Consider the following 144,179-nt stretch of genomic DNA (forward strand, 5'->3'; position numbering starts at 1 on the left):
CACCATCGTAGGTAGCAGGCTTGGCATGCACCGAAGATGTGGGTGGAAGGGACTGATGTGGTTTGTCTTGGAGGAGTTCTAGTGGTGGTGCAGACGAAGGTTGTTAGTGGAACTTTGTTGGTCTGATTGGTTGGTGATAGGGTTGTTGAAGTTGGTGATAGGGTTGGTTTTTATTGGGAGTTGCACTCATGGGTTTGCACAGGTATTGAGGTTCTGGGGATTTTGCGGGCGACATATCTTTGGTGGGCTTGCATGATGATAAAGGACAAGACTGTTGATGAAGAGCTAACGATACTTTCGTTGGAGTCTTCAATACCTACAATTGAAAAACCTCTCATATGTGGTCTCTCCTTGGGGGTAGTACTAGTCTTCTTATCATGCACAAGACATGGTTTGACTAGTTTGGGAGACAGGTCGATGAACTCTAGGAAAGCCGAGAGTAATGTCCTGCACTTGAGGACCCAAACTATATATAGATTGTGGTGCAGATATTATGTGAGTGCAAGTGCATACTTAGATATTACATAGTTAGAAGTCTGGTTTCTCGTAGCAATGTGTGGATGAAGTAAGGTTTCAATGGGGTGGAAAAAATTATTGATGTTGAGGAGAATTACACACAAAGGCTTCTCGAGACATCATTTGCGATTTTGACAACACAATGTGCCATAATTGAGCTCATTGACGCCTTAGCTTTTTGTAGTTGGTGGCTACTTGTATTATTCGAAGAGTACAGTGTACTTTCCATGGTCTTTCATGCCTTGCTTACCACTATTGATTGCAATGGTACTACGGAGGTGGAGTGCAAAAAATAATTGTGCAAATAGTTCAGGGTGATAAGTCTAACCATAGGCAAGACAAGCTCCGTAGGTATGTCCTGCCCTTGATGTGCCCTGAACTATTGTGGGGGATGTGTAAAGGGCTAGGGAACTAGAGACGGAGCCAGCCAACCAAGGTCAGTGGACGTACCTAATTTGAGGACCCCTAGGTGCTGTGCTGTGATTTTCTTCTTCTTCTTCTTCTTTTCTTTTCTTTTCTTTTTGTTTTCTCTCTTTTTTTTCTTCTTTTTTTTATTTTTTTCTCTTTTTTTTTTCTTTTTTGGATAACATGAATATAACCATTGAAATACATTGAGGCTACCAACCTTTCATTTGGATTGGGAAATGTCGAGATCCAAAGGCTGTGAAAATGGATATTACAAAGATGATTGTGTTACTAGCCTCGGTGCTAAATGAACAGTTGTCGAGATGGAGAGACACACTTGAGATTTTACAAACCTCTTCTACATGTGAGACATTAGTACAATTGAGTAGCAACTACAGTGAGTCAGATGTAGAGTTTGGCCAAGAAAGAGAGAGTAGCCGATGACTATGCTTTGGGCCATGCTCAAATGCAATGTGTGCTTTCTGCAGGGGTGATTTTCTCTTTCCACAACGGGGCTTCCATTGTGGCTCTTTGTTCTTGGTATTTCTGTTGCTTTTTCTGTAATGGCGCTTTGTGGGGTTGGTGGTCTTGTGGTGACTTGGACATTGAACACTTTCGTACTACAGAGACCTGTGTCATCCTGTATTATCCACTTGACAACTCGTGAGAGTACATGCAAGTCATATGCTTCAATCATAATGAATAGGTACAGCTCAAAAATACATCACTTAACTGAATCCCATAGGGTTGATTTCGATGCATATTACCTGTGCTTGATTATCATTGCTTGTGTGTGTGTTGGCTTTGCTTTTTTGGTATTATCTATACACAGTCACAAAACACATTGTTTATTTATATACACATTTATAAATCCATGTCACTTCATGAGGATAAAAACCAATTGTAGAACTCAGGATTGTATTGGAGTGTGGCACACGCATCTAGTACTCGTGGCAGCCTACTCAATAACAACAAATATTTTGCAACATCGAGTAGTACAGTACCTTGTCCAAGTTTATTGGTAACATGTAGCTCCTCCTTAATGACAATTTTACATGAAGAAAATGGACATATCTCACCAAATTGTCCAAACCCTAAAAGGTCCATGGATTAAAGCTCACAAACCAATTGTTAGACATAATGGCAGGACATGAGCTCTATTCCCTACTGGATGGATTTAGTGGATATAATCAAGTTCATATAGCAAAAGAGGATCAATCTAAAACAACCTTCATAACAAAATGAGGGACCTATGCTTACAGAGTGATGCCGTTTAGGCTCAGTAACACCCTTCCTACCTTTCAAAGAGTGATGATGGCTACATTCCAAAATCACTTGCATGATTTCATTGAGGTATACTTGGATGATTTTTGTGTTTACAAATTAATCTGTGAGCACTGGGGTCACTTGGAAAAGTGCTTTGATTGATTTCACGAGTATGGGATCTGTCAAGTCGTAAGGTCATCAGTCGGGAAAAGAACTACACAGTGTGGTGGAGTTAGAATGCCTCGCAATGGTGTTTGCCATGGATAAGTATGGATTCCATTCTAGAAACATAGGCTTCCACCCATTCACTAGAGAACTAACTTAAGTTCATGAACTCCTTGTCAAGAATCGCGTGGTGGGGGAACTTGCTCAAGATGCTGCGTCGAACACACACAGAAATGCACAAGGAGAAGCTCACTCAAGAGACAAGAAGAGAGATGGAGGCCAAAACGTTTTCTTGCTGGTTTTTTCTTCTTCTTCCACACTCTTTACAATGTACACAAAGTATAGATAACATACAACATAAAGGAAAGTGGCTTACAAAGTCAAACAATGCATAACCGACTACACTAGTTGACTAGTGCTATAACTATGCCAGCTGTAAATAGGTGTAACAACCTGAATATAATAAGTAATGAGTCAGTGGCCATGTGAGAGTCATAATGACCATCGACGTGCTAAGTGTAGACGTGCGGACCCATCTAACCAGGTGGCCCATCATTAATGTCCGCATGTGTTGAGCTTGTCATCTCAACACTCCCCCTCAAGCTCAACTGCATCTCTGCAACTCCAAGTAAGCTTCGAAACTTTTGAAGCTTCTCTATACCCAATGCCTTCGTGAAGATGTCAGCTATCTGATCCTATGTGCTGACATACACCAAGTCAATCTCACCTGCTAGTACCTTCTCTCTCACAAAGTGGTAGTGTACCTCAATATGTTTTGTCATGGCATGGAACACAGGGTTCCTAGCCAACTATATACCACTCATGTTGTCACAATAAATGATAACTGGACCTTCCACCTGCACATCTAAATCAGCCAATAACTTTTGTAGCCATACTACCTCACATGCTGCAACAGCAGCACCTCTATACTCAGCCTCTATACTCGACAAAGCAACTGTAGGTTGCTTTTTGCTGCTCCAAGTAACTGCTGCACTACCAAGAGAGAACATGTCTCCGCTGGTAGATCTTCTATCAGACATACTACTAGCCCAATCTGCATCTGTGTATCCAAACACCTGTACATATGTACCTGCCTCATAGAAAAGTCCATAATGTAATGTGGACTTAACATATCTCAATATGCGTCTGACTGCATCCAAATGTGGCTTTCTAGGTAATTGCATAAACTGACTCACAAGACCAACAATGTAGCTCAAGTCTGGCCATGTAACGGTCATGTAGATCAAACTCCCCACTATCCTCCTGAACATAGTAGGGTCTTCTATCTCATCCCCAACATCAGCACTCAACTTTACATTCTGCTCCAACGAGACTGAAAGTGGTTCGTATGCTGTCATACCATACTTGGACAACATATCCAAGCTATACTGTCTTTGGGACAGCCATATATCATTATCACATCTGATCACCTCAATGCCAAGGAAGTACCTTAGCTCACCTAAATCCTTCATCTCAAACTTCTTCTTCAAAAAGTCCTTGACTTCAGCAATCCCACTATCACTACCATATGTAATAATCAAGTCATCCACATAGATGACTATGATGACCAAACCTGCATCTCCCTTTCTCACATAAAGTGAGTGATCAGCATCAGAAACATAAAAGTTAATATTGACAAGTTACTCTCTGATCTTGTCAGACCATGCTCTAGGTGCTTGCTTGAGTCCATAGAGCGCCTTCTTCAACCTGCACACATACATGGGATGCTCTAAATCTTCATAACCTGTTGGCTGATCCATATACACTTCTTCCTACAAATCATATGTAAGAAGGCATTCTTCACATCCATTTACTGCAACCTCCAACCTTTGGCTGCTGCCAAAGCAATCACACATCTGACAGTTGCCATCCTAGCAACTGGACTGAAGGTTTCTTCATAATCTATGCCATAAGTCTGGCATAGCATTTTGCAACCAGCCTAGCTTTGTACCTACTAATAAAACCATATGCATTGTGCTTAATCTTATAAACCCACTTACATCCAATAGCTTTCTTGCCCTTCAGCAATGATACTAAATCCCAAGTCTTATTGGCCTCTAATGCAGCCATCTCCTCATCCATTTTGCTGCATCCCAATGAGCATGACCAATAGCATCCTCAAAACAAGTGGGCTCAACATCCTCAACTAGTTTCACCATATAAGCATAATGGTGAGCTGCATAACCTTCAAAACCAAATCTTTTAACAGGGTATCTGACCCTGCTAGATCTGCGTACCACCGGATCACTCAATGGAGCCTTTACATTACTATGAGCTCTCTCTACACCTAGTGTCCTGACAGAAGAAATACCAAGCTCATCATCCAAGCTCTCTGAGCCACTAGAGTCTCCATCAAAAACTGCATCAATGCCATCTAACACTTTATTCTTTCATTTTTCTTTACTTGTAGTGCTACTAGATGCACCTGAAGATGTAGAACTACTCCTTAGTCTCCCAGACCAAGGACTACCAAATGATGTCTTTGGTCCACTAAGAGTCCGTGATTCTTGCTTTTCAGCCTGCACATGAGTGTCATGATCATCATCATCATCCAATGCATCACCACTAGATGTATACCAACTGCTTATTTCATCAAAGATGACATCCCTGCTCACTCTGAACTTACATGTGACAGGGTTATAACAATGATACCCTTTCTGCTCTAAAGAGTATCGAATAAAAACACATTTTTTTGCATTTGGATCAAGCTCCCTAGCTATGCACCAAAAACATAGAGCCCCAAAAGGAAACCAAGAAAAACATGAAAACTATTGCAAGAAAATCTACATTGTCATACCAATAAGCATGGTCTTCATATTTTAATCAAGCACAAGAAGAAAAACAACACCAATATTTACGCAACATCATATAGCAATTCTCTCACGGATTTATCACAATAAATCTTCAATATATTATTCATAGAAATCATCAAATAACCACAAAGACACAAAAGAAAAATAAGCTTTGAATGGAATTTATCATATAGTATTCATATTTTATCGTCTTCATAATCTTCATAGTCTTTCTCATGTAGATACAATGTTTCTCATAGAAAAATTGGCTATCTCTCATACTCTATCTCTCTCACATATTCTCTCTCTCAATAGTATATTGGAATCATAATGAATAATCCTCTCTTAGTCATGGATGGCCCTCCCAAGAGGGATGCCTAATATAAAGTGTAACTAGAGCCACTACAATGTCCCTTGAGAGCTCAGTACTATCATTGCCACTATAGTCTTCACTTCAAGTCTCTTTCAGCTATTCCTTTTGCTTATTCGAGCTATTTCGAGTCTATATTCTTCCTCTTCCAAGATTAGCAAACATTCCCCAAGCTAAACATCCATCCATTAGAACAGATATAGAAGCAAATTGAGACTTATAGAACAGAGATAGAGTCTCTACAGAACATTATAGAAACAGAAGGCGTAAAAACCATATAGCTCAAACCAAAAACACTTCAAACCATCCAAGACCATTCAACACACTCCCAATAATTCCTCAAAAGACTCATTCACAATCCTAATCTCAGAAACAAAAAGAATTCAGATCAAAATAGAGGCAAAACAGACCCTATCAGAACCAAACAAGCATATTACAGAATCTATCGAAACATCAAATCTCAACCTCAAACATACTAAATCCATCCCAACACATTCCAAAAAACTTCCATTTGAAAAAAAATCAATTGATGAATCCTCAAAATCAACCATTTAGCTCACAATAACAACAAAAATCAGCCCAAAAAACAAGTCAATTCAACCCTCATCATTCATCTCAAAGCTCTTCTTCAGCTGACCTTTTATGGCATTCAACTCACCATGAGCACTCCCAGCAATCAACATATCATCCACATAGAGGATCAAAATCGTAAGGCTGCCATCGTGAGCCTTCTTTGTGTATAGACAGAGATCCATATCATTGCGGGAATATCCTTGTGAATGCATAAAAGCATCAAACTTGTGATACCATTCCCTAGGTGTTTGCTTAAGGCCATAAAGAATCTTTCTTAATCTACACACTAGGTGTTATCTGCCATGTTTTGCAAAGCCCTTAGGCTGCTCCATGTAAATCTCATCATGCAAGCCCCCATATGAAGAAAAGCCATCTTGAGATCTATTTAATAGAGATCCAAGTCAAGTTGAGCAACCAAAGCCAGTACCAAGTGTAGGATAGTCATCTTCACAAAAGGAGAAAAGGCTTCATCAAAGTCTACATCGTGTTCTTACTTGAAGCCCTTAGCAATCAATCTGGCCTTGCATGCCAACTTGGGGCATCCAGGGGTACCTCATAGACATTGCGAATATTTTCCCATAATTCCCATGTGAACTACCCATTAGAGACAACATTATAGAACACTTGCTTAGAGAGGGATAATATGATGGTGGACTTACATAGCTCATCTAATTTAGCCCAATCATTGCATTAATACGTTCAAGCTTGACACCCTTATGTTTCAAGGGCCTAACCTACATTATCTACATTAAAACTTGCCAAATTTGGGCCTTCCACCAGCTATAGTTGGTGCCATCCAACTTGTCAATATTAAAGATATTACTATTAGTTGAGCCACCAGCCATAATGAAGGCGAACAAGTGCGCAAACTGTCAAAATAGATAGCTATAATTATAACAAACAACCCTAAAACCACTGTCAGATCGAGCTAAAAATAAGGGGTATTGACCAAGTAATAAATTGTCCACAAACTCAATGTAAAGAACTATTAAATGAAGGTGAATGCTCGCATAAATAGTGCGGTAAACTACAATTATAGCATGCTGAAGATGAAGTACATTAGTGAGAGATCAATGCCAAGGATGGGCAATCACTAATATAAGACAAACTGCAACAGCTAGGTAATAACTCCAACTAGTAGTGAGTAAATATGCAGCTGGCACCAAGAACTATCAAAGAATCAGTGTGTCAAAGTGAGATACATCCCATAGACATAACCACCATGCATAGAGTGGGTCTCACTGATAATAACAAAAGAGACCAATTAGAGGCACAACAAACAGAGTAATGTAATGGAACCTTGATACATAACCAATCAAGATGCATACATTACTGATGATATCGTGATAGAGACAGGCGTCAGTCCAAAAATAATGTCTAATTAGCCCATTAAGCATCAACTGTGTACATAAAGCATAAGAAGAGCATATACATGTTACCAATATGGTCTTATTGTAAGACCCTCAAGCTCAAATGTGTAACCAAAAGCTCAATGTAATCTCCAAATGTCAAGAAGTGGCTCCCACTAGAATAAAGATCAAATGCCAAACAAGCAAACAAAGCTCAAAACATCATGTGGAAGGCATCCATACATCCAAGATCCAAATAGCATATATTCGGGAGCATTCGACCCAAGTATCTTGCAAAGCTCTTATTGGAGCATCAAATAACCATATATAACAATGAATGATAACCAATGTCAAGATTCAAAGCTCCAATCTTGGTTCAAAGGCAATCTAAAAGCATAACCAAGCATGTAACGTGAATCATATGCATCGGTACATCATGTGGAATAATCGGAAAGCTCGTGGGAGCAATAGGCATATGCTCTCGCTGATAAAATAACATTCAACCTTGCTTATTACAACAATAAAAAACATTTGTAAAATTGAGCAAAAGAGTTCTCAAATCAGACCCAAAGCATTCTAATACATTGACATAACATTCCCAGATGATCTGGCATCAAATAGACATCCTGGGAAGCATAAGTGACCTCTGGATAATGAATGAAGTGCCATTTTGAACTATATGATAGCAAAAATGGCAGTTGATCCCAGGAGCTCCAACAAATGCCCAAAGTCATGCTAAAGATGTCGAGGGAGTTTCCAATGATTGCTAAGATCTGGGAGGAGTGCTAGGAGTTGGAGGATGGGGTAGACTGACAAAAGAAGGAGGGGGCAGAAAACAGACACAAATCACATTGATGTGGCTGCCCTTGTTGCTACTTCTATTGTTGGTGTTAAAGTTTTGGAAGCACTCAAAGGTATTCAAAGGAACCAAGTATTACTTCCCCCCTTTTGCCACTTGTTATACAAATTCTTGAGGATATCAAAGAACAAGGAAGGATCATCTAATAAGATATCAAGGCTATACAAGGCCCATAGAAGGCCTACACCAATATAAACGATTAGAGAAATGCTTTCAAGGAGACAAAGTCTTCCTCTAAATTAGACCAAAGAGAGAAGGTCCTTATGCTCCAAAATTTAAGATACTTGGCCCCATATGTTATCCTTCAAATGCTTATGCATGCAAGCAAGCTTGCAAAATGAAGCTCTATAGCCATATGAACATCCGTGACAAATTTAATATAAATTTGTTAAGACTGTGTGCACTAAATCCTTGGATACAATTTTGGATTCATGACTTATGCCCAATGAGTTTAGAGCTACAAGTGAATATGGTCTTAGACACTAGATAAAAGACTCTTCGAATTCATATGATCAACTTGTGATGTTGCCTAGGGAGGTTTGGAGCTATAGGACAGGTTCTTAGATACGTGAGAAATGACTCTTAGAAGCCATTATATCCATAGTTATCTAATCCCATGTAAAGGTTATCCTAACAAAGATGTGACATGGACAATTAAATACATATTAGAGAAGGATTACCCATAGTTAAATCCAATTTTCTAAGAGCAAAAGAACCTAAGTGACAAATCCACATAGCATATTGTTAATTTTATGACAATACTCTTTTATTTCTTTGGAATAAATATCAGAGCAAGTTTCATAGGCTAGTGTTAATGTAAAAACTAAATCTTAAGAAGTAAAGAGTCTCAAAATGGATGTAGATATGAGGAATCTCCATAAAAAGACAATAATACATTGAACTCAATTATAAAAAGCATGCGCATTCAAGAAGCTAAAAGTATGCTAATGAGAATTAAGTAGCTAAAAGTGCATAAAAGACAACTAAAAGCATGGTAAGGAAAGCTAAACCAATTAATATCACTTGTTGTTGGCAAAAGAGGGTTGCTACCTATGTAAACAAGCTTGTAAGAAATCCAAAGACATATATTGTTTAGAGCATGCAACATTTAATCTATAGAAAAATCAATATGTATTGTAGTTCAACTCTAGTATGACCTATGTACAACACCACCATCAAAGACCAAGAGCACAAGATTCAAGGAGTCATTCTCCACACGGTCAAGAGAAGAACAAAGGTGAGCCTTTAGTGTCAAGCTAATATAGCATGCAAGATGCTTAAATTAGCCTCACCAAGATTTGAGTTTGTCCAACAACATGATTATGTTTTCGGGGCCAATGCATCGAAGACCGATTTTGCGATGGGCTTTTGGCTTTCTTCTTCCATTGCCATATATATAATAGCTTTGGAAAGCTTGGATCTTATTTTTGGATTTTGGATGGATGGAATTGCATGCAACACAATGCAACCAAGTGCAAAATGGCAACTCTAAGCCCTCTATGCCAATGAGCCGCTACCCAGTTGGTAGAGGTGGGTGTGTGAATTCCAATTGGTTGCAAGATCAATTCCTCTCATCTAGTATGCATAGTCTCCGAAACACTTTTTTTTATAATGCACTCTTTTTTTTCATTCAGATAAGCAAAGAAATATTTACATCACCCTTTAAGGCGTTTCAGGCCATTGGCCATTGGCCATTGATTGACATATGGAATTAGGGCATTGAGCATATTTGGAGTGGAAGAATATCTGGAGTAGAAGAAATAGCATACTTTTCAGCAGTGCCCAAGTCACCAACCCAGGCAACTCGTCCGAGTCCCTTCATGCTGTCTCGAAAACACTTGCCATCCTTTGAGATGGTGTTGAGTCGGAATACCATTACAATATATAGCCATTAGGCGAAAAAACGCTTTACAAAAGCCTTGCTGGAGGCAGCAAAAATAGTACTCTTAAGCTCCCTATCAACTTTACCCGTGTTACAGATATTTTATGCCATCGCATTTCCACCCATTGGCAGTGGAGCGACGGGACTCTGAAGATACTTTGACTTTGGCCAGTCAATGGCTTTCCCTTCTCTCTCCCTCTCTTTCTCTCTCTCTCACAGCTCTGCGTGCTTTCTTTTTACGCGCTGATCTCCGTTCTCCTTCCTCGCAGCTTCTGATTGAATATCCCTTCTCATCGTCTGTCCATTTCATCTGAACAAGCCCCGCGGTTTTAACGGGTTTTTTAATCGCTTTTGCCCGCTAGTGCTGATGAGACGATCGACCCGCCCGCAGTTCGTCACCTTGTGAAGCAGGGATCTTGCTTAGGTTCGCGTCATCTCTTTCGATTTTGAAGACTGCGGGGTCTCGCTGTGTTCTCTCAAACAGCTGCGTCTTGCTTTTACGCCTCAGGAGGAAGAATAGGTCACAGTGTGCACCTCCATTTTAACGTGCAGGTAAGAAGTAAATCAAAGGCCAATATTGGACGAACCATGACCGCAAAATTCTTTCAATTTCGGTACATACATCCTTGTAATCTGGCAACGCCCTCATTTAACCCTCCCAATTAGTACAGGGTGCAGGGCTGATGTGTGTCACTGGCTTCTGTTAGAGGTTTTGAAGTGTCCATTTGTCAGACAAGGAAATGCTCATCTTTCGGGATGCAGGGCTGATGTGCATCATTCGCTTCTGTCAGAGATTTTAAAGTGTCCATTTGCCAGACAGGAAAATTTTCATATTTCGGGATGCAGGGCTGATGTGTAGCTCTAGCTTCTGTCAGAGATTTTGAAGTGTCAGTTTCCCAGACATGAAAAGTTTCCTCTTTGCTCCAGTGAATATACTCAGTCCAGACACAAAGTGGTGGAAAAGTTGGTCAAAGCAGTAGCAGCTGCACTACGTACTGTTCAATCTAACAGATCAGACGTGACATACAAGTTGAAGTAGGGCACCTGCATCTCTGCACTAGCCAGAACACCCGTTGGTTGTCCGGCAGTGCACATTTGCAGTTTGTCCGACTCATTATCTGCAGTTTCCTGCCACACTATAGAGGCAATGCAACACCATCATAGACCAGGGCATTCTGGTCATGAGAAAAGGCCATATGAGAGAGTTGTAGGGGAAGGTTCGCATGATGCAGATCCAGAAGAGCGACAGCAAAAGAGACCTGCCCTTGCCAGGTACTTTTAGAAACATTGTATCTGCCGTAAGTTGTATTATCATGTCAAGTCTGATGGCAAAGTAGCTTTAATTGAGCAGAGATGGGGAGTTGACATGTTAGCAAGCATTTAAACATGTTTTTGTGTCACTTTGCAGTGTGATAGTGGAGGCTGTTAAAATGGACAGCCTGCAGAAGTTGTGCTCAAGTCTGGAACCTATTCTTCGCAGAGTGGTAAGCTTTTGTACCTTCTTGCAGTTTTCATCTGAGTAGGTTCTGAAACATTTAAGATTGGAGGTTCATTCCAGTGCCTTAATGTGATATGAGTTTTCAATTTATAGCTGCTTCTAGAACGAGAAATAAGCATGAACCAAGTTCATTTGAGATCTGGATTGTTTTAGAAGAGATCAATGGCTGGTTTGCTTGATTTTCTGTTTCAGTTTCTACAAACAAACAGTGAGGTTTGAGTTTTGAAAGACTGCTCATGTTTGATATAAGTATGTTCATTTGTCTGGAACCCCCTTTGACTGATGGCGGGAAGGGACAGTTGAGGAGGCAAGTTACAGGCAGCAGTAAAATAGTAATGTTGTTTCTTAGAACAGATCTATTTCAGTGAAAACAATGCATGTTCGATAGTAACCTTAGCCTCAAATCAATTTGTTGGTAGTAGCAAGGCTTGCTTTCCAGCTTGAAACAACTGCACTTAAGCTACAGAGATTTCCCTGAAATTTGTGTCTTTGGGAGCAGCCATTGAAAATCGGTATCTTTGAAATCAGCTCTGAATGTATGCTTTCACCAGCAGCAGCACCATGTGATTGTTTGAAGAGGAAAGGAATTCCCCTTTTAACACTTCAATTTTGTTCGCAATCTTCAGTAGTAGTTTTAGAAGCAGATTACTGTTTCAGCACATAAAGCAGCAGCATGCAGATGCTATAGAGTGGCACTCTAAGCTCCATATTCAGCAGTCCTGGCAAGACATAGAGATGCATTCTCAAGCTCAGAACTCGAAATTCTAGGACCACAACTAATCAGATTCTTTTTAGGAATATGTATGCTACATCGTATTGTACATGGTAACCTATGTGAGGCTGTTAAGCAGCCTCTCTGTGCTAGACTCTACTGTCCCTGTCAGCATCCTGCTGGTCATGACTGCTCCTGCCATACCACATTTACTGCTGCCATAACCTCTCTGGCTGCTCATACACTGACAGTGTGTTGGATCATGTGAAGGATATTCCCACTGCAGCACAAGTGTGGATTAAGATCAAGAACCTCTACAAGGTTTGCACTTTTCTTTCATTAGCTCGTTTTCGGGAGGAGACTTTGCAGGTTTTCTCCAATTCCCCCACCATGAGGGAGCACATCAACAAGATGGAGCAGATTTGGTATGAGTTGGATTCTTGGGGGAGAGTGGAGGATTGTAGGGATTTGGCAGTCAGCTGCTTACCCATCTTCCCTCTCCCATGTGTGATGTCTTTCATACCAATCTGATTAACTCAGGCTTGTGGGACTTTCTGTTGGGAGGAGTTGGTTCCATTAGTGCTTAGCAAGAGGCTTGGTATTTAGAGATCTTTGGTTGATTAGGAGCAATCACCAAGGCCTTCACCAAGGCCTTCACTAAAGGTGCTAGTGTGGGAAGGGAAGGTTAAGGGAAAGAAAGAGAAGAAAGGATCTTCAGAGAGATGCCCTTATTGTAGAAAGTGTGCTGATTCAAAGGATTAGTGTTGGCAAAAGCATCCCCATCTACATCCTTCTAAGGATGCGAAGGCATTTGAGATGGCTGGGAAGGACCCTACCTTTGCAGTACCTCCATGCTGGTAGAAGAGCAAAACTCCAAGTAGATGGAACCATGAAAGGAACGGCACGCATCTCCTGTCTCCACTCATGAAAGGATTGGTGTAAGTCTGTATGCTAGCCCTACACTGAAATACAAAACCCTGCAAAAGAGATCAAAATTTGCAAGCACAAAGGTGAGTAGTGAGATACTCCAAGAAACAAAGCTGGAAATAAACAAAAGCAAAGCTAAGTGCAATGCAATGAGTATGTAAGTATGCAATGGAAGTCTAAAAAGGGAAAGGCTAAGTGTGTGGCCACCATCGCGTATGGCGACGTGGGAAAGGTGTCCTAGTAGGCGTAGTGGATATCCTAGGAATGAATGCGTAAAGTGCAATAGGCGAGTCACTAGAAAAAGTAGACCAATCAACCAATCCTTCAGGAGTAGTGAAGGAGATAGATTGCGGAGGCTGTTCATGTGCCACATACCTAGTAGCTGCTAGGGTAGATAGAGTAGATGATGCATCAGCGAGAGGTGTAAACCCACTGGACTGACTAGTTGGAGTGGAGGTAGTTGCAACAATCTATTGTGGTTTTCTAGGAGGAAGACCTTGGGCCTTGGTATGACACTCCTCGTCCACATGGCCCAACCTCTGGGAGTATGTACAAAACCTATTTTTCATAGGAATTTGCTGCCAAAGGGGTTGCGTTTCTTTTCTGAATGGATGTGTGTGGAGGTCTTCTTGTAGACTTGATCATGCAGCCTTGCATAACACAAGAACGGACACTCAAACTCGTAGAAGGTCAGCAATCTAGGGAGTGAGACAATGTGCTAGATAAAATGGAAGTATTTGTTGGTCAACTTGTTTAAGAAGAATGTGACATGATCGTTGTTTGACTATGAGGAGCTAGTAGTGGCAAACTCGACGAGTAATTGCTGATATTTGGCCAACTTGACTTTCAGATCATCCCCTTTCTTAATGGAAAACTCTTTGAAGCTCAAAATCGAGATTGATACGTCGAGTGCGATCTTGTGCCGCACACGGTCAATGAGATGACTCCAATGCTCAGATGTGAGGGAAAAATGCTATAACTGAGAGTAGAATTTAGGAAGCAACCCTTGCATTAACTCAACATTGGTTGTGGCATTGTAGACTCTCCATTGATAGATGTGATTACGGTGAGCTAATCGAGGGTCTTGCATAGGCTTGGTATCAAAATGATGAACGATGAGGTCCCAAAGTCCTTGAGGTTCAAGCACATGTTGCATGAAGTTTGACCAAGTGGTGGAATTCAACCCATTAAAACGAGTCTTATCCTGGAAAGTATTTTTGGGCGTTGCAACAGGAGTGATAGTGCTAGGAGATGAAGAAGGTATGTAATGGTGGTAGGGTAAATAGGGGGATAGGGTGGAGAAGTAGAGTACACTTGGGAAGGAATCCCAGAGTGTCCACCATGCATACGAGAAGTGTGTATAGCAGATCCAAATGTCGGCAAGGGCGAACTGGGTACTGGGTATGGACATGGTAACCCCTTGTGGAGCCCAAGATGGAGGGATAGGGACACGGCCCAAAGGGATTATAGGATGGAAATCCTTGCATAGGAGTGACCCAAGGGATGTGCGACCATAGTCCACAAGTAGAGGATGGATATCCTTGCGTTGGAAAGATTGTGCGAGGGGTTTGTTAGTGTCTGGGGGTAGTGAGGGGGATGCCCATTACAACCGTCTCAGAGTGGAAGGATGCGGTAAAGTGGGGGTATGTGGAAGGTATAGTGTTAGGGTGGCATTCCCCCCTAACGATGCACCAAGAGGTGGAGTGATTGTAGGGTAGGTAGATTGTGGTATGGAGAAAGAAAAAGTGCTAGGAGCAAAAATGGAAGATCCAATCCCTAGTGTGCTTTGAGCGGAAGCAGAATGTAATCAAAGATTTTGGAATGAGAATGTGAGTAGATCAGAATGTGGAGAAGATAGTGATGGGATGGGAGGGAGTTGAGAAGTGTGGTTTACGTGCTTAAATGAAATAGACAGTGGAGATATACTTCATGAAGGGTATTTGCTTCGAGAGCCTCCTCTATTAAAGTTAACATGTTGAAAATCATTCAGATCTTGCACGACAAAAGAAGAAACAAGAGAGGGTTTTGGCTCATACGACTCAAAAGGGTTATATGAACCTGACACAAGGCGTGGTTGTGATGAAGAAGATGGATCGCCACATGCACCGAATGTTGTGGTCTCTCCAAGATCAGAAAGATGGCCACTCTCACCAATTGGTCTAGATAGAGTAGTAGCACTCATTGGAGTGTAAACCAAACTATACATGATGCGCAAGTCCTCCTCAAACTCTTTATTTGTAAGATGACCAAAATGAGAAGAAGAAGATGGTAAAGGTGAAGGTGTGTCTACCTTCTCCTCAAGACCATAATGCCTTCTTAGAGCCTCCGATGATGGAGAAGCTTGATAGGGTGTCATAGGATCCAAAGAAGGTGCTTGAGAGTCAAAATCGAGTCGTGTGTGAGTCTCGCACAAAGACTAGTGCCTGCCCTACCTAAACCAATCATCATATCGCTTCCTCCACAATCACCGCAGGATACTCTTTAGAGAGCACCGGCTTTGATACCATATGAAGATATGCTAGGGTTTATATTGAGGAAGCATAGCATGTACGACCAACATTGAAACACAAAGACTCAGATAGAGACAAGCATAACTCAAATCCTAAACACAAAAACTCAAAACTCAAACACAGAGACAAACACAATGAGAAGAAACTCTGAAGTGAATGAATACTATAAATGAATGTAATAGTGTATAGAATGCCCAAGGGCAGAGCAATGTAGTGTCGAAGAGTGACATCCACGAGAGATGGATCCCAAGTGTTGTAACCACCAGTTGGAAATGAGAGAGTGCTGAACAATGAAGCCAGTGAGCTGGTCACTAAAAACACAGTGGTCAAAGGCTGAAATCTGGTAAACGTAGTAGTGTACCACCAAAGGAAGGCTGAAAATTGATCATCGGAGGTAGAGAACTGTCAGACAACAATAGGAGAGGCGTTTGCTGATGTAGACTTGTTGAATAGCAAAAACGCAGGTACTGTAGTAGTTGCCTAGTGGGAGAGATGGTAGCAGCTTGTCACCTGGCACCAGATGTTGAAAACGCAGGCTGATGAGGTGCTACGATGACGCAGCAGATAGAGACCTCCAAACCGCAGGGCGATTGCTGAAAATAGGCTGCTTAGGGCTGGATAATGATGAGCTATAGTTAGTGATGGCTGGACAGCAGATGGTGGCTGACTGATGGCTGAAATCTGCATTGTAGAGTGTGAAACTTGCACAAACGGATAAGGTTAATGGTGGGCAGCTCGTCTATTTATAGATGTTGAAGGGTGCCCTGAAAATTACAGTTTTGGGGGACCACTCAAATTCTCTCCAATCGCGCACCAAATTTGCGTTTTTCATTAAATAATGGTGTTTTGGGGTTGTTTAAAAATGCTAATCAGCTGTAAAGCATGGTTTAGCTCAACAGCACTATACCTCTATTGTCCAACTGTTGGTGCCACATGTTTCTTTTTGAGGTCCTTTATATTCCACATTTGGGGTTTAATCTCTTCTCTGTCTATGATATTGCACAATTAGGCCGGCTTATCTTCACTAGACACGATGTTTTGGTTGAGGATGAACCTTGTGGTGAGCCTCTCAAGATAATCTACAGGAGGGTGGGTTGTATAAGGTGATGGCCTTTGTAGTGAGGTCTTCCTTTGAGTTGGACCATGAACGATGCCCCCTAATAGGTGGTATGTGATGAGTGCAGGGAGGTATATACATGGCTCTGAATCCAAATAGGGCTAGGATCTATTACAAAGATGGAGGCTTGTAGATGGATAAGGATCTTGACTGGTTGTTAAAAAAAGGCGAGCATACGAGAAGACACAATACTGGGACTTGTACCAATTATTCATGAGTAGGGATGCAACCATAGCATAGCATAGATCTAAGAGTCACGTCACGCCACACCCATTGATGACCTAGGTCTATGGCACTTCTATGCAGAGAGGCTATATGATGCAGTCCAGACAACTGAGGAGATCAGAGTAGCACACGGACCTTGAGCACAGGGGTACTAAACATTGAGGCTATACCATGAAGAGATGAGGTAGATTTGCCAGCATCGTGAGCAGTACCTGACAATGCTGCGGCACCATTCCATATGCTACCCTTACACCATCTTATCAAGGTTGTATGATATACTCTACCTCGCCAATACTGAGTGAGGGAAGCTAGGTATCAATGTATCCGCTAGCCATGTATTGCCTCACATGTCTACTTCACCTTCTTTTCATTGTATCCCTGTATGGACATTGCATTATATATCACTTCAGCTTCTTTGCACAGCACCTCTCCACCATCCCTTTTACTATGCCTCTACGTGGACATTGCATTGCATATCACTTAAGCCTCTTTACACAACTCTATTTATTAGCTTTAGTATACCGCTTTTCGATGTCGATTGACAGTCTTCATTGTACGTCCTTCTGTCTCATAGGCGGTTTTCGGCCTCAAAAGACATTAATATATCTTTCTATCTTCCTCCTCCCCCACCCCAAACAACTCAAACCAAAAAAAAGAAGAAAACACACAAAGGAAGAAGAAAATACCTCCTCTCTTTATACTAAAGTTATCATGGCCTCACACAAGGCTACGCTGCAAGAGAAGGGCATTGCCAGTGCACATGAAGGTTGTTCTTATGAACATGCTCAACTCCACACACATGGCCTACATCCCAAATGTTATTCTCATGCTCTTGACAGTACCATCTCTTGTAGTACGATTTTATGTGCACTCAAGGAAATTTATAGGTAGCTCATTGCTATTGCTCATGGTCATATGGATGCTTGATTAACACCAATTGATGACCAACAAAGTGAATGACAGATTTTGATTTGGATGTTGTACAAATCACAAGGAGGCATATGTCTAATGGGTAGGCTGTGGCTTGAGCCTGAAAATCAGACTGAAATTTAATTTAACTTTGGCACCCGATGGTGGGATCCAAGTATTAGTCAAATCACCAGCAGCGAGATCCTGGCTTCGGCCTCTCTGGTTTGCAAGGAGGTTCTAATCTTGAAGCTTAGCTAGGCTCTATTCCCTCTTTTAATCAAGTCTGTTAAAGAGCCAAGGGCTTTATATTATAATCTTGAATCCAACAGCAGTGCTTGGAGGTTTCTTGCCTCTTTGGATATATGTTAGGCTCTATAGCATCCTTGTTAACTGATAATGCACCAGATCACCCCATGTAACACACAATTATGGCAAATCTTTGTCATTTGCAATCCCCTCGTCACCTTAGAACTGAAACCAAGATGGATTGTTAAAATGGCAATGCATTAATAAACTGTGGCTTAGTTTCGGTTTTCATCTAGTCTTTTAGATCACTCCTGCTCATGTACTAATAATTCAGCAAATGTACTTTTGTTGTGCATAGTGCATTCCAGTCTTATTAGCACATGTTGTCTGCACATCATCTTATGCATAGCAACGTCCTAGCAGCTTGGTTCTTCAATAGCAAGGTAACAAAGAAATATTTCACTTTCCCAAGTAAAGTGATAAGCTGTGCAATATGCTCATTACACATGAAATGTATTTTTTGAATCTTTTTAACATTTGTTTTCTCTTATTGCAAGATGCACATGTGCACAGTAAGGTTATGCACAAAGCCCTATGTTGACTTATTAGGAATGGGTGTCCTGGGATTAACCTGTACTTATGAAGAGCTAATCTATGAATGCTTTGAGGTTGGTGCATGATCTCTGTGCAGTAAGATTATGTACAAAGGTTAAATGTTAACTTGATTTACTAGGAATGGGTGCCCTGGTATTAACCTGTACTTATCGAGAGCTAATCTATGAATTGTTTGATGTTGGTGGCAAAAATAACTTCTTCTATAAGGAAGATTTGGCTGTCATCATTGACTGCAAGTGTACATGGTGGCAGTCACCTAGGGCTAAATCATGACAAGTGCAAGGTGTGGATTTTGGAGTGATCAACTTTGAAAAGGAGCACCTCAGATTGTATGAACTGGTGTCATTTATTCACTCGAGATGCATATAGTTAAGGCTAAGTAATTGAGTCAAGCCTGCAAAGGTTATTGCAGTTGATCAGGGCTGCGCAGATCTGCTTTAGTTCTTTGTTTGTAAAAGAACGATGGGAAGTTCTAATTTTGTTAAATGAGAAGGTTTTACTGATCCATGGCCCTCTCACATTTTAATATGATGCTGTAGTACTTCACACTGCTATTATAATGTTGTTCTGTTGATGGTAGGTTTACTGTTTGCTATGTCTTGTTAGTTGTAGGGGTTAAACCTCAACAAGTAATTCCAAATGTATGTTCAAGAACTGCTAAGCTAAAGAATAATGGGTTACTGTCGCTCAAACTGATAGATTTTCTGTATAAAGATTCTTCTGGTTTTCTGGATGTCTTCTTATTCCTATCTACATTTAAGAACTCCAAGTTAAGGTTTTGTCTTTGTTTGCATCTGTGATAGGTTGGAGAGGAAGTAGAGCGAGCCTTGGCAAAGCTGGTTCCAAGTAGACTTGGAATAAGGTTAGTTCAGAATCTTCTTTTGAAAACCTGTTTCAACATCTCATACATTTAGTTTAATGGGATTCCTTTAATTAAATGGTAGTCTCAGCTGGGTGCTATTGGCTTCATCCTATATGTGGAAGTAAAGTAAACAATATTGCTGCTGTGTAAGACTTCATTTGTCAACTAATTTGCTGTTGAGAGGTATTGGGCTGTGGATAAGAATGCAGCTAGCACAATGGAGATGCATGCCCAAGTATGGCTCTGACCTAAACAACATAGCAACATGGAATTGGGGGAGCAGCAGCTAGGAATTGGGACTTTACTAGTACAATATGGTCTTTAATGTGATTCTTTTGAAGTGTCTTTCTAAACTTGCTAAGTGTTTCTTCGGAACATTGAGAAATTCTTAATTTTGTCCTCCCCATTCTTGTATGGTCACTGGTTCTTGGTAGCTATGCTAAACCATCTTGACAATACTAGTTAAGCAATCATGTGAGGTTAATTAAGCTATCCAGAGAGCTTGCCAAATATGGAATTTAAAGTAAGAGCCTAGATTACCCTTCATGGGCCCTTGTGAAGATATCCTGTGGTTTGCAGATAAAATGCTGAGCGTGTGAACAGGACTACAACATAGTGTACTCAGACAAGGAAGCAAAACACACAAAGGAGGAGACGAAGCTGATGAATGAAGGTATGCTGAAATGAAGTGAAATGAAGAAGGTACAGACGTGTGGATGCTCAAGGAGTGGAGCTGTCCAACAACCACTGACTCCTGTGGGAGTGGGCTGAAGGAGAGCATCAAATAGTGTCATCCGTTGTGGATGGAGATGTAGTAGATTGGAGCTGAGTCGATGAAGGTGCAGCAGCAGAGAGCCAACTGATGATGAAGATGATGTTGTGGAGTAAACCGAAAAATGAAACTTCAGAGGTTAAAGAATCACCCGCGACAGCTGCAGAAGTTGATGGAAAGCCAGGAGCACACTGACATGCAGCAGCTGGGAGACCAACAAAAGGCAGGGTGGCAGCAGCACTAGCATAACTGGTGAAGTTAGGAAGCAGCAGTGGACAATTGGACAGCACCTTGGAAAGCTGGGTGGCATTACTTGAAGCTGGAGGAGGCTGATGATGTAGGTAATGATGATCAAGGTGATGGCATTGACTGTGGGGATGATAGCAAGTTGGGTACTCGACGTGGAATTAAGGATAAAAGTGGGGTGCACATTGAGTCCCTATTTATAGAATATTTTGGAGTTGGAACAAGTCTTGAGCGTTGTACAAAAAGCAAAAATGCCTTTTTGGGGCTGTTTCATAAGCCAAAAAGATGGTAGAGAAATATGAAAATTTAGAAGGACACTTCAGGTAGCTTGACGCTTCTCTGAGGCCCAAATGGGTGATTGAAGAGAGTGAAGAGAGAGCTCAAGTCTTGATCCAAAAGGTCCCAGACTCCCGCCCCAAAGAGACCTAGGCATTGGGCCAAGGGTGTTGCTCTATATCGTCCAAGGACCTACTAGGATTGTAGCGACTTCAGATTTCTTCTTTTGAGTCGCCCAAGAGGTCACTCTTGTGAAATTAAGCAATGGACCAAACGTTTCATGGTGGATTACCACTGGGCTTGTGATGATAGCGAAGGCAATAAGCACTAGTACGGAATTATTATTATTATTATTTCGACGGATTGATTTGTTTGACCTAGCTCGATAGCTTACACAAAAGTGGGACCTAAATATACACAAACACAATCAACGGTCCCCATATAAAAGGTACGAAAAGTAATAGGATCTTGGGTGAGTAGTGTGCTCATGAATAGGCTGCTTGATGAGATAAAAGGGAATCATGCTACATAATGCACGGGTTTCCATTTTGGACGGATGCCTATAATTGCAAGTTTTCATCCATACCAATGCCCAACATCTACACAATTGAAATACAAAAGGGTAATGCAATAGGGGCATGCATGTGCAGCAATGCACCACTTGGATAGTGTCATCAAAGAGGAATTGTTCATGTGCCCAAGTTCCATTTCGCAATTATGAATGATGTAATGCACTTGGGCATGTGAGAAATTGTTCGTGTGCCCAAGTTCCCTTTTGCAATGATGAATGATGTAATGCAAATGATAGATACAGCATAGAGGGGTGCTAATGTCGAAGACAAAAAGACAGCTGAAATGTGAATGAACCATGTGGGAAAAGCAACCCCCTCTCCAACCATGGGTGTTGATGCCAAAGGAGGGAAGCTGATGTTGGCTCATAGCATGGAGAACTTGATGAATAAGTCTACATAGAAGCACCTTAGCTGGAAGAGATGTGTTAGCGAAGCCATTGTTGGCCTTAAGAAATGCCCAACACTCAACCTCAAAGGGGAAGCCTCTACGCTGGTTGAGAAAACAAGGCTCAACCAAGAGAAATTATGGAGCCACCATGGATTGGTTGATAAATTGTCTCTCCCATTGAGTTTGGGTCAATGCATTCTTGCAATGATAGTCGCTAATTGAAATACAAGCCTTGCATGTAAGCAACAAAAGAGACTAGAATATGCATATCAGTGCATCATAATTAGATGCTTTGGTGCCAAGCTAAGAAAGTAAGAGTAGAAGCAAGGGAGAAGAATGAGTGAATTAATGCAATAGAAGAGAAGAAAATGTTGAAAAGTACTTAGCCTAATGGACAAGGTAGCCCATGGGTTGGACTTGTGTAAGGAGCTAAGAGTTGTGTAAATGGTAGGATTGCCACTTAGGTAGGTGGAGACCAGGAGGAATAGGAGTAGGTGCTAGAAGAGGATCCCTCTCAACTGCTTGAGGGAGTACCATGCGTGGGCATGCTTGAGGTTTGATGGGGAGAAGACCTAGGAGGGTGACCCCAAGCTTTGGAATGACACTCGTCATCCATATGACCCAATGTTGGTAGTTAGTACAATAGCTTTCTTTTTAGGTATATTGTGTTAAATTAGTCTAGTTTGTTTGGTTCCATAGGAAGAAGGGGCATGCCGGTCGTCTTGAAAGTGGTTTGTCCTATCTCAGCAGAGAGATGACCATCCTCACTAGCTGAATGCCCCTATTGTTAGAGTGTAGAGGGAAGATTGAGGAATGTGGTTGGGCCACCTTCTTTGCATGAATTATGTCAACTCTACATTCATCATTTGCTCAACATCTAGTAAACTTGCAGAAGAGGGAGGAAACGATGTGTTGTCCTCTTCATTAGGAGAATAATGCCTTAGGGTCTCTAGTGAAAGAGAGGCCTAAGTAGATACTATAGGCTCTCAAGAAAGAGATATCTAAGACAATATGGGGTAGTTATGTTGCTTGTGCAAATCAAGCTTTTCATGATAGCCATGCAAGATACTCTTTAGAAGACATTGGCTCTGATACCATTTGAATTTTGAAGATACAATAAAACCTATTGAACTCATCTAAGAAAGAAAAACACGAAAAGGAGACCATAAGTTTTGTGAGTCTAAGACACATCTTATCAAATTTGACGAAGTAGTATAGTTCGACCTATTAAAACAAGTCTTGTCAATGAATGCATGCTTGGCTGACAAGGAGGATGAGGAACTTTGAGGCGTCGAGGGGTAAGTGGGATAGTAAGGGGGGAAGGTTGGTAGGTAGAACTAGGATGAAGGGTGTCCACAAGGTGCTGATGGAGGAGGTAGAACTCAATAACCTTGACCAATTGTCGGCCGTGGCACTAGAACATAACCACCAGGTCCTCTCGGAATAGCCATATGGGAAACCTTTGGTACCAATTGGTCCACACTTGGGAAAGGAAGTGGTTGGGAGGATATCCCATGCAAGGAGTAACCTGAAAGTATGTGAAGTGGAGGACTAGCCTTCCCCATGGGTGTATCAGCACCATTTGGACATGAAAACATAGAGGTCCTAAGAGGAAAGAATGTGCCTAAGTTTGTAGAATCCCTTAGTGTGGTGTGAGATGGAGAGGATCGAAGCTTAGCTCAGAGTGCAGTAGACTATGTGTAGAGTGAAGCACGACACCCAATGCAATAGAGTGAAAGAGTGTAATCTGAAAGTACAAAGTACAACCCGTAAACCTTAGGGTTGTAGGGGGTGTTCACACCCAAACACGATAAGTGTCCGTAAGTGTGTGACATAAGCACATACAAAGGAAGACTAAGTCTAGGGGAAAAAACCTCTCGTATTGAGAGTAAAAAGTGCCCTAGTGTCCTATTGATCACCAATACTCCTCTGTGAGTGTAGATGTGAGTGAAAACCCAACAAACCCCGCTGGAGTGAAGAGTGATCAAAAGTACAAGGATCATCCGCCGCCAAAGGAGATCAAAATTAAAGCATTGCGAAATGATTCAAATTTTTCACGAGAAAGAGCTTTGGTGAAGATGTCAGCCACATTGCTGGTGGTAGGACAATAGACAAGGCTGATATCACCTGCATGTAGCCTCTCTCTGACAAAGTGATAATGTATCTCAATGTGTTTCGTGCGTGCATGAAACACTGGGTTCCGTGCCATTGCAATGGCACTCTGACTGTCAGTGAACACATGAGTAGGTTCCATAACAAATACATCCAGATCAGCTAGCAAGTGTCTAATCCATATGCATTCAACTGTGGTAGTGAAAGCTGCCTTGTATTCAGCTTCACATGATGATGTGGCAACGGTGGATTGTTTCTTGCTAAGCCAAGATATACAAGATGAGCCAAGAAAGAAACAATTGCCACTAGTGGAGTGATGTGAATCATAATCACCAGCCCAATCAGAATCACTGTAAGCATGTAACTGCAGTGGTCCCCCCTTGGCATAATGCAATCCAAGAGATCTAGTATCTTGCAAGTAACGAAAGACACGCTTAAGAGCTTGTCAATGTGACATGTGTGGCTGATGCATATATCTGCTCAGGGTTGAAACTGCAAACTGTATGTCCGACCTAGTGGTGCATAGGTAAATAAGACATCCAACTGCTGGAGTATATGTGTGTATATCAAACAAATCATTGTCATCATGTAATGACAGCTTTAGTCCAGGTTTCATTGGTATACAGACTGGCTTGCAATCCTGTAAGCTAAACTTCTCAAGAAGTTTACCAATGTATCTTGACTGTGATAAATCAATACCTCTAGTATCATGTATGAATTGAATGCCCAAGTAATAATGCAAAGACCCCAAGTCTAACATTTCAAAAGTTTGTTGCAAATTTTGTTTGAATGCTGAAATCCGATCAGCATGTGTCTCTGTAAGCAAAAGATCATCAACATATAGATAAATGATCAGCATGGATCCCCCCTCTTTACATATGTAAAGGGTAGACTCAGATGAGCTATTTATAAACCCTTGGCTGAGCAAAAATGCATATATCTTTGCATACCAAGCTCTAGGAGCTTGTTTCAAACCATATAAAGTCTTTTTCAGCTTACAAACCAAGTGTTTGGATCCCTCAACTGCAAAACCAATGGGCTGCTGTACATATACTTCCCCATGTAAAAATGCAATTTTAATATCTAACTGATGCACAATCCATCCATAATGGGCAGCCAAAGCAACCATAGACCTAATGGTCGTCATTTGGGAGGTAGGAGCATAATCAATGCCTTTCTTCTGTGGATAGCCTTTAGCTACAAGCCTTGCCTTATATTTGTCAATGGATCCATTTGCATTTTGTTTCAGCTTGTAGACCCATTTTGTTCCAATGGCTTTCTTTCCAAAGGGCAAAGACACTAAATATCATGTTTGATTCTTAATGATAGAATCCAATTCAGATTGCATTGTTGCCATCCAATGCACACTTTGTTGTGCATCCTCAAAATATTCAGGCTCCTCATCATCAACTTTACTTGCTGCCATAACGAACTCCATGGTATGTGCAGTATCATGCATATGAGCTTGCCTTCTAGTACGACCAGCCATGGGTGCATCCAGATGACCATCTTTCATAGTCTGTAAATACGATCTAGGCATTTGTCTTGCCTCCTGACTGTGCATAAGCTCTTGCTGAATTTCAGTTTCAACACTTTGCTGATTACTCAGATCAGCCAATGGCTGATTTTCTGCATTTTTCAATGGAGCAGCTGGCTGAACATTGAGTTCACTTGTTGAAACTCCAGCTGAATCACCAAATGTAATGGGCATCAGCCCTTCAAATATATCACAGGCAGCCTGATATGTGTCTAAACCAGCAAGGGATAATTCTGATTTTTCATGTAAGAGTACATCCCTACTGACAAACACCTTTTTAGAGACTGGATTATAGAGTTTGTAGCCTTTGCTCTCACTATTATATCCCACAAAAATGCATTTGACAGCCTTGTTATCCAACTTTTTCTGAGTACCTGGGAAATGTGTGCATATGCAAGACACCCAAAGGTACGAAAGTGTCCAACAGAAGGTTTTCGGCTGTTCCAAGCCTCAAAAGGTTTAATTTTCTTTAATGCTTTGGTGGGGCATTTGTTTAAAACATGGCAAGCACACATTACGGCTTCCATCCAAAAACTGTGTGGCAAGCTCTTTGCTTTAAGCATACATCTGGCCATCTCCATGAGTGACCGATTCTTCCTCTTTGCAATCCCATTCTGCTGTGGAGTATAAGGAGTAGTGAACTGATGAACAATACCTTTTTGCTTCAAAAAAGAATTCAGCATAGAGGACATATATTCCCCCCCCTCGGTCCAAACTGAGAGTCTTTATTTTATAGCTAGATTGGTTCTCAACAAGTGCAACTAAAGCTAAGAATGCATCATACACTTCTACTTTTTCAGCAAATAATAGATCCAACAGAATCAAGTAAAGTCATCAATAAAAGTCACAAAATAGTAACATCCTCCCAATGACTTTGTCTGCATAGGCCCACATACATCTGAATGCACTAAATGTAACTTGGCTGTGGCTCTAAAAGCAACATCATGGGGAAACGAAAACCGATGCATTTTCCCAAAATACATCCTTCGCACAAGTGCTCAGGAGGTCTCTCCAGAAGAGGTAATCCATCTAGCATCTGTGTATGTTATAAGAGCATCAAGCTACCAAAGTTCATATGCCCCATTCGAGCATGCAGAAGTAAGAGTGGATGCCAAGTACGCTGACTGATCAACTGAAAGAGCATCCAACTCATATAACCCATGACATAACGTGCCAGTCAAGACCAAAGTCATGTGTTTCTTGTCTCTCACCATGTATCTGTCATCATCAAATGTGACCTGCAATCATGACGTGTCAAAGAAGAAATAGAGAGCAGATTCTCCTTAATACTGGGCACAAACAAAGCATCCTGTAGGCGGAGAATAGAGCCATCAATGGCTGTGAGCTCAATCTCCCCAATACCTCTAACAGGGTATGATGCATTGTTGGCACTCTGTACAAACTTGCTAACTGGAGTTGCACCAACAGAAGCAAATAAATCTCTGCGAGATGTGATGTGCTTAGAAGACTATCAAAAAACCAAGTGTCCGCATCCTCAGTAGAGCTAAATGCTTGATCAGCCCAAGAAGTGTCATAACTGCATGTGTAAAAGCAATAGTTCGTGTTTGGAACAAATGACGCAGACTCATTAGCAGTGGAAGGAGCATCAGAAACAAACATTCCTGACTCCTTTTTATTCTCCTTGGTGATGCGCTTCTACACTCAGTGATGTAGTGGCCTGGGTTCTTGCAATAATGGCATTTGCCCTTTTTGGCTTGCGTGCCTCCTTGTTTTTTACTTCCTTGTGAGGTGCTTGAAGTCCCAAAGCTCTGCGGAGCATTCTTTACTTGGCTGCATTTGCCCTTCTGTCTAGCCATAAAAGCTTGCTTAGAGGCTATGACATCCACACCACTATTTCTTCTTGTTTGCTCCTCCTCTAGAAGCAAACTGACTAGCTGAAGAAAGAAAATAGGCTGTGGGGCAATCCTCATTGTGAGGTTTAGGGCAGTATGAAAAGCCAAGTACGAAGGAGGTAATGAGTTTAATGTAGAAGATATCAGCTTCGCATCTGAATAGTACTCATCGACATTCATAAGTTGCTCATGCAAGTCCTGAATTTTGTTCAAGTGATCCTACATAGAGTGCATATTGTCCACGTCCTCATGGAGGAGGAGTAGCAGGAGCCACAACTCCGGGCCTAACTTCTTAGCTATTGACATAGTCCTAAAGATTTTTTGCAACAAGTACATTCTTCATCATGAAGAACCAAAGTGACTAATTGTTACCATCCAATCTGTCCTCTTTGGATACATAGGTAAATACATCTCCTTCCTGATTTGCCATGATAATCAATACCAAAAGAAGGCAAAAGAGCAATGTCCAAACTGGAATAACTTGGAAATGTCCAAAATTTCCAGAAATTACAGCAAATAGCTTGCTGCAATTAGTACATTGAGGTACACTCTGTCAAAATTGTTTGTAATGTGCCAATGTCTTCAAAAAAATCAAAAGCCCCAAATTTTTTGATAAATTTGTCGAGAAATTTGCATCAACCGTGTCCCAGACATATACATAGAGTTTGTGCTTGGGCTTAAGCCTTGTTTCCAAAAGTGAATCTGGAATAAAAAAGTAAATTAAAAGATGAAGCATACATAGGTGAAGTATCACTTTATCAAGGATGTACTTGATAGCATGAGCATTGAGCTTGCCAAGGGACATTTAGATGATAACCTTGCAGATCTTCTCACGAAGGGTATTCCAGCAGAGCGGTTTGCTCATTGCCGACATATGATGGGAGTTGGATAGTATATGTAGTTCAGCTTTGTACATACTTAGACTTAGTTTATTCTTTTCTTTAACCTTAAGACACGCTGCCTTTAGGTGGGAGGTTGTTGGGAATAAAGGGCCATCGTGCCTTTCATATATGCTCCGGCGTGAAGACACCCTTAGCACTTGTACTTTATATATGTCTATCACAAAAACCTAAAAGAGGTACAACTTATTCTTCACTACTCCATCACTTTTCATAAGTCATTCTCCACTTCTCTCACCATCCCCTTTCACTATCCTCACGTCCCTTCAGGAGGACATTTCTGTTTGTGGCTCGTGGCTGCCTTTACCCTTCCTCTTTTGCTTCAAGCGCTTTGTTCTAGCATCAGGCCTTGCGTTTGGAGCATCTTTCACTTGGCGTCACCATTATCTGCTTAACATCAGCACCCTTCTCCTTCAGGCTCCACCTTCATCTGCGTTTTTCAGTTTGGAGATCATCTCCTTACTTGACGTCATCATCTCTAGCTTGGCGTCAGCATCCTAGCCATTGGCGACAATCTCTATCATCGAGTGTCAGTGATTTTATCACTCGTCCATCATAGGGACTACCGAGACTTGCGATTTTGTAGCTTGGCTCCTCCTCCATCACTTGGCATCACTCATCCGTCACGAAGGTTTGTGGGACCTGTGTTTTTGCAGCCCTCCTCATTCTCCATCATCTGGTGTTAGCATCTAGGCTACTCTCCTTGCGTTTGACAGCTTTGATACTTTGGGATTTAAATTTTGTTGCCTAGGTCACTCTTCGGCATTAGAGGATTGTGGTTCGTTGTCTTGACAGCTGTTGATCATCTTCCACATCTTCGCCGGCATTAGAGGACTACAATTCACTCCCTTGATAGCTGTCCTTCACCTTCGAGTGATTACTTTGATAGCCCACTGCTCGGAAGATTGCATTTTACTCCTTTCACTGTGTAGATCTCCCACAGGTGCTGCCACCTGATTCAGACAGGACAATAATGTTATTTTTTGAGCTTCGGCTCCACTGTATTAGCTTTTCTTCTCATAGCATGATTCAATGCATTATCACCATATTCTTCTTGTGTGTCTAAGTTTCTATTCTCTCTTAGTGTTTGCCTTATACACTCTGTGTTACTCCTTGCAAACCCTACCGTCTCTCTACAGTGCTGCTTATTTTGACATGGTATCAGAGTATACATATTATTTTGACATGGTACTAAAGCGCAGGAGCTCAAAGAGCTAAAGACCCTATTCATCAAAGAAGGCAAAGACAGGTTGTGAGTTTAGTATCATCTACTAATTTTCCTTTTCATTTCCGCTGCATCACCAGGAGATAGAGATATCTCTCTCTCTCTCTCCCACCCACCCTCCCTTTTTCAGGTTGACACTCCGCTGCTATGAATTCTCCCAAGTAGATGGATAGACCACCAGGTGCTCCTCTTCTAGCATCATTGGAACCCCCATTGATGCTTGTTGACATGGACCTTTGCTCCTACTACCCGGTTGGAGTATGTGCGTCTATCCTCGAGCACTTATTGTGCCACCTCTCCCTTTTGGGCCACGGAGTTTATTTTGTATCGGCTTTTAGATTTTTATGCTCAAGGCAATAAGATGCGTCCGATGCGTACTAAGCCCTTTTGAGCCTAGGAGGATCAATTGGTACCACGGCCTCCTCGCGATTGCTGTAATTAGCTACGGAGGTTGCTTCTACTTCTTCTAGGGTTTCAAGAATGCCACCCAGACAACCTGTGGTTCTTCAGTCCGCTCCTTCGAGAGACAGTGATTGTTCGATACCTTCTACTACTTTGGCTCTGTAGCTTGCTCCACTAAGAGACATCGACTGTTGCCCAGCGTGAGCCTCCCTTTTCCCCACCCTCGACTACTTAGATTCGAGAGGCCACCCCTGGGAGTTCTTCGATATCTTTGATATCCCAGATACCTTCTATGGCACGACCGACGACACTTCCTTTGTCATTAGATGATTTGGAGTCGGTGATCCATGAGTTTTTAGATTCCCTATCTCTCATAGAGGGAGATCTCGAGGGGGCTATACTCTCTTTGCCCTCAGAGGGGACTTTCTACTTAACTGTTAGCAAGTGCGCGAGGATCGAGACACACGATGCTGAGATATGCACAGTGAGAGAGAGAACGAGTGTAGAGTAGAGAGTGAGAGAGAGAGAGAGAGTACAAGAATCAATGTAGGTACAATCTCGAAGTGTACCACTTTAGGTTTTTGATTTTTATATGTGTGTGTGTGTAGTACATGTGTAAGGGTGTGTACACGCCCGAACACCGTAAAAGGCACGGTGACTCTTTATTCCCAACAACCTCCCACCTAAAGGCAACGTGTGTGAAGGTAGAGGAAAGTGTCACCTTTCCATCATTAGATGCAGGGTTGTCATCTGCACTAAGTTTCACATATGGAGGCAACGGTACACCGATGGCGTTTCCCTCCTCCATATTGAAACGTTGCAAAACCTTAGTAACATACTCCTGTTGTGATAGATAGAGAAGACCCTGCGATTTGTCCCTGAGTATACGCATGCCAAGAATATGATTGGCCTCACCAAGATCCTTCATATCAAAGCTACTGTGTAGGCTTTGTTTCAAGGTGTCCAAAGCATGAACATCCCCGCTTGCAATGAGCATATCATCCACATACAAAACCAAGAGAATAAGGTTGCCATTTACTGCCTTCTTGGTATATAAGCAGTTATGAACTTGAGATCTATGGAATCCCTGAGATTGCATAAATGTATCAAACTTATGATACCATTCTTGTAGTGCCTGTTTCAGCCCATACAAACTCTTGTTGAGTTTACGTACCATATGCTCTTTCCCCTTGCAACAAAACCCTTAGGCTGCTGCATATAGATCTTCTCATGTAGATCTCCATGTAAGAGAGCTGTTTTTACATCCATCTATATGAGTTCCATATCATCAGATGTAACCAAGCCCAAATGAGAGATTCCATCTATAATAGCATAGCCTTATGCCATTTTTTGCTATCTTTTCTGTCCATTACTTCCTTCAAGCATGACGGCTCACCACTATCTGTCAACATGTCATAATTAGCCACATAATTGACACGAGGAACAAACCTATCTGGCTATCTTTGCATTCTAGTTGACTTATGGACCTAATGATCAAGATTTGCTGGTTGTTCAGCTTGTAAATTTGCATTAACAGCTTGCTGTTTTGTAGGTTTGGCATGCTGTACAACTGAATCTGGTTGTTCCAAAGGCATCTATTCTTATTGAAATTGTGGTACATCATGGGCAATATCTTGCCGATCATTTTCAGTATTATTCCTTGTATTTTCAGGGCCATTTATAGCAGGTATTTGTTGCTATCCAACAAGCATTCTTTGTTGTCTTATCGGTACATCTTCTCGAAATACAACCCTTTTGACTTCCTCAGTCTTTTCAGGCTGTTTGCAATCTTCTTGGAAGATAACATCATTGTTGCGTACAAATTTCCTTTTTTCGGGATCCCATAACCTATATCCCATTTCACCCTCATCACCATATCCTAGGAAAATACATTTACAGGACTTTGGCTCAAGTTTGTTGTGTTCTTCCTTACGAATGTGCACAAATGCCTCGTAGCCAAACACTCTTAAGTGAGCATACGAAGGTGGCTTGCTCGACCACACTTCTTGCGGGATCCCTCCCCTCGGTCCCCTTTAAAAAAAAAGGGATATGTTTGGTGACCGATTAATCAAGTGTACGGTTGTCATAATAGCCTTTGCCCAAAATCCATGAGGTAAAGTAGCTTGTGATAGCATTGTACGGACCTTGTCTTGAATGGTCATGGTCACATGCTTTGCAACATCATTTAGGGGTGGATTGTGAGGGGCAATGAGCTTTCTTTTAATCCCTTTGCTATCACAAAAGTCTTGAAAGGCTTTGGACATATATTCCCCACCATTGTCAGAGTGAAGTTACTTTAATGTCTTGCTGGTTTGATTTTTAGCAAGTGCTAGGAATTTTTCAAATTTATCCAAGGCCTTATCTTTACAATGGATTGGATAACCTATACTTTGCATGTGGTATCATCAACAAAGATAATGAAATACTTCTTTTCCCCTAGAGATAATCCTAGTATTTGAGATACATCTAAATGTACCAACTCTAAGGGTGAAGACTTTAGAGAGAGATTATTTATGTGACGGTTGAGCATGCTTACCATAAATACAATGATTACATTGTTCAAAATTAGCATATCTCAAAGATGGCAAATAACCCAAACGAGAAAGCACTTTCATTCTAGTTTGACTCATGTGTCTCAACCGGCTATGCCACAAAGAAACACTAGGCTGCTCAGTTTAGGCGACTACATGGTCATGCATGCTAGATACATGCAAAGGATACAAAGTATCACTTTTGGAGCCCTTGGCAACAATGCGTGAGCCCTTACAAATTTTCCATTTGCTATCCCCAAAGGTGGTGTGATAGCCGTCGTCATCTAGTTGCCCTGTGCTAATCAAGCTCTTCTTGAGCTGAGGTACATGCCTCACATTATGTAAAACAAACATGGAGCCATACTGAAATTTCAATTTCACATTGCTAATACTTGCAATTTTACATGCATAGTTATCCCCCAAGTGGACAACACCACGTGCACCACCATTATGGTTAGAAAACCACTCATGATGTGGTGTAACATGAAAAGATGCACTTGAATCAAGTATCCAAGTGTGCATGTCATCATCGGAATCTGCAATCAATGCATGTGCACTCAAAAAAGAAGTAAGGAGTACATCACCGTCACTATCATTCTCATGAGTGACTACATTTACCTCCTCTATCTTCACACTACTTTTCTTTGCAGGTTGACTGTTCTTTTTCTCAGCCTTGTTGTCTTTAGTGTTTTTGCTTTTGCCTTTCTCTTTCTTCAATTGAAAACAGTCCTAGTTGTAGTGCCCTTTCCTGCCACAATGATGACACTCCACATTTTTGCCATGAGACTTACTGCCTGCTCTATTTTTAGAACTTCCCTTTTGCAGAAATCTGCCCCTAGTATGCAATACGTTAGAAGACTTGTTTGCTGAATTATTTTGCTTGTTGAGTTCTTCTATCAGCAAAGAACTCTCCGCATGAGAATCTAACACGTGAGCATTTGAGTTACTCAAAGCTGTCCTGTAAGTATCTCAACTTTCAAGCAAAGTGCATAGCAAGAAAGTAGCCTTGAACTCATCATCAATGTGGAAATCCAAAGCAATCAAGTGATTGAAAATTGAGTTGAATTCATTCAAATGTACAAACATGGCTATACCTTCATGCATGCAAAGGTCCATCAACTTTTTCAGCCAACAAACCTTGTTGGCTGCACTTTCTGAGCATACAATTCCTCAAGTCTTTGCTACATTTCATATGCAGAATTCAGCTTCTCAATGTTAAAGAGCAAGTTGTTTGACACTGAGAGCTCTATGGTAGAGCGTGGAAGCTTATCCAAATCATCCCACTCCTCTTGTCCCATACCTGCTGGTCTTATTGCCTTCGCTTTGATGGGCTTCACCTGTTTCTTTTGCACCAAGACATTGTAGCACTGTTTTTGCCATATTGCATTGTGTGCACCCTCAAGCTTCTTGATGTGCAAAAGGTTATTGCTGTCACTGTTTCTAGCCATGATTTGTAGCACTAAATTCACTCAAATGTGAGCAAATGCAAGCCCAAATGTCACACGAAAGACCATGGTACGTTGCAAGTACCAACCAGCAGTGAAAAACCAAGAAATTGCAGAAATTTCAGATCCGCAAATTGATTTCTAGAATTAGAGAATGTCGGCTAGTGCACTCCACAGTCAATTACAATTAGATTTATAGGCGAATACACCAATTGCATGTGAAATCCCCAAAATTCTACTACAATTTTTGCTCCAAATGCATTCTCTGGCACAAATTTGACAATTGTGCCCTAAATTTTCAAAGGAAAATCCGTCCAAATTGCATCAATACATGTACCAAGTGCACATACCAGGCAATTCTTACACAATTTGATGAAATTCTGTAAAATTCTTTTAAATAGGGTAAAGGACAGAAGAGGCCATTTTGGCAAATCATTTGAAGAAAGAAAGGCTTTAATGATGGTTGGGAAATGCTTTATATGTGAACAAAAAGGCCATATTGCTTCTAAGTGCCCACAACAATATTCTAAAGATGCGGAGGATAAAGATGTGCCAAGTAAAAAGAGGCCCATCATTGGCTTAGTGCTTGATATGGTGAGAGATCAATTAGCAAATGATGCTACAGAATTGTGTAGAGCTTGGAGAAAGATCAGAGATTCTACAGTGCTTATTTTCTTTGATCCTGGAGCTCGTGCAAACTTTATCTCATCGGCATTGGTAGCTAAGCTGGGTATGCGTCCCGAGGAAATGGGACCAGTGGGACAGGCTGATTTGGTATGCCCAAGACATACTAAACCTGTCACCCCCATTCTTGGCAAACTCCATATGCACATTTAGAGCTATGTGGACACAGAGGAGTTCCATATTATGTTTTTAGAGGGCTGTGATGTTCTGTTGGGTATTCCATGGTGCCACAAGAAGCATGCTATCTTGGATACTTGCAATAGAATGATTACTCTTGTACATAGGGGCAAGACTCATGTGTTAGATGTGAAGCTTAAAGGAGAGTCCGTCCCAGTTGTTTTTGCTTCTGCAATTACTTCTGTAATGAAAAATCATATTTTTGCATACTTGGTTTTTGCAAAGCAAGTTAATAAAGTTGACAGTAATGTGTCTGTACTAGATGAAAGTAGAAGGGCTTTCTTGGATAAATTCAGTGACTGTCTCTCAGATTCGTTACCAAGAGAGTTACCCCTTGAAAGACTTAAAGATCATACCATAGATCTTATTCCAGGGACTAGTCTACCCAATAGGCCACCATACAGGGTTAGTGCAGCGCAATAGAAAGAAATTATGACACAGGTTAATGAGCTTTTAGAGAAGGGACGAATTCAACCCAGTAGTTCTCCGTTTTGTTCACCTGTGTTGCTAGTTCAGACAAAGGACGGCTCTTGAAAAACGTGTATTGACAACAGAGCCTTGAATAAGAACACGATCAAGAATAGGTTTCCGGTTGTGAGGATAGATGATATTCTTGATCGATTACAGGGAACAAGAATGTTTAGCAAAATAGATTTGAAAAGTGGGTACCATCAGATCAGAATTAGGCCAGAGGATATCCATAAGACTGCTTTTAGAACGACATTTGGCCTCTATGAATTTTTAGTCATGCCGTTTGGATTGACCAATGCTCCTGCTATGTTTAACAAGATGATGGATAGAATTTTCCACCCTTATCGAAGTTTCATTGACACATTCTTTGATGATATGATTATCTTTTCAAAGAATAAAGAGGAGCATAGAAAACACTTAGTTACAGTCTTTAATGAGCTTAAGCATAAGAGATTGCTCATTAATGGCAAGAAGAGTGAATTCTTTTTGGAAGAGATTCATTTCCTTGGGTACATAGTTTCTAAAGATGGTGTGAAGATGGATCCTGCAAAGATAGAAGCAATTGTCTCTTAGCCAGACTTGAAAACCGTTCATGATGTTCGCAGTTTCCTTGGCCTATGCTCTTACTACAGAAGATTTGTAAGACACTTTGCAGAGATTGCTTTTCCTTTACATGCGCTTGAAAAGAAGGATGCTAAATGGCAATGGACTGACAAAGAGAAATCAACATTTAGATGTTTGAAGGGGAAAATGACTATAGATCCAATACTTATTTTGCCAGATCTGTCTAAGCCATTCGTAGTGCAGCGTGATGCATGTGGAAACAACATTGGTGCTGTATTAATGCAAAATGACTGAGTTGTGGCATACGAGAGTAGAGTACTTTCTGTCATTGAAAGGACTTACCAAATTTATGAGAAATAGTTATTGGTTGTGATCCACGCACTTTTTGGTTGAAAGCACTATTTGCTTGGTGCTGATTTTGTAGTGCAAACGGATCATCAAACAACTTAGATACTTATTGTCAGAGAAACACATGCGTTGGGCAAATTTTCTATCTATGTTTCATTTTCAGATAGTGCATGTGGAGGCAAGAAAAATGTAGTTGCAGATGCTTTATCTCGCAAAAAACCACAGGTGTCAGTTGTTTCAATTTCTTATCACCATGAATTGGATGATATGAAAGAGCAGTATGCTGATGACGAAGATTTCTCTGAAATCTATGAACAGTTGATCAATGGCCAACATCATGATCATTATGTGTTCAAAGAAGGCTTTATCATGATGCATGGAAGACTATGCGTTACAAAACAGCTAAGGTCAAAAGTTTTATTAGAAAGTCATGCTCCACCGTATGCTAGACATCGTGGTATTAATGCTACAGTCAAAGCAGTAGAGACTTTTTTCTATTGGCCAGCCTTGAGATCTAATGTTGATGCATATGCCAAAACGTCAAATTTGATAGACAAAAGGCACCAGGGTTATTGCAACCACTTCTTATTCCAGAAAGGCCATGGGAAAGTATTGCCATGGATTTCATTTTTGATCTTCCAAGAACTTCTTCAGGGAATGATGGAATCTAGACTATCATTTGTAGATTCAGCAAACATGCACATTTCATTCCTGTAAGGAAAAAGGGTAAGTCAGAACACATGGTAAAGATATTTATGCAAATATCTTCAAGTACTATGGAATGCCACGGTCAATTGTGAGTGATAGAGACCCCAGAATGACTAGCTTGTTTTGGAAAGCATTGTTTGAAAACATGGGCACTAGATTGAAATTTTCATCTTCTTTCCATCCACAAACTGATGGACAGTCTGAAGAAGCAAATTCGACTGTTTTAGATCTACTGAAGTGTTGTGTTTTAGATCATAAGACTTCTTGGGAATACTACTTGCCATTGGTTGAGTATGCATACAATAATACAGTGCACTCATCTACTGGCAAAGCGCCTTTTGAGATTGTGGAAGGTGGAAAGGAACTGCCTCCCATTTTGCAGATAAAAGCTAACATTTTTGAAGCAGATTGTTATGTAAAAGATTGGGAAGAAGCATATAAAAAGGTCAAGTATACCTTAGAAAAGTCACAAGCTAAATAGAAAAGAGCTGCTGATAGTCATCGTGGGGAACTCTTGTTCAAAAAGGATGATTGGGCTTTATTGCGTTTTGAAAAGTCACGTTTGAGAAAACAGAAGGGCAAGGAACGTTTGTTTCCAAAGCTGAGTATGCGTTACTATGGCCCTTTTCAAGTCTCAGAGAAGATCAATGACATAGCATATAGGCTGAAATTGCCAGAGAATCGGAAAATTCATAATGCATTCCATGTGAGCCTATTGAGGCCTTTTATTGGTGAAGTGCCAGAAGATATGGTTCAAGAGGAACAGCCTAAAGTAGAGGAATTAGATGAGATTCTAGTTCTTGAGCAGATCCTGGCACATAAGGATAGGAAAGTGAAAGGTAGAGTTATAGGAAGATTTTTGGTGAAGTTCAAGAACTATTCACCAATGGATGCTAAATGGATGGAAGAGGCTGAATTGTCAGATTCGCATCAGCTATTGTAACTTTACCGAGAAGCTTTCTTACTGGAATCTACAGTGACTTAGAATACTTTTTGAAGCAATGTACATTCTCTATTGTACAATTGAATACTGCATCTCATTGAATAATGCACAATGTATGGTTTACACTTAGCATTAACATGTGTATCATTGAATGAAATCTCAGTGCTTTGAAGTTATATTTGTTACACTTCAGTTGAATGATTATACATGTTGTGACACTAATAGTTCAGGGATACGTGCTATTGCCTTGTTGCATCCGGAAACATGTATATTAGAAAGGCTCCTAGTAATCATAGTTGGATACAGGATGTAATCCTTCACCTATGTGAGACTTGAACTTGCAATGACACAAATGGTAGTGGGGAAACTCCTACCATCGCCCCATGTCATCTGTTAGCAAGTGATACATACGATGACACTAATAACATGGAGAATCTTGTTATCGTCCTGTGTCATCCGTTAGCATGTGTGGTATGCAATGGAGGTCGCTTGTTTCTTTCAAGAGGGGGGTATGCCACCAGGTGGTGATACTTTTTGCAGTTTCTTTCTTTATTTACTTATATAAATATTTTATTTTTCTTTTCTTTAGTTGTTGTTGCTTTTTACCCCCAGAGTTCTCTTGGATTAAGCCGGGATCTTTGCATGGCCAAAAGAGGCAACCATCGGGACAAATTGGACTAATGGTTTGTGAGAGCCTTAGGACCGGTTCCATATTGAATGGGTACTGAAGAATAGAATGCCAGTGGTTTGGGACAATGTGCTTAGCCACTGGAGATGGTGTAGGACAATGAACCTGGCCAAGACAGAAGATGCACATGTGAGAATGCTCTCGGAATAAAAGTCACCGTAATTGAGCCACATTACACTTTTTGATGTGGTTGCAATGATAAAGGTTGCTCAAAACAACTTGAGGAATGTAGAGGTCACCATCCCTAAAATTTTGGGAGTTACTATTTTTGGACCCCAAAATTTGTTCGTGTCATTATCTTCGTTTTTTCAGGAGGATTAATTCTTTGGTTTGTGCCGAGGTTAAATTTTGCACTGATCATGGAGAATTTTAGACCGGAATGTTTAAACAGAAAAATTGTTACATGTATGCCATGTGGTACAACTTTCCAAAAGAGAGAGAGAACATTAAAAAAAAAACGTAATAGGCATGAGGGGTAGATCTGAGAGTAAAGTTTTGAGGAGTCGAGGGCAGATTGCTGCAACTATATTAGCTATGGAGAGTACTTCTTCGTCTTTGACTTATGTACAAAGGTAGAGCTTGCTCCCTTTGGTAAACTCTCTCTCTATTCTCAGAGGAAATGCTCTACATGATGGGCTGATTCCATTGAATGTACAGTTCTGTGTTTTCTTTGCATTTCTGTTGAGGCAAGAGCCTCATTGTCCAGGTTTAGGAGTAGCTGATGCCTTCTCCAATGTAGGAACTAAAGAAAGTGATGACCATGCCACACAGGAACAAGGTTTTTCAGCTCTGATTTAGTGTTGTTTGTGGGACTGTTTTACTGCTGGAAGGATGCCAGGGTAAAAGGGATGTTGTTTTGGATATGCTGGACAATAAGAACAGTAAATACAGAGTTCTGTAGATTGCAATTCTGCACATGAATCATTGAGTTATGGTCACAAAAAATGCTTTCCTAAAAGGGATGTTGTTCTGGATATGCTGGACAGTAAGAACAGTAAATACAGAGTTTTGCAGACTGCAATTCTGCACATGAATCGTTGAGTTATGGTCACAGAAAATGCTTTCCTAAAAGGGATGTTACTCTGGTTATGCTGTATTGTCCTTATGCAGCTGGGATTTACTCAAAAAAGATGAAAACCAACTATTCACAGGTTATGTATTTTGGAACATTTCATTTTTGTAACTTTCCATCTTTTAATTGATAAAGAAATACCGAGAGGGGCGCCGGTCTTTGGGGCCAATCTGGTGCAGAGCGAGGGAGTGAGGTCTCTGTTTGTGTGTGTGTGTGTGTGTGAAAGGACCAGGTATTAATTGAAGGAACTACCGCTTTATATGAGTCATAGACCGGTTTCACTTACTGTCTCTTTGTGTTGTCACTTATTTTGACATGGTATTAGAGTATACCTATTTATTTTGACATGTCCATGGCTTTGCGAATGTTGTCCTTATCAGGTTCAAAAATGCAAATGTATCATGTGCCAAGGCTTGATTGACTAGTTGTCATTGGGAATTGAGAGACAAGCCTACCACATCACCGTTTGTAGCCAAACGGGATAACATTGTCAGAATAGGATGTGTTGCAAGAGCAAAGGATGAAGGACTTAAAAAGGGCTTATTTATTCGACAGACTTGGAGAGGATGAATGGCTTTGCAACCCCTCCATTGAGCATGATCTTGAAGAAGAGCCTCTGCTGGACAGTGTAGATCAAACGAGATGTTCTAGGCCCAAAATCTATCTTCTACACAAGTTGGGCTAGAAAAGGCTATTCAAGATGATCTCTCTCTCTCTCCCCCCATACTAACCACCCCCACCCCCACCCCCACCCCCACCCCCCCACACTGGCATTACAATAGATTTGTCTACATATACATTTAGGGATTGAGTCTTGAATCTTGGTTCACTTTCACCTTGTAGTTTTGTACCCTTTTGAAATTTTTGATGCTTGCATAAATTGGCTTCTTCCATTGTTTCAACTATCCCCTTATTACACTAATTCAAATCACTTAATCCCACCTTTCTATAACTCAAAGGTAGGTCCTTATGATTTTTGTCAGCTTTGTATTATTATTGCAAATTATTTCCATAACTTGAAAAGGAGCTACTCTTATGGAGTTACAACCTTCTTCCTTTGACAAACTCGGCTGACAATTGAGATAATTTAAGTTTTTGTTTTTCTTGTTGAGGTGACCATGCCATGGTATGCAAGCAACACCATAGCAAAAACATTTTCCTTTTGGCTATTAGTGATAGCAATAACATAAGAGTCACGACCGGCCCCATAGGTCAACGGGGTCACAAAATTTTTTTTCCTTCAAAATTCTTCTTGAATTTTTCCCTTGGCCTGACAGGGGTTCGCGCACATAAGCACAAAATTCAGATTTGTGCATATTTTGGCCCGAAAATTTGGGGCTTTTCCCAGATTTGAGGATTGTGATGTAGAACAAGACAATTTGTCTCAGAAATTGCAGGAATTTGTGACATTCTGCCTATGACATTTGGGGCTTTTCATGTACAAGCGCAAATCGGGCTGAAATTTACCCAATTTCTCGACATTGATGCACATTGGACCTCGTGCAATTTGGGGCTTTTGCAGTTTGGGCAAAATTTGTGCAGCATTTGGTCATTTTATGTACATGTAGGTGGAATTCCACGCAATTTGGACATCAATACTAGGTAAAATTTGGGGGTTTTGCTGAAATTGCTCTATTTTTGGCAAAATTGGCCTGTCCTATGCATGATAGAGAAAATGCAGATGTGTGGTTGATGCTTTAAGCACAAAAATTTTGAGGCTTTTGACCGTTCGTGTCAAATTTTATGCCCGTGGGTACATGTACAATAGAAATTGCAGCTGAAATTTTGGGATTTCTCATGTAATGTGATGCATATGCCCTTGGAACAGTTGTAATTAGTTGGATAATGCTGTAGCACGTAATTTGGTGCTTCTGAAAATTTAATTACAGATCTGAAATCTGTGCTTCTGCGTGGTCATTTATTGCTGATTGGTGCTTGTTTGTACCTTGGTCACTTGGGTGACCGTTTTGGGTATACATTTGCTGTCTTTGGTCACATTTGGGCTGAAAATCATGGCTGGCAGCAATGACAGCAGTAATCTGATGCACATAAAGAAGCTTGAAGGTGCACATAACTTTGCAATTTGGCAAAAGCAGTGCTACAATATCCTGTTGCAAAAGAAGTAGGCAAAGCCGATTAAAACCAAAGGGGCAAAGCTCGCGGACATGGAACAGGTTAAGGCTACTTTCTTGCTTTGCACTCTACTAGAGAGTTGGGATACATTCAGGACTGCTATGAGCAATTCTAATGTAATCCTTTTGTATGTTGATGTAGAGAGTGCTCTACTTATGGAAGAGATGAATCGCCAGAACAATACATCCAGTAAGTCTTCCAGTGCTTTGCATACTAGGGGCAGATCACAGCAAAAGGGAAAATATGATGGCAAGGGACGCAGTAAATCATGTGGGAAAGATGTTGAATGCCATCATTGTGGCAAGAAGGATCACTTTAAACGTGACTACTACAAATGGAAGAAAGAGAAAGGAAAAGGCAAGAAAACAGATGATAGCAAGGAAGAGAAGAAGGACAGCCAGCCTAAGAAGAGCAGTGTAAAAATTGAAGAGGTGAATGTAGTCACTCATGACAGTGACAGTGGGAGTGACGTACCCTTTGTCTCTTTACACTTTGGTGCACATGCTTTACTTGCAGATACAGGTGATGATCTGCATACTTGGATTCTCAATTCAGGTGCTTTCTTTCATGTCACCCCTCATCGTGAGTGGTTCTCCATCTACCAGGGGGTCGACATGGTGTTGTCCATCTTGGGGACAACTATGCATGTGAGATTGCAGGTATTGGCAGCGTGCAGTTACAGTTTCAGCATGGCTCTGTCTTTACACTTTAGTATGTACAGCTCAAGAAGAGCTTGATTAGCACAGGGTAACTAGATGATGATGGCTTTCATACCACCTTTGGTGATGGAAAATGGAAAATCTGTAAGGGATCTAGGGTTATTGCTAGAGGTTGCAAGAGTGATACTTTGTATCCACATGTATCTAGTGTGCGTGACCATGTTGTTGCCGTGACCGAGCAGCCAAGCGTTTCTTTGTGGCATGGCCGGTTGGGACACATGAGTTAAACAGGAATGAAAGTGCTTTCTTGTTTGGGTTACTTGCCTTGTCTTCGTTATGCTGATTTTGAGCACTGTGATCATTGTACTTATGGCAAACATGCACAAACGTCTCATAAAAAGTCTCTTTCTTTGAAATCTTCGCCTCTAGAGTTAATACATTTAAATGTATGTCAAATGCCAAGATTATCTTTAGGGGAAAAGAAATATTTTGTCACCTTTGTAGATGATGCTACATGAAAGGTATGGGTTTATCCTATTCGTAGCAAGGATGAAGTACTTGACAAGTTCAAAAAATTCTTGGTATTGGCTGAAAATCAAACTGATAAGACACTCAAGTGTCTTCGCTTTGATAATGGTGGGGAATATGTGCCCAAGGCCTTTCAAGAATTTTGTAAAAGCAAAGGGATAAAGAGGGAGCTCACTGTCCCTCATAATCCACCCCGAAATGGAGTTGCAAAGCGTATGAATCGGACCATACAAAATAAGGTCCGTACGATGCTGTCTCATGTTGCATTATCCCACGGTTTTTGGGCAGAGGCTGTTATGACAGCCGCTCACTTAATTAATCGGTCACCAAACAGGTCTTTGGGGGGGGGGGGCGGGGGAGGGAGGTTCCCCAAGAAGCGTGGTCGGGCAAGCCACCTTCATATGCTCATTTGAAAGTGTTTGGCTGTGAGGCTTTTGTGCACATTCGTAAAGAAAAACGCAGCAAACATGAGCCAAAGTCCTATAAATGCATTTTCCTAGGATATGGTGACGAGGGTGAAATGGGGTATAGATTATGGGATCCCGAGAAAAGGAAAGTAGTACGTAGCAATGCTGTTATCTTCCGGGAAGATCGCATGCACAAACAGCCTGAAAAGACTGAGGAGGTCCGTAAGGTTGTATTCCAGGAAGAAATACCTTTTGGACAGCAAAATGTGCCCGTTGTACAGTAGCAAATCCCTGCTGTAAATGAACCTGTAAATGCAGGAAATGATGCTGGAAATGATCAGCCAGCTATTGCCCATGAAAATGAGCCATTACATGTGCAAGAACAGCCAGGACAGCAAGTTGTTAATGTTGATTTGCAGGCTAAATGCCAGGACAGCATGCTGAAAATGGAAATTTGCAGGAACAACTAGTAAACAATGACCATTGGGTTAGGATATCATCTAGGGCTACTAGACAACTTGACAGGCTTGTTCTTGGTACAAATAATGTGGCTGATTATGTCATGTTGACAAACTGTGGTGAACCGTCTTGCTTCAAGGAAGCAATGGACAGACAAGACAACAAGAAATGGTATAAAGCCATGCTGTTAGAGAAGGAATCTCTTGAAAAAAATGGCACTTGGGACTTGGTGCTGTTGCGTAAAGCGCAGAAAACCCTTCCATGCAAATGGGTTTACAAGATGAAAGTCACTTCTGGTTCCTCACCAAAGTACAAAGCAAGATTGGTTGCAAAGGGGTATAAGCATGAGCATGGAATTGACTTTGATAAGATTTTCTCTATTGTAGTCAAGACGACTACATCGAGAATCATTTTGGGCTTGGTTGCAGTTGAGGATATGGAGCTCATATAGATGGATGTAAAGACTACGTTTTTACATGGTGATCTGCATGAAGACATATATATGTAGCAGCCTGAAGGGTTTTTTGAACAAGGGAAAGAAAAAATGGTATATAGACTCAAAAGAAGTTTATATGGGCTGAAACAAGCAACAAGAGAATGGTATCATAAATTTAATACATTTATGCAATCTCAAGGTTTCCATAAAAGTCAAGTGGATCACTGCTTGTACACTACGAAGGCAGTAGATGGCAGCCTGATTATCTTGGTTCTGTATGTTAATGACATGTTGATTGTTGGTAGGGATACTCATGCCTTTGATTCATTGAAGTAAAGTCTTCATGGTAGCTTTGACATGAAGGATTTTGGTGATGCAAAACACATTCTTGGCATGCGAATACTCAGAGATAGGTCGACAGGCTTACTCTATCTATCTCAGCAGGAGTATATCTCCAGGTTTTTGCAACGTTTCCATATGGAGGGGGAAAAAACAATTGGGGTTCCATTGCCTCCATATGTAAAACTTAGTGCAGAGAACAACCCTACATCTGATGATGAGAAGGCTGAAATGGCCAAGATACCATATACTTCAGTTGTTGGCAGTTTGATGTATGCTATGGTTGCTACACGTCCTGACATTGCCTTTGCAGTGGGAGTGGTTAGCAAATACATGGCAACCCCTGGCAAGAAGCATTGGGATGCAGTGAAAGGTAATATAAGATATCTCAAAGGCACAAAGGAGTTGTGCATCTGCTTTGGAAAGCAGAAGGCATCTGTTGTTGGCTTTACGGACGCAGACTATGCTGGTCATGCGGACTGCAGGAAGTCCACTTCTGGGTATGTGTTTACTTTCATAGGAGGAGCAGTCTCTTGGATCTCCAGGCTACAAAAGTGTATTGCATTGTCTACTACAGAGGCAAAGTATATGGCTGCCACTAAGGCATGCAAGGAGGCTTTATGGCTTTCACGTCTAGTGGGAGAGCTTGGCATGACAGAGTTACGTGTTCTCCATTGTGATAGTCAGAGTGCTATCATGCTAGAACGGAATCTTGTCTTTTATGCAAAGACCAAGCACATACAGGTGAAGTACCACTTCATTAGAGATATACTTGACAGCAAGAGCGTTGAGCTTGTCAAAGTGCATACAGATGATAACCTTGCAGACCTTCTCACAAAGGGCCTTTCAGCAGAGCGGTTTGCTCATTGCCGACAGATGATGGGAGTTGGATGGATATATGTATTTCAGCTTTGTATATACCTAGACTTAGCTGATTCTTTTCTCCTCTTCATGCACATTGCCTTTAGGTGGGAGATTGTTGGGAATAAAGGCCTTGTGCTTTTTAAATGTGCTCGGGTGTGAACATACCCTTAGTACTTGTACTTATACATATATATCTATTTGAAAAAACCTAAAGGCACTCTCGTTATTGTACCTAAAAACGTGCTCACTCTCTACTTTGCTCTCTCTCACTCTCTCTGTCTCTCACTGTGCATAACGACTGTTTGTCTAGATCTCCATGATAAACCGGTCACTACATGACAAGCTCAATGCTCTTGCTGTCAAGTATATCTCTAATGAAGTGGTACTTCACCTGTATGTGCTTGGTCTTTGCATAAAAGACAAGATTCTGTGCTAGCATGATAGCACTCTGACTATCACAATGGAGAACACGTAACTCTGTGATGCCAAGCTCTCCCACTAGACGTGAAAGCCATAAAGCCTCCTTGCATGCCTCAGTGGCAGCCATATACTTTGCCTCTGTAGTAGACAATGCAATACACTTTTGTAGCCTGGAGATCCAAGAGACTGCTCCTCCTATGAAAGTAAACACATACCCAGAAGTGGACTTCCTGTAGTCTGCATGACCAGCATAGTCTGCATCCGTAAAGCCAACAACAAATGCCTTCTGCTTTCCAAAGCAGATGCATAACTCCTTTGTGCCTTTGAGGTATCTCATAATACCTTTCACTGCATCCCAATGCTTCTTGCCAGGGGTTGCCATGTATTTGCTAACCACTCCCACTGCAAAGGCAACGTGAGGACGTGTAGCAACCATAGCATACATCAAACTGCCAACAGCTGAAGTATGTGGTATCTTGGCCATATCAGCCTTCTCATCATCAGATGTAGAGTTGTTCTCTGCACTAAGTTTCACATATGGAGGCAATATGGAAACGTTGCAAAACCTTGGAGATATACTCTTGCTGAGATAGATAGAGTAAGCCTGTCGACCTATCTCTGAGTATTCTCATGCCAAGAATGTGTTTTGCATCACCAAGATCCTTCATGTCAAAGCTGCCATGAAGACTTTGCTTCAATGAATCCAAGGCATGAGTATCCCTACCAGCAATCAACATGTCATCAACATACAGAACCAAGATAATCAGGCTGCCATCTACTGCCTTCTTAGTGTACAAGCAGTGATCCACTTGACTTTTATGGAAATCTTGAGATTGCATAAATGTATTAAATTTATGATACCATTCTCTTATTGCTTGTTTCAGTCTATACAAACTTCTTTTGAGTTTACATACCATGTTTTCTTTCCCTTTTTCAACAAACCCTTCAGGCTGTTGCGTATATATGTCTTCATGCAGATCACCATGTAAGAATGCAGTCTTTACATCCATCTGTATGAGCTCCATATCTTCAACTGCAACCAAGCCCAAAATGGTTCTCAATGTAGTCATCTTGACTACAAGAGAGAAAATCTCATCAAAGTCAATTCCATACTCCTGCTTGTACCCTTTTGCAACCAATCTTGCTTTGTACTTTGGTGAGGAACCAGAAGTGACTTTCATCTTGTAAACCCATTTGTATGGAAGTGTTTTCTGCCCTTTAGGCAATTGCACCAAGTCCCAAGTGCCATTTTTCTCAAGAGATTCCATCTTTGATAACGTGGCTTTATACCATTTCTTGCTGTTTTGTCTGTCCATTGCTTCCTTGAAGCAAGACGGTTCACCACAGTCTGTCAACATGACATAATCAGCTACATTTTTTGCACCAGGAATGAATCTATCAGATTGTCTAGTAGCCCTAGACGATCTCCTAACCCAATGATCATTGTTTGCTGGTTGTTGAGCATTTTCAGCTTGCTGTCCTGGCATTTCAGCCTGCAAATCAGCATTAACAGCTTGCTATCCTGGCTGTTCCTGCATATATAGCGGCTTATTATTATGGGTAATAGCTGGCTGATCATTTCCAACATTATTTTCTGCATTTATAGGTTCATTTACAGCAGGTATTTGCTGTTGTACAATGGTCACATTTTGCTGTCCAAAAGGTATTTCTTCTCGGAATACAACCCTACGGACCTTCTCAGTCTTTTCGGGCTGTTTATGCATGCGATCTTCCCGGAAGATAACATCATTGTTGCGTACTACTTTCCTTTTCTCGGGATCCCTCAATCTATATCCCATTTCACCCTCATCACCATATCCTAGGAAAATGCATTTATAGGACTTTGGCTCAAGTTTGTTGCGTTTTTCTTTACGAATGTGCATAAAAGCCTCGCAGCCAAACACTTTCAGGTGAGCATATGAAGGTGGCTTGCCCGACCACGCTTCTTGGGGAACTCCCTCTCCCCCCCCCCCCAAAACCCCCCCCCCTAAAGACCTGTTTGGTGACCGATTAATTAAGTGTACAGCTGTCATAACAGTCTCTTCCCAAAAACCGTGGGGTAATGCTACATGAGACAGCATCGTACAGACCTTATTTTGTATGGTCCGATTCATACGCTTTGCAACTCCATTTCGGGGTGGATTATGAGGGACAGTGAGCTCTCTCTTTATCCCTTTGCTTTTACAAAATGCCTGAAAGGCCTTGGACACATATTCCCCACCATTATTAGAGCGAAGACACTTGAGTGTCTTATCAGTTTGATTTTCAGCCAATGCCAAGATTTTTTTGAACTTGTCAAGTACTTCATGCTTGCTACGAATAGGATAAACCCATACCTTTCGTGTAGCACCGTCGACAAAGGTGACAAAATATTTCTTTCCCCCTAAAGATAATCTTGTCATTTGACATACATTTGAATGTATTAACTCTAGAGGAGAAGATTTCAAAGAAAGAGACTTTTTGTGAGACGTCTGTGCATGTTTACCATAAATACAATTATCACAATGCTCAAAATCAGCATAACGAAGACAAGGCAAGTAACCCAAACGAGAAAGCATTTTTATTTTTGTTTGACTCACGTGTCCCAACCGGCCATGCCACAAAGAAACGCTTAGCTGCTCGGTCACGGCAACAACATGATCACTCACACTAGATACATGGAGATGATACAAAGTATCACTTTTACAATCTCTGGCAATCACTCTAGATCTCTTACAGATCTTCCATTTTCCATCACCAAAGGTGGTATGAAAACCATCATCATCTAGCTACCCTGTGTTAATCAAGCTTTTCTTGAGCTGAGGTACATGCCGTAGATGCTGAAATGTAAAGACAGAGCCATGCTGAAAGTGTAACTGCACATTGCCAATACCTGCAATGTCACATGCATAGTTGTCCCCAAGATGGATAACACCATGTCGACCCCCTGTATAGGCAGAGAACCACTCTCGATGAGGGGTGACATGGAAGGAAGCACCTGAATCGAGAATCGAGTTATGCATGTCCTCTGTATTTGGAAGTAAAGCATGTGTACCAAAGTGTGAAGAGACCAAAAGAACGCCATTCCCACTGTCCTCACTGTCATGAGTGACTACATTCACCTCTTCAATTTTGACACTGCTCTTCTTGGGTTGACCCTCTTTCTTCTATTCCTTGCTATCATCTGTCTTCTTGCCCTTTCCTTTCTCTTTCTTCCATTTGTAACAATCACGTTTAAAGTGACCCTTCTTACCACAATGGTGGCATTCAACATCTTTGCCACGTGATTTATTGCGTCCCTTGCTATCAGATTTGTCTTTCTGTTGTGATCTGCCCCTAGTATGCAAAGCACTAGAAGACTTACTGGATGCATTGTTTTGCCGATTCATTTCTTCCATGAGTAGAGCACTTTCTATATCAGCATACAAAAGAATCGCATTGGAATTGCTCATAGTAGTCCTGAATGTATCCCAACTCTCTGGAAGAGTGCAAAGCAAGAACGTAGCCTTAAATTCTTAATCAATCAAGAACTTCCAAGGCAACGAGCTGGCTGAAAATAGAGTTGAACTCACTCAAGTGAGTAGACATTGCTGTACCCTCTTTCATATGCAAATCCATAAGTTTTTCCAGCCAATACACTTTGCTTATAGCACTCTTCTGTGCATACAGTTCTTCCAGTCTAGTCCATATAGCGTATGCAGAATCCAAACCTTCAATGTTAAACAACAAGGCATCAAAAATCTTCCTGTTCCATGTCTGCGGGCTTTGCCTCTTTGGTTTTAATCGGCTTTGCTTGCTTCTTTTGCAATAGGATATTGTAGCACTGTTTTTGCCAAACTGCAAAGTTATGTGCTCCTTCAAGTTTCTTTATATGCATGAGATTACTGCTCTCACTGCTGCCAGCCATGATTTTCAGCCCAAATGTGACAAAAAAATCAGCTAATGCAGGCCCAAACTGTCATCCAAGTGACCAAGGTACAAACAAGTACCAACCAACAATAAATGACCACATAGAAGTAGAGATTTCAGATCTGTAAATAAATTTTCAGAAGCACCAAACCATGTGCTACAATATTTCACAACTGATTACAGTTGTTCCAAGAGCATATGCATCACATTACATGAGAAATCCCAAATTTTAGCTGCAATTTCTGTTGTACATATATCCACGGGCATAAAATTTGACATGCATGGTCAAAAGCCCCAAAATTTTTGTGCTCAAAGCATCAACCACACATTTGCATTTTCCCTGTCATGCATAGAACAAGCCAATTTTGCCAAAATAGAGCAATTTCAGCAAAACCTCCAAATTTTCCAATGTTGGATGTCCAAATTACATGGAATTGAACCTGCATGTACATAAAATGACCAAATGGTGCACAAATTTTACCCAAATTGCAAAAGCCCCAAATTGCACGGGGTCCAATGTGCATCAATGTCGAGAAATTGGGTAAATTTTAACCCAATTTGTGCATGTACATGAAAAGCCCCAAATGTTGAGAACAAAATGTCATAAATTCCTGCAATTTTTGATACAGATATCACTGTTGTATCTTGTTCGCACCAAATTTGGACAAATTCTCAAATTTTCCAAGTCCTGTGTGCACTAATTTCAGTGAAATTGAAAGAATTTCACTAAAATGTGAAAAGCCCCAAAATTCCCGGGCAAATGTGCACCGACTTTGCAATTTCTGAGTTGGATTGTCCAGTTCTGCGTTAAGATCCCCAAATTCGGGAAAAGCCCCAAATTTCTGGGCCTAAATCTGCCCAAATCCCTGACTGTGCCTACACGCACGAACGCCCATCAGTGGGCAAAGGACTTGTTTGCAGGAAGCCTTTGAAAAAATTAAAATTTTGCAAAGGGAAAATGACAGATCTGTTCTCGTTGACCAGCTGCAGTTGTCGTGACGTGTCACCTGCAGCCGCGTTGCAGAAAAAAGTGCCGCTTGATCATGCCTATGGCTCCTGCCAGTCGCATGCAGTCACGTTTGTCGTCAGCGTTGCAGTCGTCGTGTACAGCTCCCGCCAGTTGCGCCTCTGAACCGTGCAGCGTCTGTCGTCAGCACTGCCACGCTGCCACGCCTGCTCCCTGGTCTGGTCGCTGCCCACTGGTCTTCAACTTGACGCTGGTTCCCTAGTCAGCTGGACTGCCCAGTCGCCACACACACCAGTTCCTTTTTAGCACGACCTGAGCTGCATAGGCCTTTTGCCTGACGACCTATTCAATGGCTGCCTGCACGACCTGTCGACTGTCGACTGTCGACTGCTGCTTGTCGAGTCCACTTGAGACTCCTGCAACACTTGAGCTGTCTCTTGCCCACTCTGATACCAATTTGTAGTGACCAGGAGGCACGAAGGTCAAGACAATCCGTGTTCCTTACGCGCGGAGAGAGAGAGAGAGAGAGAGAGAGAGAGAGAGAGAGAGAGAGAGTAGAGTAGAGTAGAGTGTGTGCACAATTTGTGGGTACAATGACGAGTGTACCACTTTAGGTTTATATATATATATGTAAGTACAAATGCTAAGGGTGTGTTCACACCCGAGCACATTTAAAGGCACGAGGGCCTTTATTCCCAACACCATATTGTGATAGCCTTAGGGTGATAGGAGGATGAAGAGGAGTTCAACTTCATCCTCTTATTTTTATATTGGTGGCTCTAGGATTTGGTTCTTATCAAGCAAAGTTTACTCAAAAAGAAGATCAGGATAATGGGAACAATCATACATATTGTCAATAGTCTTCTTTTCAAGTTGGATGATGGTGACGTGGTCTTTCTTTAATATCTTCCTGATGGGGAGGGGCATGCCTCATGTAAAGTATTTGATAGAGGTGGTAATTTCTTTTCCTTTGTTCTATGTAAATGTCTTATTCTGACAGTGAAGACTTCTTGGCCTAATAAATCTGATATCTCACATTACGTAGAGTCTAGAGATCTCTTAGGTACTCTGTACTTTTCTGCAAAGGTGTATTCAACGATATTTCTGAAGAGGTATTGTATTCAACAATATTTTTAATTACCTTGCCATACCAATGGTTGTTTGAAATACATTTATGACTGGCCTTTGCTAAAATGTGATACTCTGACTATATTTCTCCTCTTCACACAGTTTCTTGCAAATTATAGATTATTTTCAATGTAAAAGGTTTATCCTTCTCTACCAGATTGACAATGTCTCACAATTCCATTATTGATATTGGCAGAACTCCTCCCAGACAACTCCAAGAGTTCAGTTCCTCTAGTTTGCGCCTTGTCTTTAGAAACAAACTTGCACTTCCTCTTTTCACTGGAGGGAAAATTGAAGGTGAGCGAGGCCTGCCAATCCATATTGTGCTCGAAGATGCAAGCACTGGGCAGATGGTGACAACAGGGCCAGAATCATCAGCCAAATTGGAGATAGTCGTTCTGGACGGAGATTTCGGTAAAGATGAGGATGAGGATGGATGGACAGCAGAAGAATTTGAGAATCATGTGGTTAGGGAGCGGGATGGAAAGAGACCGCTTCTTACTGGGGACTTGTTTGTAACACTTAAGGAAGGTGTGGGAACCCTGGGTGAATTGACATTCACAGACAACTCAAGCTGGATCAGGTGTAGGAAGTTTAGGCTTGGAGTTAGAGTTGCAACTGGTTGTTGTGAGGGCATTCGGATTTTGGAATGCAAGACAGATGCTTTTACAGTTAAAGATCACAGAGGAGAATGTAAGGGCTTCCACCTCCATTCATCTCTTGCTCTTTCTCCATATTTCTTTTTGTGACAGCATATTTAAAAACTGTATACCAGGTTAAGTATGTTCATGCATTATGATCCCCAATTGGCTGTGTGCATTTAGTTTCTGTCAATAGGTTTGCTGTTAATTGTTGGTATACAGTCATGCCATAGGATGTATTGAAGTCATTAATTATTGGTATAAGGTCATGTCATAGGATGTATTCGATTCATTGTATTTGTTGATACTGTCAAAAGAAGATGATTATCTAGCACAAACTTGCTATCATAGTTTCAAAATGTAAACTGAATCTTCAGTATTAAAATTTGTGGCAGTGTACAAAAAACACTATCCTCCTGCATTGAATGATGAAGTATGGCGTTTGGATAAAATTGGGAAGGATGGAGCGTTTCATAGGAGGCTTAATGCTAACCATATCAATACTGTGGAGGAATTTCTTAGACTTTATGTGATGGATCAACAGAAACTGAGGAATGTAAGCTGTGGCATGCTATGGTTGTTTAATATTTGGGTCACAAATTTTCTGGTTTAATGTGTCAAAGATAACATATTTTCTTTATCCAGATATTGGGAAGTGGCATGTCGAACAAAATGTGGGAAGCTACTGTGGAACATGCCAAGACCTGTGTTTTAAGTGGCAAGCTGTATGTCTTTTATGCAGATAGTTCACACAATATTGGTGTGATATTTAATAATATTTATGAGCTCATGGGTATAACTAACAATGGGCAATACAAGTCAGTCGACACCCTTTCAGACAATGAGAAGGTATGCAAATTGATTCTGAATTTAGTCATGTCTGCAATCTCTTTAAAAACTGTATGTGTCAATATCATTTCTGTTTCATCATTGCAGGTATATGTGGACAAGCTCGTGAAAGTTGCTTATGAGAATTGGGGCAGTGTAACAGAGTATGACAGTGAAGCACTTGTTTCTGAGAACAGTTACAAGTCCAGAGTAACATATAGTCAGGATGAAAGCCCAATAACTACTGGTGGTGGCTACAACATAGAGGAGGAGCAGACTTCAATGTATAATCATCAAGTGGTTTTACCTTCCCAAGCAAGGCCTTTTCCAACTACTGCCACTTCTGCTTACCCCACGACAACGGGTAAGTTTTAACGCATATTTTTACCCACTACGTTTTACGTTTTATTCTGCAGCTGTCATTGTTTCATCATAGTGAACAGGTATAAAATGGTAAACTGAACAGTCCATGCATCTTTTTGTGTCACGGCAGCTCTCGCACAACCTTATGGTCGTGAGCCAGAGACATCTACAAGATATACCAGTCAGGATAACCAACTTCTTCTGCAAAACAACCAGATGCTTCGGTCAGGGAGTGATACGTTAAATCAGAACTCCTATTCTGGCAATGCTCTTGCACTTGGGCCTCCACACCCTGCATTGCCTAGATCCTATAGTTACCAGTCTGCTCAATTGCCTTACCAAGTATTTTCATCTGCCTCTGTTGATTGGTCACGCCGATTACAAGATCCTGCCACACCAGCTATCCCCTTTGATCATCTATTTTCAGAAGAGGATATCCGAGCAAAGAGTGCAGAACTCCTCGGAACTGATGATCTGCAGCAGATACTAAAGTCCCAGTACTTAGGCCTTCCTGAAGCTGCTCACTTGCAGGGCGAAGATGTGTATCCCTTTACAGGTTATACTCCAGCTTCCAGTATTGTGTTTACTGAGGGTGGAGTGCGTACTTCTGGCAGGGCATATGTTGGCTGGTTGAAGCTTAAAGCTGCTTTGCGCTGGGGTATTTTCATCCGAAAAATTGCAGCAGAAAAGGCAAGTAAAAGGGCGCAGCTTGAAGAACTGGAAGACTGAAATGCATTGTTGTTTTCTGCCAGTGGAAACCAGGCCCTAATTTATGCATGGTTCAGACAAGATCAAAGAAGTGTTTATATTTGTTTGGCCATGTTTTCTTGTGCTGTGTATCATGTTATTTTCAACTCTAACACAAACTACTTCTGAATACAGATGGTTAGTTTAGAAATCTGTAGGGTAAGATGCTTTTCTAGAACCACTTTTATGTGTAGGTCATGAAGCTTTTTTGAAGGCTTAGCTTTTGACATCTTCACACACTGTATTTATTGTGAATACACGTGTGACCTCTTTTGACAAGCTTATTCTCTGACCTCTTTGCACGTGTAACGTGTACACGGTGCACATGCTTGATGCTGACATTTAAGGACTAAAGCACTGGTGTTACGTGCTTGTGTTTAAGGCGTTGATTTACTTCTAGAATCACACATCACACCACATCCCATCTCTTCACTTGTTAGTGTCTTTGTGTGGCTGACTATTCACAGCCGTTTATCACTTATATCATCCACTCCTAACCGTGCCCAGTATGTTCCACTTTAATATGAAGTCAACATATGGCGTACTTCTACATCCACAATAGTGACACGTTACCTGTCGGATGTTGATAATAACTTGAAAATCAGTTTGTGGCTGTTACAAGAAGTACAACATTACGGGCCAATCAAACGCCTGTAGATTAGGTAATAATCACCATTTCTTTGTCGAGGAAAATGTTTTCAGGGAGTAATACTGATCCACTTTCCAGATGCCGGTTGTGGGTATAGTCAGTTCGAGTTTGTTAATAATTATGTGGGCTGATTTTGCGATTACTCTATTGCATATCCTGGTAGTTCGGAGATATTATGATATAATTTACTGGTTTTAAATTGATTTGAAATCAAAAAGCCTGCAGATCATTGTAAAGTGTTTGTCAGGTTAAAAGCTTCATCTTTTGATAACGGACCACATGAATATAGGAAAGAGAGATCATAACAGCATCGGATTTGAGCTATATGCCTCTCATCAGACATTAACAACTCAATCGCAAGATTTGTTGTACAGTTGGCTTCTCTAGTGTGAAAAGGAGGTGATGAGGTTATAGGCTTCTTGGCAGGTCTGGGGGTTGTATTTGTTTGGATGGACAATACTCTGGGTGGATTTGAATTGTGCTCGAAGCAAACCTCTTGTAGGATGGCAAAGTCGGGTTTTTATAGAAGAAAGTGTGATAGATATGTCAGCTTGTGGTGGAGATTGTCGGATCATGCCATGCTGAAAGCTAATTATAGTTACACTGATATAAATAAAACTGGGCAGGTAATGGCAACACAATGAAGAGGGCAGGCTACAGTGGCTCGAGACAGTAAGGAATGTGTTTGGAGAGGTAACTGAGGTTGTCTACTAGAGCTTGTATGGAGAGTGTGTAAATGCAGAGGTGATGTAAATTTGCAAGTGATGTTTGTAGATGCAGAGGGTGCTGTGTGTAGTTTTAATGTTGGGAGCCAATGTTTGCGCATATAGTCTGAAATGAGGGTGGCCAAGACACATGTGAACCACCTCAGAGAGAGAGAGAGAGAGAGAGAGAGAGAGAGAGAATCGCAAAGTAGTTCTTTTACGAAAAAAAAGAATCGCAAAGTAAAGCGTAAATCTTTTTGCCAAAGGCGTATGAAAACACATCCGTCAACCATATTAGCAAATAACACACATTAAAAGGGCCAATAGAGCCACATCTAAAAGCCCCCCATCGGAATTTTATTGCCAAGTGAGTTATGTAATCTTAAAGAAGTACGTTACAAAAACATTCAAGGCATTTGAACATTTTTAAAAATCAAGTCGCTCGAAGATGCACTGTTTTCAGCTCTTACAAAAACTAAAAAATATAAAGATTTTATATGGTTTAATTGTATGGCTCACATTGGACTTATGTGTGTATACAAGAATTTGTGTCAATAGCATCAAGGTGGCTAAAATAGATGCATCTTTTGTGCAAACTTGTTACTAAATCAGGGTGGGGTGGATTTTACTTTTGGGGAGTGTCGCTATTGTCCCCTTCATCTTGTAGTGCAAGATACCTTGAGCAATAAGGTCATCACGGTTGAATAGTTAGCTTTTGTTGTGTTTTTAGGACATATGGTGTGGCTATTGTGGTGGCTTGCTTAAAAAAGATAAATGTACGTCCATTGTTTGCAAAGGTGCCTTGAAGTTATCATGTAGATGCTTAAATAGTGTTGGTGCATCAAGTAGATCCAACCAAGTCGCATTGCATAAGAAAGCATAAGTTTATGTGCACAATATTTCAAGCGCCCTTTTTTTGGGGTTGAGAATAAAGTAAAAGGATAATGAGTGGTGTTGCCTTACAAACGTGAAACATCTTTTAGATCACCATGGCTCTAAGGAGAACAAGACACTTGGGACAATAATGTTAGTGGCTCAAGTGGGTGCTTTGTATATTGGAAGGTATGAAATGTGAGTGGCGTGAGTATTTGGCTCCGTCTTGATAGTCATGAATAAGATAAAAAGCAAGAAAAATTATGACCATGAAATCCCCATAAATATGTTAACTTGCAAATATTAGAGCGAATGATTAACCTTGTTTTTGGTGAGTTTATCCAATGGGTTAACCTAAATGCGGATTGTTGAAATTGATTTACATAATGATTGTTTTAATGATAAAGCTTGCTTCAATTAGTGCAATAAAGGATTATCTCAAGTTTAAACCACAAATGTTGTGTCACACAATTGAAGTGTTATAGATAACCTTCAATGATCATTGTGAGTTTGCATGGTTTGTAATGTTGTAGAAATTTTGTGGACTCATTGTAAATGGAATATGTTAAAGTGGGCTCAATTTTTTTGTCCATAGCACATGACTTGGATACAACTTAAGGCAAAAGGTCAAGGGTTGAACTTTTTTTCATTTGAAAAAGTTTGCTTCTTTGTTACTGTGATCATAACTTCTTTTACATGCTAGGTGGAAAAAATGTCAGATGTGAAAAAAATGTTTGACTTAGGAGTGTGGGTTTGACCTATTATGTGATGCTTGAAGTCGATTTGATATATGTATTTATTCATGCAATATTTTTATTTATAAGGAACTCTTTTATTTCCTTGGATTGTTTTTCAAGAAAGGGAAAGCATAGGTTATTATGAAAGCAAATCCTTTATTTCCTTGGATTGTTTAAAAAAAAGGGAAAAGCAAAGATATTATGGATTTTGGTATTTGATGCTATTTATTTGGATTTTGACCATTGATTTTCTCATCAAACGAAGAAAAGTCACCCTTAATTGTTGGGATCGCAGCAAACTTAACTTTGAAAACTATTTGGTTTTTAAATTAAAGATATAAATATTATATAATCTTTAGCTTTATTCCTTTTCCCGTCAACTGTAAGAAAGCTATTTAAGAATAAAGAAAAGGTTCACATACTTTGCTAGGAGAGATGGTATGTGAAATTGTGAAGAAAGGTTCCAATAAATTTACAATTTGTTGCTTTTAAGCACTTAGTCACTCTCATAGGTGGCTTGGATTTAAACCAAAGCAAACTTCTTTGGGCATTGCTTGATCCACTCTAATACACTTGAATAGATTGATGGATATGTTATAAATGCCTATTATTATGATATATTACGCTTTATTGGGTTCATGTTTAGAATTGTTAATGCTCTATTCTTGCAAAATGCATATTTTCTTGTTTCTAGGGGATGCACTCTTCATTGTTTTGAGAGTCAACCCCTTGACCCTTTTTTATGAAGTGAACCTCAAGCCGTAAGTTGCCATAACTAGTTCCACTAACAAATACAATGAAATATTAATTAGTGCTATTGATGGTTTGTTTTTTGTTTTTTATTGTAGGGAAGGATCTAAAGAGATCCTACACCTCCCATTTGCACCAAATCAAGAATTGATGCAAAATGGAATGGTTGAACAAGATGTGAGCACTTACACTTCCCTATCTAACCTTGGCAAGAGGAGGAATCCCTTTTTCCAAGCAAGCATTTTGAGCACAAACTAAAAACTGAACAACACGCTGCAAAGTGCCACCTCTTGTAGAACTTCATGACCTCTCCATTAGCATAACATCATATTGGTTCCCATTGTTGAAGTGACACATAAACAACATGTTCGTGGGTGAAGGAAGGTTAATTCATTGAAATAGTGCTATGTTTAAGAATGTTGTATTAACAAGAAGCACACTTTTAGAGTGGATTATGAAAATTAATGTAAGGATGACAAATCCTAAATGACAAGCATGCCTCTAGATGTAAAAATGTATGCATAAAAAAATGCAGAAGATACATAGGACGAAAATCATAGCAATGTAACTTCATAGCATTGCACATCAATCTGAGCAGGTTTAAGGTTGTATCAATGCATCGATGCTACAAGTAGTCAAAATGAGTGATGCCTCGCACTCTAAAAATGCACTACTAGGTACCACTATCACCAAATCTCTCTAAGCAGGCACATTGACCACCCTTCATCCTCCTAGAGCTTGGAATAGTTCAACCTTTGTCAAAGAAGCCTGATGAATGAACTCATGTGAGAAGGGATCCAAGCCCAAAACATTTAAGAACACATAATGTATATGCTTGCATAGAACATAAACTTGATGCTTGCTTTCTTTCTTCTTGAAATCATTGCATGTGCAAAATGAGGAAACTTTGCAATTGATACAGAGTAATTAACACCCAAAGCTATGCTCCCTTCTGTGCTGACATAGAATACATGTGACTTATTACACATCACAATGGCCTCATGAATAATATGTGCATTGAGAGTTCTATCGTTATGAATATTCTCTTGAAATTCCTTTGTTAACTTGGATCTCCATTTAACTAGCTTACCATCTCGATATCTAGGGTGATATCCATTGGGGATACTTGTAGAAATAGATGCTGACGGAGTTTGGCAAGTAGTAAGACTAGCATTTTGCAACACAAACCCATCGTTTTGAAGCATCATTACCTTTGATGGAAGCAAATAGGCCACACCCCTGGTGTAAGGCTTGGTGGTCCCACAACATGATGTTCATCAACAAGTAAGCTCCTAGGGTATGGCATGATAAGATTGCAGAATACCTTGTCAGCATTGGGGATTTTGTAGAGCACAGGTTGATCACTCACTCTATGTATGTGAGGGTGATGCAGGTATTGTGGTCATTACTATATATGTGGATGATTTGATCATTGTGGGTGATACAGAGACAGAGATTGACAGCGTGAAGAGTCTTGTCAAGGCTGAATTTGAGATGAAAGATTTAGGAGAGTTGTGCTATTTTCTCGACATAGAGATAATTAGAACTCCAGAGGGTATATGGTTATCATAGAGACAATATGCATTGGATATGTTGAAAAAGAATGGCACGGTTGATTGCAAGCTTATCTCTATATCTTTGGATGTTAAAGCTAAGCTTAGTGCACATGAGGGTAAGTTGATTGAGGATGTCACTATGTATCAGAAGATTGTGGACATGCTTATCTATTTGACAATCACTAGGCTAGACCTAAACTACATAGTTGGTTTGGAGAGTGAGTTTATGCAGCTTCCACAGAAACCACATTTGGATGCAGTGTGGCATAGATTGCGCTATGTCAAGTCCACATTGGACTATGCCTTATTCTATGGTATAAGTGTACCATTGGACTTGCATGGTTACATAGATATAGATTGGGCTAGTAGTATCTTAGATAGAATATCTACAAGTGGTTTTATGTTTTCCTTTGAAAGTGGCGTTGTTACTTGGAGCAACAAGAAACAATGACAATTGCCTTGTTTAGTACAAAGGTAGAGTATAGAGGTGCTGCAATTGCAACATGTGAGATAGCTTGGTTGCACAAGCTACTTGGTGGTTTGAGGATGTAGGTGGATAAGCATGTTATCATCTACTGTGATAACCTTAGTAGCATTCAATTGGTTAGGAACCCAATGTATCATACGCGGACCAAACACATATATGTCCATTACCATTTCATTCGGGAGTGAGTTCTAGCAGGTGACATTGACTTGGTTTATGTCAACACAGAGGATCAAGTTGCTGATATTTTTACCAAGTCCTTGGGAGGTAAGAAGCTTCAACGCTTTAGGACTATGCTTGGAGTTCATGAGCTCATGTTGAGCTCAAGGGGGAGTGTTGAGATATCAAGATCTACATGAGCTGGCATCTCTATGTGCCTTGGTGATGTGGCATGATATTATTTACTAGCATGTTAGGTGACCAATGTGAGGATATGCTAGTGATTCTACAGCTAGACTACACCCACATAGTCCATCCTTGGTTATGGCACATTCATTGTGTGGCCTCTTCTTTCCTAGTGAGTTTACACTTAGTGATCGTGTGTACATACATTGTGATACTTTCATATTAGTCTCTTATTATGTTGTAGACCTAGTTTTTGTGTGCAAAGAAGAAGAAAGATGAAGAAGAAGATTTCAAACCTATCTCTCTATGTTCTCAAGTTTCCATTACTTTTATGTATGTGTGTGTGTCCTTGAGTGCTTCACCTCTCTCCTCTCTTGTTTGTTTTCATATCCCCATCGTCCAACTTAACTAGATAGTTTGCCAAAACATGTCATTTTTCTATTGGGTTCGGTCCTACAAATTGACCAAACTGTCTTTGGTACCTTTGTCTCTTTGATAGTGAGATCACTTCCTATTTGTGATGAAGCATGATCCACACCATTATGTTTGTCCATTATTATAGTAACAAACTCTGGCCTATGATTGTCCTCATCTAAAATCATGGATGGATGCACTTGCTTTGAATGCTTTTTGCGAACACTATGCAAACCCACACTTGTCTATTTCATATCAAGAGATCCAAATCCACTAGCTACTTGCCAGAGGTAGAAGAAGCATATTGAGAATGGAATCTATTTGCCATGTCCTTCACTTGTGGGAAAGTGCCAGACCTGTTTCCTTTCTTCAAGTATACATTGTACTTTACACTGCAACAATGCCAAGGACATATCCAATCCTAATAATTCAAACAAGGTTAGTTGCTCTTCATATCCAATAGAATCCCTCATGCTAGCATGATTTGCCTTAACAAGGTTTGTATGTGGCACAAAAATACCAAACTCATCTTGTGCCAAAAATCTTGAACCCTAATGAAATGCTCTAGTGTCCCACCATGCCAACCATGTCTCAAGAGCGGGAATCTTATCACCAAGTGCATGCCTTGCATTCTAGAACTTTTTAAGATCTTGCTTGCATAAGGAAACTGCATTCTTAGATGATGCATTTTTTCATTTTTGACACAGTTTTTAGGATCCTCCTATGAAGAAGGTTTGATACATCTCCTTGTATGCATAACCATGCTATGTTCCCAATGAAAGACACAACTTCTCTCTTTCTCAGACCCTATATTCTTCGAACCTCCAAAGTAAATAGTACGAATAGTGATCCAATAGCCGGTGCCTCATCAGTCACCCCATGAACCCTTGAAACTCGGGCTTCTTGAAACGTCTCTTTTCCACCACATTGTTGATCATACTTCAAAATGTGATCTAAGAAAATTTGTCTTCCACTTGGAACTCACATGTTGCTATGGTGAGAAGCTCTTGAATGTAAGGATCATAAACATGAGTAGACATTGGTGGCCATCCCTGAATGCTATGCACATGATCAAAATGAATCCACATGTGTTGAAAGCTCCCATCGGGTCTCCTTTTGTTCACTATGTCTAGTCCATTGCTTGGGCCCTTTGTTGTCATCTTGAAAACACGAGGCTAGTCTGTAGTATCCAACTGAACTGGGAATAAAATGCTGTAGATGAAAAGAAACCTACATCTATTTTTTAGGTCCAGCGTAGCCTCAAAACCTTTGGAGGTAACACTTTGTGCCCACTTAGCATAGTCTAGGAACTTCTCCAATCTCTTGCTATTAGAGAATGGTGTGGCATATTCTAGAAGCTTTTCCAACTTCCCTTCCTCGATCTTAGTACCAATAGTGCTAGCCTCCCCTACCAATATCTCAAAAATCATGTCCCTTTCACTAGTTGTTTCCAATTGCTTGATGTAGTAAAAGAGTTGCCTTTAGCTTTAGGTAAATAACAACAGGGCAAGTGGGAACGCATTGTGATCCTTGTCCACAATGTCTACACAAAAATGAACCATATTCTTGATTGATCATGCCAACTTGGCATGCTCGTTTCAATCTTCCCCTCCACTGTGTTTCATTTTGGTAGTGCAATCTCACATAGAAAGAATAGTACACATTTACACATCTTAAATAACTTGAGCATATACTAAATTGAACCACACCATTACAAATGTCACAATAAGAAGTCACATATTCTATCCATGGATGGTAGTCATTTCTTTGCTCCATTCCATAGATGATTCATCTATTGCTAGGAGGGGGTAGCTCAAAGGCAATGTAACCATCATATTGCTTTAGAAGCTCTTTGACTTGTTTGAAAGCCGTAATGCTTTGAAATGCAGCATGCAAGTTGCTGTTAATAGGCAAACATTTGGTAAGGTCAAAGACACTATTGAAGCCTTCAATAGACCAAACATCAATATCTTGTTTTATCTCCACCCCTGCTTGCAAGGCACTTGCAACACTACTATTCACCTTGTAGAATTGATATATATCACCATCGAGAAGGTACCCATCTTCCCCTCTAGGAACAATGGAGGGTTCAAGTTTCATAATGTCTTGATCCAAACTAAGTGGCACCAAGGAGAAAGAACTTCCTTGAAGGTTAAAAGAACTCCTGAGGGTGGAAAGCATAATTGGTACCAATTTGTTGTGAGACGGTAACATTAGTTTTTGCCCCTTCAGAGGCCCGTAGATAATGATCTCTTGAGCCATTTTCTCTTAAGAGCTAGCAATAGGAAACAAAGAAACAATGGAGATTACCCCCACAGCTAGAGCTTGGTGGTCTCTTGTTCATCAAAAATAATTATTTTAACTCAATCATGATCCATAAATATTTTATTATAAATGACATTTAAATTAGTACTAATTACTAGGTCACAAAAATCCAAGATGTAAGGATGTCATTCTATTGAGTGGATATGCAAAGATATTGCATATCTCATTACCACAGAAAGAGGGATATTTAATGAGTAGTTTAAGCCATCTCTCTCCCTCCCTCCCTCTTTGTCATCCCTCTCTCTCTCTTTCTCTCTCTCTCCATCTTTATCACCTTATTTTTTAAACCATCTCTCTTCTTCTCTCCCTCTCCCTCTCCCTCTCCCTCTCCCTCCCACTCTTCTATTACTCCATCCACTTGGCTTGAAATATCCCCATTATTGCAAAGCAAGGCAACTTCATAACATTAAATATTGCCAATAGCTCAATGGTCATTCGAAGGCCCTATGCCTAGTGTTATTCAAGGGAAAGAACTAAGGGGTTGTCTCTATCTCTCTATCTCTATATATATGTAGAATCTATTTCTATATGGCTATATGTCTCTATTATTGTACTCTCAATCTCTATATATCCTTTTATATTACTCTATCTCTCCCAACCTATCTCTAGCCCTAGCTTTCTCTCTCTCTAACTCACTCGTTTTATAACTAACTCTACCTACCTATCTCTATCCCTACCTCTTTTGTCACTAACTCTCCCTCCCCCCTCCCTCTCTCTCTAACTCTCTTTCTATCACCAACTCTTCCTCCCCCTCTCTCTAACTATCTACCTTTCTAACCCTCGTTTCTCTCACTCACTCTCCCCTCATAGCCTTCACACATGATATATTGCAGGTCTTCATTGAGTAAGAACTTGTGGAAGAAATGGATGTACCCATACCTTCTTTTGGTGCACATGATGAGTCCACGTTATTTATGAGAGAGTCACAAATTCACTTTATATAGTCCTTAGTTGACATGTGGACCTATAGTGAAATACACATCGCATAGTGTAATTGAGTCCCGATTTAACACAAGATCTCGAAGACCCTAGTTAAACTAGGACTCATGTGACACATAAGAAAATGAATAACCAAGTTTCTACCTTTTTGCCTCTTGGTCTCTCATCTACGAGGGGTGTCATTCTCTCTATTGTCGCATCCTCTGTCCCTCTCTTCGTTTTCCTTACATGTTTATGGCTATGGTTCTTCCTTTTGGTGCCGTGGTTTCATGGAGTGTGTGAAGGTGTGGAGTGTGTGGAATTGCCGTGATCGAGCCTCATCTTCCTACTGGACATTCACTTTGACGATTAGGTACAACATTCGCGCTCAGTATGGTTTAGGGTCTTGAATAAAAAATTGTGTGTAGGAGGCCGCATCGGCACAACGTCCTCAGGCAAGATTTCTTGCATGGAGAGATTGGAGGTTATCGCATTGTGGTAGTGTGAACTTGCATGTGTTGCATGGAGAGATTGGAGGAAATGACTCATGCCCCGCTTTTTCCTAGGTTGTAAAAACTCGTGGTGGATCGATTAATGCATACATATAAACCAATGTCTATGACTACTAATTTCTATTGAGATGGTGTTGTAAACTTGTTGTTATTTCTTTCCTCAATGAAATGATAGCTCCTAGGGTATACATTCCCTAACCAAAGGATAGGAACCAAAGCTCCTTTTTATCTGTCATTGCTTATTCGTCCAACCCCCTCCCATTAACCCCACCCCCCACCCCCCACTTTTATTTACATGCATGCACTTATGTATTGATGGAAATTTGTAACCTTCCTCTTTCCTTACCAACTCTAAGTAGCTTGACAAGCTCGTAAAAAGGTTAACCCCATAGCCATCAAGAAGTTATCGAGTCAAGCGGGGCCTTTGCAAGCTAGAAAGAGTTAATGAGTGTTTGCATGATTTGTACTCCTTATGTGTGGGATTAATATGGGCCATGTGCTGGGTGCAGGCAATGATTCAAACTTTAGGCAAGGGTTAAATTCGGCATTTGAAGGACTTACAACCAATTCTACTCCTATCCAAGGGAAGTTGAATCTTAGAATTGGGGATTATCGCAACCAATAATCTTTTCTACTTGCACCCATTGGTAACTGTGATGTTATCTTAGGTATGCCTTGGCATTACAAGATTAGACCTCCTCTCGATTTTGTTAAGAAGACCCTTGCTTTTCAATTCAAGGGTTGACGGAACATAGTATGCATTGCTGATGGTGGAGATTGGCCTATGCCAATGGTTAGTCATGTTAGCATTTCTAAAGAAATGAAGAAAGCTATTTCTGCGTACATGATTTTTGTGAGAGAGTCAAAAGAAGCTAATGATTCAAGGGCACTTGATGCCTCTACTAAACACACAATACCAACTAATACTTCTAAGTCTCAGACTTTAAAAGAACCCCTCTCTTTAATTGATCAAGCAATACATGATTTTGTTAAACAATATGAATATTGTTTTGGTGATTCACTTCCAAGAGAGTTACCTCCTAAGCGTCCAAAAGATCACACAATTGATCTTATCCCACGCAGTTCACCACCTAACCAACTGCCTTACCGAGTAAGTGCAAGTCAGCAAGAGGAGATCCTAAAACAAGTAAATGAACTGTTGGAAAAAGGGTTAGTTCAACCTAGCTCTTCTCCATACTGCTCTCCAGTCTTACTTGTTCAAAAGAAAGACGGTTCTTTTTGTATGTTCATAGACTACATATCTTTGAACAAGATCACAATCAAGAATCTTTTTCCTATCCCAAGGATAGATGATATCTTGGATAAGTTGCAAGGGGCTAGTATCTTTAGTCACATTGTTCTTAAGAGCGGCTATCACCAGATATGGATAGCACCTGAAGATGTTCACCAAATTTTGGATTATAGGAGTTCTTAGTCATGCCATTTGGTTTGACTAATGCACCCGCCCATTCAATTGAATGATGGAGAGAATTTTCAAACCTCACTCAAAGTTCATAGGTGTCTTCTTTGATGTCATTCTAATATGCTATTGTTTGTCATTATTGTGGCAAAACATGACATATTGCAGCCAATTGTTATGCTAAGAAGGATGATATTCGCAGTGGTAAATTGTAGCAAGGAAACTATGCATCGTCTTCACGACAGAATGAAGATAAAAATGAGTGTTTGTTTGTTATGCAGCATAAGATGAATGCAGTTACAGGAAAAGGGACACATGATGATGTATGGTATGTCGATTCAGGCGCATCTAATCATATGACCAGTTATGTTGAATGGTTTGGAGAGATGTAGGACTTACAAAACCCAGGTTATGTGCAGATGGGTGATGATTCATGCCACCCAATTTCACACATTGGAAAGGTTCCCTTGTCCTTGTATGTTGGCTAGACAAAGAGTCTGATAGATGTATTACATGTGCCATCAATTACAAAGAATCTGGTGTCTATTGGCCAAATGGTAGAGCAGGGATTGCAGGTCCGATTCAATGCAAAAGGTTATTTTGTAGAAGACTTTAATGATAAGTGTAGCTTGGTCGCAAAAGGAAGTAGAGTTGGCTGAATGTTCACTTTAGATGTTGGAATTTTTGCAATGGATCTGCTATGTATGCTAAAGGAAAAGGAGTAGTTGGAGATATTGAAATATGGCATAAACGTATTGGGCATGCAAATGTGCAAAGAATGAAATTAATGCAGTCCAGAGGATTGGTTACATGGTTGCCTTCTTTTAGAGTTGCAAAATTGCATAAAGTCTGTGAAGCATGTCAGTTTGGTAAGTAGGCAAGACAACCCTTCTCGCATGATAGAGAAGTGAGTAGAAAAATACTTGATGTAGTGTATATAGATGTTTGGGGGCCTACACAGAATGTATCTCTTGGTGGCAGCAAATACTTTGTCACATTTATTGATGACTGTTTAAGGAAGTTATGGGTATACTTCATGAAGAGAGTGATGTGTTTGAGCACTTCAAATCTTTTAAGGCAGCTGTTGAAATAGAAACATGCTTAAAAGTGAAGTGCTTGAGATCAGATGGAGGGGGAGAGTACCTCTCTAATTAGTTTGCTGGCTTTTTGAGGACTCATGGAATAAAGAGTCAATTTACTTGTAGGTATACCCCGCAAGAAAATGGTGTTGTAGAAAGAAAAACGAGCATATTGCAGAAGTTGCACGGGCATTAATGGCTGAAAAGAATATGCCCAAACATTTTTGGTTGGAGGCTGTCCATACTACTGTCTACATTATGAACAGAACTCCCACAGCTGCAGTTCATGGGATGACTCCTGAAGAATGCTTTACTGGCAAGAAGCCCGATGTATCACACTTGAAGGTATTTGGCTGTGTTGCATACGTTCATGTGTCAGATGAGCTACAGAAGAAGCTTGATCCAAAGGCAAAAAAATGTGTTTTTATTGGATACTCTTTAGAGCAGAAAGGGTATCGTTGTTATAACCCTATCATAGGTGAGTTTAGAGTGAGCAGGGATATCTTTGATGAGATGGGAAGTTGGTATACACCTGCTGGTGATGTTTTGGATGATGATAATGATCAGGACAACTATGTGCAAAAAGATAAATAAGAATCACAAAGTCTTAGTGGACCAGAAACATCATCTAGTACTACACCTACAGTGAGCCCTTGGTCTAGGAGACTAAGGAGTAGCCCCACATCTTCAAGTGGATATATAAGTGTTGCAGGGAAGGACAAAGGAAAGAAGAAAGTTTGGATGGTAATGATGCATCTACTAGTCATTTGGGATTGGATGGAGATTCTAGTGGTTCAGAGAGTTTGGATGATGAGCTTGGTATTCCTTCAGTCAGGACACTAGGTATACAGAGAGCTCATAGTAATGTAAAGGCTCCATTGAGTAATCCAGTGGTATGCAGATCTAGCAGGGTCAGATACCCTGTTAAAAGATTTGGTTTTGAAGGTTATAAAGCTCACCATTATGCTTATATGGTGAAACTAGTTGAGGATGTTGAGCCCACTTGTTTTGAGGATGACGTTGGTCATGCTCATTGGGATGCAGCAATGGATGAGGAGATGGCTGCATTAGAAGCCAATAAGACTTGGGATTTGGTACCCTTAGCTAAAGGTAAGAAAGTTATTGGCTGTAAGCGGGTTTACAAAGTCAAGCATAATGCAGATGGTTCAGTTAGCAGGTATAAGGCTAGGCTGGTTGCAAAAGGCTATGCTCAAACATATGGCATAGATTATGAAGAGACATTCAGTCCAGTTGCTAGGATGGCAATTGTTAGGTGTATGATTGCCTTGGCAGCAGCCAAAGGTTGGATTTTGCAGCAAATGGATGTTAAGAATGCCTTCTTGCATGGTGAATTGCAAGAAGAAGTGTATATGGAGCAGCTAGCAGGTTATGAGGATTTAGAGCATCCCACATATCTGAAAAGATTGGAGAGTATCTTGTCAATATTGGATTTTGTATTTCTGACGCTGATCACTCACTTTATGTGAGAAAGGGAGATGCAGGTTTGGTCATCATTGTCATCTATGTGGATGACTTGATTATTATAGGTGATAGTGACAATGGGATTGTTGAACTTAAGGACTTCTTGAAGAAGAAGTTTGAGATGAAAGATTTGGGTGAGTTGAGATACTTTCTTGGTATTGAGGTGATCAGATGTGATGATGGTATATGGCTATCCCAAAGGCAGTATGGCTCGGATATGTTATCCAAGTATGGTGTAACAGCATGCAAGCCTCTTTCAGTACCATTGGAGCAAAATGTGAAGTTGAGTATTGACGTTGGAGATGAGATAGAAGACCCTACTATGTTCAGGAGGATAGTAGGGAGTTTGATTTACATGACTATCACAAGGCCAGAATTGAGCAATGCTGTTGGCCTTGTTAGTCAGTTTATGCAGATGCCTAGAAAGCCTCATTTGGATGCAGTTAGATGTATATTGAGGTATGTGAAGTCCACTTTACATTATGGACTTTTTTATGAGATAGGTAAGGACATACATGTCTTTGGATACACAGATGCAGATTGGGCTGGTAGCATGTTAGACAGAAGATCTACAAGTGGATTCATGTTTTCCCTTGGTAGTGCAGCAGTTACATGGAGCAGCAAAAAACAACCTATAGTTGCTTTATCGAGTATAGAGGCTGAGTATAGAGGTGCTGCTATGGCAGTATGTGAGGTAGTATGGCTACAAAAGTTATTAGGTGATTTGGATGTGCAGGGAGATGGTCCAGTTGTCATTCATTATGGCAACTTGAGCAGCATATAGCTAGCTAGGAATCTAGTATTCCATGCTAGGACAAAACACATTGAGGTGCACTACCACTTTGTGAAAGAGAAGGTACTTGCAGGAGAGATTGACTTGGTATATGTCAACAAATAAGATCAGATAGCTGACATTTTCACAAAGGTATTGGGTGTAGAGAAGCTTCAAAAGTTTCGAAGCTAACTTGGAGTTGCAGAGATAGAATTGAGCTTGAGAGGGAGTGTTGAGATGGCAAGATCAAGATGTGCAGACATTGATGATGGACTGCCTGGCTAGATGAGTCCGCACGTCTACACTTAGCACGTTGGTGGTCATTATGATACTCATATGGCCACTGACTTATCACTTATTATATTTAGTTTTTTACACCTACTTATAGCTGGCAAAGATATAACACCAGCCGATTAGTGTAGTCGGTTATGCACTGTTTGACTTAGAAGGTCACTTTCCTTTATGTTGTATCTTATCTATACTTTGTGTACATTGTATAGTGTGTGGAAGAAGAAGAAGAAACTAGCAAGAAAATTTTTTGGCCTCCATCTTGAAAGGGAGCGACGGATCGAAGGTTGGACTCGAGAGCTATGGTGGGAGAGCAAGAGCAAGAAAGGGAGAGACTAGAAATGGGAACTCCAATAGTCACAATGTGTGACCGGGCCTTCCTTTATTCAAACTGTCACTAAAAAAATAAAGAATAAAGTGATGGTGATGGGTGCCCGCCACCTACAGTGTGCAGTGGCGGTGACTGTCAGTGTAGTAATACACGAGCGGCTAGGCAGAGGCACCTTTACCCCCAACAACCTCCCACTTAAAGGTGAATCTGTCCCAGTGAGAAGTGAAAAGAAAAAGAAAAAAGACAGTACAACATGTACACATGTACAATAGGATGAGGAAAGACGTCATCTCATCCCATGCCCATCAACCTCATGAGGAAGACAAAGCGCTCTGTAGAGAGGCTTTTCGTGAGCAGATCTGCAGGATTCTGGTCAGTCGAGATCTTGACAAGATCAACAGACTTGTCTTCAATGACCCCACGTATGAAGTGATACCTCACCTCAATGTGTTTTGTCTTCGCATGGAAGACCGGATTCTTGGCTAACTGAATAGCACTCATAGAATTCAAATGCAATGTAGGGATAGCATCAATACCAAGGTCAACAACCAAACAACCCAACCAAATGGCCTCCTTGCAAGCCTCAGTGGCTGCAACATACTCAGCCTCTGTAGTAGAAAGGGCCATGCATTTTTGCATCCTGGACATCCAAGAAACAACCTCCAGCATATGTGAATACATGCCAGAAGTGGACTTCCTACTATCTGCATGTCTTGCATAATTAGAGTCAGTGTACCCCACGACTCCTGTATCTTGGCTGCCATAGCATATGCACATATCTGCAGTGCCCTTTAGGTACCTCATGATACCCTTCACGGCATCCCAATGCTTCTTGCCAGGTGTAGCCATATAGCGTGCCACAACACCAATTGCAAAGGCAATATCTGGACGAGTGGCTATCATGGCATACATAAGACTGCCCACTACAGATGCATAGGGAATCTTGGCCATCTCAGCCTTCTGCTCTTCTGTCTGCGGACAATCAGCCTGTGATACCTTCACATAAGAAGGCAATGGACAACAAATAGGCTTTACGTCCTGCATGTAGAAGCGCTCAAGGACTTTATGAATGTACTCCCTCTGTGACAAGTAGAGGAGTCCCTGATGCCTATCGTGTGTAATGCGCATATCAAGTATGTGAGCGGCCTGTCCCAGATCTTTTATCCCAAAGCTCTTCTTGAGCTGAGCCTTAAGAGCATCTAGCTCATCATGAGCTTTCCCTACTATCAACATATCATCCACATAGAGTACCAAAATCAATAAAGAACCATCACGAGCTTTCTTCGTGTAAAGACACGGATCCATAGCACTTCGGCTGTAGCCCTGTGACTGCATAAAGGCATCAAACTTATGATACCACTCCCTAGGTGCCTATTTCAAGCCATAAAGACTTTTCTTCAATTTGCACAGTAGATGCTCCCTGCCAGGTTCTGCAAAGCCCTTAGGCTGCTCCATATAAATCTCATCATGCAAGTCCCCATGTAAGAAAGCTATATTGACATCCATCTAGTATAAATCCAAGTCAAGCTGAGCAACCAAAACCAAGACTAAGCGCAGGGTGGTCATCTTAACCATAGGAGAAAAGACCTCATCAAAGTCCACACCATGCTCATTCTTAAAACCCTTTGCTACCAATCTAGCCTTGTATGCCGGCTTGGGGTGTCCAGGGGTACTTTTTAGCTTGTACACCCACTTGCATGGCAAAGCCTTCTTGCTTGTAGTAGGCAAGGAAACCAAATCCCAAGTCTCATTCTTATGCAAGGAGTCTATCTCAGACTGCATAGCCCTCTCCCAGGAGTGACTGTCACCCCTGCGCATAGCCTCATCATAAGTGAAAGGCTCTCCTGCATCTGTAACCAAGATATAATGCATCGAGGGCTGAAATCTATCATGTGGACGTCTATCTCTAGTAGACCGTCTCACGGCAGGCTCTGCTGCCTGCCCAATGCCCTGACCATGAGCATCTACTGCAGCTGTAGGCTATCTAACTCGTTGTGCGGGAGCTCTCGGCTCCTCCTGAAATATGACCCTGCAGATCTCAACAACTCTCTCAGGCTATCTATGCATCTTGTCTTCATGGAAGACTACATCATGACTGCGGATGGCTTTTCGTGCTTGCGGATCCTAGAGATGGTAACCCATCTTGCCTGCATCCCCATAACCAAGGAAAATGCATTTGACACTCTTGGGATCCAGCTTACTTCTCTTGTCCTTGGGCACATGGCAAAATGCCTCACATCCAAAGACACGGAGATGCGCATAAGAGGGGGTTTTCTAGTCCATACCTCCTCTGCAACCTGAAAATCCAAACCATTAGAAGGTGATCTATTTATGACATGCACAGCTGTACTAACTGCCTCAGCCCAAAAGCTCTGTGGTAGGCCTGCATGGCTAAGCATACTAGATACACACTCCTGGATGGTTGTATTCATCCGCTCAACCAAACCATTTTGGGGGGGTTGTAGGGGGCGGTCAACTGATGCTTAATACCCCTCTCATCACATAATTGCTCAAAAGCATGTGAGACATACTCACCCCCATTATCTGTCCTTAGGCATTTTAGCCTATACCCAGATTGGTTCTCAACCAATGCAAGCCATCTCTAAAACACAGCCAAGATATCAGATTTTAGCTTAATGGGATAAGCCCAAACTTTCCGTGAAAAATCATCTATGAACGTAACAAAATACTTTGCACCACCCATAGACTGACAAGGTATGGGCCCACACACATCCGAATGTACCAATGCCAAGGGCTCACTCATGCGTGGCCTACCAGACTTCTTATGCGTAGACCTAGCCAGCCAGCCATAAAGACAATGCTCACATGAATCAAAACATGCATAATCAAGGGGCAGTAAGTACTGCAAACCAGAAAGCATTTTCATTCCCTTCAAAGACATATGGCCCAAACGGGCATGCCAAAGAGATACATGTGGGATAGAACCCACAGACAAAACATGATCAAGGGAAGAAGTTGATACAATCAAGGGATAGAGACTGCCAGCCTTGACACCTCTCGCAATCACAAGTCTGCCATGAGTGATCTTCCATGCAGAGTCTCCAAAACATACATGATATCCTACATCATCAAGCTGTCCAGCTGACATGAGACTGCGTGTCAAAGAAGGTACATGACGTACATCCTGCATAACAAAACTGCTACCAGAAGGAAACTACAGCCTAACATCACCAATGCCCACAAGATCAAGAGAGCTGTCATCACCCAAGCACACAGAACTCGAAACAGTATGGTATGAATGAAACCACTCTCGGCAAGGTGTCACATGAAAGGACGCACTTGAGTCCAAGAGCCAACACTGTGCATACATAGAGTGTATCTTTGTTATCTGCGAAGCACTAGAAGAAGCTACTAGGATATAATCATCATCATCAATATTCTTAGGCTGCATAACATTGATCTCTTCAATTTTAACATTGGACTTTGCAGGTACTATGCTGCGATCAGAAGACTTATCCTGCACTTTGTCTTTCCCCTTATCTTTGCACCTTTCATTGCGCAATTCATGGCATTGTGGCCTAATATGGCTCTTTTTCCCATAATGGTGACAAGTAACATCTGTATTCTTGCCACGGGATTTGCTATGTGACTTCCCACGAGAGTTGGATCGAGATTTTTGAGAATCCCGTCCACGGCCACTGCCACTACCATGCTTTCCATATCCATCATTCCTGCCTCTAACTGTCATAGCGTGTGACACAGGCATCCAAATTCTTACGGTTAACCTCTTTTTGCAGAAGAGCACGCTCAACATCAGATAATTTCAAGGTAGCAGTAGAGGCACATAATGCAGTGCGGAATACATCCCATGACTCATTAAGAGTACCAAGCAAGAAAAGAGGAGTGACATCCTCTGCAAAAGTGGTATCCTGCGAAGTGAAGTTCTTGAGTATAGCATGGAACTGGCTCAAGTGAGCAGACATAGTCACATTCTCCTTCATGCGCAGATCCATAAGCTGGTTCAGCCAATACATTTGACTCGCTGGACTTTTCTTGTCATAGAGATTCTTGATTTTATCCCACAGTTGCCATGCACTCTGTTCTTTCTCAAATACATTGTAGTGAACCTGTTCTGTGAGAGACAATACAATAGTGGACTTGCATAACTCATCAAGCTCAAGCCATTCCTCATCTGGCATAGTTGCAGGCGGATGCTTGCTTAACCTCAAAGGTTTGATTTATGATTTCTGTACCAACACCTGCCAAATCTGGCTCTTCCAATAAGAGTAATTCGTACCATCAAGCTTAGTGATGTTGAAAATAGCATGATCAGTGGACGAACTCGCCATAATGCAGGCTAGAAGATTGTAGACAGTTCAAAATTGCTTGCTGTTTACTGCAGAAAATGACAAAAAAATCACCAAAATTGAGGGAAAATAGCGAGGAAAGTGGAACCAAAGCTGCTGCCCACCAAGTACAAGTGAAAGTACATCATTTCAGAGTATTTCAACATGAAAAATCCATGTTAGTCCATACATATATGCTTGTTGTAATAAATTTCAGATTTTAGTAAAAGAGAGCTAACAGTGCCAAAATCGGATCCCAAGGCAATCAGATATTACCAAGACCAAAGCCGGCATCATGCGGGTATAACATAGGCATATGACAGTCGATAAGCATGAATCCAACACCCAAACGTGTCATACAAACATCTGCCAGTGAGTAGGCACACCCCCCAGGCAATGGAGCAAAGTGTTCCTGCCACGACCAAAACTTGACACAAGTAGGTGTCAGTTCACAAATATACGGATCCAAAACTGAGACTTAGCTCATAAGCATACAGTGAACCAAGACATATGATGTATCATCCCAAAAAGTAAGAAGTCCCAAAGTCTCAAGTGTCTGTAATGGTATGTAACGGCTCAATGCATAAAAGTACCGCCTGCTCAATGTCTGATAAGCATTCAAGAATGCTCCCACTGGCACAAAAGTCGTATGTACGAGCTCAAGAGCTCAAGCCAAGGCAAGACACAGTGCCAATGACATAAGTCCAAGACAATACATCAATAGTACATCCCGAACATGTAGGCGGTAGAGCATTCGTATGTAGCATCCGTAAGCATGTAAGACATCAAATACATCCCAATCCAAACTCTGACAAGCCAAGTAACATCCAAGACTACTCCAGATAATCCAAAATGCATCCAAGGTGGAGCTTCAATGAGCACTCAAGCTCAACGTATGCATAGGATAATCAACCGTGACATGAGCATCAAGCCGTAGGCAACGGGTATGCATAAACTCAAGAAGCATCACTGTCAAAGCATATACCAATGTCAATAAGTGCGGGCTGAAATAAGCTCAAGCTTCCAAAAGCATCCGGATTCAATGAAAAGCTCAAAGTCGTCCCTCGATGATCAATACATCATAGCATAACCCAAGACATACATCTGGAACCAATAGGCATATGTCAAAGCATGAAAGATAGCTTCAGTCCAAGAGTATTCAAAATGCATTTACTGTTATAAACTATGTATTTCTAGCCCCAAAATCAGGCAAAATCATAGCATTACATGTAGCTTTAATCCCTCAATCAATCGGGATGCAATAGGCATCAAACTGGTTATGTAGTCATGCCCAAACAAGGATAGGCATACAAATACATGCTGTCTCAGACCTGAAATTTGTTGTAGAAGATTTTGTCATCAGAATTTGGAAAATCTGACATCACCATCGCATCCGGAGTGTGCCAAAATCCCAACTTAGACTCTTACCTTGCCTGAATCGGGTTTCGAATGCTCGAGATATGACAAAAAGAGTGACAATGTGTGACCGGGCCTTCGTTTATTCAAACTGTCACTAAAAGAATAAAGAATAAAGTGACGGTGATGGGCGCCCGCCACCTGCAGTGTGTAGTGGCGGTGACTGTCAGTGTAGTAATACACGGGCGGCTAGGCAGAGGCGGCTTTACCCCCAACACATCTCTCTTCTTGTGTTGTTGAGTGAGCTTTCTCTTGTGTATACAGTGTGTGTTTGGTGCAGCAGCTCAAGCAAGTCCCCCCACCAAGCGATTCTTGATAGTGGGGATATGTCCTTGCATGTCTATGATGCACACCCCATCGCATATGTCTCAATTTGATCATGTATCTATGCAATGAACTGCTTTTACCTCGATGGGGTCCCTTCCCCACCCAACTCCATATTCGAGATTTCGGGAATTTCCCATCAATATGGGAAAACCAAATCAAAATGGATTTCATGAATTTTGGAAATTTCATTAATTTGGAACTTGGTGCAATTAAACATATTACTACTTATGGTTGTTTCCAAGAGATTGAAAGAAACTCAAAAAGGTGGTGTTAATAAACACCTTAGTTTTAATATCCTTGAAAATATTCAAGGAAAATCTTCAGTCGATAGATACTTGTAGACTTTCTTTAGCCTTCAATACAACCTTTGGGGAATTTTAAAATTTTTGGGTGATTTTGTACCTTTCTTCATCCAAGAGAAGACAATGCTATCTATTGTTTCCCATCATTCAGGATCTTTTTGGTTGCACATCCAATATTTATCCCAACAATTAAAATACACCTCTGCATCTGTAGCATTTTGACGGCTTTCTATTTGTATTGACCTCACTTTGTGCAACACCAAGCCATATTGGATATACTAGATCTGAAGGTGTAACAAGCACAAAGTCATATTTCTTAACATCAAGCATTGGTTCAAATGCATGTTTGGGTTGTTTGCTCAGAGGAACACAATAGTGATCATTCAACTCTTCCAATCCAATGAAGTCATCTGCATTATCTACATCTATATTGGTTACATCACTTTGTGTTCTTGGCCAAAAATCTATGAAAAATAAATCTTCTTGGACATTTGGAGTTTGAAGAGCATAAATCATATGTTTCCAATAATCAATCACTGGTGTTATAAACTTTGTGAACTCTGCTTTAGGTCCTTGTCCTTGTACATTTTGACCATCTTTCCCAATACTTCAAATAATCTTTAACTCCACTTACTACTTCTTGATGATCCTTAACATACTCAAACATGGGCAGCAACATTGGAACACCCTTTGGAAGAGTAGGCTTTCCTGCAAGGTCTCTCTTCCATAATTCAATGCCACCTTCTCTTGGTAACCAGTCTGGGGACTTTGGATGCATCTTGTATTGCATGATAGGTGTATCTCCTTGCATATAAAACCAAAATTGAAGAGGTTTTGAGTGACCAACAAGTGTATCTTTCGAATTACACAAGTATCCCTTAATATATCTCTTAAAGTCAGGCACATGTGTCAATAAGAAAGGTGTAGGACTTGTCATATGGCATGATTGAAAATGTTACATAAGATGAGGAAAAGTGAAGGTCATGCTCGTCCTTAGCTTCTCTGAAAATTTGCTGAACATTGCATCGATGTCTTCATGTGTATGATCCACCATGAGAAACCCAAGCTGGATCATCTTGAATGTTCCTCGTGCAACAAGTAATGATAGATATGCAAAGAGATAGCGATTTTTGTTTTCTAATCCATAATTATCAAGTTGAAGTAGTAAGTTCTCTGGCAATTGTTTGAAATGATGATGGTCATCCTACGGTGTATTATCTTCCATGCACGATTTATTTTGTGCAACACCTTGATGGTGGTCTAGTGCTTTTTTCGAGTTGAGGGCATTTAGTAGCACATAGGTTGATGTTGGCATTCCATCTACTTGTAGATCACCATTTGCATGCCTGTGTAGTCGCTCCAAGTTCCTAAAGCACAATGACAATGAGGCAATTGTGAAGTTAGGATCATGAGGCCATAGATCGAGTGAGAAATGTACATATCTACCTTCTCCATATCCATGTGTAATCATGCTTATTAAAGAAACTGGTAGTTGAGTAGATCTTTCAGTCTCTTTTGATCGAAGCCTTAACCTAGGGATAGCTGCCTTTTGCTGGTCCATTTTATCATGTATGATGCACAAGTTTTTATTTGGATCTAATGCTGAGGCCAAGCACCAACTGTAGTATATGTTCGGACAACTTTGTTGCTATAGCATGACATTGACGCTTCTTTAGAAGCACATTTCACTCTTGAAGACACTTTGCTGCTGCAAGTTTCTCTTTGATCTCTGAGCAAATACTACATTTGGAGAACTCACTTGTCTTTGCTAAGGTTACATGCTTGAACTCTGTGTTCCAAATATGATTGAAGGTGGACAAGGACATTTTCTTACATCTAATACCACTCGATGTTGTATTTACTTCTGCCCATATATCTACCTGCTTGTAAACATCTGGGATGACCAATTGTGTCTCCCTTGATCCATCTTGCATTGTTCTACTCTTGTGTGGCATTTGCTCTGCATTCTTCTTGACAAAGTCTCTAAGGATGGCTCTTCCCATTTCTGTGTGATCCCAAGCTGCTCTTATTACCCCCTTGTTTCCATGCATTGCCCTCCTCACGCCATGCTCAAATTGTATTTTGTACCTGTAAAAAGATGTCTTTGGGATTCTATGAATCTCATACCATGCCCTTCCACATACCACTTGTCCATTGAAGATAAAGCTGTACTTGTTCCCAAGTATCAATCCTGCATGATGATTCAAACTTGTCATAAACATAGTTTGTGCGGTCTTCAAATTGCAATCCCCAAAAGTATTTATATAATTGTTGCATTGCTTCTCTATCAGCAAACTGACAACACTTTTCTTGGCAACAATAAATCATGGAAACCTGTGAAATGGAGTCCATAGAAGTCCTCAAGTTTGCACCTTTAGGGGCAATAAATCGTGGCTTTCTATTGACCATACAATATGATCTCTTCTAAACAAAAATTGATTTTTTTGCAGAAACATAATCTTTATTGTTATCTTCCATGTTTTTGGCACAAGCATTTGTAGAGACAGATTGCATGTATGATTGTTGTTGTAGTAGTGATGTTCCATCATCAAAGGTGACTTGTTTAATAGGCCAACTTTCCAAAGTGACACAGTGGAGGTTGTCATCTATGTATGTTCATGTGGTTTGATCAAGGGCTTTATCTACCACCACACCAACATCCTCTTCTCCTAGCAATTCAAAGTTTATCACATCATATGGAAAAGCCAATAACATAACCCCTGTCCTAACACACACAGTGTTGCCTTCTGTCCATAGCATCACTCTACGTTCTCTGTAACTTTCACGAATGCTAAGCACATCAATATCCTCAAAAGGTAGGACATGGTTTGATTCGTAATCATCTCCTCCGTCATGAATTGTTATTGAGTTTGAAATAACCACCACATCTTTCTTTTTCGATTTTGCAAAACCACCTATAGCTTCATGAACCTTCATTGCATCAGTTGTTGGGAATGGCAAATATGCTGCTACATTTAAACATTTATCAATAGCCACTGAAATATATCCATCTTCAAATGTTTCTCCATGGCATGTCTCATTTGGATGTATTGCTTGCACTCTCCCAAGTGCAACAATCTCATGATCAACTAGCAAATTCACAGTTTCTCCAAAATAAAATTTGTTATTCATGATACCTGTACAAGTGAGAAAATGGAGATTTTATCATTTGTATGTTGTCACCTCTCAGAAAGAAGAAAATAGTAATGAAATTGCTAAATACAATGAAGTATCAAATTTCATTGAAATGAAAAAAGTACTTAAACATTAGATAGAATGAGTCCAACTTCCATAATAGAAAGTATTAATGGAAACATCGTACAGAAAGGGGATAGATTTGACCATATGGCCAAAAACAAACTTTCTCATGAACTATGCCGCCCTAAAGTAAATAAGAAAAGTTTCTTCTATTATTTTTAGTTGCCCTTGATTTTACTTTATTTTATTAGCTACTCTTTGAGTAAGCAAAAACTTCCTTATGTGTTCTCATTGGAAAAAGATATAGCAGATGTTCAAAACTTGTACTATATCTATTCAACACGAGAACAATGATTAAAATTATTTATAATGTGTATAGGAAAAGATTTAGCCACCTGGTTAAAAATCTATTGTATGTATTCCATGCCATAGCAAATATAAAATTTATTTGTGATACCCATAGGGGAAAACATAGTCAAATGATTGAAACCTTTGTTGTATGTATTTCACATGACAAAAAGGATAAAAGTTCATTGTGGTCTCCATAGAAAAATATTTAGCCAAATGGTCAAAACTCAAGCCAAATACATATAACAAGGATAAAAGTTCATTGTGATCTTTATGGAAAAAGATTTAGCCAGATGGTCAAAACCTCTATTGCAACTATTTTACACAAGACTTAGGATTAAAATTCTTTGTGATATCCATAAGAAAAGATTTAGTCATATGGTCAAAATATATATTTAACCTAGATGATAGCAAGAATAATAATTGTTTGTGATGTTCATAGAACAATATTTAGCCAAATGTTCAAAGCCTTTATTGTATGTCAACAAGGATAAATAATCTATGTGATCTCCATTAGAAAATATTTGATCAAATGATCAAAACTTTTATTTCATGTATTCCACATGATAACAAGGATAAAGATATTTTATGAGAAACTTTGACCTTATGCTTAAATATTGAAACCACAATGACCTCTAAAGAATAGGAGATTTAATTCCCTATGACACAAAGTTATAAAGATTGAGGAAATTTTAGCATCAATTAGAAGCTATTTGAGAAGGAAAGATAATTTTTATCATGGTTAAATATTTATAAATATTATACTACCTACTTGTTGATAATAGTAAAATGTATCATATTACATTTTATTTTTAAGTTATACTATTTTAGTCTAAATCATGTTATATTAGTATATCGTACTATGTGCATATTATGGAATATATTATTAAAATATATTTTAAAAAATATATATTAAATTAATTTATTAATAATTAATAAATATAATTTAAATATATTAAATTAAAATTTATAAGATTATGTATATTTAATGTATCTAATATGTAATGTGTAATATCATTGAGGATTTTGAAGCCACCTTAGTGATAGTTCGAGAGTAGAATCTCTAGCAGGGTAGGATAGAGAGTATATAGGCGAGGGGGAAGGAGCTAGTCTAGGAGAAATGCCTTTGGTGAGAGTTTGAGGGCAATTGTTTCCTCAGTGGAGATTCGGGAGAAATGCCCCTAATCGGGGTTTTGGGATAGCGCCCGTTGTAGGGATTTGGGGGCAAAGCTCCCAATGGGGGGGTTTAAGTAGTAGGCCCTCTTGGTGGGGATATACGGGCAACACCCCTAGTAGGGGGTTAGGGGTAGTGTCCATGATGGGGGTTTGGGGGCAACGCCCCCAGCGGGGGTCTGGGGGCAGTGCCCTCGATGGGGGTTTGGGGGCAATGCTCCCAATGGGGGGTTTGGGGGGCAGCGCCCCCTTGTGGGGGTTTGGGGCCAACGCCCCTAGTGGGGGTTCGGGGGCAGCGCCCCCGGTGGGGGTTTGGGGGCAATGCCCCCAACGGGGAGTCCGGGGGGCAGCGCCCCCTTGGGGGGGCCTGGGGCAACGCCCCCAGCGGGGGTTCGAGGACAGTGCCGCTGGGGGTTCGAGGACAGTGCCCCCGTTGGGGGTTTGGGGGCAACGGCCGCAAGGGCGGGGTCTGGGGGCTACCGGTAGATCCCGACGGGCGACGATATAGCCATTACGTGATTTTTAAAAAAATCGTGACTTGAAATCTTTAATAAAATTAAAAAATAGACACAAAAATAAGATCTAAATCTACTCGTATTCCGTAACAAGTTATGGTTATTCGAATAGCGTGATACATTAAATGATCCGTTTCATGAGTCGGTCTTTACAACTAATCATGACGTTTTTCAAAATGAGTTTCTCTTCCCCTCCCTCTCTCTTCCATGCAACTCTCTAACCTGAGTGTTTTCTTTGTTGCGTTTTTACAGTTGCAGGTTTCGCATCTCTGATCCTCTGTGTTTTTATCTCTGCTCCCGTCGCCCCTCTCTTACTGCAGGTGTTGCAGCCTAATCTTTAGCGGTTCTGTCCCCCTCCTCTTCTTTGACTACTCTCCACTGTTTCATTTTCTCAAACTGAAACATATTGTGCAGTGAAAATTGTGGTTCAAATCAGGGTATTATGACCAAAACTACCTGTGTCTTCAAATCAGCAATCTTGCTCCAAGGCTTCAGCAATTCAACAGGAGGGCAGTGAATGATTGCCAGTCCACACCTTGTCTGCTCTACTTCACGGGTGATTTTGGTTACGCTGGCACACATTACTGACGTACTAATTACAACAGGTTTTCAACTTTTCCCTACTTCATTTCTGATTTTGAGTTAAACTACATTGATTATGACCATTTCAATCCATACAATTACTACAAATCACACTACTCCTCTTTTGTATGATTACTATTGAATAATATTAAGATCAAATACCAAAAGCATTTTCTAAATAAGAATCATGTATGAAAACTAAATGCAATATGTATTTCTGTAACAATGAGATTAGGCACTCACTCTTGAGAAGTCAATGTCTTCTTCTTCTTCTCAATTGCTTGATTGATCTCCTGGAGCGCTTGTCTTTTTTGTTGTCCAACCACTACCTTGCAAATGATAGCTTCACTCTACGTGAATATTGAAAATATGATTTCTTGCACTGTTGAAAATACTCTTTTTGCTGTGAAAATGAAATATATGATTTGTGTAATGTTGAAAAAAGTCTCTTAGATGTGAATATAGAATAAATGGTTTGTGCAATGCTTTTATCAATGAGTGCTTTCAAAATACTAGCCTTTGTTTCTATTCTGTGATGCTATATATCTTAAGATTTCGCCTCAAGGCTAAACCTAGCCTTATATTTCTTGTATCCTTCCGTAATATTAGAGCATTTTATCAAGTTCTTATACATCGTATTATACTTTACTATATAGAACTTTCCATTATACTGTATTTTTATAGTAAAAGCATTACCATCAGATTTTATGGTTATACTCTTTATAATTTTGCAATAAGCATATAGCTATACAATACTTACAAATAATCAATATGATTTTGCCATATGATGTAATTTGATCTTCTAACAACACATATCATGATCTTTCATCAATCTATAGATTAGACCATATGGTCAAAAAATTTCTTGTAATATAAGAAGTAATTTTTGTTATTTTATTCAATACAATCTGAGATTTGACCATGAGGTCAAATCTTTTCTTATAATATAAAATGTAATTTATATTATTTTTTCCAATATACTATGAGATTTTTCCATGCGGCCAAATCTTCTCCTTAAGCTATCTCTTGGCCAAAATAAAGACTCTATATTCCACTACAAAATAAAAATTGGCCATATGGTCAAATCTTTCATTTTGTTATCAATGCTAGCATCCAAGAATCCCCCATTCTTGTTTCGTTTGGCCATATGATCAAATCTAATCTCATAAATCTTGCAAAACATGAGACCACTTTTTCATTTCACTATAAAACAATATTTGGCTATATAGTCAAATCCAATTTCACAGCATGTTGCAACAAATGAATCACTTTCTTCATATGGTTATGAAACTAGATTTGGCCATATGATTAAAACCAATTTATAAAAATCATCTTACCTTGTAGGTTTCGCAATGAGGTCAAATCTCCACCTTTCAAGTGTTTCTTCACTTTATCTTATATTGATATCTATGGGATTTTCTACATAGCCATAATTGTTTATATGTGAATCTCATATCACAATAAACCACACCCTCTCTTTAACTAGCCTTTAAAAACCCTATGGTAAAAAACCATGGCAAAGTTTCTAATCTTATAGATAAGGCTTATGACTAAATAGAATTTGACCACATGGCTAAAACCAATGACAATGTTTCTACAATATAGCTCCTTTCAAGGGAAACTTACATGTGCACTAATTAAAATGTTAACTTTGGGCCAAATGGAATTGTGAGATTGTTACATAACCACATTGATATATAGGTGGATCTCATATTGGACTAAATCTCATTCTTTGATTAAATAGGATTTTTGACCACATGGCCAAAAATCTTAGCAAAGTTCCTAGAGTATGATCCTTGCATAGGAAACTTACATGGAGAAGAAATCCAATGTTAACTTAGGGACAAAATCATCCATGACATTTTCTACATAACCACAATGATTTTTCACTATATCTCATACCACACTTACACTCAACATCTCAATATCACTTGACCATTTGGTTAAGCCCATGGTCAAGTCTCACTATTAATAGAATTTGATCTTCTCACCGAAGTCCATGGCAAAGTTTTTACTATATGATTCTTGCAAGAGAAACATAATTAATGCTAACTTAGAGCTAGGATAATCCATGAGATTTGATACATAAGCACACATATTTATGGTTGGATCTCATACCACACTTAATCTCAAATTTCAATATTTCATTTTATGGAAGAGTCCCTTTGGAGTACATTTGTCTTGTATTTCGTAAAATCTTGTGTTGTTGTGTTTTCAATTTTCAACTTAGAAATCTTATACATTTGGGTTTTATGAATTTTGAATATTTTTAAATCCACTTTTTTCAGACAAATTTTTCTCTTTATAGAACTATTCAATGGCAAAGAAAGATAGCACATCCAAAAAGGAGACCCAAACCATTGATGGAGTTAGTGGTGATTTTGTGTATCCATGGTATGTGGATGTTTATGATCGTCAAGGAAAAAGGGCTGACAATGTCCTCTTATTCACTTTAAAGAGTGATATTGCATTTTTTCAACAAGATGGTATCATAGAGAAGATAACAGATGGATTTGTTGGAAAAGAGGGAATACCATGTAATCTTGTTAAGATCAAGGGGAAAAATGTAGTATACAAACTTGATCCTTTGTCATTTCACTTTGCCCGTATTAAAGAGGACGAAGAATACTCTTTGAAAACAATGGGATGGACCTTATTTGAGGAGGTAAAGGGCACAGAAGACATTATATTAGCATTCCAAGCTATTCAAAATAGTGAGCTATTTTCCAAGAAAATGTGATCGCCCCAACAAAAGAATGAAGCTTCAAGATAAACAAATAGACTTGAGATCTTCACCTTCTCCTCAAGAAGAAAATAATTCACGGAATCCCACAAGCTCAAAGTCAAAATCACCTCAACAAAGTTCCTTGTCACAAGCTCTTGTTGTTAGTATGGCTGCTAACACTACTACGAATGATGCCACTTTACCTTCCATGTTAGAAGTTACACCTGCAAAGCCAATAATTTCTCTTGAGGTCAAGGAAGTAGAAATAACATTCGATTTTCCTGAAATAGTTAACAAGAAGGGAAAGAAGGAAGAATCAGGATTTCACATGTTTGAAAAATTCTTTCCATTTGGTCCAACAACACAATTTCCTATTCTCGTTGATAGGTGTTATGAGGCACCTCCTTTATATGCTTATAGGTCACTATGTTGGGATTATGTAGAGAAGCTAACCATGTCTTTCATAAAGAATCCCATGAATCCCCAGCAATAGTAGCATATCTTATGCCTTTTGTACAAGACAACAATGAGAAGAGACCCATGCATCGTGATGAGGTGGATGCTAATAAGTTGGACACTTATAGTTATTGGATTATATTAGAGCTTCACTCAATTCATGCAACAAAGATATATATTCAGAGTAATACTACACGTTATCTAGCAACCAAGCATTTATACACCACAAGAAATGCTAGAATATTAGTTGATTGTCCTACGGAAATGTGCATTGAGCTTTCACGAATGACAAATATGGAATCACATAATGTTATGAAGAATGCCCCTTATGTTGAGCAACTTCAACAATTAAGAGATCAGTGGCTAGCATTTGGTTCTCCACCAAAACCCCAACAAGGGCTTTCTAAGACAAGCTCTCAAAGAGTACCATGGCAAGCAATCACATATAAGCTTACCTTCTCTTTTTATGAAGATTAGTGTGATGCTCTTTCTTTTGTTCTATGCTCACTATTTTGATCTTTTTTTTTACAGAGATTTGTGGCATACATTGGAGAAAATTGTGCATCTAGAGATTGCCATATGATTGTTAGCTCCCAAGAAATATTTGATAGTTGAATCAAAATCATGAAGAGATACTCTAGAGGTGAATTTATATCCCAAGAGGAGAGTTCAAGAAAAAAGGGAAGGCAACCTTCTCCTGCTGCATTTCGTTGCCTTATGGGTTTAAAGGATGGATACTCCTTACACTACAAGAGGAGATCAATGAAGGTCATATCTTTTTTCTTAGAAAGAAATGGGATAAGGAAGATATGATTGACATAGAAACAAGGGCTAAGCAAATCAAGCAAGATAGGGTCCTAAAGGAGGAATTAGTCACTCTTTTCAATGCTTCAGTTCCAAAAAGTGGCACTGTGATGAAGACTTGGGAAGAGCTTGTTGATGATTATGATATCAATGATGAAGTCTACACAAAGATTTTCGGCATTTGCAATGATTGGGTATCAAAGAAGCTCACACGTGGAGTTGATGCAGGGTCCCTACCAAATGGAGCAAAAGATTTTGTGAACTTCCTAATTGGAAAAAAGCAAAATCCTCTTCAATCCTCCACTACTTCCCCTTGGCATGTATATGTTGTCATATGCAATCTAGAAACCTTTGATCTTATACATAATGTTTACAGAGATCCAATTACCATTGGGGTTGTTGTTCTAGATGTAGCACATGGGGTTGAGGGAATGAAATGGGACTCTATAAAGTTTGGAAAGGTTGTATCCACTCTACTACAAATGATATGTGAACCTAAACAATTCATGTTGTTATCATTTCTTGATCAAAAGCAAATGGTAGCTTTGGAAAATGCTCTTGAAAGTATTTCTTGCAAGTATCACATGCTAGTTGGCAGTGTTGACTTTCTACCAATGGATAAAACATTTGCTTTTGGATCTATAGATTCTTTTGTGGTTTTGACATTAGTGACCATGGAGAAAAGCTTCATCAATTTTGAGAGATATATAAACAATGTCAACAAGCCTTTCATTTTGGACTTTGAAGGCTTGGACAAGGAGTGCAATGATGAAGATCTTGAATAAGAACAAAGGATTGCAAATGCCATTTTGAGGAAGAAAATGAAAGTTATGGAAACTACAATCAAAGCATTCAATGATGCTCATAAGGTTGTATTTGATGTATATACAAGTGGAATTGCATCTAAGGTGGCATTGGTAAATCATATGAAGACTATTGCAGTGGGTTGCAACACTCAAGAGCAAAGAGAGGTTGAAGCACAATTGTGGAGGGTCCATGAGAGTGCCAAAAAAAATTCAAACTCCCAAGAGGTTCCTCCTATTGAAGTTCAAGTTCTTGAAGTACCACCCGAGGCCATAGAAGAATCAAGCCAAGATATAGCAAGTGATCAACTGGATAAGCCTTGGACATAAGGTTTTTTTCTTTCGCATTTTTCCTTGTGTGTATCGGAGATCTGAAGCGAATGCACCAAAAAAGAGGGAAACTAAGATTTGACATGGATATCGTAAACATTTGAAGCATAACTGTACGCTCACATGACCTTTGCTAAAGGATAAGAGCATTTAATGGAACCGGTGAATTATGCATTTGCTTACTAGATGTGTAAGACAGAAAGTTCGCAGTACCAAGACACTATATAAACAAAAAAGGCTGCTAGTGTCATAGAAGGGAAGGAGTTTAGATTAATGGCTTTAAGATTAATGCTTTCCATTTGAGCTGTTAAGAGCAAAGTTCATGTCAGTTAGAACATCTGGATGAGGGATTAGTCAGTTAATTTAACCGCTTTGTGAGATGTTATTGGAATGTATGAGTTTCGAGGCCAGAGCACAACAACGCGTTTTATTTGCCTTAACTAGTCTTTTCATAGCGTGCATGGAATGGGGTAAAAAAGCGGTTTCGTACTTTTTTTAGCTTTTAGGACAAAGCAAAGCCTTTAACTTACGTTTACTGCTTCGTTAGCGTTACAGATGAAGGTAAAGATTTGGATGTTCTCTTAATGTGAAATCGTTTCTGTTCGGTAGCAACTAAACTCTGTTCTTTTACGGTCACTCAAATCAAAGAGCCGTATGATAGGCAACTATCTAGTACGGTTTAGAGAGCACTTGATTATATGATGCAAGTGACACAGCTTTGGCTGGCATCAAGTAACTTTTCACTCTATTTATGTTTCTATGATGGCTTAAGAACACGCTTATCCTTTAGCCGTAGAAAGACTTTGTAATTGCGAGGTACCGTTATGAGCCTAATATATATGGGTGTTATTTTGTGAAATAACTTGAATTTCGAATCACTTACTTGCTTTAACTACTTATGCGATGGACGTGGGAGCATTAATTCTCTTTCCGTGGGCTTTTGAGGAATGAGAGAAACTTCTCGAATTCCATGAAAGAGTTTCGGGAGCCAGGATGTATACTAGTTACATATGACCAGGTGGAGTGGCACAAGATTTGCCTTTGGGCTTGGGTGAAGATATTTTTTTATTCACATAACAATTTGCTTCTCGTATTGACGAATCAGAAGAGATGTCAACCAATAACCGTGTCTGGAAACAATGATTAATAGACATTGGCACTGTCACTACACAGCAAGCCTTGGATTGGGGATTTAGTGGTGTAATCCAATTCTCATACCATCTAAACTGTCGAATCCTAAACTCATTCTTTTCTTGTTGAAGAAACACTGTCCTCGATGTTTTGACGGTTTCTTTGATTGCGGTTGCAGTTTTTGATATTTATAGCCAGTTTTAATAGGGAGGGTTTATCAAGCCCTCATTTTTACGTGCTGCCGGCCTAGCAAGTCAACATGTAACCATTTTTTTGATGAGATACTTTAAAAATCAATTTACCATAATCACACATACATAATCGGAGTGATAAGGGATAGATTGGTACATAACGTTAGATTATTAGACATTATCGTAGCCTAATAGATGTAATCTATATGGTTTCTTCATTTAATAAAAGAAAATCCAAAGCCTCATATGAGTTGCTTTTGTCATTTCAGTGACAGGTTCAATTTAATTCTTTAAAAGACGACACCTGCGCAAGCAATAGGCGACTGCACGCTTATTGAGCAAATATCCATTTCAGATAATCATCCTTAGAAACCGCTTCCATGACGATAAGCATGAACGCATAATTGGTTCCACAGATCTCGCTGCACTAGCCATAATAAACTCCCTCTCATTATATAAAAATGAAAGTCTAATTCGAACAACCAGATACGACATCACATTTAACACCTGGAAAAGGTACAGCCCAACTATAAAATACATCAGCTAAAGTTATAATCATACATGAATGAGTTTTAGCCGATACAACCACTCAATTGTCCACTTCTGATAAACATAATTAACCCAATTACAAATCATCCTCTGAAAGCATATAACTGTCGAAAGTTAATAACTATTCATCGGAACTGTTATAGTCCGAATACTCATAAGGTTGGGTTGGCAGCCAGCCATTTCTCAGGCTCATTTGCCACCCTCCAAACTGTACTTGCGAGTCTCCCCGCAAACAGCTCTCCACGCCTATTGATACTTGAAAAATAAGCTAGTATTTTATGGGTTCTCATTTCAGCTTGCCAGAGATGAGATGTTACGACTTAACTTAGTATATCAACTTTGCCTACTGGCCAGAAATTTCCGACAATCTGTTTTCCCTCCAATGAAACCATGGCCTTATTTTCGGCAAAAAGAAGCAACCTTTTTTTGCTTAAACGGCCATACAACAATATGTTTTATCGAAAACAATATTTACATGTCCAGCAACCTATGGCCACTTTTTTGCAACCTTTAGCTATGGGATTTTACTGTTTCTTGCTTGCTGTGAGCCTTTGAAACCCTAGTAAAATATAAGCGCTGGTCTCCTTTAGTGAAGTGCTCGTGTTTGCCTAAACCTATTGTGAGACCTCCATTTCCAAGGTAGACAAAGTTATCATAGTTGACCCAACGCTTCCTTTTCGATGCTTTAGTAACAATTAAAATAGTTATTGTCAATATATCGGAAATTTCCTATTTCAGAGATGACAAGGTTGGGCCCATTGGGCTCAAAACTATATGCCATTAGCTGTGGTGTTAATGCATTTATTATTTATATTATAATTTAAGCTACCATATATTGCCTGTATCGGAAACAAGAATATATGCCCTTAATGGCTTTGGGAAAGGAGCCATAGGCTTTTTATTGGCTATAGACTAAAAGAGCATTTTCAATCTTATAAGGCTAAATATAAGAAGGTAACATTTTTTTTTTTTGTTTGTTTCTGGCATGCTCTAGTTCCTTGAGTCTTTCGACGCCAAACGCTTTAAGCATTGCGTCTGTTCCGGTAAGCCAGATGTTTTGTGGACTATTTAATTAGTCTGGCTTAGCCTTTGTTGCACTTCTATCATCTTTGTAAAAAGACGCACTCCGATACCGTTAATAACCAATAGCTTTAATGGTAATGGCTGGATCTATTATTTAGTCCATTGCATACAATAAGGCAAAAAATAGTATGGCGATAAACATCGAAATGAAACTGGAAAGAATGGTCCAAATGATCTCTATAGTAGTTCCATGCATTATTCTCCAGGGAATAGGATTTCTCTTAACATGGAAATACCACAAAGTGCGAACCAACATCCATAATACAAAAATCATAATAATGGTTAAAAAGACTGAAATGTCAGGTGTTTAAACTCAGTTCCTTCTCCTTTCATCAAGGAAGACACATTGATGTAATTTTGATTTTTTTCTTGAGAAGTTACTTCCATTAGCATTTGCAATATTTTCTTTCTTTGATGATATTAATTAAAGAAACTATGTCTTTAGTTGTTTAATTTTTTACAAAAGGTACCAAGCATGTTTGGTTTAAAAAGTCTATTTAAGTAAATATTTTACCAAATTAGTTTTAAAGAGATCATTAAAATTTATCATCCTTTGTAAGGATAACTATTTAATTGTAATCTAGTGTGTAAGAATACTTATCATAATGAAAAGTTTGAGCTAGCTATGCAAAATTTACTTAAGTCTATCTTAGATCTGATTTCAATTAAACTCTTATATGTGTTGTGTTATGATCTTGTCATGTTAGTTTTGGTTAGATTTGTCCACATGGTCAAAGCTCTTATCTCTTATAGCCTCTTTTACTACATCACTAGTATATGTCTATGCATGTACCTTAGGATAAGAGAGCCAACAATATATTGCACACCCCAAAAAAGATTTATTCCACCTCCCAAAGGAGTTTTACCTCAATAGTAAATATTGCAACAAAGATTTCTCTCCAATGTATCTTTTGAGATGTGTATGTGAAATATTAAGGTAAAATCCTTGTTACAATTCGTGAGTTTAAATATCTATGGGATATAACTAGTTCAAAAATAGAATGGTTAGTCCTTAAGAAGAAACTATGAAAACTTATCCAAATAGAGTATAAATTTTCTCAATTAAATTATCACGTGTCACTTATATGTGACATAGTTTTGGTCACATGGTCAAAAGTATCATGTTTAAATTTTCTTTTAATAATTAAGACTAATAAACACCTTCTTTGTACATGCCATTTTGAAGGCCTTTTTAAAAACTGAGTATGTTAAATAATATAATGATAATATAATTTTTGCAACTAATTATAAGAATCTATTGTTAATATCTCAAGTATACTTATAATTAGCGATAAAAAGTAGGTATGGAAAAATGACTTTATTAGAATAGATTTTACTTCAAAGAAATCATCATATATATTTTTTTCACCTCATGATATTACTCTTGATTAGATTTGATCACATGGTCAAATGTCTCTTTTCTTAAGACCATTTATTAAGTAGTACCTATTTATGTATTTATCAATGTGAAGTTAAATTGCTTTAGTGTTCTTTGCCAGTTTATAACTCAAACATTAGGTAGAATGATGAGGAAGTAAATGAATCTAATGCGCTTCTTTTTCTTCTTTGTAACTTCAACTAAGACATCTATGGTTGGATATCTAACAGATTCAACAACAGTAGAGCACGATGATGTGATTGATGTTTCCTTGAAAAGAAATGCAACACAATTATGTGTAATACTTGATCTCAATGGTCTTCTTTTACAACAATGCTTTGCTAAGTCTAAAAGGTTTCAAAGCTTTCAAATGGGAAAGCAATGGCTTGTTCTTCGACCAGGATGTATGGAGTTTCTTGAAGCCTTATTTACAAGATTCCAAGTGGGAGTTTGGTCAACAGCTTTACATAAGAATGTCATGGCAGTTATTAAGTGCTTGGAGATCCATGCAAAAAGGAAGTATCATTTCTTCATGATTTGGGGCCAAGAACAATGTCATAGACATCGACTCAAAATCATATATAGGCAAGATAAGATGGGAGTAGAAGCAATGTTCAAGCCTCTGAAGTATGTATGGGATCAATATGGAGATGTTTGTCAGCATACCAAGACTATTCTCATAGATGACAGTCCTTACAAAGGATGTCCAAATCCTGTTGAGAATTATATTTATCCAAAAACATTTGATATTGATCGTGAAGACTCTATCTTGATCAAAGAACTTCTACCATACTTGACTCGCTTAAGCAAATACCATGATGCACATGAAGTCATCAAGTTTGATCGATATGGATAGGATCGAGTTCAATATGGACATGAATTGTATGCTCAATTCAAGGTTGTCATTGATGAATGGACTAGAGCAGAGAAGGATGGTATCTCATCTTCATCATCAGCACACCGCACGAGACCATGATTGATAAAGATGGTATATATGTTCAACATTCAATTACTTCTTGCTTCAAGAGACCATCTATTATACAAAAATCCTCAACAAAATGCCTCACATTATCCGTCTCTTACATTGAACAGCTTGCAATTATCCATGTTGAAGTAGACTCCTTTAGTCTCTACTTTGAAAGATATGGAAGCAATGCAACTTGCTCATGAGTTAGGATATCACAAACATTTCATAAATGGTAGTGCAACTAAATGTTTTATACAAAATCTACAAAATTTGTATTTTTTCAATATACATGTTGTAACAAGAAGGCGCTAAGTCTATATGGACTAATTTTGACTTTCATAATAAATATATCCCTTACATTAAAGGCTTTTGCATGGCTATGAAATATATGCTAAATTTAAAGTGTTTTATGTAGTTACCTTGGTGTTTCTAAACACCACCAATATCAATGAGAGAATCTACTTGATGTTTTTTATTCTTTCAATAACATTAGTTAATTGTGTTGAAATTTCTTATAAAGTGGTTTAAATCCTATTTTGTATTTGATGACAATATACTATATAAACATACTCAACAAATGCCTCACATCGTCTATCACTTACATTGAACAAGTCACAATTATCCATGTTAAAGTAGACTCCTTTAGTCTCTACTTTGAAACTAAACTGTTTGTGCACAATAAGGCATTCACCATTGCATAAATCATATATACATGGTATCTATTCCTAGTATGCATAGCAATTGGTTGTATTATAAATGACCCATGCTGGAGAGAGTAAGGCACCGAAGATCTAGGTCTAGACAGTGGGTCCAAGGGGACAAATAAGTGAGGACTGGTACATTCCTGGAATGATATAATATTGGTACCAAGAGCGGAGTCTGTTTCGTATGTGTTATATGTGTTAGGGACGCATCGAGGGGCCAATCCCCAAGGTGTAGGAGGGTCGCAGTGGGGCTGCGACAATTAGCCGAGGGGTGCCTCCTATGTTGTTCTACGTGGTGAATTACACCAAAGTGTGTAGCGTCTCCCTTTGAGGAGTTTGAGAAGGTTAAGGGTTGGACTACAAAACACGATACAAACACAAAATGTACGTATGATGGCAGGGCAATGTGTCCTGTAGATGCTCCTGACCGCGAGGCCGTGGGGTTGTCTTGTGCATATCAGAGGTCTGGCTAGTGCTATAGCCAGTGCCGGCCCATTTTAGGTCCCATCAGTGGTGCATTTGTCGGGAGCTAACAACAAGTGGTGGTTCTCGAATCTAGGGTTTTTAGGGACCAAATATTTGGTTTATGTCCTCTAACAAGGACCGTCAAGCCAAAATACAAAAAGCAAAACGTGTTGAGAGGGCTAGACAGCGGTTGAAGATGGTAAGACACTATTCTCCTCAAAGGAGTAGCCCGTTACGAATAAGTGGTAGTGGTTCTAGTAACCTAAGTGTCACAAGCAGCCCTTTGAGTGCAAGTGGAAGTCTTAGTACTTCCCTTCTTCCAGTTAATCAACCCACAACAAGTGGAGGTGTAGTTGTACCTACACAAACTCCTGTTGCCAATTCGGTTGTAGCCATAGCACAACCCATCGCAATTCCAGCAGGGACACCATATTTACCAGCATTAGGAGCACCTTTGCCCATTTTTCATGGGTTAGTAAAAGAAGATGTAGAACTCCATATTAAGGAGTTCCAAATTCTCATGTTCAACTATCGGATCCAAGATGGACACCTAATGATGTTCTTCAACATGACGTTAAAAGAAAGAGCGATAGTGTGGTATCATAGTCTAGAAGCTGGAACCATAACTAGCAGTGCCCAATTATTTACAGCTTTCCGTAAAGAGTTTGCCCTTGAGAAGGGTGAACAGTATTGGTTGCATGTCTTGAATGTAACACGTCAAGAACCAAATGAGAATGTTCATGCCTATGCCAAGAAACTAAAGCAAGTTCTTCGCAAACTTAATACTTATATTCCCATTCTAGCAGCTGCACAGTTGCAATATTTCCTACATGGATTGGATTTTAATATCTAGGTGTAGCTTAGTAGTGTTGCTTTGGCCGATATTGACCTTGCTATTATCCAAGCAGAAGGAGTGGAGTCGCGCTTGCAACTGGCTTATGCAGCAATGATAAATTGGAATGGTAATAAATTGGCCTTGATCAATGGGAGCCAAGGTGACCCCATGTCAAATGCGAATGGAAGGAGTATCATACCGAATTTTCATATGTTACCAGCCCCTCCTAGTATGACTATGCCTATGGCTAGTCAGACGGCCTCACTAAATAGTGGTGGAAGCCAAACAATGAATCCTAATGTTGTCCCAGTAGGTCAGCCGGCCAATTCCTAATCAAGTAGTTAGGCTGATGGGACGACAGATGGATGATGGTGACTACGAGTCGAGTGTCTCTAATGTCCTTGGTGAAGTTAAGGACATGATGAAGCACTATACCGATATGATTTCCGAACAATACAGACAAATAGCTGTGGATGTCAATTTTCTTAAGAAGTAGTAGAATTTGATAGGGAGTCGATGCCCTGAGGAGGGTGCCCCCTCAAGATTCAGCTGTACGTGGTGTGGTGGCCAACATTTTCCTAGGAATTGCTTGAATGTCAAATGCAATATTTGCGGAAAGTCTGGCCACTTAGCTACTATTTGTTGGAGCAAGATCAGTTCTCTCCAACAAGGGAGTAAACAACCAGGTCTAGTTAACCATCGTGCATAGTCCAGCAAGATGAAGGACCAAGACAAATACTACAACAAGGAAAGGCTTCTGTAGAGGAGTTGTCTCATGGGAGTGGAGTCAGTCTTATTGAGGCTGTACGTGTCAATGATGTTGAAACTTCTAATCTACGAGCCGTAACAAGAGGTCAAAAGATCAAAGAGGGTGACAAAGGAATTGTAAAACCTGTCAAGGGAAGCCCTAAGCAAGATGCTAGGGAAAAGCGAGTCCTAAATCCTGATATGGAAGGTGGACATTTAAGACTTGTTGGTAGTAAAGTTGATCCCGAGAAGGATAAAGGATTGCCCAGAAAGAAGGTAAAGGCTAAAAAAGAGGCATCAAAGCCGATTGAAAGACCAAAGGAGAGAATGGTTTGGCACGAGAAGGGAACTTTGGCTAACTACCACAATTTTGATCTGGTAAGTTCTCTTTGCGAAGTTAAACCAGACGTAAATCTCCTACAATTGATTAAACTTTCTCTGGGAGTATACATGGAATTCAAGAAAATCCTACATATAGGGTATATTGTAGAACCTTTGGGCATAGCTAGAGTGGGAGAAGATTGGTTTGATCATGCTGAAAAACATTGCCCTAGGGTTCCAGCGTATGTGGATGGAATATTAGTGGAGTACGCTATCGTGGACACAGGATCCTCCGTCAATATCATGAGTTCAGATTTGATGGAGAGGTTAGGTCTAGAGATCCAAAAAAGATGGCTCCACACTTCTTAGGATGGCTGATGATAGAGTCTAAGACAATTGGAAGGTTGGATCACTAAAGTCCACGTTACAGTTGTGAGTTTGGAATGCTATTTGGAATTTAGGGTGATAAGGTTTGCAGGATGTCCTATCTATCGAGTTTTGCTAGGCAGGGCATGGATTCTATAGATAGACTATCAAGTCGATATACTCGTTGGTCGAGTGATTCTAGGTCGAGGTGCCCATCATGTAATAGTGGATGCAGACATTATTGAGTTGGATCTTGGCATGCCTAATGATTCGCGGCCAATCAAATTAGGTTCCATGCTCAGTTCGGAAGAGAGAGAGAACTATGTGTCCCTGATTCAAGAGTTTTGCGACATCTTTGCTTGGAGCTATGACAAAATTAGGGGTATTCCTCCTAGTCTGGCTGTGCATACCATTCCTGTAAAGGAAGGTACCCGCCCTGTACATCAGAAAGTAAGGCATATGCCTTTTGAACTAAGGGATGGGCTGTTTGAAGGGCTTCAAAAGTTGCGAAAGGCGGGTTTGATCTTTCCAGTTCAGCATATTGAATGGTGTTCACCAGTTGTGATTAGAAAGGAGAAGAATAATGAAATCCATCTTTGTGTAGACTTTAGAGAGTTAAATAAATAGACTGTTAAAGATTACTACCTATTGCTGTTTATTGACCAAATTTTGGATCACTTGGCGGGTAGGGAAATATATTCGTTCATGGATTTCTTTGCAGGGTATAACCAAATGGTGATTGTTGAGCAAGACAAGCTGAAAATGACATTTATCACTATGTTCAGTACCTTTGCGTACCATGTGATGGCATTTGGGTTATGTAATGCACTTGGTTTGTGGCAAAGAACAACCGACAAGACCTTTGGTGACATCTCCCCAGCAGAGTTGAAAGTATTCATTGATGATCTGGGGGCAGCCACCGTAAGAGAAAGGGAGTTGATTATTTTGCAGAAGTGTCTCGAGCATTCTAGATAATTTTGCAGGGCTCTCAACCCGTGGAAGTGTGTCTTTGGAGTGCCTTATGGGCTATTGTTAGGCCATGTGGTTAGTTCAATAGGGATTGCGACTTGACCCTAAAAAAATCAAGGTCATAGTCGCAAGAAGATAAAGAAAGTGAGAGAGAGAAGGGAAGAGGGAGAGAAGAAGAAGGAGGCAGAAGAGTAAGAAGGAGGGAGAGAGAGAAGAGAAGGAGGAGTGAAGGAGAAGGAGTGAAGAAGGAGGGAGGAAAAGAAGGTAGAGGAAGAGGGAAGTAGAGGGAGAGTAGTAGAAGAAGGGAAGGAGTAGGGGAGAGGTAGAGGAAGAGCAAGAAAAAACGGAGAGAAGGAGGAGAGGAGAAGAATAAGGGAAAGGAGAGAGGTAGAGGAAGAGGAAGAAGAGGTAGAGGAAGAGAGGTGAGAAGTGGTAGGGGAAGGATAAGAGGAAGGAGTCACCCAAACCACTCTCCTGGCAACGAACCATAGCCGGCGGTCTTCCAAATCGATCGTGTCTAACCGAAACTATTAAGGTCCGGACTGCCCAATCTCTGTGAGGAAATGGCTCCAAAAAAGAAAGTTGCAGGAAGCATAGGTGCTCAAGCCACCGGAAGTGCTGGAGGGACGAGCGGAACGACCAACTCAACACCTACGAATCAAGCCCAGGTTCCAAGCATTAAAAAAATTCATTTAGGACTTAGTTCTCATGGAGGGGATAATGTCGTGCATAAGATTTTGTTTATACTAAGTTGCATGCAACGGTAGGGTTGAACTCGCATAAGTTTTACTCATCTAAAATGATAAGGTTATCACCTTACCTCACATGAAATGATAACTTCTACACACATAAAATGATAGGGTTATCGCCTTATTTCACATAAAATGATAGCTTTTTTAAAACAAGTTCAGTGCATGAATAGTCCTTTGGAATTCTCGTTTTGCGATCATGGTTAAAAGAAACACATGAAATGCTAACTTCTGTTCATAAGTTACACTCACATAATTGGAAAGTAAAACCCTAGACTTCCATAGATGCAAGTTACATGTGATCCGGTGCATTGGAAATAAGTACTCATTGCTAGGAATAAAGGGAGATAAAAGTTGTTTAGGGACAACTATACTAGATGCACAACGCGCATGATGGTTGGAAACTCCTGCATAGAACCACACTAAGAGAATTGGAAGGATCGCACGCATCTAAAGCACGTCTTGAAAATTTAAAAATCATGTGTTTCCTTGTGTCTTAACTGAGTGGCTGTAATTAGAAATTATAAGACCCTTGGTTGGGTTGCGAATAAGGCATGCCCAATTGCCTTGACTGACCCACTAGTACTTCGGTTAGGGACTAGGATACCCTAAGAAAGTATAAGTCAACTTACCAAGACCATTTGCTCTTGTTGAAATTATTGGGATTTTGCCAAGTCGCGGAAAGACCCAAGATCGAGTGCTGGGCATCCGGGAGAAAGGAGTCACACCTTAGTAGTGGGTCGCACAAACGACCTCCGAAATGTTTGTGCTTGTACTTAGATACAGTATTTGATTTCTTTGCTCAAGGAACTAATTCAAGGAAAACTCTTAAATGCTTGAGGTTGAAATCCTGGAGGGAGAGGCAAGAGCAGTTACCTCCGACTGTCTGCCTAGCCCTAACCAAGGGGGTTGTTAGCCGCGCTGGGTATATGGATCTAATCCGCCACGAGAGGTCTCTCCGTGGGTACTGCTTGGAACGGGAGGACACTTGGGTGCTAGGGGAGGCTCTGGCTGTAAATCCCTTGCCTCTAGATCCCATACAAGAGGCCGACGTGACTCGAGATGGGATCTCGAGGCCCGTGTACTAGTCTGTGAGTGGAACTTGGAATAGCGATCTTATAGATTGTTGGGATGGCCTTCGGGCATGAGGTTGGATGTAATCTGGAATTATGATAAATAAAGAACAGATGCTTGAGAAAAAGGAAATTGCTTGACATTGTTTTTGTGTCAGTGCCTAAGTTACGTGAAGGAACCCGTGATTAATTTGTTTAATTAAGGGAGCTGATTTTGCATGTCAAAACGTAATGTGTTAGGTAATTAGATAACTAAAGCAAATTGAGGAAAGTACAGTGGACGTGACTTAGGTCTGTCCTATGGAAGGGTGGCCTCGGTTAGCTAGGAACTTTTCTCAAACATTGAGATAATAAAGACCTAATCTGTGGATGTAGAATCTTCGATTTATTCTATTTTAGGACAAAGGAATGGGTCTATGCTGTTCGGCAGAAAGGTTGAGACTTGCGGATAGGAAATGAACCGTGACCTTAAATCAATCCCAATTGGGAACGGCTGGACTCTTCCACTCGGGGCAGACTCGGGAAGACCTAGATCACAAACCCTGTGTCATTCCCTACGAGTGCCAGGCAGAGCCTTCTAGACCCTCCTCCCGATGGGTTGCTAAGATGTGTCCCACAATCAAACAAATGGGCATGTTATAGTTGGTATCAAAGCGAACCAAGGGAATCTAATATTTACAAAGGAACTTAATGAAGGAAGGAAAATAGAGCAATGTTTGCTGTTGAGAACATTTTCTTACTTACTTATGGATGCTGGGCTGTAGAGTCACAAAGCATGGAACAAATTCTTGGTGTTCCAGGTTATATTTATGACTGCAATGCATGCTTCGGATTATCGACAAAGGCTAGGCATGATGAATATTCTAGAGCGCATCTACAATCCTTCACCCCTGTACGTGGAACGAAGATGGACGAGAGAATCAGGAATATATTACATAGTAGTCCACCAACTTGCGTACCTTCAGACTAACTTGAAGAGAATCAAGTGGATGGAGGATTTAAAGATCGTGAAGCTGTTCATCTTTGTTGAAGCTCACGCGAATGCAACCCTGCATGTTGGTGGTCGGCAAGTCAAGTAGAACAAGTATGTATATGAAGAAGTGACTCGGGTGATCCCTGCCGACAGAATCAAAGTGCTGGGGCGTTATGAGAAGAACGGGTACCAAAGGAAGGGATATCCCAAGCTTCCTACAACTTATCGATTCCTGAAAATCCATGACCCCTCTCCATATTATTACTCAGTCCCTGTAGTCGAATGTAACACAATCCTATTTTCCCTAAACTGATGTGCCAATCAGCTTGTTCTACTTTCCCAAAATAAATGTACTCAAAAGGGCTATGCCCTCATGAATGAATAAGATTTTGATTACTGTCTATCCTAATTGTAAATGTTGGCAAAGGAGTTAAGTGACTAGGTCACTTGGCTAAAAGCTGTACTGGTCATATTAATGTAATGTGAGAAACGTTTGGTAAGTTTTTAACATGAAAAATCTTATTGCCCAGGCACAACCCCAAGTGCAGATTCCAAGTCCGACCCCTACACTAAGTACATCTGTGATTCAAGAGAAGAAGTTCCTTCTCAAACAAATCAAGCCACCTGAATTCGATGGTAAGGGAAGGACTGTTCAAAAAACTGATGCCGAGGTCTGGATCAAGTCCATGGAGGACTATTTTGAGGCAGCAGGAATTGCACCTGCTAACCAAGCAATGCTCACCAAACTGAAGCTTACTGGCGAAGCAAGACTTTGGTGGAAACAATGGTGCAGAGACCAAGGGATCTCGGAAGGGACAGTCACTTGGGAGAAGCTTAAAGAAGCTGTGCGAGGGAGGTATCTGCCACCTGCCTACTGCACATAGAAGATGAACAAATTCTATGAATTGAAGCAGCTTGGAATATCCCTTGATGCATATTATTCAAAGTTTGTCTCTCTCTTAAAGTATGCACCACAAATGGATATGACACAACAGGTGTCAAAGTTTTGTGCTAGGTTAAATCCACCCATAAACACGCGCTTGGAATCAATGCACCCAACGGACCTACAAGACGCACTCATTCGAGCTGCACCAATAATACAGGAGGTGCAGACCAAGCCAAGGAACAATAGGACTTGGTCTTATAGGGATCAAAACAAGGGAATGTATAGGTCTCAGGCTAAGAGAGCACAGGGCCAAAATCAGGGACAAAGGAAGAAAGCTAGGACCAACGCTGTCAACAACTTTGTTCCTACACAAGGTAATGGCCACAATCTCAGTTGCTTCCATTGCAACGAGCCTGGACACTTCAAGAGGCAGTGCCCCAAGCTTAACAGAGGACAATGCTAAGGGCCATTCCAAGGAGCCGCCCATGGCCAAGGAGCCACTGTCATGGCTAAAGGGAGAACCTCCAGTGTTGCCAACAAGGACTTGGGTGATAAAGAAGATCTATCCATGGATGCTGACATTGAGAGGGCAGCGGTTCACTCCGCTCTTCATAAGAAGGGTCCGAATCGTCAATTCTCGGTGATCCAAACTCCATCGAATTATGAAGGTAAAAGTTTCAAAACCCTAATCGATTGTGGCAGTACACATTCCTTCATTTCACTGATCTGTGTAAAAAGACTAGGGATAACCACAATAGATGCACCTACTTTACTTGTGGAATTGGCAAATGGTTGTGAGGTCTCTTGTACCAGGCAAACTGCTAAGGTGAAATTCCTAATGGGTGGGAAGCTGACTTCGGTGAGATTCAAGGTAATGAACCTAGGTGTCCACGAATGTTTGCTCGGAATGGATTGGCTAATACCCAATGATGCCCACATACACTATGGTAAGGGCCAAGTCTCCTTTTAAAATTCTAAAGGGGAACTAGTTACAACTCAAGGAGAGGCTGGTAAGCCAAAAAATCAGCTGGCAAAAGCAACACGGATAATAAAAGGAGTTAGGAAGGGGCTACCTGTCTATCTGATTAAACTAAATAAGCTAGATCTGAATCAGGAATCTGGGGAAGAACCTTCATGGTTAAGGGAATACACAGACGTATTTCCTGAAGAGTTGACAGAACTTCCTCCTCAAAGGGAAGTCGATCATGAAATCAAACTGGCACCAGGAGCTACACCAGTAGCAAAGAGACCATATAGAATATCCATCTCGGAAGCGATTGAACTGAAGGAGCAACTCAAGCAACTGTTAGACCAAGGCTACATCCGTCCTAGCAGTTCACCATGGGGAGCTCCAGTGCTATTCCAGAAGAAAAAAGACAGAATGCTTCGGCTATGCATTGACTACAAAGGGTTAAATCAATCGACCATTAAAAACAAATATCCCATTCCTAGAATAGATGAACTTCTTGACCGTCCTCAAGGTGCAAAGATCTTCTCTAAGATAGATCTCAAGTCAGGATATTATCACATAAGGATCAAGGAAGAAGATATTCGGAAGATTGCATTCAGCACAAGGTATGGACACTTTGAATTCCTAGTGATGTCATTCGGGCTGACAAATGTTCCTACTACCTTCAATAGGTTAATGCAAGATATCTTTAGGCCCTATCTTGATGACTTCGTACTCATCTTCTTTGAGGATACCCTAGTCTACTCTAAGCAGGAAAAAGATCATGAACCCCAGCTTTACATTGTTCTTGAAACAATGAGAGCACACAAGCTTTATGCCAAGAAGAAGAAGTGTGCATTTTTCAAGTGACAGATTGAATATCTGGGATTCATTGTATCAGTGGAAGGAATTTCAGTGGATCCAGCCAAGGTCAGAGACGTTCTGGAATGGCCAACACCAACTTCTATCAAAGAAATACGTAGATTTCTTAGATTGACGGGATGGTACAAGATCTTTATCAAAAACTATGCTTTGATTGCAGCGCCTTTGACCGATCTACTAAAGAAGCAAGTAGCAATTGTATGGTCACCTGCTGAACAGACTAGCTTTGACAAACTAAAGCAAAGCTTGGTATCGGCACCCATCCTGAAACTTCCTAATCTTAGTAAGGAGTTTGAAGTGGTAATTGATGCAAGCGCACTTGCCTTAGGATGTGTGCTTATACAAGAAGGTCACCCTGTAGCATACTCTTCAAGGAAACTGAAGAGCCATGAAAGGAATTATGCTACCCACAATCTGGAGCTGTTGGCTGTCATCCATGCTCTCAAAATTTGGAGACATTACTTGTTGGATAATAAATTTGCCTTAGTGACAGACCACAAGAGTCTTAAATGGATTTTCACCCAGAATAAGCTCAATATGAGGCAACATCGATGGATTGAAGTGTTGGAAGAATATGATTTTGAAATCAAATACCGGCCTCGAAAGGAGAATGTAGTTGCCGATGCACTCAGTCGCAAGGCATTTCTGAATTCTTTGATTTTGCAAGATCCATCAACAGCAAGATCTCTAGCCACAAAGGTATCAATGCCAAACAACCTAATTCTTGAGCTAGCTAGAGAAGAGGCATGTCATGACCCAGTCTATCAGAAATTGCTAAGGGAGATCCCCATCAAAGATCAAGACCCAAAGCTAAAGATGAAGTATCAAGAATTCTCTGTTAGTAGTGGACTTGTCTACTTTAGGACAAGATTATGTATCCTTGCTAACCAATCCCTCAAGCAGAAGATACTTTGGGAAGCCCATGACTCCCCTTTTTCAGGACATCCTGGCTATGCCAAGACCCTTAATGCGGTCAGGGAGAGCTATTATTGGGATAGGGTGATGTTCTCAAATATGTCACGAAATGTTTGTCTTGTCAACGCATTAAGGCAGAACATGTCAAAATGCCAGAGAAATTGCAACCACTTGAAATTCCCCAAATGAAATTGGAATTCATTAGTATGGACTTTGTTGTTGGCCTACCCCAAGTTCAGGGAGGATACAACTCTATTATGGTTGTAGTAGATATGCTCACCAAGGTTGCACATCTTATCCCTATCAAGACAAACTATAAAGCCTCAGACATTGCAAGATTATTCATTAAGGAGATATTCAAACTTCATGGGTTACCCAGGAGAATCATTAGTGATCATGACTCTCTCTTCACATCACACTTCTGGAGGGCTATCTTCGAGGCCATTGGGACTCAACTCTGTTTCAGCACAGCTTACCATCCCCAAACCGATGGTCAAACAGAACGAGTCAACCAAGTCATTGAAGATATGCTTAGGGCACACTACTGTCGCGAACCCAAAAAGTGGATTCAACATTTGCCACTGGTTGAGTTTGCCTACAATGCTTCCTACCAACAAAGCATTCAAATGACCCCTTTCCAAGCATTGTATGGGCACGATTGTCGTACTCCTTTGAGCTTCTCGGATCCAACCTTGAGGGTTGAAGCTTAAAAGTAGATGCTGGAAGACATGGATGACCAAATCAAATCAATAAGACAAGACATCCAAGCCGCCAAGGACAGACAGAAGGCTTACGCAGACTTGAAACGGCAAGACAGATTCTTCATTGAAGGTGATATGGTCTTCATCTGCATACGCCCTAAAAAGAGTTCACTGTCCTTGGGAGAATACAAGAAGCTAAGTCCAAGGTATTATGGACCTTACAAGATCACTAAGTACCTAGGACCTAATACTTATAGACTACAGCTACCCGCAAACCTAAAAGTTTATAATGTATTTTACGTTAGCCTATTGAAAAAGTATTTACCTAATCAAATCATATACTTGATGACCAGCAAGTTGTAATGCCTAGCCAAGGAGTCCTTGAGCTACGGCCTGATAGAGTCCTAGATGTCAAGGAGAGGCATTTGAGGTCAAGGACCTTGAGAGAATGCCTCGTCCAGTGGAAAGATTATCCCGAAGAGGATGCCACATGGATGGACAAAGATACTCTCAACCAACAATAGCCCCCACGTCCTCTCGAGATGAGGACATCTCGATTCCTCTAAGGGGGAGAGGATGTAATGGGCCTTAGGAACCCTCCCAAGATTTTTAAAATGAAAATTTTTAAATTTTAGTTCAATTTTTTAATTTCCCCTCTCTCCCCGTCGACAGCAGTCGGGGAAGGAGAGAGGGAGTGGGAGTGGTGGGTTGGTAGGAGAAGCATGCACCCTCCAGGTGGAGGGTGGCCATGCCAGCTATTCCCTCCCCCCCTATATAAGCGGAGGGCTTCTCCCCTCCCGAAGAGAGAAGGCTATGCCGTCGTCATCACCCGGCCGCCATCCTGCTGCACAAATCCCTTTTTTTTTAATAGAATATCCCTGGATGCATAACTATGCTGTAGCCAGCTGCTCCCGACCGAGTGGAGGCTCCCACCCACCATGTGGTCTCAGCCGTAGTAGGAATATATCATCCTTTTTCTCTCCGCATCGGGAGGAAAACCCTTTCGGGCCCGCAATTTTGCAGCAAGCCTCAATCTTGTAGACGCTGGACTCGGGGACTTTCAAGCTCAAGCGCTGGCCTGACAAGGTCGCATCGGTTGCCCGAAGCATCCCATCCTTCCTTAGCCTCTGATTTTCCACCAATGACTATTCTCCCCCTCTCCTCATGGCGGTGCTGCGGCCCTCCCAATCACATCACCCCTTGGTTGACGTGCATTGCGGATCCCTCCCCTGGGCCCTCAAAAATGTTAAACGGCCTCCTTGTTTGGGCTGTGAAGGGAAAAAGGTAGAGGGAAAGGATAAGAAGGGAGGAGAGAGGGAGAAGAGAAAGAAGGTGAGAGAGAGAAGGGAAGAGGGAGAGAAGAAGGAGGAGGTGAAAAGAAGGAGTAAGAGAAGAGAAGGGAGAGGATGAGAAGAAGAGGGTGGGAGAAGATAAAGAAGGTGAGAGAGAGAAGAGAAGAGGGAGAGAAGAAGAAGGAGGTAGAAGCGTAAGGAGGGAGAGAGAGAAGAGAAGGAGGAATGAAGGAGAAGGAGTGAAGAAGGAGGGAGGAAAAGGAGGTAGAGGAAGAGGGAAGTAGAGGGAGAATAGTAGAAGAAGGGAAGGAGTAGGGGAGAGGTAGAGGAAGAGCAAGAAAAAAAGGAGAGAAGGAGGAGAGGAGAAGAAGAAGGGAAAGGAGAGAGGTAGAGGTAGAGGAAGAAGAGGTAGAGGAAGAGAGGTGAGAAGTGGTAGGGGAAGGATAAGAGGAAGGAGTCACCTAAACCACTCTCCTGGCAACGAACCACCGCCAGTGGTCTTCCAAACCGATTGTGTCTAACCGAAACTGTTAAGGTCCAGACTGCCCAATCTCCGTGAGGGAATGGCTCCCAAAAAGAAAGTTACGGGAAGCATAGGCGCTCAAGCCACTGGAAATGCTGGAGGGACGAGCGGAACGACCAACGCAACACCCACGAATCAAGCCCAGGTTCCAAACATTAAAAAAATTCATTTAGGACTTAGTTCTCTTGGAGGGGATAATGTCATGCATAAGGTTTTGTTTATACTAAGTTGCATGCAACGTTAGGGTTGAACTAGCATAAGTTTTACTCATCTAAAATGATAAGGTTATCACCTTACCTCACATGAAATGATAACTTCTACACACATAAAATGATAGGATTATCGCCTTATTTCACATAAAATGATAGCTTTTTTAAAACAAGTTCAGTGCATGAATAGTCATTTGGAATTCTCGTTTCGCGATCATGGTTAAAAGAAACACATGAAATGCTAACTTCTGTTCATAAGTTACACTTGCATCATTGGAAAGTAAAACCCTAGACTTCCATAGACGCAAGTCACATGTGAATCGGTGCATTGGAAATAAGTACTCATTGCCAGGAATAAAGGGAGATAAATGCTGTTTAGGGACAACTATACTAAATGCACAATGTGCATGATGGTTGGGAACTCTTGCATAGAACCGCACTAAGAGAATTGGAAGGATCGCATGCATCTAAACCACGTCTTATTTTAAAAATCATGTGTTTCCTTGTGTGTTAACTGAGTGGCTGGAATTAGAAATTATAAGACCCTTGGTTGGGTTGCGAATAAGGCATGCCCAATTGCCTTGACTAACCTGCTAGTGTTTCAGTTAGGGACTAGGATACCCTAAGAAAGTATAAGTCAACTTACCAAGACCATTTGCTCTTGTTGAAATTATTGGGATTTCACCAAGTCGCTGAAAGACCCAATGTCGGGTGCTGGGCATCCGGGAGAAAGGAGTCACACCTTAGTAGTGGGTCGCACAAACGACCTCCTAAATGTTTGTGCTTGTACTTGGATACAGTATTTGATTTCTTTGCTCAAGGAACTAATTCAAGGAAAACGCTTAAATGCTTCAGGTTGAAAGCCTAGAGGGAGAGGCAGGAGCAGTTACCTTCGACTGTCTGCTTGGCCCTAACTAAGGGGGTTGTTAGCCGTGCTGAGTATATGGACCTAACCCGTTGCGAGAGGTCTCTACGTGGGTACTGCTTGGAACGGGAGGACACTTGGGTGCTAGGGGAGGCTCTGGCTGTAAATCCCTTGCCTCCGGATCCCGTATAAGAGGCCGACGTGACTCGAGATGGGATCTCAAGGCCCGTGTACTAGTCTACAGGGGAAACTTGGAACAATGATCTTATAGATTGCTGGGATGGCCTTTGGGCATGAGGTTGGATGTAATCCGGAATTATGATAAATAAAGAACAGATGCTTGAGAAAAAGGAACTTGCTTGACATTGTTTTTGTGTCAGTGCCTAAGTTCTGTGAAGGAACCCGTGATTAATTTGTTTAATTAAGGGAGCTGATTTTGCATGTCAAAACGTAATGCGTTAGGTAATTAGATAACTAAATAAAAAAACTTGCTTAATAAGGAATTTCTTCTCTTGCATGTTAGGATTCGTGGGTGCAGAGGTGCCTAACAATCAAGCCATACCACTTTAGTTATTTTGTTTAGGATATATCTACGAACCATACATTAATCAATCACACAACATTATGAAGTTTCGCTCTGATACTAACTGTAATGTGCCACCTATCGACTGTCCAAGCACATTTTTAGCGGTCCAACGAGAGACGAATCTAAGTGACGCCACAAGGCACTCCCATGGAATGTTACAGGGTTTGTCGCCTAGGGTTTTCGTAGTCCGCCTCACAACGAAATGTTCACAGCCGAATACACTACGATTGACATGAAATTTGGGTCCCTAGTGGTCAAGGTCTCCTTACAGCATACCAGCGTCAAGTCTGGAGATCCTACTTTACGTAGAGATACCCAATCCGAAGCAGATCCATGCCGCACTTGCTTCAAAGAGAATGGAAAACAAGAGGGATGCGCCGCTCAACCTCTCTGCTCGTAGGGCATAGTCCCATTCCGGTCCCCTAAAACAATATGAATCAGGTTTTAATCTAATAATACCTAAAGGTCCTACGATGGTAGAACCTTCTAAGAAGCCTCCTAAACTCTAGTTCTCTGGGACCACCTTGCCTCAGGATGGACCCGTCTAGGCTTCCGTCCACCTGCTTCCCTCAATAGGCATTCTTTAGTTATCTAATTAGGTCCTATCACATTTATGTGTGACATTTAAAACGAGCTTCCTTAATTAGGCCTTTTAGGGAACATGGTTTGTTCGCGTAATTCACAATACTAACATGAAAACAGAGCAAGCAAATCTTTTGACAAACAAGTTACTTAACTTATCTTCAAGTTAATCTTTGTCTCCTACCCATACAGGTGAAATTATGTATCCCTTCAGTCCTACAGAAGTAACTAGTCCAAATCACATGACACCACAAATTTCCATCCTTTATCTAGAATGCGATCTTCCAATGCCACAAACATTGGGCTCATGGTAGCCTTCAACTCTGTTTCGGACTAGGCAAGGGGTGTCCAAAGCTCCACTTGACCCCAAGCGGCCTAGGAGTGAGACACAATTTTCATGGTTGGCCTTTATATGATATTTTGAAAATTGAGAGATCTTTTTTATCCCAAATATCCAAATTTTGATATGTTTTGGTAGTTCTATTTGTCCTATTCGGAACGTAAAGTTAATGCTTTATATTTTGAAAATCAAGAGATTTGACTACATGACTTCTTTTTCGCACCTATATATTTAAGCTCTCTTGATTCTCCTTTTTGCCCTTCTCTTTGATTTTCTTTCTCTACACACTATGTGCGCCTTTTTTTTTTCATTATATCCACAAGGCATCCTTCTCATTCCATGAACTCTTGTATCATCTATAACAAAAGTTCATGTGAAACTTGGAAGCCCAAAAATTTTATTGTAAATGATTGGCTTACCATATTACCATCCTACAAAGGCTCCCACAAGGTGAAAAAATAAAAACAAGATGATGTAAAATATCATTGGAATGGATATATATTGTTGCTTTCAAAGCTACACCTCAAAAATGTTTGCTCAACTTCAGCATGTTTATATGGCTAGGGATATATACTTGTCGTTCACTAAATGTATTTCTCTACAAATACATAGTAAGTTTTGATACAAGTAATAAATTTAAGTTTTTTCTAGTAGTGTAAAAAATGGATATTTTAAGAAAAATCTTTCGATCAATAAGTTTTGTGTAGCAGTCTATGTAGAGATTGAGTGGTACTTTCTAGGACATTAGAAGTTATTAGAGACACATTGAAGTTTTTGAAAAGACAACACAAATTCAAGATATACGTTCTAATGATAGCTCTTATATAACTTGGTTTATGATTACAACACTTACAAAAATTAGCTTTGTAAATCTCACTCACAAAACAAAACAAAACAAAGTAAAGATATAAGATCAAGTTCAATAGTGTTGTAGAGGCGCGAGCTCAAGCTCAACCGCCAAGATCCATAGAAGACCGCTTATTGGTCAAGTGTTTCAAGTGATCACTAATGGCTACCTCTCACATAGCCAACGTGCTATCCCTCTCTACAAGTGTAGTGAGCTTACCTTAATGCACGATTGAGTTGCTTCCTCTCTCAAGCACTCCAATAGCTCCACGATTCGTGATGCATGCTCAAGCATCCTCAAGCCTCTTCCTTCAAGCTCCATCCCCCATAGCCACGTGCGAGAAGAGAGAAGAGAAGAGAAGAAGAGAAGAAGAAGAGATGGTGGAGAGCTTCACCTCCAAGATCTCTCATCCTCACACACTCTCTCCCTCACTCACTCTCACTCCCTCCCTCAAGCACTCACAAGCAAGCAAGCAAGGGGAGAGAATAAAAGAAGAGAAGAACAAGAGTCCACTTTTCCACACACCAAAGAATGAGCTCTCGTTCACTTTTTTGAACTTTATATACAAAACCCTCTTTCCCTTGGGCAATCATCCCCTTTTTACATGGCTGGCTAGGCCCCTTTTTCCATTGTTCTCCTATCTTCCTAGCTTCCTTCCTACCACCCATCTACCTTTACAATTTGCATGGGTGAGAGCCCGGTGCTCTTTTACAGAGGTTTTGGCTACGTCTTTGTATTTAAAGGTGTGCCTTCTTGCTTTTGGCTTCTTGCGGCTTCAATGGTCGTGTCTTGTACTCCTTGTGGTTGTTCCCATGATTTTAGTTTTTCTGCCTTGCACTTTTCCTCTTGATGCCTCATTTTTCGCTTCCTTTGCTTTGCAGTAAACAATACCTCCTCCTAGTTGAGTGCTAGTCCCATGGCACTAGGTGGTGAGTTGGACAGTGTTGCTGGGGTAGCCAAATGGCTTTTTGAGTGTGTAGCGAGCCCTATTGGAAAGTGTGTTGGAGGGATTTATGGAACTAGAAGGCCCTTGCATTTAGAATGAGCCTTGGTGCTAGAGGGATTTATGGAACTGAAAGGCCCTTGTGTTGGGAATGAGCCCTGGTGCTGGAGAGATTTATGGACCTGCTAGAGGGATTTATGGAACTGAAAGGTCCTTGAGTTTGGAATGAGCCCTGGTGTTAGAGGGATTTATGGACCTGTTGGAGGGATGTACGGAACTGAAAGGTCCTTGAGTTTGGAATGAGCCCTAGTGTTAGAGGGATTTATGGACCTATCGGAGGGATTTATGAAACTGAAAGGTCCTTGAGTTTGGAATGAGCCCTAGTATTGGAGGGATTTATGGACTTGTTGGAGGGATTTATGGGAATGAAATTGAATATCATGTTGGACGAATCCCTCTGTTGGCCCTCTGCGTCTTGCGTTGTTCCAAATGAGCTTCTTCATTCACTTTTTGTTCCAAATGAAGTGAATGAGCTTCTTCATTCACTTCATTTCCGCCCCTTGCTTTGTTGTGCATGCATCATGGCATGTTGCATAAGATGGGGAGCGCATTGCATGGATGATGGGGTCTCTGGAGCTAGTGGTCAGGGCCTATATTCATACTTGGAAAGAAAAGAAGGTGCACTACCTGGGGGTGTGTCTGCCTTAGTGTGGAGTGCTTGTGGAACTAGGAGATGGGTCCTTGGGCAAGCCCAGGGTGGTCCCACACTTGAGGACCCAGTTTGTGCATAAGGGAGGTGCGGTGCATGGGGCTTTATGTGACAGGTCTACCCACAGGCGAGTGTTACCTCCCTAGGTGTGCCCTGCCCTTGATGTGCCCTAAGCGTGAAGTGGGGAATCAAAATGAGGCTGGGGGGTTAGGAACGGAGCCGGCGAGGGCGCACCTAATTTGAGAACCCCTAGGTCCATTGAGTGTGATCGATGTGCAGTTTGCGGTGTCTACATGTGATATCTTCTTTTTTTTTGGGTTACATAGTCATGACAGAAGTTAATCTTCGTCATTAGAGTGAGGTGGAGAAGGGGGTTTAATAGATTTGTTAAGAAACTAGCGGCTTCGGAGATATCCCTTGAGGTTTAGGTGGACCTGAAGGGTGGTGGTGGAGAGGAATGGATGATTGCAATAGGTGAAGCAGCTATCATTCATCTCCTCTAGAAGGGCTAAGCAAAATGAAGGTAATAGAGCAGCTTGCATAATTAGTCAGGACATCATGCAACTATATATAGCATTAGGATCAAAATAGAGTATTGGAAGGCCGTGCTCTTGCAGGATAGGGTCTTGTCTAAGGAGTATCCTAAGTAGTCTAAGGTAATTACAAGTGGTAAAAAAGTTGGGGTCAGGGCATGAAGAGAATTCGTTAGTGAATTGGACTAGGTTATCATACAAGTTCTCTAATGTGAAGACGAGAGCCTCTTCATATGTAGTACAATGAGGATTATAGATTATAGGGAAGTCGTAGCGGCCATGGACACTAGAGTCAAAATCCACTCCCACCCTTCAAGGGTAAGGCATAAAGGTTGTGTCATTCTGCTCAAAGGGTTGAGTGTTGCAAAAGGCCATCCAAGTGTCTAGGTTGTAATCACATACCCTTCTTCTTCATTTAGGTTGACATTCGTAGCCAGCCACCACAGAGCTTGGCACTTCAAAAACCTTATTCTGTCGAAACTCGGCATCTTTAGTGGCCCATAGGGTGGGATTCTGCTCTCCCTCCTCCAGCCATTTTTGTCCCAGCCTGCTTATGATGTTAATTACCTCCTCCACCACCTTGATGGGCAAGACCCTACACTACGTGGTGGGGAACTAGAAGTTCAAATCAAAGGGGTTGTTGGACATTTCTTGCCTCTTCCAGATTACAAGGTCTGCATGGAAGCTCGTTGGGGCATCATCCTCGCATGGGGGGATAGGTGCCTAGGGTGCCTTCACTCCCTTGGCATTCCACTTTCTCCTTGTGTCCTCCACCATTTGTTTTCTTCTTTCCCTCAATGCCGCCTTTCTTTCTGCGGAGATGTCTACGTGTTGTTGCTCTTCAATCCGCAGGGAAGGAGGCAATGGGACAAGCTCTTCTTCATGTGATCTCATTTCAAAGTTCAAATTCACCTCCCTCTCATGGCTTGGCTCCTACTGCTCTTCTTGGAGGAACCTGAGTGCATCCACTTCCTGCGAGGTTAGGCCTGCCAATAGGAGATAATGGCATTGCTCTTCTAGGCTTGGGCCAACTCCACTAAGTTGTGGCAACATGTGTAACCTTGCTTTCAATGCCCTACGAGCCATTCCAAGTTTCTTTTTCATTGCCTCTATGGACTCTCCCTCCTCTGCCTGGTTGATGTCCAATAGGGTATCCAAGAAGGTGTGTTGTTGGGTGTGGAAGCTCACTTGGGTGGCTTTCGCTCTGCTTTCAACAAGTATCTTTTCTTTTTCGACTTGAGTGAGATGGCATGCCAAGGCTTTGTTGACCCCTTTTTCATTCTGATTAGCCCATTCTTATGCCCTCTTATTCATATCTTCCAGGCTTTCCCCCTACCTCTGAGCTAGCATTGTCAACCTTCGTTCTTGATCTTCCATTTTTGTCTTAGCTTTTGCTGCTCTTCTTGTGCTGAGGCAGCCTCTTGGGTTAGGTTCTCCACCTCTCTTTCGTACCCGTGAGCTCTTTCCTCCCTCAGCTCCTCCATTCATAGCTATCCATGTCTAAAGAGCGTATACATACATGCATAATGTAAGTGAGAACATCAAGCAAGAAGTCATTGGAGTCCACTCAGCTTGCAACATGAAACAGCTCCTCAGCGAGGATGCGATCTAAATAAGGATGTCCGTTAATGTGTTCTTCTAGGGTTGGTTACGAATGGTATTCAACACCCTATAAGAAGTTGGAGCTACATAGGTTAGGTCATATTCTTATGCCTTGATTGCGCGGCGTTGTTCATCGTGGGTCATTATTTGGCATCCCTCTAGCTCCCATTGCACTAATAGAGCTTACCAATTTCGCAAAAAGGAGGAGTTGCAGCAAGCTATTTCAACTTCTTGATTTTTTGATTTGTGGCTATGATCGTGTTCTTTCTATACAACGTAATGAGACGTTGTTTGATTGCTTGTTCCTTGGATATCTCAGTTGCAATTAACTCTGCAGCTGCTTCGGAAGCCTTAACGAATACAAATTCTGATTCCTTCCAAGAGCGAGGGAGTGTTCATACTTCCGTTGCTATAGGTTCCTCCAAGAGGCCTAAGTCTAGTCGATCATAGCTTGTAGCCAATGCCATGAAAGTAGCATCCAAGCATTGGAGGCAAGCAACCAAGTCGTCCCCTATATTTTCAGTTAAGTCTGTAGCCAAGGTTAGAATCGATCATCGCCAATAAGAGGGTCTAAGCCCGACAGGTGGTTGAGGTTTGGCAATGCTAGAGAGTTCAGTACTAATGTTTGTTTCTTGGTTTGCTCCTGATGTTGTAGCTTGGCCTTATGTTCGATGGACTTAGTTGTAGCTACGATTGATATACCACCAGACACTTCTGAGATCTGAGGAGCATCACCGGGACTAGGTGTGGTTGGTTTGTTAGTAGCAAGTTGCAGTTTTGGATGATAGATTGGTTTATGCCCTACTGAGCTAGGCTTTGGAGGTTCCATGGACTTAGTACCCTGATTCTCTTGTAGTCTGCATGTCTTTGATGGGATGTTTCGTGTGGTCAAGCTTGAGGGTGGCATTTGAGTAGGGCCTTGAACCATTGCAGCACCGTATGTCTATGTTTATGGTTTTGTCTTGGCTTTCTAGGTTTTGAGTGTGGGTCATTAGCCTTGGGAGGCCATGGGTTCCTATTCCTAGGTGGCGCTCGTTGTTGCTTAGGTACCCATTCGAACTAGGGTTCATGGGCTTCAGCATTGGGTTTAGTGGATTGCTAGCATTGAGGCTTGGAAAGTTGTGATGAGTCACAACCCCCTCCTTACTCTTGATGGTGGGTTTCTCTATCGGTGACTTTACGAACTTAGAAGGAGTCCCACCGCCCTTGCTGAAAGTTGTAACTATGCGAACATTACCCACGGCTAGGTGGATGCGCTATGACTCGTAGTCGACATTGCAACAAGCTTGCTTCTTAAAGGTTTGTCCTAACAGTAACTTTGTGCTTGCATCTTTAGTGTTGGGCAACACATAGAAGATTATTGGCATGCTTTCAGACTCGATAGAAACTGCAACCTTGCACTTTTCCAAAAGTGTGTAGGGTTGGCCCCCATAAGGGGTGAGCTTAGCATTAGTGGGCTGCAACTACGGTTTGTCGATTTGGGTCCAATGGTCACGGGTTAAGATATTAAAATCAGCTCCCTCATCAATCAATGCATTGGGGGTGCATGTGTGCTTAGCAGTGATCGTCATGCTTAGGAAAGCTGGTGGTACTACTTCCTCATCCTCACCATCCACCTCAGTGATAGTGGCTCCTCGTACATGGACAGGGGGTGCCAACATTGGAGGCTCATGCAAGGGGTGTGAGGGGGGAAAGTACTTCTTTATGCAGCTGCCATTGAAGAAACCTATGCCCTCACCTTCCAAGGTTTCGAGCTCTACGTTGCCAATTCGGCTCATGGTTCCGAACCTTAAAAGGTCCTAGCCCCCAAAACTTTAGCTTTTTCTTATGTCCTTTGACTGAGTACAACAATACTAACTCACCCTATTCAAAGTTATGTTGCTTGACATACTCATCAAACCAATGTTTGCATCTTGCCTTTTTTCATATTAGCGCGTGGGTGGCTAGAAGCCAAGTTTTCGATAAGCATTTGAGTTCCATCAAGCGTTCTTTCCATGCCTCCTTCCCATCCCATCTATCTTGAAGGGCTATCCTGAGGCTTGGTACGAAGAATTCCAAGGGAATGATCACCTCTATACCATATGTCAATCTAAATGGGGTGTGTCCTATAGCCATCTTGTAAGCTATGTGGTAGGCCCACAAGGCCACCATCAACTTGTTATCCCAATCACTGCGTGAAGCAAATATGACTTTGGTCAATACATTTATTAAGATTTTATTCGTGGATTTGTCTTGACCATTTGCTTGAGGGTAATAAGGCGAGGATTTCGATGAATGATTAGAAAGGAGGACATGAGGTGAGCTATCACTTCATTGATGAAGTGTGTGCCTTGGTTGCTAACTACTTCGATGGGGCAATAACCTGCCTTGCCCCAACCTGTAAAATTGGCCTACTATCAATTGATATGGTTGGATCCTCAGGATGAGCTGCCTAAGTCAAGCTTTTCTATTGGTCATTCCGGCAATCTGTGCTCAAGCACTTGAACTATGTCATCTACTCAATACCACGTCATGTAAGATTTAAACAAACATTTTTGCTGGATAAGCGGAATAGATGCACGTCTGGTAGTTCATCCTCAATGCCTTGTCCAGCCGCTTCTCCCATGGGTGGGGATACGAGATAGATGGTCCGTCATGTAATGCTGCTTCCCTTTACGGTAAAGGCTTCTTGGTGCTACAAAGGGTGACAAAGGTATGTGAAGATTCATGTAATGTCTCTTTCTTCTCATGATGTGTGAGAGGGTCAATTGGTTTTGGCTAAAGGTGAAACTTAGGTTTAATGCATGGAGCTTTGTGTTTTGGTGCTTATTTTCTTTGAACTTTTTGTGGTTTTGGCAAAGATGGGCCTTATGGTTGGTAAGTATTTTTTCCATGTAATGGTGTAAGTATGGCTAGCATAGAGACTAAGGGTTGTGGGCAGTTTAGCAACCATAGCCGCAGAATGTTTTGTATAATAGTCTTTTATATATAGCAAATGCCTTCAAAAACTATCTATTTGGGGAATGGTTGCAAGATTAGCACTTCTAAGTCACATGATGGTAGGAAAATTTTCTTGGTTTTTGAACTTTGGAAAATTTCTTGCATTTGCATCCAATCTTGGGGACCCACTTGTGATGGTTTTGCCTCGATTTAGCTGCTACAATTATTGATTTAGCCGCTATGATTAGTGATGTGTTGTGGTCTACTTATACTTTGAGTAATTTATTGTGTAGGGATTTCCCACTCTCCTTAGTTGTTATGATGGTTGTGGTTGAGCTTTGTCCGCGGCATCACCTACTTTGAAGAAATAAGCACGTACTCTTACTAGGAGTCTGGATGATTTTTATATTAGAAAGCTCTAGATGTATATGTTGCACATAATTGTTAAGCACATACTTAGTTTGTCATTTAAATGGTCCTTCTAATAATGTCTCTTTTCCAACTCTTTCAACATTAAGAAGCATGTGGAAGATGGTGGATAGGATTTTAGTCTTGAGAGCTAATAACAGTCAGCATTTTTCCAACAAGAAGGTGTGAGAATGCTCCCACACAGATTGACCTTTTGCAATAAGATGTAAGAGTGCCCTATATAGATCGACCTTTGCATTAGTTGGGATGAGTTGAGATTTCCTAATATTGGGCCAATTACTATATATTATGAAATTGCACTTGGCTCCCTCGTTAATTAGGGTGTTGATTATATATTCTTTCTTTATTGTGAGTTTGACCCTAATGTAAGTAGGTGGCATGGTTTCTTTGTCATTGGGGTCAAGCTCAGTGGTCTTCATAGCTTGTATAGCTATTGGTGGAAATATCATTGGTGGTTTTTGTAATTGGTGTGCTGATGGATAGTACTTTTCGATGTAACTACCATTGAAAAGGCCAATGCCTTCTCCATTGATAGTCTTGAGCTCCATATTTTTGATATTGATAATTTGGCACGCAGAAAGGGCTAAGACCTCTAACTTTAATGGAGTAGAGAAACACCAAGTTGCCCTTCTCAAAGTCTTACTATTTGACGTTGAGGGCTTTTTGGCCTAGATGAGATTTAGACCTAAAAATTGAAAAGAATAGAGAAGGATGCGCAATAGAAGGAGCAATGGCAAGAGATATAGAGGCTTAAGAGTTTTTCTTCTTCGGCATCTTCATTCTTCTTCTTCTCCCATGTTAACCGTCAAACGGACAAGGTGGAAAAGTTAGAAAATCTAAAGCAGAAGACACGGCCAAGGCAAAAGTGAAACAAAAGATGAAGGCATGCCAAGAAAAATCTGGAAACACAAGAAGCATAGAAAAGTCCTAAATAAGGGAAAAAGGCGCATAAGGAAAAGCGCAAGTCAATACTCTTGTAAAAGTGCGCAAGCACATCATGATTTAATTTAAGGAGCGCCGGGCTCTCACCCGTGCAATTTATAAAGGTAGACGGGCGGTAGGAAGGAAGCTAGGAAGATAGAAGGACAATGGGAAAAAGGGCCTAGGCTACAGCCAGCCATGTAAAAAAGGGGATAAAGACCAAAAGAGATTTAGGGTTTTATATATAAAGTTGAAAAGTGAATGAGAAGCTCATTCTTGTGTGTGGCCAAAAGTGGCTCTCCTCTTCTTCTTCTTCTTCTTCTTGTTCTTGCTTGGTTGAGCTTGTGCTTGACAGAGGGAGTGTGAGAGTGTGAGGGAGTGAGTGTGTGAGGGTGAGGGACCAGGGAGGAGAAGCTCTCCATCTTCTCCTCTCTTCTTCTCTTCTCTTCTCTTCTCTTGTTTTGCTCGCGGCAATGGAGCTTGGAGCGTGGAGCTTGAGAATGGAGCTTGCTTGAAGCTTGCACTTGGATCATGGAGTTATTGAAGTACATGGGAGAGGAGGTAACTCATATCGGCATGGAGGTAAGCTCACTACACCCGTAGATATGGATGGTGCGTCAGCTAGGTGCGAGATAGCCATTAGTGCTCGGCTTGGAACACTTGAAACAATAAGCAGTATGTGGGTCTTGGCGGTTGAGCGAAAGCTCCCACATTTTTGGTTCCGTTGCCGGGACCAACAGATTCAAGCCTTGAGCGCTTGCGTGCTTCGAATCGAGCATCAAAGTAAGGGTTTTCCCCGAAACCGGTGCTTGAAGTAGATATGCAGGAAGCGAGGGAGTTTGAAGAGGTATTCGATCTCCTTAGCAAGTAAATTTTTGGTTTTTTGGATTTGGAAAAGCATGTTGGAGTAGTGTGGTCATTTGATATATGTTTGAAAGGATTGTTTGCATTTGCTAGAATCTAGGTCTTTGATTAAATACATTGACAAACCAGGATAAAGAAAAGGTCGCACTAGGCTACTCCCAAGCTAGCTACAAGACCCTGCTCCAAGGGGGTCATGTTTATCACTTCGAGAGGCTTAGATCGGCTCCGTAGTAGTGAGAGGTCTATTGATAAGAATGGTCTCGATAGTAGGAGATGTGGGTGCTAGGGGGGGATCTAGCTGTAAATCCTACATTATTTCAAGAATTTGATGAGCCCTTTCATGACCTAGGATGGGAAACTAGAACGCTAAATACTAGTTACAAGGGTGGAATCTTAGTGGGTAGAATACCCTCGAGGAATTTTGTAAAACTTCCATAGAGATAGAAGGATAGAATTTGTAATAAAATTCCAGTATAATAAAGAAGTTTGTTTTATTAAAGGATTGAATTATATGTGTGTTTGTGAAATAAATTATGTGAAGGAACCTGTGATTTAACAGACTTATTAAGGAAGTTGGTTGTATATGTTTTAATAAATGTAATGTAGGTAATTAAAATCTAAAGATGATACCATCACCAAAGGAAAGTCGGTGGGTATGACCCCTGATGACGGGTTCATCCAATGGTAAGGTGGTCTTGCTTAGCTGGGAGCTTTTCTAAATCGACAGTAGAAATAGAAAGACGATAGTTTGACCAACTAGTCATTAGGTAGAATTGACTTGTATTATTTTAGGGAGCCAGAATGGGATTTTGCCTTATGGGTAGAGGGTTGACGTAATGCACTCCCCCCTCCGTCTCCCATTCTCTTTGAACCAAGTGCAATGACAAGTCCGCTTCAGTTATAGTAATCTTGTAAGAAGTGGGAACTCAGAATTATTGATGCTAGCTGGCTGTTAGGAGACCCGTCCAATTTAGGAACCCTAAAATTTAGGTCGATCCTAGAGGGTTCAATCCGTTGCAAAGTAGACTCAGTAGGGCCTAAGTGACAAACTCCGTGACGTTCCAAGGGAGCGTCGGGTGGCATCATTTTTGGAAAATCTATTGATGGACTACTAAAAGATGCACCCTAGATTGAGACCGGCAAATACCTCACATGATTGGAGCACCTTATGTGCCGTAGTGTCTCCATTGAAGCATCATATGACAATTCCACCATGAGCTTCTATAAGCACATCATGCATCTCATGCTCATAGACACATCTCCTCAACAGTTCATCCTATCGCAACAATCAGTAGAGTTGGCTAGCAATCAATTAATAGGGTTGAATTCTTAGAATGAGATGTTTTAGCCTAGCCTTCTCAATCGGATTTCATGAAATCCTTGTTCTAGGATATGTACTATAAGGTGTAAGGTTGGCTTTGAACAAATCTTCTTCACTGGACATTCTAAATAGATGTGCGTTGTGTAGGTCATTTACAATGCCTTGCTCAGTTGCTTCTCTTGTCATTATGCGAGACATATGGTGTTGTTTGCCCTTGCATACTATCTTAGAGAAGTCAAATTCTAATAGCAAAAGTAACCATCAAGCAATGCATCTTGTTGTGTGGGTTTTGTTCATAAAGTAATGTTTGATGATCAACAAAGAAAGTAAAGGGTGTAGCTAGAAGATAATGTTGAAATTTCTCAATAGCAAACACCATAGTTAGCCCTTCCCTTTTTGTTGTGGAATAGTTCATTTCCGTGTCGATGAGTTATCTATTTGCAAACCTCATCGGGTAATCCAAGCTATGCTCTCCAAGTTGGCACAAATCTACTCCCATGGTGTACTTGGATGCATCAATGTGCACATGGAAAAGGTAATGAACCAATCTAGGGCTCGTAGAATAGGTGCAATTGTCAGAGCCCTTTTCAATTCTTCATAAGTGCATCGATACTCCTCAATCCACTCAAATACAATAAATAGCTTGTAAAGGGATCATGTAATGAGTGCATAATTCAACATAAACCATCGATAATACCCCATGTTGCTGAGGAAACACTGAACTCCCTTGTAGTTGGTTGGTGGTGGTAAACAAAAATCACTTTAACTTTGAAAAAGTTGGTGGCAATATCGTATTTTGAGACCATGTGTCCTAGGATACATCCATGCTTCATCTAGAACTGGTCTTTTAAGTGATTCAATGAGAGACCATATTGCCTACACCATTCCAGACTATGCTGAGTTTGCCTAAGTGCTCCTCCCTAGGACACAGAAGATATTGAAAGGTAACATGAATATTAGTTAGCCCAAATGGTACGACTATGTAGGCAAACACATCCCATTCTGTGTTGCAAATTCCATTTTACGCATGTTATCTAGGTGCACTTGCACTTGGTTATAGCTGAAAAAGCCATCTAAGAAACTGGAGGCTTCCTTCCTTGGCCACTCGCTCAAGCATGTGCTCGGTATACAGTAATGGATAATTGTCTCTCTTTGTCATTGGATTGACCCTTTTTGTAATTTGCACACACTCGAATCTTTCCATTCTTCTTCAGGATAATTACTATGGGTGATACCCAGTCCGTGTGTTCAATCTTGTAAATAAATCCATCATCCAACATCCTGTTTATTTTCTCCTTCACAACATGAGCATGCTTTGGATTCATTGCATATGGTCTTTATTTGATTGATGTCACGTTGGGGGTCATAGGAATGTTGTAAGTCACAAAACTCAGATCAATTCCTTTCAAGTCTTCTAAGGACCAAGCGAATACGTCCACATACTCTTGTAAGAGATTATGAAACTATGCTTCTCTTGCTTAATTAGGTCATCAGCTATGTATACGGGGCTTGTTCCCTTCCCTTGCCAAGTTGTATTCCTTAACTTTAGCGGGTCCTTTAATGGATTCACTAACCTCTCTTGCTTGCTTGGCTCCTACTAACACCACTATGCGGTCGCCCTTTTAATACTTACTAAAGCCTTTAGGTAAGTCATGTGGTTTATTTATTTTTAGCTTTAGAGGACTTGGAGAGTTTCCTTCCTTCTTCTTTGAGCCTCTTGTGCCTCAGATGGACTAGGAGGTCCCCTTTGGTGTATTTGGTCTTAGGTGATTGTGGGATTTCAAGATCACTTTCAGAGATGAGCTCTGACTCATAGTTGAACTCACAACCTTCACTGGAAGGAGTTTCCCTTGTGGTCATAGCTCCGAGATTGATTCCACTCTAAGTAGTGGTGTGGTGCCTAATTGAACTAATCCAGCTCACTCATGGTCCATTATGTCCACGTGCTCTAGCTAGATATGATTACAATTGACCTTGATGACTCCTCTTTCCACTGTAAAAGCACTAGCCTCTCAGGATTTGGAGTCTACTCTTATCTGCTTAATCACTCATCTCTTTGTGTCGTATTCCATGGCTTTGACTTCTTGGGCCACTTTCCTCACCACCATTGGAGAAACAGTCTTCATACTCATCATCCTCATACTCATTCTGTTTATCATTCCCATGGATCTCGTTCGTAGGACTTTTCTCATCTACAATGAGGACCCAGTTGTATAATAGATTAGGCCATTCACCTTAGTCCATTGCCACTCTCAATTCTCCATGAGATCCCTAAGAGGTTCAAAGTTTGCAGTTGGATTACCAGCTAGCTCTCTCATGGTACTCAATAATTCCATGGAATTCAAGTTTATTAGTTACTACATGGTAGCTGATAGCCGGTGGTTGATTGGTGGAAGTCCTAGCCATCATGCAGAGAGGTATTGATGATGTGGTATCATTCTTGGGTAACTTCAGAAGAGCTATGACTCCATTGACTTTGCTAGTTGCTTCTGCAGACTACTTATAGTCATCCTCATCATCTAAGAATGGCAAGTCGATGATTGCCAATACATGCATTCAATCATGCTCATCCTCAGGGCAAGGAATGCACTTAGTTAAGGGTCCATGTTTATGCTTTCCTTATGAGTCACCATTTAGCATTGCGGAGATAGCATCAATGTCAACTAGTGAGGTTTTCCAAGTGTGAACAACTTCTATTCTATTACCTAAGAATATCAAGCCATCACCCCAATCCTCTATCACTCGGGCATTTCTCATCTATGGCTTGCCTACTAATAGAATATCATAGTCCACTCCCTTCATGACTATGAAGTTAACCAAGAGCCGAAATCTTGCTATCTTTAGAGGCCAATCTTTTAGCACTCTGAATGGTTTGACTTTCATTCCATTCACTAGTGTAACATTAAATCGTGCAATTCCCATTGGTGGATTTTCCCAAGCTTGCAGAATTGCGTGGCTAAGCACACTAACTTCTAATTTTGTATCCACATTTTCTTTCTATGTGGCATCACCTAAAACAACAATAGGTAAGATTGCATGCATTTCTGTGCCCTCCCAATAGGCATTCACTTGTAGAGATCTAGATAATGGGTTCAAGGTTAAGCTTGGTATATGCATCCCTATGTCAAGGTTTGGAAAGTCAGTCGCTTCATGTCCATTTGGTTTTTTCACCCACTGCTTCAACACTTGCCATAGCATGGGATTTTTCCTAAGCAATTCTCATAAAGGTAAGATTATAGAAGTTGATATCAGTGTTGTGAGAAAGTTACCAACCTTTTCCTTTTCCTCTAATTCAAGGCTTTTCTACTAATGTTGTTGGGTAGTTTGTCTATCCATGGCATCTAGATTCTTCTTTGTGGTGCAACATGGGCTATTGATGTGTCTCTTGATCTTAAGTGCAAAGGGGAGACTAGTGGACTTATGCTAGAGAGCTCACTAACCTCGTCTGCCACGATAGGCTCTGCATCTTGCAGGTGCGCTTGAGCTGCTTTCACCCATTCTTTGACTTTGTCCACAACTTCTAATTTGTATTTTGGGTCGAGGTATTATCCAACCTTGGCATTTTCCTTTGCCACTATCTTAGGGGTATATGTTTCTGCCTTTGCATCTCTAGCTTGTTTTCCTTTGGTCAATGTAGTGTCACTATCAATTTTGAGTGTTATCTTGGCGTCCACCCTGTTCCTCCTCATTCTTTGGCTCTTTTTTCCCTCAGATGTTGCATCTAAGTGCTAGGTCCAGGTAATAAGATACCATCTTGCTTCCTTTGGGCTTAGGTCATGACATTGAGTGGGATTGGTGTGGCTTCATCATCAGGTGTTTTAATGCTAAAGAGTCCAAGTGGTATAGATGGCATAATTTTTGTACTAGTGGAGGGTTTTTGTCTAGGGCAATCATCATCATACAAATGTGTAACTCCACACTATGGACATATGAAATCAGCCTTGTCCTTGTTCACTTGCTCCTTTTCAGGGCAATGAGATGAAATGTGCCCGGATGTCTAGTGGCTCTTGGTTCGGGCCCCCTCCTCCTAGACCTTTATCTCTTTCCTTGCCTAAAGCCATAATCGGCATTGGTCTAAAGTCCATCATTATAGGATTAGTCTCCTCATCATAGGAGACATAGGGATTCACATACATTTTGTCCTCTAATGGCTGTTATACAAAGTGTATTAGGGCATCATTCAGTGGATGGGTCACTATGGGTCCAGCTAGCCTTAGGATCCCCATGGGATTGCTATCCATCCTAGGGGTAGCTTGCTTTGAGTCATTAGGCACTAGTAGAGCTATTGGAGCCCCTCTTCTAAAGTTGGACTGCCTATTTCCTAGATAATAGGATTGACTATAGGGTTGTGTATATATGGGAGCCTTCTTGGCAACCGGTAGTACAATGCATCATGTCCAAAGCTATCGTAGTTTAGCACAAGGCCATGATCTAGGGTCAGGACATTTGGATGGGAGATGATTCCCACCACAATGCACACACTGCACGTGGGGTCGCACTAACCTTCTTAGCATCTCTTGTAGCTTAGCCAACTCTGACTTCAAGTAAGCTATTTCTTTGTTTTGGTCGATGTTTTTTCTCTTATCCTGCATGCCATGGCTTGACCAATCAATAAGGATTGTGGTTCTCTCGATATTCCTAAAGGTGATGTTCTCTTGTGGTGTGACTCTTGAGCTTTTGTCTCTCAGCCAAGTCGTCCACACATATTGCCTCTTCAAAGACCCTAATTAATATGTCCCTTTGCAGGTTCTAGTTACTAGCTAAGGCCTTAAAGAGCTCCTCATTTTGGATTTTGTTGATGAACATGGTGGAGACTACTGTGCTCCATTGCTAGAAACCTCTTATAGAGACTTCTCACGTGAGTGACATAGTCTTGGATATCCTTCTTGTCTTTTTGGTTGACATTCATAAGCCTACAATGAGGATGTCTGAATATTCAACCTCAAAAAATATTTTAATGAAAGATCCTTTAGGTTATCGAAGTTGTTGCACTCACAATTGTCTAGGCTAGTAAATCAATTTTGTACCTTTTAGGCAAAGCCCAAAAGCTTGAGTACACTAAGCAGGGTCCATGAGATTGCTTGCCTTGCACATCTGCTCAAAATGCTCTATGAAGCTATAAGGATCATTACATGTCTGATAATTCTTAAGTTTCTTTGCAACTATAGGTATCTTGGTCTGGCTTCTAGCATTTGGGGTGATCCCCAGTCCAGCTAGTAATGAAGTTGCTAGGGATACCTTGCTTTGCTCTACAACAATGTTATCTAATATGTGCTTCATGAGGAACCGAGTCAATTTAAGATTGGCCTCTAACACTCTCTCCCTATTGGCATTTCCTCTAGCTCTATTCCTACTTGTGATGGGTAGAATCTATTGGACCTCGTTAAGCTCTATTTCTTGGCATAGCCTTTGAGCACATTGCTCCTCGTTATAGCTAGCTAAGCATTGCAAGGCAACTCTACATAGCCTCCTCTCCTCCTCAAGATTGGCTATGATTTCATTTGCGGATCTCCCATGGTGTGCTATTTTTGTTTGATAATCATATCGTGATATGAGTTGTTGTATTTTGAGAAAATTGCCTAGGCCATACTAGCACCTGCCATATTAGTGATCTCTTGAACCACTAAGGTGTCAATGAGGATGATTAGGTCAGCTAAGGACACATCTCTAATTGTGGTCTATTCCTTTCTTCCCTTGGTTATCAAGGGGCTTAAGGCTGTTCAGTTCTCAGTGTTGGGTGTCTGGATTTGCCCCCTTGGTCCCAGGGATGTTGCAAGTCCTACTAGTGGGTTTGTTTCTTAGCTTAATTCCCCTTTAATGCGTTCCTTCTTAATGAAATCACTTTGTTAGTTTCTGCCTACCCATACATTCGAATGGTGTAATGCTAGGTGAGCTGTGCACTTGCTGTGCACAATTAGGCTTTCAACTCTTCTCATGCACCCAAGTGCCTATAGTACAATATGAAACCTTCAATGAAATCATTCGCACACACACTTGGCAATTAAATAGTGTCTTTATGGGTAGTAAGCTATAAGTAATTGGATGATTTGGTCAATTCTTAGGCGTGTCTAGGTAAATTTTAGTGTCAGTTAGCTTTATGGTCACACTCGCTCGCAGGTCTAGGATCTAGCTAGGGTCATTCAGTATTTAGCTCATAGCCTTTGGTATGTTTGGGGGGTTTGGATGATCCCTAAGAATGTGTTTTGGTCTTGGTAGTCTTCCAATTTGGATGTCCAAGTTGTAGGTTTCACACAGTCAGAGCCCCAAATTCGACCGCTTGAGTGGTGAGTTTGGTTTGTTCGAATGGTCGGGCCTGACTCGGATAGGAATGCCCGAGAAGATATATCTGAGAGGACAATTCAGCCATTCGAGCATGCGAGGAATGACCAAGTGGACTATTTGAGTGTTTGAGTTGACTGATTTGACAATTCGAGTGTGGACAATCCGAGTTCGAGTAGGGCTATCCGAGTGGAGTTAAGTGACTCACTCATCCAAGTGTTAGGTAGGATTTGGTTGTCCAAGGCCTGGGGATGCTATTTGAGCGGTGAAAAGACATGTCAAATAACAAAAAATCGATTACAATGAATCACTTAATCACACACGTGCCTAACTACGATCTTGTTCTTATTCATCAATCAACAAGAAGAGTTCTGAGCATACTTGGAACCAACGAGGGTGATGACACACGGATTTTGGCTACTCTCTTTGCTTGCTGTTTTCTCTTGACCTACTACTCTTTCTCTCAATCTCTCACAAGCTCAAATGTGCTCTTTTCCCCTTTTTTCTCCTTCTAATTCTCTATCTCTTTCTTCCCTTGCTATCTATTTTTCCTTTCCAGATATTCAAATTCTCTTTTCTTTTCTTTCTTTGTTTCCCTGTTTCTTGATTATCATAGAAACTTATATTTTCTTTCTTTTTTCTTATTTCCTAAACCTTAATGCATCCTATTAATGAAAAATAGCCTATCATTGATCTAACTAATGTTCCTTAATCTTCCAACACCTAAACTATCCAAGAAATGGGATCGAACATTTTCTGACTCCCTCGCTTCCCACCTACTCTAGGCACTATCTCAGATATGAATTCCTACTTTGTCACTCGATTTGGAGTATGCAAGCACTCAAGCTTAAATTCGTTGGTCCTGGAAAACAGAACCAAAATATCGTTGCTATTGTTAAGCAAGTGGTGAGACCCTACGATTTGCTTATCAAGTCAAGCATTTCAAGTGAGTGGCAATGGATACCTCTCACATAGCTGTGCACGTTCTCACACAAGGATGTAGTGAGCTTACCGTCAAATCCGATAGTTGTAGTCCTATTTCTTAAATCCTTCAATGGCTCCATGATTCAAGGTACTTGCTCAAAAAGCTCCATCTCCAAGCTCCAAGCTCCAAGCTCCAATCTCCAATCTCGTGTGCACGAGAAAAGAGCAGTGAAGAAGGAGAAGAAGAAGAGAGGAGAAGAAGAGCTTCTCCACGGTCCCTAACACACACACACACACACACACACACACACACACACACACACACACACACACACTATCTCACACACACACACACACACACACACACACACACACACACACACACACACACACACACACACACACACACACACACACACACACACACTTCACTTTAGCTAGTATCATCAAAGGTTAATACTAGCTAAAGTGAAGCCATCATGTCTTTACAAAATAAGTTGCAAATAAGACAATAAGTTGCAAATAAGACAATACCATCATGCTTGATCATGTGTGGGAATGATCATGAATGGTACTCCATGAGAGCAGGGCAAGGTACTACAACTTTATCAGAATCAATTATCTCAAACTCATCTCAATTTCCTGAGCTTGATCTCTGACTTTGAGGTGGATAATCAAGACTCATTTCTATGGTACAAGGATCTCACACAGTTAACAATGGGAGAATTCATGAGCCATTGTTATATTTGACTAAAAGACACTCACAACTACAACCCTTCCACCAGAAAGTGAGTTCATAGTCAACACCATTTTCTTCTAAGGACCAAGACAAGCTAGTGCTTGTGCAAATTTTCTTGCCTTCAAGGATCCTTAGTCTTGTTCAACACAAGTTCTATCTGCTACTTCTACTAAAGAGGCTGGAAGGATCTAATAGTAAAATTCTCTGCATTAGGCATTTGAGAGTTTTGTGGGTAAAATTGTTTATAAAAAGAGTTACGCCTATGAATGTCTTCTTCTTTATCAGCTCTAAGCTTTCTCAAGCTGTCCATGATCATTTGAAGAGTTGAAATTTAGTCTTCCCCTATTCCATGAGCTAGAAGGAGGCTGAACTGCTTCCTTAACTCTTGAAGGACCACCTTATTCATAGGTTGAGTGCATAAATTGATTGGCTTCCCTTGAATTCACATTATCATTTGGAAGTGATGTTGCATTATTATTCAAACGTGGATTGCTTTGCCACTTATTATCCAAGTTGTTGAGAATGGTGATCATCTGATCGAATTTAGTGGTAGATAATTCATTAGGCTACCAAAACATCTCAAAGTGATTGACCATTTGTCCAAACTTATAATCAATTGTTTGGTTCAGTTGAATGATATCCTCATTCATGCATTTAATCCTATGAGAAAGTTCATGAAATTCTCCAACATTTGCTCTTTCTTCTTATTTCTAGCCATGGAAATGGTTGCAGTAAAATAAGACTGTGTGGTGTCAATAAATGGATTATATTAAGAGTTGTACCTCTCCAATCCTTGTGTTTATGGGCTCACAATGAAGCTTAGTATGTGTAGGTAGATAGATTTGTTGAAATTACAAGTTGCAATTGGGTAAAAGTGTCCCAAATCAAAATAGTGTACCATGCCTAATTATCCAAGAGCTATTTTTTGTGACCACACTACAAGGCACAACCGTGCATAGCGAGGGAGTAAAAAAATTGGCCGTCACTTAAGTGATGACGCGGGTCGTCGCTTAAGCAATAAAACCACCCTTTAAGCAATGGCATTTGAATTTTTAAATGCTGCCCTCGCTTACACAAGGAAGATTGTCGCTAAGTGTCCTTGCTAAGATCATTTTGCTTAAGTGACACTTCTGAGCGATAGCCTGAGCGACGTTGGCAAACTGCAATTCGTCGCTTAAGTGACGAATTAGTGTTATTTTAATAGAATTGCAAACCCGGGGTTTCTCTTCATAGTGCACACTTTTCATTAAGGGAGCCCATGGTTTCTCTTCATAGTGAGTGCTTTTCATTAATCGAAGGGAGAGTGATGAAGGGAGATACCTGAAGCGACGAATATCCACTAGGTTAGCATGATGAGAAAATGCATAGAGACTACTCTCGATTAGACCAATCACCCCCTCTAGTTTTACTCTTCGATGTTCTTTGGGCTATTGCCTTCGTTACTCTCATCAAATTTTTGTTTCCTTTTTCGGATGAAAGGGAAGAGGAGGAAGAAAATAAAAGCTAAAATTTTGTTTTAGATGAAATGGATGAGGAAGAGGCATCAACATCTGAAATTGATTTCAAACTTGGGCATTTGTGTGGATGGAGTGTGAGGTGTTTTCGTGGGTGAAAGAGGTATTGGGAAACATGGATAATTTTCAAACTCGAAATTGGAGGAAATGCTTTTATGTGAATCTTGCAATGGGGACAAATGCTATTGGAGCTATTTTAATGCAAAAAGGGAAGGTTTCTCAATATATCAAGTCAGTCTCTTTTGCAAGCATAGTGATGAGAAAGGTAGAGTTTTCAAGATTAGGAAGGTAGAGTTTTCAAGATCAAGTGCATAGTACCTATCAATTGAACTACCAGCCTTGCACTTGAGTTTAAAAACTCATTTAGTACTAATAGCATTCTTGCTAGTTAGTAACAACCATCTCAGGACTATTTGGCTACATTTATAGCATCCCTTTCTTGCTCAACTACTTAGTCCACTACTGGAGGCAAAACATGATCACCAAGGTTTGATTTGGGGTAGGTGGAGCAGCAACAGCTTGCTATAATACATCTATTTCTGCATTCATAGTAGGCTCGGATCCTAATACAAGTGGCAAAAGATCCTCAAAGACATCACTAGACTCATAGGTGGTTGGCATCTCAAACTACTCCTGAGAACAAGCAGCATTTTCAGCAACAATGGTATCTCCATTGACATAAATATTTCGACTACGAGGATCATACAAACAACAGCCTTTGCTCTCCGAACTGTATATAATAAAAATACAATTAAGTGATTTATATATTAAATACCAATGTAGCATCCAAAGTGCCCGAGAAGCATCAAGTAGCCATAGGCATATACTTGAGCAGATAAATAAGTGAGCAACATAGCTTAAAAAGCAACTCCAAGAAAGGACCAAACACTTATCAATATGTTACTATCAAATCAATGTCACATAAGCATATGAGATGAGCAATAATCACTCAATACAAGTGTTGCCCTATAATATCCAGCATGCTATCGCATAGTATTTTATTAATTTTAATGAAAGAGAGCAATGTATTTTATTTTTGATTAATGGTTGTTTTAATATACACGCACTATGAGTGACCATGGTCGTAGAGCGAGGCTGGTGCTGGTGACCATAAAGACCATGCTACGAGCTGGTGGATTGTCACGTGATGATCTGCACGCGGCCAATGGGGACTATGAGGAGTTGTTCGATGGAGCATTGGACACTATGATTGAGTTACTGGGGAGGACATTGCAGTCCTTGTAGCCTGGGGAGGGCACATCGTCTCAGTCACCTACGGGAGGAGGCACCTCTTCAGCTAGAGGTATCAAAAGAGCGTATCGATAAGCATCTCAAATGATAAAATAGAAAGCATCTCAAACAATAAAAATACTAATCTAAAAATCTTAATGTCTCCTTGATGCTTGTGTATACTTTAGGTCTCCTATACCTTTGCTAGGACCATCGAGCCAGCATGTACCTCCTATTACACAGAGGTATATCCTTTACAATGACAACACATCAAGTTAAGTGTGTTTTTCAATAATTAGGAATTCACTGTCTTATTTTTCTATTGCATGCAGGCGTCGACAGAGTAGCACACTGCCTAATCGCTTGACAAGCGATGACACAGAGCCCAGAAGTCTCAGCCACCGCTATTTGTAGTTGGACTCCCATTGTGCCCTTGTACCGGCACCCTAGGTGTGACGTGCTACATTGTGCTCGATGGTTCCATTGACTACTCAGGAGCAAGCATTGCCTTTTGATGTTGGATGGGAGAGCTATGCTACTCCTATATGCCACGCATCCACATTTCGTGGGGTTGAGTATTAATTAACATAAAATTGATAAATTGTGTTTATTTAAAACTACTAATAGGCCTTATTTTTCAATGCAATGATCAATGTGAGGATAACAAGAAATTTGTCATTAGCATACTAGAGACAGAGTGTGGGACAGGATGGAGTTGCCTCAACTTGTTGACGTGCTCCCGCATTGAAGATGACTTGTTCAAACTCAAAGTCCGCATCTGAACCTCTATATTGATATAGATTGTCTACATGAAAAAATGGAGGAGATGGAAAAAGAGGAGGCGATGGATATATCCCAAGAGGAGTGGGAATACACACGAGGTTGCTTATCAAAGGTGAGACATACTTATAATTAAATTATCTTTAGTTATACATGATATAATAATTTCACATGTTTCATCTTTAACTAAATCATTAATATGATCTCAACAATGTACTACTAGTGCACATTGTTCAATGCCATTTGGTGTTAAGGCAAACATTTTCAAACTCAACGTATAGATGATAAGAGAAATACCCAGGATTGTGGTATCCTTGCAAACTTCCAGGATACCAATGGCACCATGGAAGGTTATTGTGGATAGATCCAAGATATTTTGAAGCTTAACTTTGGGCGATTTTTTATATATGTACTAGATGTGAAGTGGTTTAAAGAAGTAGTAACAACGGGTGAGCATTGCACAATTAGACATCATCCAAGTGGTTTTGTAGTGATTGACTCTACAAAATTTCACCAAGGCAAGAATGACACATTTGTACTACCTCAACAATGTGAGTAGGTATATTAGAAGCTATTTATTTTCATATATATTACTTCTTGATACATTCTCAAAATACAATAAATATCTAAGTTGCTTACTTTTTATTTTTAAATGCAGGTTGTGTATCACCCAATGGTAAACAATAACCGATGGTGGCACGTCATCCCCATATATAATCGTTCAAAACCAATATATGGCAATGCTACCAACATAGAGATAGTTGATGACAATCCAACAATCAATGATGATGTACATGATGATGCCATGATCGATGATATACATGATGCAGTGTAAGATGATCCTCGCGAGGATGTTCAAGGAAGCACAGAAGAGGATAACAATATGGTTACAGATGATGATGAAGAAATTGAGCATAGCAATACATTTGACAGTGGGATATACTTATTTGTTTCATTGCCTATTGGTAACATAGACCTAGAGGTAGATAGTCTAGCAAGGGCCGATCTCATTGAAGATGAGATTGATCATTCATTGTAGCATATAATTAGCTTTGAATGATTGGATGTATATTTGTAATACTCATAAAGAAGTAAAGTTGGTAATGTATTCTAAAAAATACCAGCTGTTAAGATGTTTGATCATATTTAGGGACTTTATGAGAAATGAAAAATCTGTGCATTTATTTTTGCATCTATAAGCGCATTTAAAAACGCGGGTATGTAGACACATTTTTCATATCTATAAACTAGTACCAATAGACGCGCTAATAAACGCGCCCGATCGCATTTCTCAACAATAGTGTGGGCATTGGGTATCTTAATTATCCCTAATAGACCTTAAAACTCAAACTTAAACACAAAGTATGAGTTTTCTCTATAGCTCATGGTAACGTGTGAGACTAGACATTGGAATTTATCATTAGAGCAATAATAATCTAGCAAACCAAGGTTTAGTCTCTTGAGTCTTATGAGTCAAGCTTTGCATCTCTATACTACTTTATGCTAAAAAATATTAGCAATGCATGTGTAATCTATTTATGATCAAGCTAGAAGCTTGGAAATTGCTTGGATTTCTAATATAGTTGTTCTTCAAAGCCTTACAAATGTTATCAAGGTGGCTTTGCCACCTATCCGAAAGGAGGAAAGTGTTATAGGTTTTAGAATTATGCTTAAAATGAAGAATCAAATTTAACTTTTATAAGAAATGATATAAAAATCGACAAAGAAGCTTCTTATAGCTTTGTAGCAAATCCAAACTTTATATAAAATAAGGAATATAATACTAACTTCGAATGAAAGTATTCTGAAAATAGAAGTGTTATATATTGTGTACATACATACATGAAAAAAAGAGTACATGTATGTATGTATGTATGCACACACACACACACACACACACACTACAACATGATCAGATTTCTAATGGTAGATCTCATCCTTAAGCAATGGCTCGTCATAGCAATTTTGTAACATGAAAGAGATAGGATTTAAGGTTTCTTGAATTGAACATAAAATGCATCAAGCATATTGTGGATCCCTTAAAGAACCTATATATAATCTTATGTAATAGAATGCATGCCTACAGATCTAACGACTTTAGAAAGTAAGGTGACTTTTTTGTCTAAATAAAAGAAATTTTATAATCAGTTGTAAGAAAATGGGAAGAATAGTTGTTTATAGTGTGAAAATATTAGTAATACCATGTCACACTGACATCGATATAAAAGAAAGGGACATGTAAATTTTCTCATCTTTTAAAACAGTAATATAATAATGTCTCTCTCCTCATTACCTTGCTCACAGCTTCAATGGCTTCTCACCTCTTTCTATCTTTCTCTCTCCATTTCTAGTATTTCTCTCTTCTTATCACTCTCTTTCTCTCTTCTGCAGTCTTCTATCTCCTATTTCTCTCTCTTCAGTTCACTTCTTGACATGTGGTATCAGAGCATTGGTCTTTGATCCATTTTTCTTCTATTTTAGTCCAATTTTTCACCATAAAACTAATTTTAGACAAGTATTACATGTACAAGATATGGACAATGACTAGCAGTGGCTTGCAAGACATCTATAGTTAGAAGAAGACTATATCTAGAGATCTTTAGGACAAATATGGTGGTGGAAGGCCAAAATAGTAAATCCTCATCAAAGTTTCATACAAATTTTGGAGGTATTTGGTAAAATAGGGACTAACTAGACTAGGAGAAGACTTAAACCTCTGTTACTTTTTTTAGTAGAGCTTCTCTCTCTCTCTCTCTCTCTCTCTTCCAAGCGTTTGGCTGAAGCTTCCATGATGGCTGCCAAGAAATGCATCAATCTTGCTCTCTAGTGACAATGATTCTTCAGCCCTTGTGCATCAAATAGAGTACCAATGTCTGACAGGTGATGTAGTCATGAGGCTAGGGAGCTGCCCGAAAAATGCATCAAAAAATGTATTGAATTCCTGCAACAAATCACAATCCATAGCCAGCCACAATCATCTTCCTAATGGATTGCATAATCATTGAACTACTATTGGGCCTTGTCTTCAGCACAAGAACAAGCCTTAAAGGTCACTAATCTTCATCTTTTCTCTTTGAAACCCTAATATACAGCAAGGCAGTCATAGCTTCAAACAAGGAAGCTTCAATTTCTTCAATCTTTGGCCCTTCTCGACCTCCAAAGTCTCTCTACCATCATTTTGAAGCAAAATGGACTCCAAGATTGAAGACATTGCAATGATTTCAACCTATTCAGGATCTTGAGCTCATATTGAAGGATTATTTTGGGGCTTTTCTTCAAAAGGCTTGAATATTTGACATTTACATTAGGGTCGAAAACCCTTCAAAAAATGCACTTTTGTTAATCACGGGATTAAGAAAAGGGCCAAAGAGAGTTTGCCACATGTGCAAGAATATGGTATTCTTGTCTCCTCTTTTTTGGAGATAATAGAGTCCACTTCGTGATTCTCTCCTCCTTTTTAGCCAAAATCTCCAATGTCTGACATGTTTTGGTAGTCCCGAAGTCCTTATTTACTTATAAAATCTGACAAATGACATAATAAAGTTGATGTGAAGTTAATGATGATTTTTTTGAAAGTCAAAAACTTTTTGGCGCCCAATATATTTTCATTAGTCTTCTTAATATTCCTTTTTAGTTCATTTACCTTTCTCAGTGAGCTTCTTTCTCTGCTTTTTAGTTCATTCATCTTTCTCGATGAGCTTCTTTTTCTGCGAATTTAATTTAAGTATGGCATCCAGAAGGCGCTCTTCTCGTTTAGTAAACTCTTGCAGTGTCTATAGCCACAGAGTTAATGAAAATTGGGAGCCAAAGATCTTTAGTATAAACGATTAGGTTGCCATGCTGCCCTCTTGCAAGGACTCTCACAAGGTGAAAAGAAAAAAACGAGAGGATATTGTTAGTCCGGAGTTATATGCTTGCTGTAATAAATGACAGCAAGGTACTGTGAGAGTCAATTGTTGACCAAATCACTGCACCAAACACTTAGAGAGTTCATGAGGATAATTTCTCTGGTGAGTGTATCTGATGTAATTAAAAAAAATATGGTAGTTGTGATGGAATCAAAAGCTTTGAAAGACATTGCTATATTTGAACCGATAACAGTGGATCAACAATACACATAATTTTAGAGATTTATTGGCTAAGAGATGCAATCAATGTCCTAAAGCTAATAGCAAAAATAAAGGGGTGTTATTTGCAATCAATAGCACAATTATTCTATATACTCAAATTTTTTAGAGTCAAAATGCCTTACCTTATGCAATAATAAACTACAAAATCTAACAATTAAATATCCTTTTTACAACTAGCATGGACTTGTTCTCATGAGATATGCTAAGATAGTCCTCTTCCTCAGAAGTGCAAGAAACATTGATAACCATTTGCCCGTACACCTCACCCATTCTCTTATAATTAACAGGTCCAAGTACATCGATTTTTCTCTTGCAAACATCATCCTCGGTACCTTATTCTGCTAATCATATTAAAATCTTTGTTCATTAGGGTGATCTTATGAGTATGAGCAGCAACAATGTAAGGATAATTCATAAAGTCTTAAAGTCAACCATGTGAGGATAAGTTGATATGACACGAGAGCAGCAAAGCCAAATTTTCGCAGGTTCATATTCGCACTATATCGTGGAGCAGCTCATACGGCGCGAGCGTGGCAAAAAGCATAATGTTTGGTACTATACTTCTCGCTCCGTATTGTAGATGAGTTGATATGCTGCGAGAGTGGCACAACAAAATCTCCGTAGGGGTCCTCCTCGCTCCGTATCGTGAAGGAGTAAACATGCGCGTGCAAAGTACACCCCCCTTGTAATGACTTATTTTTTGTGAGACCTTAAACCCATAAAAAAAATCAAAAAAATTCCATAAGTTTATTAGGCTCTAAAATTTTTTTCTAATTTTTTAAAGATTTTTTTGAGCTCGTTTGCTATTTTAAAACTATTTTTAAGCAAAAAAATACCTAAAAAGACCCAAAAAATCACAAAAAAATCACCCAAAAATAGCATATCTGATACGACGCGAAAATGGGGTGTCCGAGCTGCGTGATTTTTTGGTGATTTTTTCTCAGACATCCCATTTTTGCGCCGTATCGGATATGCTATTTCTAAGTGATTTTTTTGTGATTTTTTGGGTCTTTTTTAGGCCTTTTTTTGCTAAAAAATAGTTTTAAAATAGCAAACGAGCTCAAAAAAATCTCAAAAATTTCCTAAAATTTTTTCAGAGCCTAATAAACTTATGAATTTTTTTTTTGAATTTTTTTGATGGGTTTAAGGTCTCACAAAAAATAAGTCATTACAAGGGGGGTGTACTTTGCATGCGCATGTTTACTCCATGATACGGAGCGAGGAGGACCCCTACGGAGATTTTGTTGTGCCACTCTCGCAGCATATCAACTCATCCACGATACGGAGCAAGAAGTATAGTACCAAACATTATGCTTTTTGCCACGCTTGCGCCGTATGAGCTGCTCCACGATACAGCGCGAATATGACCCTGCGAAAATTTGGCTTTGCTGCTCTCGCGTCATATCAACTTATCCTCTCCATGCCATATCGACCATACCAACGAATAATTTTTTTTACTCTTCCTGTCATATTCTCAGGTGCAACAATAATGACAAGGACAAAGCAGACAATTGTCAAGGTTCCAATCTCCCCTAGAGTACTTGATCAACCAACAAATCAATCTAGATCCTCTTCTGCTCAAGGAAGTTCATGTTATTTATTTATCTAACTTCATTGACTTGTCAAAAGTTCATGTTATTTCATGTAGAGAACTTTGTATAACATCATATAATACTCTTTAAACTATTTTAAAAAAATAAATAAGATCACGCTGCTGGTAAGAACCGGACGTGATTTTGGTGAGAAATTTTACGAAAGAGTAAAATCTGCTTTAAGAACTAAGAAACAAAGTGAAGAGGAGGGAACGATGATTCAAATGAATGCAGACGAAAAAAGAAGCGTGATTTTGGTGGGAAACGTAATAGTAGAATATTCAAAAAGAAAGAATAATGGCCGAAAAGTGACCTCTGACATGAGTTAACGTTCTTAGGCATTTAATGGCTAACCTCTTAAATGAATAATAAGTTCTCTCATTAATCACGTCTAAATGGCCAAATTTGGAGGGTTCATTATTTTAAAACCTCAACTAATTAGTAACTTAATCATTTTCTTACAAGTGCCATTTTTGAAATTTTTTGGCCCTAATGAAGTGTTCAAGCAAGCTTGAGGCATTGATTCTTATGATCTTATGGACTTTTCAAGCTTTATGATTGATTCATGGTGGATTATGGAAGACTCTTCTAATATTTAGATTTCAGTTGACATCAACCATCTTCTTCAAGCTTAATCAAGGTACTCCACTTGTTCAATCTCTAAAATCTCTCGATAATCGACTTGCTTGAGCTTCTTTTACTTGTTGATGAGAGATCATTGGTCAATTAATTCTTTGAATTAATCAATAGATCAAAGATTAGTACTCTCACCAACAACTAATTAGAGCCTATTACTTTGAATCTCAGCATTCATTTCAATCCATTTCATCATGGATATTGTAATATTTCCACGCAATAAAAGTTAGTTGGTTAGTTCAAAAGTTAGTTAGTCAGTTAATAAGTTAGTAAGATTACTAACTAAAGACTAACAAAGGTAAAAACTCTCTAATGTTAATAGCTAATAATTTTTATTTAATTAAAAATATTTTATTTAAAAAATTGAGAGTCGTAAATCTTATATTTTTCTCGAATTAACAAGGACCATAGCCACCCTTTATGGATGTTACAACATGAACGAGACCTATGAGCCATATTAATCACTAGTATTAATATGTATAGTATGGATGGTCCAAAAATATTAGATTTTGGGCAAAACTAGCATATTCTAGATATTTTAGATATTGTAGGTCAGGTGGAGCTCTGGACACCCCTTGCCTGTCCAAATTGGAGTTGGAGATCCTTGTGAGCCTAACATATGGGACGTTGGAAGATACTATTCTAGATAAAGGATGGAAATTATGGTGCCATGTGATTTGGACTGGAACTTCTGTTAGACAAAAAGGATACATAATTCTCCTGTATGGGCAGGAGACAAAGATTAACTTGAAGATAAGTTAAGGAAATTGTTTGACAAAAGGACTGCTTGTTTTGTTTTCGTGTTTGTGCTGTAAATTACACGAACGAAATCTATTCCCTAAAAGGCTTAATTAATGAAGCTAATTTTAAATGTCACACATAAATGTGGTAGGACCTAATTAGAAAACTAAAGCTATCAAGGGAACCGGGTGGGCGGAATCCCTGACGGGTCCGTCCTACGGAAGGGTAGTCCCAAAGAACTGGAAGGCTTCTCACAAGGATTTATCGCCATTCGACTTTAGGTATTGATAAGTTAGAACCCGATTCATGTCGTTTTAGGGGACCAGAATGGGGCTATGCCCTACGGGCAGAGAGGTTGAGCGGCACATCCCTCTCGTTTTCCATTCTCTTTGAACCAAGTATGGCATGGATCTACTTCAGATTGGGTATCTCTGCGTAAAGTAGGATGTCCAAAACCCAACGCTAGAATGCTCTCAGGAGACCTTGACAACTAGGAACCCAGATTTCAGGTCGATCCTAATGGGTTCGGCTGTGAACGTTCCGTTGTGAGGCGGACTCAAAAAACCCTAGGCAATAAACCTCGAAACATTTCTTGGGAGTGCCAAGTGGCGACGCTTAGATTCATTTCTTGATGCACCACTAAAACGTGCTTGGATAGCCGAAAGGCAGGTACGTTACAGATATCATTTACAATGTTTTGATGTATAACCTTGATTTGATTGGCTGAATTCTTTTACCTAAGGTTGAAATATTGTAAAGGGTAAGTACTAGCAATCAATGAGTCACTGAACTACATTGGTAAAGCCCTCTTCCTATCCATTTTACTAAAATTATAATTCCCTTCCATGTCATGAAAAGAGCTGAATTGACATTTTAGTAATGCATATCATACTGATTGATTAGAGTAGTATGCCACTGCCATGTTGATATTTCCATCAAGGAAAAATCTGGATGCCTGGGGATATAGTGAGACAAAAGAGAGGTGACCCTCCCTTACTATTAACGATCCTAAAGGGGTGCAATCAACCAATCCCATGGTGAACTTTGCCCACCTCCCAGTGATTCGGAGCCTATGTAGGGAGCCTGTCCTACTGTTTTATCCCTCACATAGGTGCAACGAGTGGAGAATTGAAGATTGAAGCACTTTCAAAGACTCAAGTATCTTTAAGAGCAAAACAGGGTAAAATAAGAGATTTACAAGACACTACAGGGTATATACAGGTCATTACATATACCATCTTCATTACTACTGAAGTATAGATACAGGTACTACAGGGTGTCCACAAGTCCTATCCAACTTCCTACAAGTTTTGGTAGCCATTAGGCACTACCATTTTGTTGTTACAGGTGGAAATAGGGTACTTACAGGTTTAAACAAAGTGCATGCCTAGATAGCTCAAACTCAAAGATTGAATTGCAGAAGTTTTTGTCCTAAACTTATTATAATGTGATATAGCCCATCTTGAAGAGGGTATCATTGGCTTTGGTTTGAATAAAAAAATTTGGAAATCAAAGTTTCATATCTCAAGTTATAGCCAATTTTTTGACAAGGGATACTGCAGGATTGTACTAATATGGCAGGTCATAAAGGAAAGAGAAAGGCCCAAGATGAGTATGCACAATAAATCAGAGATTCCATGCGGATACTATACCTCAAGAGGGCTATGAAGAGCCTCAAATGCAAGGTGAAATCAGTGCACTTAATAATACCATGTGTGAATATGAAAATGGACATGCTCAAAGGCATATGGAGCTATTATCTAGAGTGGAGCAAATGGTATTGTCTATTTATCAAATGAAGTCTTCCATTGAGAAGTTGGTGGATTCCACTACCCAAAAAAAAGCTTCAATTGACAAGTTAATAGAATCTAATGCTCAAATAATGAATCTAATGCTCAAATAATGGCACAATTCTCCCAATGGATGCAAATGCAAATGGGAACCAAGGAAGCTAAGGAGAAAGATCATTCAAACAGTGAACCTTCAGTCCCACTTCAGCCACTAACCAAAATGGTCAATGTCATGGTATGATTGGATGAAGGGGTGTTCCCAATAGTCAATATGAAGTAGGTGAGACTTCACAAAAACATGCAGACTATTTAGGAAAATTGAATGGTGCTAATTTACAAGCTTTTGGATTGAAACCCAACTTCTTAGAGGTCCTCTACCAATGGAACGGTTTCATACTAGTTCTTAGCCACCTATTGGGAGAGTATAATCTTATTTTGGGGCCTCCATGCCTAATAGCCATAAGCATTCTATTTTGGGACAACAACTCTTTCATGAAAGAGAGCTTAAGGATAAGATCATTTTGGCAAAGTACAATAGTCAATCATCTTTGCCATCCAATCTAGAGGAATGGATTTTAAAATTAGAATCTTATTTTGATATATTCCCTAGAACTGATGATATGAATATTCATTTTGCATCTTTACATTTGGAGGGATTTGCGCATACTTGATGGAGATACATTGAGAAGGAGAACATTCTTGTAGAGAATTGGGATGCATTCAAGACACTTATGGCTAAGGTCTTTGTCTCTCCTTGTGAAAAAGAGAGATTGGCATAGAGATGGTATGGATTAGAGCAAAGAGGCCCAAGTATATGAGAGTATACAAACCAATTCCTTAATCTTACCATGTATGTAGAAAGCATCAGTGATGAAGCTAAATTCCACACAAGTATATGTATAGTTTAGAGCCTTCTTTATCAACTATATTATGGTACAAAACCCTACCAATCTCTTCAAAGCTATTGAGCTTGTGAAGTGCTATGGAAGGAAATATAGAAAGGAATCTCCATTTCAGCCTAGTTATGGACAACCAAGGACTATTTTAAAACATAGACGAGTTGGCAATGTTTATGGTAGCAATCATGCACCAAGTGGGAGCTTAAGAGTGCCAACTTATCCATCATTCAATGCTTTAAGACCTCAAAGCAATTTTAGGAAAATAAAAAGTCCAAGAGTAGATTTTAAATAAGGAGACAACAAGCCTAAATCTATTTCAATCAATATGAATCCAAAGTCTATTCATATGGACCTCTACAAAGAAAGAAGGAAAAAAGGCTTATGCTTCAAATGTGGGGAAAAGTATACAGCTCACCATGCCATAAAGTATGTATACAAAAATGCAAAATCCAAGGTTCATAGTATGTTAGTCTTTGAGGATTCTGAAGATGATATTGATGAGGTTAAATCATTTGTATCTACTGCTAAAAATGAAGATCTTGAGGAAGAAGTTGGACAAGAACATTTTTATGACCCTGCCGACACTTTTCCTTTTGATCTAGTGGTAGTATTCCTTTCGATTTGGAAGGAACTTTTGATGAGCCACTTTCTGCTACTAGTTGTTCCATTTTCATGGATGCTTGGACGGATTCTAAGAGCCCTAATACACTTCGTATGAAGGGTAATATTCATGGAAAGGATGTGTTTATTCTGATAGATAGTGACAATACACATAGTTTTGTGAATAAGTCCATTATGGATAAGCTGAATTGTATTCTCACTAGCTTACAGCAGCCCATAAGAGTTCAAGTAGCCAATGGTGAATAAGAAATTAGCACTCAAATATGCCCACAGGTTTCTTTATAACTGGCTGAAAATTATTAACCAAAAGTAAACCTGATAACCTTGGAAATGGGGCCCATAGATATTGTACTCGGTTGTAATTGGTTGATGACATTGGGCAAAATTACTATGGATTTCTCATAGCTATATTGGAGTTTATCTTTGATGGACAACTTATCCATTTACAGGGAATTCCTAGTAAATCAAATTTTCAGCTTATCACCATTCAACAAGGCAAAAAGAAGTACAAGAGGCGCTATCATATCTTTGTTGTGCACCTGAATAAAGAGGTTGAAGATCAGTCCACAAATTCAGTAAAGTCATCCACCTTTGAAAGCTCTTCTTTAGGAGTATAGGGATTTGTTTGAAGTGCCTACTTCACTGCCTAAGAGCAGTAGATTACCCAATTGATTTGGAGCCCAACTCAAAGCCAATTAATAAGCCACCTTATAGATTGTCCAAGTATGAGCATGAAGAAGTAGCCAAGCAAATTAAGGAGCTTCTTGAAATGGGATTCATTGAATCCACTTCTTCACCCTATGCATCTCTAGTCTTGTTAGTTAAAAAGACAGCTGGATCTTTTAGGATGTGTATTGATTATAGGGATCTTAACAAGATCATATTGAAGAACAGGTACCCAATACCCAAAATTGATGATTTCCTTGATGAACTCAAGGGGGATTAGATTCTTTACAAAGATTGACTTGAGGTTAGGGTATCATCAGATCCGTATGTGGAAGAGTGATGAAATCAAGACTATGTTTGGGACTGATTAGGGCTCTACCATTTCCTAGTGATACCATTTGGGCTTATCAATGCCCCAACTACCTTCCAGATTCTGATGAACAAGATTTTACAACCTTTCCTCTTTCAGTTTGCATTGGTATTCTTTGATGACATTTTGATTTATAGTAAGACCATTTAGGACCATTTATCACACATGAGGAAGGTTTTTGATGTATTGAGACATCACATACTCTTTGCTAAGGAGAAGAAATGCTCTTTCATACAGACTAAAGAAGTGGAATACTTGGGACATCTTGTTCGTGAAAAAGGGATTTATGCTGGCCCCAAGAAGGTCCCGTGTGTTAAAGATCTACTACCATTACTTCACTTAGAGGGTTTCTTGGTCTATCATCATTTTATTGCCAATTCATCAAGCACTATGCAGCTATTGCAACTCCTTTGGCTGATAGGTTGAAGAAGGATGCTTTCTTTTGGGATGCTCTTGCAATAGTAGCTTCAACCAGACTATGACCAAGAGATGTTGGCTATCTTACATGAAATAAAGAAATGGCACCATTATTTGTATGGCAGCTAGTTTAGAGTTCATAGTGATCACAAGGTCCTTAAGTATTTTCTCACTCAGTCCAATCTTACTCCTAAGCAGCGTAGGTGGGTAGCTACATTGCAAAATTATGATTTTGATATCACTCATGAGAGGGGTAGATACAATGTAGTGGCTGGTTCTCTTTCTCATATGTGGGCTTGTAAAGTGTTAGCTATGACTAGGCTATATAGTGACTAGATTGGAGAATTACAGAAAGCCTACCTTTTGGATGAAAAGCTTAGCCATATTTTTCAAAAATTAGTGCAAGGTCTCATGGAATATAACTCACATTATCAACTTAAAAAGGGCCTAATCTAGTTAAATGGTAGGATCAGCAAAAGCTTTTATTGGAAAAGATTGTGGAAAGATTGTGGAAATATGTCAAAGATTTTGTCATGAAGTGTATATCTTGTTAGCAGAATAAGGACAACACCCATAAGCCAAGTGGTTTGTTGTAGCCATTACCTATTCATATGGGCAAATGGATGCACATTACCATGGATTTCTACTACCAAAAAGGGATGGAATAGTATATATAGTGGTGGATATACGTACCAAGGTAGCCCATTGCATTACAACCAAGACCTAGTTTACTATTTCTCAAGTGGGTAGTCAGTTTATGGAGCAGATCTTTAGACTACATGGATTACTGCAGGTGATTGTTCATGATAGAGATTCAAAGTTCATGAGTAACTTTTGGCAGGCGGTATTCACATCCATGGACACTAAAATTGGGGATTTTATTTTTGCAAGCTTTCATTTTCGTTCTTTTCTAATCAATCTCTTTTTTTCGAGCTTTTTCGTGCAATATATCCATTTTGCATATAAATATCTCTTTGCAGCATCAAGAAAACAAAACCAACGGAAAACTAGTAAAATATACGTGTCAAATAGTCGCAAGGTACACTCTCCTAAAAACAAATCAAAGATCCCAATGCATGTAATCTCTTA

The 144,179-nt window shown here is 40.3% G+C and overlaps 1 protein-coding gene and 1 pseudogene across 1 annotated transcript; both read left to right on the forward strand.

The window, feature by feature from the left end:
* Positions 1–10,297: 10,297 nt before the first annotated feature.
* On the forward strand, positions 10,298–54,797 carry LOC148024867 (calmodulin-binding protein 60 D-like). Its single transcript, XM_087694538.1, has 9 exons — positions 10,298–10,729; positions 10,849–11,449; positions 11,586–11,661; positions 19,740–19,798; positions 52,136–52,632; positions 52,976–53,136; positions 53,226–53,429; positions 53,517–53,772; positions 53,902–54,797. The coding sequence occupies exons 2-9, from the start codon at positions 11,325–11,327 to the stop codon at positions 54,498–54,500; spliced, it is 1,977 nt and encodes a 658-aa protein (XP_087550664.1). The 5' UTR covers positions 10,298–10,729; positions 10,849–11,324; the 3' UTR covers positions 54,501–54,797.
* A 31,944-nt stretch (positions 54,798–86,741) lies between these two features.
* Positions 86,742–87,443, forward strand: LOC148024868 (uncharacterized; annotated as a pseudogene).
* Positions 87,444–144,179: the final 56,736 nt, after the last annotated feature.

This window comes from Lygodium microphyllum, chromosome 15 (assembly GCF_053477565.2).
Source record: "Lygodium microphyllum isolate KBCC chromosome 15, Lygodium_microphyllum_v1.1.10, whole genome shotgun sequence".
Lineage (NCBI taxonomy): Eukaryota > Viridiplantae > Streptophyta > Polypodiopsida > Schizaeales > Lygodiaceae > Lygodium > Lygodium microphyllum.

What these genes read in the sequence shown, in the direction of transcription:
- LOC148024867 (XM_087694538.1), top strand. Translation starts at nt 11,325, where the DNA reads ATGCAACACCATCATAGACCAGGGCATTCTGGTCATGAGAAAAGGCCA. An exon ending in AACCTATTCTTCGCAGAGTG is followed by an intron (nt 11,662 to 19,739) that starts GTAAGCTTTTGT and finishes CATCTGTGATAG; the next exon opens with GTTGGAGAGGAAGTAGAGCG. An exon ending in ATCAACAGAAACTGAGGAAT is followed by an intron (nt 53,137 to 53,225) that starts GTAAGCTGTGGC and finishes TTCTTTATCCAG; the next exon opens with ATATTGGGAAGTGGCATGTC.